Consider the following 133,273-nt stretch of genomic DNA (forward strand, 5'->3'; position numbering starts at 1 on the left):
ATTAGCCCACTCACACGGATAATCGCCTCTATTTACTGTGTGATAAATAGAGATGAGACTGTATTTAAGCTTATTATCTAGGTGATAATCGAGAGCTCGGGCTTAAAATACACATGTCGCCTTAACTAAGTGTTAAGATGAGGACATAATACTTATGATGTCCGAAAGTAAAATACCCCACATATTTTACTTTATCCGTCTAAGATGCCGATGTGAGTTCGATGAATTTTGTGAATGAGTAGATACGTGAACTCAAGTTAGACATTGGGTATGTCCGAACTATCATCTGTACGGTATTGAAAGGTATAGACATACGCTCCATGGGAAAGGAGTTAATACCGTAATACGTATTTCATACTACGTATGCATGAGACGACCAATAAGAGTGGCAAAAGTTTGATCTCAACTTTTATGTCGTGTGAGACTCTTGAGGAAGAGAGTTCCTCAATTTCTTAGTCCCCTCAAGACTCTTACTTATTCTCAAGGTTTCTATTTAGTGTTTGCTATCTTAGGATGTTGCCAATAGTCATGAGTTTGATTCGATCTAATGGGACATTTCTAGAAAAGCAAGCTGAACTGAAATTGAGAGTTTGAAGGAAAGAGGAAGATCGATTTTGGAGAATCACATTATAGTTTTGTATTCACTGGTCGACCAATTATGACTGTCTTTGTGATGATTATAATTGTGAATACAATATATATCATTGTTTAAAAAGAGATCAAAAGAGAGATATAAATGTGATTGATCGATCTAGGGTACTGCATACTAAATCTACTCAGAATGTGACGCCCATTATGAGCTGTTATATATTCCTAACAGATGTATAACAACGAGCTCTCAAAGTATGCTGGTCGCACGGATTATTCACCGGTATGAACGTTGAAGAGAGGTAAAGAGAATCTTGTTCGGCCCACCTTGTGCGAGTGGGAGATGAAGGCTTTATTTGATTTGGGCTTAAGGCCCTGTCCGCCCAAGTTGGGCCTAGAAAGCCTAGCCCACGGGAATAGGGCCCGTGGAAAGAAGGGGGTATAAAAGGGAGGAGAGAGAGAGAAAAACTACCGTTGGTTAATTGTACGTACGCTGTTTTTCTCTCAACGCTCTCTCCCTCTCTCCCGTTTTCTCCAAAAGCGAAACAGCAAAGCAATTGAAGGAGTTTGCCTCCTCGGATCGAACAAGGCTCGATTTCTCTTCCTCTGACGGCGTCGGTGTCTAATCTGTGGCAATCAAGGTACGCTCGAATCCGTGGTGTGCTTTACGATCGGTGATACGTGTCGTTTTCTTGGGCTTCGCTTCCGCATTGATTTAGGGGTTCGATTTAGTGTCGAATCCGGTATTTCGGGGATCAGTCATTCCCTACATGGGGGAAGGGCGATTCGCGACATGTGGATAAGAATCCTCGTGTCTTCCTCCTTGCTTTCTCGACCTTGAGTCGCCACTATGTTGGCATGGTGGTCTATCATTCTCTTGATGAATATGTCACAATTCTAGATGACAGATGCATTTTCGAAATGAAGTAGATGGTGTTGTAGACGTGGCAGTTGAGATAGAATTGCCGCTAAGAGTACATATAAAGCATATCTTGGTAAGCCTTGAACTAGTTCGACCTAACCAAAAGGGCAACGGCTTGATGCTTCTAAGGGCTGGCCATATTCTCGAACGTCATGTCTCTTGCCCAATAGCCTTCCTTAAAGATAGCTGCATGAATTTTAAGAGATTAGCTCAAGAGCTAACCTTAATGCGCTACAAATTGACTAATGTTAGCTTAATTTCTTACTGAATGTAGCTGAAATCATAGTGGTGGAGCCATTTGGCACATTTCTACTATAGGTGATGACAGTCTAATCCATGCCTTTGTAGATGAACATGACGTTCTTCATGTCCTCTTCGATATCTACTTTCTTGTTGTAGACTCCCACTTTCATATATATTATTACTTTGTCGGGCTGTTTCTCACCCATTCTAACGAGCGTGGCCACAAATTGTCTTATGAGAGCTAGAATTGACCTGGGCCACAATGAAATCGGCCTTTGAAGTTTTTACATTCCAAGATGCTAAAAGCCCGTTGTACAAATCTAGCCTAAGCATTGGCAATCCTCTCATAAGGAAATAGGATCATAACCGCGTGATTTTAGTACAAAAATAAATTTATTGGACATAATAAAAAATGAAAAACGAATAAGACAAAGAAGGCAAATGGATTACCTCTCCTGCCACCATCGTGGTCATGGTTAAGGGCCTTATACTCTCAAAGTGCTAGGGGTGGTGGCGGCATTGACAAAGAAGATGCTGGTGGCAGTGATGGCAATGAGGAGGAGGAGGAAGGTGGCAGTGAGAGTCCAAATGGACATTTTGGCTGACCTCTAGTGACGGGTGTCAAGTCACAAGACAAAGTGCGAAAATGTAGGATTTTGGATGGAGGAAGTTTGTCATGGGATGAGTTTCCTTTATAGGAGTTGTTCATGGAGGGCAAACTTGGAATGTGGTCATGCCCGTGTGTTGTCGAATGGACATGATTTTCAGTCCCTTGACCTTAGTGTAAGCACTAAAATACAAGGGCATTAATCTAAGTTCTAAAACTAACACCCAAGTCAATCCATGATTGTAGAGAAGTTGTTATTATACTATTTTATTCTTTTTGGTATGACATTATTATATTTTTACTATGATTTTATGGTCAAATATTATACTAAAATACTATTGTTGTTTATATTTTCGTCAGCTCTTCTTCTCAAGGGCTAGATTTAAGGAGCTTAGGAATTTAAGTGTTCGATTTAAAGAACTCAAACCACTGTACCACCATCCGCATGTTAGTGGCATGTCGGTTGCACACATATACTTGGTATTATTATCATCACTCTTATTTCTAATCTTTCCATTGATTATCCCCTCTTTTATGTCTTCTAATTGAAAATTATTAAAATTAGAAACAATCTTGCACCCGAAAAAATTAGCACTCTGAGCAAATAACAATGACCAAGAAAGCAAATAAATACCTCTCCTAACACCCCCACTTAGGCCATCCAACGAAGCATGACCCTCCTTCTCTAAGGCATCCAAATAAGTCTGGCGGTTCGTGGACATGCCACTTAGCCATGCTCGAGCTGGACCGTGTAATCCTCCCTATTGAGCAATTGCATGAGCCTAGACTCGTAGTCCTTATAGAGCTTAGAGCAATCACTCAAAGCCAAATTATGTCTTGGGTGCATTTGGTTTGACTTTAGAGGAATGTCTTTGAGAAAATACAAAGGCCTTTTGCCTAAAAGGGTTTTTTGAAATTTATGATTTTCATTATCTTTTCTATGTCAAGTGATAATGTTACACCAGTCCTAAGAATCCATAAATCTCCTTCAATGAATCTTCTCATAAAAAATGGCATGACCTCCTAAAGACATGGAAACTTGGCCAATTAATCCTCCTCTCTGTCGATGCACCAAGTTCATGTACTCCCCCGTAAAACAAGGTCATGAGGGCAAACTCACCACTCCACTCATCCAATCCCTTCGGGTTTATCAACCCATTGAGATTCATCTTCATGGAAATGTAAGTAGTGTTTGGTAAGGTGTATTCTAAAAACATATTGGAAAACAATTTTGGCATAAATGCCATTTGGTAAAAGCTATATTCTGTAAGTAATTTTTGCCTTTCGTTTTCTTCATAAAAAATCTCAAACTATTTGCTGGAGGAACTAAGCAGCCATGAGCGAAGGTGGTAGTTGCTTGCTAATGGCAAGTGATTGCTCAAAAGTGACATGCCAACTGCTCGATGGGCCTCATGTTCTCAAGTGCTAGAGGTGGTAGCAGCAGTGATTGAAATGGTGGTGGCAATGGCGATGATGAGGATGAAGGTGGTGATGAAAATATAAGTGGACATTTTGGTTGGCTTCCAGTGAAGTGTGTTAGGTTGAGACAAAGTGAAAAGGTAATACTGCCAATGGAGGAAATTGTGCTGGGATGAGGTTCATTTATAGTAATAGCTCATGGAAGCCAACACTTGGACCATGTTCATGCCCATGTGTCATTGAATGGAGATGGTATTGACCTTAGTATATGGCACTAAGATATCAGGTATTGATCTAAGTTTCAAAATTAGCATACAAGTCAACCCATTGATGGTTGTGAGATAGCTATAATTCACACCTAAATTTTGATTGTCCATTTAATAATAAATTACATAAAAAGTTAGGGGTTAAACCTTAGTCCCTGAACAAAAATGGTATAATTAATTCCATAGCTTATAGATATTATGACCATTTGCATTAAAAATAATATAATTGATCATTTAATTAAAAAAAGGAGAGAGGAAGAGAGAAAAAAAGAGAGAAAAATTGAAAAATTGAATCGGGCTGGTTCGACCCGGCACGCTTGGGCTCGGCCCGGGCGTCCGAACGTGCCTCGGCCCGGCCTCCTATGCTTTTCCTTCCGTGACCGGGCCCGGCCTAGATTGCTTTCCTTTTTTTTTTTTTTTTTAATTTCCCCCTCCGGCCCGGCCCGCGAATTGCCTTCCCTGTAGAACAGAGGACGCCGTACGCGGCAACAGGAGACAGGGCGGGAAAATCTGACCAAGTGTTGGTGGTCGGAGGCAGACCGGCAACGGAAGCCGGCGGTGGCGGGAGCTCGGGGGGATCGGCCTCGCCCGAACCCCGTCCGACGGGTCCTGGCCGACGCCCTCGAGCCGGTGGCTCCCGTTTTCTCCGGGGCCAAGCCTCCGGTGGGTGTTCTGTTTTTGCTTTGGTGCAAGTCTGCTTTCCTCGAAGATCCTGGCTCGGAGACACCAAGGCGGCCGGCCGAGGCCCGAATCGTTCCGGGCTCGTCTTTTGGCCGCCGCCACCTCCGCTAAGCCGGGTAGGAACCCGCGGCCGAGACTCGCCGGTGCCGCCTCACACTCGATTTCGAGCGTCGGTGAGCCGCTCCCAGTCACTGTGACGTGTTGTTACCTCGTCTGTGTTGACTGTCGATGTCGGTTATTGCTCATATCGGCTCCGTCTCGCTTTTCCGATTGGCCCCCACTACCTATTTGTTGAATGCCGCAGTGAGATCTGGTTTTAGTTTCCTCGGTTCTGGCTGAAATCGAGTCGCCTGCGCACGGCCTCATTTTGTAAGAGGGTTTCTGTGATGTTTGGCGGGTGTCGGACGTGTAGATGGAATAACCAAGTGGCTAGTCGCTTGAGCATGTGTGAGGCGATGTCAAGGCATTCGGATGATCGATAAGATGTTTGTTTGAAGTGTTTTCGCACGTTCGCTGGGTTTTGATTGGGTTCTACAGGTGATCAACGGGCGGCCCACGTAGGCTCGGGAGATGAACGGGTAGGTTTGGACAAGTCTTTTACGTAAAGAGATCCAACCCGCCCAAAAATTGTCATACATGTTTCATTTAGCAGGTGCATTTGGGCAATACATTAGGCCCGATTTTTAGGGCCAGCTTCGCTCGAGCCCGCCTAAAGATCACCTATACACGGGCCTGACTTTCTTGCACCTAATTATGGCCTAAGCTTGTGGTTGGACTTTTAAACGTATGGCATCGAAGTCAAGTTTTTGCCTCCGCGTGCCCCATATTTATTTTGCGTGGACGTGGCTTTGCCTCTAAAGTTGATACACAGAACTTTAGATAGCTTGCGATCGTAAAATAATTTGCTTTCATTGTTGGAGTGATCGATTCACGGTGGTTTGACCGAATATCATTCAACGGACGCATCCGGCAATTATTAACATACTTTGTTTTTAACGCCATGACCACGAGTAAACTGTTCATTGCGCCATTACTTGGATTTAAACCAAATAGAAGAAACGACAATATGCCAATACAGAAAATGATATATATAGGCAGAAAAAGTGTGAAAATCACCATAAAAGTACAATCTTGAAAGAATAACAAATTACAATCATGAAAGGATCACAATATGATCACTTTATTACATCAGATATCTATACTGAATGGGAACTATAAATAAGAATCTTTTGCTAATTATCTTTTTTTTGGTAAAGATCTTTTGCTAATTATCTATGTTCTGCATCCGACAGAAACACTTGTGTTCCTTGTGAGGTGCCTTGTACTCCTGCAAGAGTTGCATTCCACCTCTGATTTTCGTTCTTTAAAAAACTTAAAGGCCGGATGTGTACGGCACGCCAGTGGCGGGCAACCAAGAGCCCCCAGCAATGAAGCTCCCAACGGTGAACTTAGAAGCCTCAGTTGCACTTGTGATAACATGGTAACCTGCCCATGTGACCCTACTAGCAGTAGATGACCCAGGGCCAGTGTTCAGATACTCTCCATAGTACAGAGTGTCGAGGGCAAAGTTGCCATCCCATTCCATCCAACCGGCCGAGTTAATCAAGCTATCAAGATAAGTCTTCATGAAGACTGTCCTGGAATATTCTTGCCACGGCCTACCAAGGTATGTCTTCACGGAGCTTTGAACAGATTTTAGGTCGGAAGCTGCGGTAACCTTGCAATTATGGATAGAGATGCCAGTGTTTTGGTTTGGGTCAGTTCGGCCTTGAGCAGTCACGGTATTAACCTTGTTAGGAGGGTTTCTAGCATAGATGTTGCAATTTTGCAACACAACAGCTGCGTTCCCAAAGATGAAGTCAACGGTGCCATAGATGTCACACTCTCTATAGAATTGACGCTCTGAATGAACATAGAGAGTGTCTTGATAACCTTCAAATCCACATCTATAGAACACCGAGAGATCAGAACCAGAGCGCAAAGCAACGGCTTGATGATTTGCTGCACCAGCAGTATTGCGGAAAGTGATATCTTGTGCAATGAATCCATCACCAACGACAGCTGAAATTCAAGATTAGAAAGATTATTAGAAATACAATCCATGTAGTCCGGCCACCAGCCGATTAGAATTTGTAAATGGAGTGTGGTCTCGCATACTACAGACATGATAGAAAGTCCTGGATGTTGCCTATTTTCTTGAAGACATGCGAAACTATGTACGTCTCCTTCCCGTTCGTAGTCAATGCTTGGCTTGATTATAGTAAAAAACTGTGAATGGATTATGGGCTTAGTTTTCTACAGCTGTCAAAAACTAAATTAGGCTATACAGGGTTTTTCTTTTTCTTTTATCAAAACAGTTTGCAGCAAAATAATATGATATACTTCCTAATAAACTGATATATACAGAACCTCTTTTTCTTATTTTCGGTATTTATTGACTATAAAATAAAGAGGATCAGATGTAGCTTTGATGATATTAACTTACCAACAGTCGCCGAATTGAAGGTGGTAGAGCCTCCGCCAACGCTTTTGCTTCCGGTGATTATGGTCTTCCCGATACCATCACCGACAAACATAATGTTCTCCAATTTCGATCCAACTTCAACATTTTCACTATATGTACCGGCCTTTATATAGATGATATACCTAGCAGTGCCTGACCTCTTTGACGCCGCGGTTATGGCTTCACTAATTGTCTTGTAGTTCCCCGAACCATCTTGGGCCACAATGATGTTAGCGTTAGACACGGCAGATGAAGATTGCAAGAGCTTTCGGTCGCCAGGCCTCACCCAAGTGGGGAATTTCTTTGTGTAGTTAGGTGTAGTGTAGGGTGCGTAGTTTAGGGCCAAAGTGTTGCTAATCAACTTGGAGACATTATTTGACATCAAAGGCAATACATTGCCGGATACACCTAATTCGGAGAACCCAGCTTGACACGTCTCGAGATTAGTCAAGGCCGTGCTGAGCCAAGTTTGCGCCTCATCTTGGGTGCAATCGTGGACAATAGTTCTGTTTAGACGAAGAATAGTGTACTCGTACAGCTGGAGGCAGTCGGCCCAAGCAGCTTTCTCGTGCTCATTGCTGCACTTCGACCCTAGCGAGTGCGTGTTGCTATGGGCCATTTGAGCTCTCTCAAGTGCGAGTTGCATCGAAACCTTGAGGAAATCGGATTTTTGCTTGATGGAAGCTTGCTTTGGGTCGTGGGTCAAGAAGTACTCACAAGGTTGAGGATAAGGCATTTTGCTACACCAGGCTTTCACATCGCTAGAGGAATAGCCAGAAATGGTTGGAGATAGCAATAGAGGTAAGAAGAGAAGGATCGCGAACTTTTGATGAGAACCCATTTTGGTTTTGTGGTGCTAATGGTGACAGAGAAGCAAGGAGGAGTCTTGAGCTTGTGATAAAACTGTGAGTTTGGTGATTAAAAGCCTTGGATCGTTCCCCTTTATATAGAAGTGGATTGGAAGAGACGATGCAGCCATGACGCGCATGCATGCACGCACGCACCATGCAACTTCTTTTTCTGCCACGCCATTTTCTCGGTTTTGGGCTTTCCGTTATCTTATACCAGAGAAGAATCAAAATTTGACAAGTTGGTCAATTTTGAACGAGAACGGCAAGAAAGAAAAAGGTACACTTTCTCTCGGCTACCCTTGTTCGGGTAAGGGTTTGAAATAATGGGGTACTTTGACTTTTCTTGTGGGGTCGATGCTTGCGCTGCATAAATCAAAGGGAGAAAAACAAACACACGTGTGAGAAAATTGTTCGTAAACCATGTCTCTTAGTGGAATATTATTACAACTACTCGATCTCAACGCTAAGGGAGGTACCCAAGAGCGTGTTTTAGCCGTTTTACACGACCCGTGATCAATTGGAATTGGAACGATTCAGCTCGACGGCAGCTGCCTTTCGAGCCTCTTAACTTTCGACAAGTCTTAAAAAGAATGCCCTCCATCTGAGTCCTCGCTTATAATGGAGTTTCTTCTTTCTTTTCTTCTCTTTTCCTCCTAGTGGACCAAAAAGCTTATTTGTAAAGTACAAGATCATGGGAGTTACGTAATTGCCTAATTATTATAGCATCCTTCCATTTGCATGACGTGTTTTGCATTTTTTCCGCAGTTAATAAATGTAATGATGATACAGCCAAAACACCAGCAAGTAGTATACTGCGTGTATATGCATATCCTAAACGCATCTACTTGGAAGGTGCAAACATTGTAGTGTGTAACTATTCGTTATATAAATGTCCGGAGGGTATGAAAACAAAATGTATATAGGTTATGAAAATTTTTTACTTTTATCTTACCTAATTTGCAGTTGAGTTACCTAAATTGGACCTTCTCGCCATCCATATAACATAAACTGATTAAGATATATAGACTATATTATCCTCCTTTCTTAAGTAATTTTAGGTATGCCCGCGCTATTGATATGGTATCACCCAATTATTCCAATTTTTCTTTGAAAAAATTTGGGCCAAGCTGGAGCTGACTCAAATCAAACGAATTAGTTTTAGAAAACTTTGGGTGGGGCCTATATTGAGTTACTAGATATTAGATATGCCTCTCATCTCATATCGTCCATATCTGAGCTGTTGCGCTTTTAGATAAGTCTCGCGATGTCAAATTAGCATCACAAATAGTAAAGCCATTCATTCGACTGTGGGGTAATGGCGATCATGGGCCTGGCAGCCTACCGGAACCCACCCAAGACTGGTTGATGACCAAATGAACAGGTGTCGGTGAGCAATTCTCCTCTTAAGCCTGTCCTGTGGAGCTTGTTTACACCCAGTCAATTTTGTATAAAAAATTTAATGGATTTATCAACATTAATCATATGATTGACCAGTTTAATATGAACTTCAAAATTGATTGGCGTCGAAAAGCTTTGCGGCAAGCTTCCGTGTGCCCTTGTCCTCCCGATTCAAAGCTCCTATTTTCTTCCCAGGAATGAAGGATTTCTAATCAAACGGTACATATCCCACAGACTGGAGACAGAGAAATTGGACACTCGTATTTTCGTGGGTTATCTTGATACACAGACGACGTCGTAAATGACAAGAACTTCCTTCCGGACACGTACGAGAAGTCGTCGCCATCGCCTCTAGAAGTTGGAGAAATTCAAAACGGGGACGTCAAAGTCGCTTGCTGTTTCATTAGTTCATGAGTAGTTTGGTCGAAAAAGACAGATTCGCACGCAGTTTGGTGTGTATGGTCAGCATGCAAAACTAGCACGTTCCTGTTACGTGAACCCTTTCGAGGCTATTGTTGAACTATTTGTGGAATAAACTTGTTGGATAAACCGACCGAGGATTTTCAATCTCAGATTACACTCATTACGTGGTGCAAATGAAATCCTATATTCATTTCATACATGAGCAATATGATAAAGTCTAAGCTTTTGGAATGAACTATTTGTTTAATTTGACATCGATAAAATGTCACTCAATTATATCGTGAATAAAGATGATAGTAGTTGTCACATGATCGATCTGATAGCTTTTATATATCGTTTCCAAGCAAAGACACAATGCTCTTACATTGTCGGATGTGGATGTAGTCCTTTTCTAGGATTATACTCTAACTGCGGGTACAAAATGTACTAAAGGAAAATCTTGAATCAACCTTGTTTGTGAGTCCCCGGGGTTCGTGCCGGACCAACTTGTGAAGTTCACCCTACATCCACGTGGACACATGATGAAATCATCATGAATGTAATTTTATATGTGACAGTCCAAGCAGCAGTGCGCGGGGAGGAGGGATGGTGGTGCGTTTGCGCCTTGGTCCCCGGATGTGCGCAAGTGCGTGGGGAGGAGGGTTGGTGGTGCATCCACGCCTTGGTCCCCAGATGTGTGCAAGGATGGGCATGTCTCTTGTCTCACATCGCCTATGGAGGGAGTCTTGGGCTAGCTTATAAGACTCGAGTCCCTCTAATTGTACATATGCATTTTCTTGGGGTAGTATGGGCTGCTCTGAAAAGAACAAAACCGTGAGGACTTAGGACAATATGTGTACAGTGGAGACCCCGTGTGTTACATTATAGATGCGCTTCCACCAATTAGCATATTTATTGCAAAAAATAGCTTGCCTCTAAATCAATGACGGAAAATTGAGAGCTTTCTCTATTGTACTTTATTTCATCGCACATTGTCCGTATCTGATTTCTTGATACTTAAATGATTTAGTAAATCATTTAATTTGGGCTTAGGCAAACATGTTACATTTCCTCGAATTTTTCACTCTGTGTATATATGTAAATGTGTAAGAACAAAGTTGTCTCTGAAGTCAATACATAGAAAACTCTATATAACTACAAAGGCGTTCTCCTTATTGCAAAAATTGAAATTTTTGCACTCTTCCCTAAGAAGGCTGCCACCGAGGCAATTATTCTACACCGTTGAGCATCAAGACTTTCAATCAGTGTATGTTGCATTTATACAATTCTTACATCTTTCGATTATTTTCTCACTTCGACCAATTTTTTTTTTGCAATAAGTTATAATGAAAGCATTTTCTGTTTTTAAATGGAATTATTACAATAATTATTCACTATTTGGTCTCTTAAAACACATGTCAACTAGATTGTTCAATTTATCGACTTAGATCTATCTATTTAAATCGTCAAATATTTTCCTTCATTGTCGGAGGGATCGACTTGTGGTGGTTTGAGCAAAACTCTTTCAATCGGAGCATCTGATAATTATCAAAACTATTGTTGATATTAAAAAAGTTGGTTCATCGTCATGAATAGACCGTTGTTTGCGCAACTATATTGGATTTAAGCCAAAAAGACGAAATCACAATATGTCAATACAGAAAATGAGATATATGGAGGCAGAAAAAAAGTGTGATAATCACCATAAAAGTACAATCTCGAAAGAATAACAAACTAGAATCATAAAAGAATGACAACTTGATCACCTTATTACATCAGATATATATAACGAATGGAAACTATATAAGAAAGAATTTTCTGCTAATGGGCGAATGTGCTGCAAATGACAGAACACTTGTGTTCCTTTTGAGGCACCCTGTACTCCTGTAAGACTTGCATCCCACCTCTAAATTTCCATCTTCAACGAGCTTAAAGGCCAGATGTGTACGGCACGCCAGTGGCAGGCAACCAGGTGCCCCCGGCAAGGAAGCTCCCAACGGTGAACTTAGCAGCCTCGGTTGCGCTTGTGATGACATGATAACCTGCCCATTTGACCCTATTGGTAGTCGATGACCCAGGGCCTGTGTTCACATACTCTCCATAGTATAGAGTGTCGAGGGCAAAGTTGCCATCCCACTCCATCCAACCAGCAGAGTTAACCAAGCTATCAAGATAAGTCTTCATGAAGACTGTCCTGGAGTATTGTTTCCAGGGTCTACCAAGGTATGTCTTCACGGAACTTTGAATTGACTTTAGGTCTGAAGCTGCAGTGACCTTGCAATTGTGGATGGAGATGCCAGTGTTTTGGTTTGGGTCAGTTCGGCCCTGTGCGGTCAAGGTATTGACTTTGTTAGGAGGGTTTCTGGCATAGATGTTGCAATTCTGGAAAACAACGGCCGCATTTCCAAAGATGAAGTCAACGGTGCCATAGATGTCACACTCTCTATAAAATTGACGTTCCGAATGAACATAGAGAGTGTCTTGGTAACCTTCAAAGCTACATCTATAGAACACTGAGAGATCAGAGCCAGAGCGCAAAGCAACAGCTTGGTGATTTGCAGCACCAGCAGTATTACGGAAAGTGATATCTTGTGCGACGAATCCATCACCAACGACAGCTGAAATTTGAGATGAGAAAGATTATTAGAAATACAATCTATATAGAACGGCTGTCACAAAACTAGAATTTGTGGATGGAGTGTGGTCTTGCATGTTACAGACATGATAGAAGGTGGTCGATGTTGTCTGTTTCTTGAAGACATGCGAAACTATGTACGTCTTCTTCAAATTCATAGTCAATGCTCGACCCGATTAACGTCAAAAACTACGATTGAACTATAGGCTTAGTTTTCCAAGCTGTCAAATCGTAATTCGTCTGCATTATGTATTCTATATGTAACCATGCTGTCATATTTTGAAATTTTCCATGCACGGTTCCAACTATCATATTCTCATGAAAATTGACACATGCAGGCTTAAGTAACTCATACGTACTTGGCTTAGTTTTGAATTAGGAGGTCCTTTTTTGTTCGTTAAATAATCATCTTGCTACGAGGTTAGGCTATTCGAGTGCTGTTTTTCCAAAAACCTGCACAACAAAATGCTCTAAAAAACTTAAGTTCATCGGATATATTTCCTAATAAGTTGATATACATAGAACCTTTTTTAGTTTTGGTGTTCACCGTGAATAATCATGAGTAGCTTAGATGATATTAACTTACCGACAGTCGCTGATTTGAAAGTGGTAGAGCCTCCACCAACACTTTTGCTTCCAGTGATTATGGTCTTCCCAATGCCATCACCAACGAACATAATGTTGTCCAATTTCGACCCGACTTCGATGTTCTCATTATAAGTACCAGCCTTGATATAGATGATGTACCTTGCAGTGCCAGTCTGCTTTGATGCTGCGGTTATGGCTTCACTGATCGTCTTGTAATTCCCTGAACCGTCCCGAGCCACCACGATATTGGCCTTTGAAACCGCAGATGAAGACTGCAAGAGCTTTCGGTCGCTAGGCCTCACCCAAGTGGGAAATTTCTTCGTGTAGTTAGGCGTAGTGAAGGGTGCATGGTTGAGGGCCAAAGTGTTGCTTATCAACTTGGAAACATTATTTGACATCAAAGGCAATACATTGTCAGAGATGCCTAATTCAACGAACCCAGCTCGGCATGTCTCGAGATTGGTCAAGGCCGTACTAAGCCACGTTTGCGCCTCATCTTGGGTGCACTCGTGGCCGATGGTTCTGTTCAAACGAAGAACAGTGTGCTCGTACAGTTGGAGGCAGTCGGCCCAAGCAGCCTTCTCTCGTTCGTTGCTGCACTTCGACTCCAACGAGTGTGTGTGGTCGTGGGCTAATTGAGCTCGCTCTAGAGCCAGTTGCATCGAGATCTTGAGGAAATCGGATTTTTGCTTGATGGGAGCTTGCTTGGGGTTGTGGGTCAAGAAGTACTCACAAGGTTGAGGATAAGGCATTTTGCTACACCAGGATGTCACATCGCTAGAGGAATAGGCAGAAATGGTTTGAGATGGCAACAGAGGCAAGAAGAGAAGGATCATGAACTTTTGAAGAAAACCCATTTTTGGGTATTGTGTTGCTAATGGTATTCGAGACACCGACGCAATGAGGATTCTTGAGATTGAGATAAAACTCTTGAGTTTGGTGATTGAATGCCTTCAATCGTTCCCTTTATATAGAAGCCAGATGGAGCTGTCAATGTGCATGCATGCACCACGCAACTTCGCTTTTCGCCATGAGATTCTTCTCGCCTTGGGCTCCCCTAAAAATCAAAATTCAAAATACGACAAATTGGTCAATTTTGAACGAGAACGAGAAGAAAGAAAAAGGTACACTTGTCAACCCAGCAAATCTCTCGGCTTCCCTTGTTTGGGTCAGGGTTTGAAAGAATGCGATACTTTTGACTTTTCTTGCGCGGTTGATGTTTGCGCTATATAAATTACAAAAAGTAAAATCATCAAATCGTTCGCAATCCATGCCTATCCATGCCACCTACTTCTCGAATCTCCACGGAAAGGGACGAAGCCGAAATTGTGTGTTAAGCAGTTTTTGATGACTTGCGACCAAATTGGAATTGAAACGATTCAGCTCGATGGCTCCCCTCTTTTGAGCCTCTAAATTTTAACAAGTCTTTGCAAGACTGCCACCATCGGAGTCCTTGCTATTTTATGGAATTTCTTTCATCCAAGGGGACCGACAGCTAATTTTATAATTGAGAACGAGCCTTGCCATACATTATTGCAAGATAATGAAGTTACATACTTGTGTTATTATCCTACATTTTCTTTTTCTTTTTTTCTTGCAATTTTCTGCAGTTGATAATGCAATGATAATACAGCCAAAAACTCCGGCAAGTATAATATGTATATCCGCATTCACTTGGAAAGTGCACACATGATAACATGATTGTTCATAACATATAGCTCCATATGTAAAGATATATCAAATGTGGATTTTCGGTCACACCGAATGATTCGGCCGGAGTTAGTTTTTCTGGCCCTAAAAAGACACGGCTAGAAAACTTCGGGTGGGGCCTAATTTTTCGTTGTCGAAAAACGAAGGTTACTTCCTAGATGATACTTCTTGGTTTCAAGGACGACGAAAGTGAAAGGTGCCTTCTTTACAACAAGATTGCGATGTCAGACGTGGACGAGAAACTGTCGCCATCGCCTCTAGACGCTGGAGAATTCGAATCCGGAGGTCAAAGACTCTTGTTGTTTCATTAATTTCAAGAGTTGGTCGAAAAAAGGACAGAGATTCACGCGTCGTAACGTTCACGCACGAGCACCAAAGTCCAGTTGAACGTCCTTTTCGAAGCCGTTGTTGAAGTATCTCTATCGGTTGAATCGATGCAAGTCAGGATTTTCAATCTTCGAAGTATATTGATCATATGGCGTGAATAAAGTACCGCATTCATTTCTCATTTGAGCGATGTGACGAACGATTTTTAAGCTTTTTGGGTAAATAGTTTGTTTAACTTGATATCGGTGAAAAATCTCTAAATTATATCTTGAATAGAGACAATAACAATTGTCATTGTTCAATATAATACTTATTTATACTAGAAAATCCCAGGCAACCCCAAACAGCAAGAAATATAGAAAAAGATTGAAAGTATGTAGATAAATACGCTGAAACTAGAGAAGCGGTTTATACCGACGATAATGGAGGATTTTCACGTTGAAGATGTCCTTGAAACGATGTTCAAATTTGTCATTGATATAGCACTTCAAGCAAGATTTTGAGACTGGTATTATAGGCTTTGTAACTCTTCTAAGATAAAAGAAATTGGAAGTGGCAGAATTTTGGAACGATTATCCAAAAAATCTTAAATCTATTATTCAGTTCTAAATTATTCAATTTTATTAATTGAGTCTTAAACAATTTCACATATTCAATTAAGTCGATATGACCAATTTTTGCAAAAAATTGTCATCATGGATGCCAATCGTCCTCTGTGGCATGGCGCCGACACCGATATAGATAATTTTTAATAATATTTTAATATTTTGTAAATTTTAATCATTTTTAGTTTTTTTTTTCTTTCACTTCTTTCTCCTCTAGTTGGTCTCCGCCCAATAAAAAATTAATAGAAAAAATAGAAAAAATATTAAAATATTATTAAAATTATCCACATCAACTTAGGCCATGCTACATAAGTTGGTTGGTATCTACATTAGCAATTTTTGGCCGAAATGAGCCGAATGGACTAAATTGGCAAAATGTGAAAAATTTAGAAAAGTTTGAAACTAAATTGATAACAGCATAATAAAGTTTGGACTTTTTGGATAATTTTCCCTAGAAATTCAGTCAAATCCATGTAGCTCATCGTGTTATTGATTCTCAACAACTCACATCCTTGTCTAGGACTACCAAGTAAATTATATTAATTTATTTTGTTTTCCATTTCTTCTATATCAAAACGGACGATGACTTCAAGATTAAGACCATGTAGACATTCTATGCACGGCAAGGGCATAATTGAGAATTTAGGCGCAACTTAAATAGTTAAGATTAGAAAATTAGAAACTTATTTAGAGCATCAAAATTCTTATGATTTGACGTCACGGTGGATGCATGCCAAATGCCTTTCTCTCTCTTAAAAACCTATTATATGATCTACGAATTATTTAGATCAAGCCCATCCCAACATCATGTGGTCCTTAGGGTGAAACTAACATTATTAACAGTTGAGATTATATCGGTCCGAATTTTGAGAGCAATCCGCACAATTGCGTGCCCTTGGATAATAGGGTCCACATTATTGTGGCATGAATAGTCCCTGCACTTTCATTTTTTTTTTTTTTTTTTTTTTTTTGGGCATTATACAATTAATAGACTTTTGGACCAATATAGTTCACATTCTCGTCTTAATTTGACAATGTCATGAGCAGTTTTTGAACTTTTCCACGATATTCATTATTGCTTTGAAGTTTCTTTGATTAATTCAATCCCTGAAATATTCAAATTATGCATAATGCAATCCCTTCATGAGATGTAGTGCCAAATCAGGCGTTTTTCGCTTACATGTTAGCTCACCCTATGGGCGCCCATAATGATCGGACACATCAAATGCTACATTTAATGATCAATTAATGATAGTGGACGCCACATTAACAATTTGCGTTAGTCTACTTGATGAAAGGACGACATCAAACCCAATTACAAATTTGAATCGTGGATATGCTATGACATGCAGCATCTGATTATTGTCACGTCTTGCCATCTTCATGTTATTTTTCACATCTTGTTTGTACTATGAGTTATCATTTTATGCCGCATGTGATGATTGTCAAGTCATTCATCTTTCTCTCGACGTTTTGAATTTGAAATTGTTATGTCATATTACATGTGTCTGTATGTCATGTCATCCAGAGCACAAATTTGTCATTTTATGTCTATTTTTCATTATGTCTGACTTTCAAAGTTGTCATGTCATATCATTTTCTCAAATAATGATTGAATGTTCCATTTGAATTGATATTTTTATACGCTTTCACACGTAAAGAGGGTCATGCCACTACATATGAGAAAAATGACTTTACTATAATAACGTTGAATAAGTGTTTCGACAACGTTTTAAAAGTTAAAAATAAAGCATTAAGCATGTTGAGCAAATCAATAATGGATAACTAGAATTCAACTAAAATCAGGGCAGGTGGCGGTACCGAAAGGGTGCCACGGGATGCTGATTCATTCCCCACAAACAAATCACTGGACTTGAGATCTATAGGTCTCGTATAACTAGTTACTTCACACGAGAACTTAGGTAGCTAACTTTTCCATGATTACCTGTGCCTTTAGGTGTTTAGTCGATCTAGATTTTTCCGAAATGATAGGTGGCAACTCTAGTTCGGTATTTAAGTTAATGATCATTCTTGCATCTTGTAGATTACCCCAACTTAGGATTTATGAAGATCCTAGGAATCAAGGCGCTACTAACCGGCGACGCTTGATTTGCAAAACTCGAGGTGCTACAGCCACCGTTAGCCCTCCTCATCCACTAGTACACGAGAGGCCAATTGTCAATCCCAAATGATCCTTTCGCACAAGTCGTTGCATGAAGTCACGATCACAATCCACGCGTCTAGATCACACGACCAATGCAAGCCAATAAAATAAAATAAAATAAAATACAATACAATAAGATAATCCTATAAAATATGAATTCTCACTTTCATGTTTCAACGCTGCTAGATGCACGCCTTTACAGAAATGTCTTCGTTGTTTCCACTTACTTTTCTTCATTTGGAATATTCTCAAATTGCACGACGTCTACATTTTCCATCAAACTATTAAATCTCACTCTCTCCATACCATTTACGTAGAATTGCACGCATAAACCACAACTAGAATGAAGGCTCACTTGATTTATTCAGATGTTCGACATTTTGTTTAAGAACTTAATTAGTGAAGTACCTAATCGGAAATTTGAAAAAGTTAGAGCACTATTGATGACTTTGTCCCTCTCTTGAACGAAATTAATAGAAGCAAGCTTGTTATTTAACTATTAAGCCAGCCTCATAAAATCACCTCATTCAAGTAGCCGTACAAGACAAGTGATCAATATATGTAGATCAGTGCATATGCCTACTAAAGGCAACTACGCAATCATGTCCATACATAACATTAATATTTTTGTTCTCACTTGTGATTCTGTTTGCTAAAATTATCATCTTTTCTTCTTTCGTGTTTCGTTCGAAGAAAATTGGCACCCATCTCTAGCATAGTTCGACGGTGGAGAAAATTTTCTCCATAAGCGATCTTATTCACCCTTCGACGTGATAATCGATGAGCGAGAGCAGTTACAATCACCAAACCAAATGATAAAAGAAGGTCCCTCGGAGAAACTTTCTCCCCTAGATCACTACCTCCACCGGAAAAAAGGGCTCTAAGTCTAATGTGCGGCCGGCGATGGAAGACTCGGTTATAGGGTCATAAGCAAACCGTGAGCTAATCAATTTGGCTTGCAATTCCAACCGGCCTAGTCAATTCACTCATTGCTGGATTGCGGATTCAATCTCTTGACGGTGGGCCTGGATCGCTGCCCAATACTAGTCCACATATGTTTAGATTGCAAGAACACATACGAACGCGTCAACAACGCGGTATGAATCTATCTGTGTCTCCCTCTAATTGTTTTTCTTTTTAATGAATACATAACTCAACTCTCCACGTATAAGAAAAGTCAAATACATTATCCGTCCAATTTCTAAAAGTAGTAAAATATACAATCCTCATGAAAATAATCTCTCCAGAGAATTTTGCTAGCTGGCAAGTATATTTTATGCTCTTCTTTATTCACATTCCTATTTCTTTTCACTTCTTGTTACGTAGACCAAAACACGAGGAAAGATGGTGCATGCCCATTATTCCTATTGAGCTGTCCCATTCCAACGACTGCCTTTGTTCACATCTATATAAAGGAACCAAAAGAACAACTTCATGCATTCACCGACTTCATCAAATCTCTCTATCATCAGTACAATAGTAATGGATCTTCTTCAAAAGTTCATCACCTTTGTCTTCCTCTCTCTCGTGATCTCTCCTTCCACTTCTGGCTTCTCGACAGGCGATGCCAAATCTTGGTGTAGCAAAATGCCTTACCCACAACCATGTGAGTACTTCTTGACCCACAACCCTAAGAATATCCCCATCAAGCAAAAATCCGACTTCCTCAGGGTCTCGAAGCAGCTCGTGCTCGAGCGAGCCTTGCGGGCCCATAGCAATGCATACTCACTAGGCTCCAAGTGTCGTAACGAGCGCGAGAAGGCCGTGTGGGCTGACTGCCTCGAGCTCTATGAGCAGACCATTCTCCGCCTCAACCGAACCGTCGACCTCAAGTGCACCCAAGAAGATGTGCAGACGTGGCTCAGCACAGCCCTAACCAACCTTGAGACCTGCCGAACTGGGTTTGTCGAGCTCGGTGTTTCTGACTATGTGTTACCTTTGATGTCAAATAATGTTACAAAATTGATAAGCAACACTTTGGCCCTAAACCATGTGCCGTACAAACCGCCAAGCTACACGAACGGGTACCCCAATTGGGTGAGGCCCGGTGATCGGAAGCTCTTGCAATCCTCATCCCCATCATCTAAGGCCAATATAGTGGTGGCCAAGGATGGTTCTGGGAAGTACAAGACCATTAAAGAGGCCATAACCGCAGCATCAAAACGGTCTGGAACCGCGAGGTATGTGATCTATGTCAAGGCCGGGACATATAAGGAGAACATTGAAGTCGGTAGCAAATTGAAGAACATTATGTTTGTGGGAGATGGTATTGGGAAGACCATTATCACCGGAAGCAGAAGCGTGGGCGGAGGATCTACCACCTTCAAATCAGCCACTGTTGGTAAGTACTATAAGTTTGATATTAACCTTATGAATTTTTCTTGAATATTGGCATGCAATAAGGAATCACTAATTCATTGTCTATTTAGGTTGCCACCTAGAGCTTGGTATTCAAAGAATTCGCAAAAACCTATTAAGTATAATTCGAGTAAAATATTCTCTATTAAGTCAAAATAATAAAATAAACTGAAGGAATTACTGATTCAATAATTAAATAGGTCATTTGATGACTTTGCTCCTAGAAAAGAAAGAACGATACATTATACAAAAAAAAAGAAAAAAGTTCTTAATAAATAAGCCATGCCGCAATTTTCATAGATGAGGTGCTGGAAATACAATGCCAGCCATCTGGAGTTCAATAAATTCATGCTAATTACTATAAATTACATTGACCCCCCGTAAAATATTGACTTGTATATGATATATTAATCGAAAAGAACTCATTTTCTTAAAATCAATGTTCGAAATAATGATACGTAAATGAATTCATCGAGGAATATCATTTCAGCTATTCTATTTATGTAGTAATCTACATAACGGATGCGAAAGAATTAGGATTTGGCTGCTGCTAAATACAATTAATTAAGCCTAGAGGGAAGAATTATAGTCTTTGACTTTGACCCCATCAAGCAATGACCTCGTCAGGGAGACGTACACATCTTTCGCATGTCATCATCATCGAGGAAAGAGACATCATCCGACGACTTTCTAACGTGTCTATTCATGTTTGCTCAAAAAAAAAAAAAAAAAAACGTGTCTATTCATGGACCCCACACAAAAATTTTTATGGCCGGTCCCTTGCCTCCAAATGGCGGTCAATAGCCGCTGTTAATCGCTCCCATTGAATCTTGGATGAAAAGTCCATATCTTTCTAGATTTCTAGATTGCTCCGGAGAGAAAGCGATCGTGCTAATTAAATTTTATAATTGATTGTACCGTTCTCGTAATATGGCCCTCTTCGAATAAGTGGATGGAATTCAGAAATAATTTTATAGATGTAATAGATACTAAGCCTAGATCATCAATGCTCTATTGAGGATGGGATAAGGGAAAATGCATCTCGAATGTTGTAAGGTTGGATCGTTTGTCCTTTTGGAAATCTTTGTGGTAAAAGGGTAAGTGTCTAAAATGACTTTACAATTCGAATTTTCTTATCATGTATGAACTACTGATACATAAATACAAGAACATATTTTTTACTTAATTTTCCTTTCTTTTTTCTAATCAATTTGTAGCTTTTTGAATGTCTATTAATAATCTAGATGATCACAATATGCGTGACAATGAAGCAAAACTAGAACAAGAAAGGGATTATTGACATCACTGTATGGGGACATTCAAGATTGTGACTTGTCTTGATGTTGAAATTCGCTTAACTTTGCGTGTTATAACGAAAAATGTTGCTTATTCCTATACTTTGACCTCGCCTTCTAATCTAATATTTCTTGCCATTTTAGCTGTCGTTGGTGATGGATTCATAGCCCGAGACATCACTTTTCGCAACACTGCTGGTGCAGCCAATCATCGTGCAGCTTGCCTTACGGTCAGCTCGATCTTTCCGTCTTCTACAAATGCAGCTTTGAAGGCTATCAAGACACCCTCTATGTCCACTCAGAGCGACAATTTTATAGAGAATGCAACATCTATGGGACAGTCGACTTCATCTTCGGAAATGCCGCTGTTGTTTTCCAGAATTGCAACATCTACCCTCGAAACCCTCCCAACAAAACTAATAGAACATTGAATGTATCTTCGAGAGTTTAAGTCTGTTTGTGATCAACTTAATGCCATTGGAAAACCTGTTGATGAGATAACCAAGATGTTTGGTGTTCTCGAGGGATTAGGTTCGAATATGAAAGCTTGAACAACAATGTATTGCTTAAAACCTCAACCAGATTATGATGAGGTTATATCTCGGCTCGAGAGATTTGAAACCGGCTACGAGACATATTCGTGAATCAATATAATCCTAATCTAGCCTACTATGGCCAAAGAAAGTCGGCTGGAATTGTGCAAAACTCTAACTTCAGAAATCAAAGAGGAAATAGTCGAGGTGGATATGGTTATGGCGGGGGTGCAATGAATATTAGAGATCGTGGTAATGACTATGTTGAAACAGGAAGAAATCAGCATTACAAGATGAATAACCCGAGTCTAAATCAAGAAGATCAGGTTAACAAATTGTCACATAATTGGTCTAACTATGGACAAGGGTTCGAGACCATATGTAAATTCTTCCCAAAGTATCAAGCCACTAAGTCGTATCCACCACAAAGTGTAGCATCCGGTTAGAATATGCGAGTGTGAAAATAACAAGTAATAGTCCATTAGAATGCCAAATCTGTAAAGGCCAGGTCATACGGACTTCGATCTTTGGTATCGCTTTGATAATTCATATCAAGCGGATGAAATACCAACCTGCACTAGCAGCAATGCATATTGAAGACTCACATGGCACGAATGGTATCCGGATAATAGCCTCGGCTCATATCACCGACACTCGGTATGCTTCAATAACGTTTCTTTATATAGTGGTACTTTTGTTATGATAGGAGACGGTTCTTGTTTATCAATCTCCTGTGTTGGTGATGGCTTATTGCATACAACAACTAGCCATTACCACCGAATGATGTTTTGATAGTTCCGAAAATAAAGAAAAACCTAAATACTTTTTCAAGTTAACGAGATGATTATCCCCTATTCTTTTATTTTTGACAAACATGGGGTATATCTGAAGGACAACCGCAACAATACAACGGTGAGGCTAGGAAGCAAAGTCAAGGGATCAGATCAAGTTGATCCTAAAGTCAAAGAAGTTTTTCTTCACTCGAGTTCAAAAGAAGTAGGAAGACTTATGGCATCGTAGGCTGGCACATACCGGTTTAAAAACAGTGAAGTATCATAATCAGCACCTAATTCAATGTAATTCAAGAACTCAAGGCATATGCAGTAGTTGCCAGATTGCTAAGAGTTCAGCCTTACCCTTTCCTATGTCAGACTATACATCTAATACTCCTCTAGAAAAGATACATTGTGATGTTTGGGGACCCTCACCGGTTCAATCCTTTCAAAAATTTCGATACTATGTCATTTTTGTGGATGATTTCTCTCGATACATTGGCTGTATCAATGGAAACGAGAATTCTATGACATCTTTATCCCGTTTCAAAAGCAAGTCGAGAATCGGTTTGATCATAAGATAAAATTCTTTCGGTGTGATGGAGGAGGAGTTCACCAGCAACAAAGTTCAAAATTATCTACAACAATGTGGAATTAAACAACACATTTCCTGTCCTTATACACCAGAACAGAATGGTCTATCTGAAAGAAAACATCGACATGTGGTGGAGCTAGGACTAGCAATGCTATATCATGCCAAAGTACCCTTAAAATACTGGGTAGATGCTTTCATTACAGCAAATTATATCATTAATCTGCTTCGTTTCAAAGCTCCATATGGATTCACCCTACAGAAAATTGTATCAACAAAAACCAAGCTATACACATTTAAGGGTCTTTGGATGTGCTTGTTATCCCTGTCTCAGACCATATGCACAGCATGGCTTGATCCAAGATCTCTTATATGTATTTTTTTGGGATATAGTGAAAAACATAAAGGATATCGATGTCTTCTACCCACTAATGGACATATCTATGTAAGTCGTCATGTGGTGTTTGATGAATCAGTTTTTCCCTTCATTAGTCGACTACCAACTGAGTATCATCAAGGTACAAACTTGTACAAACAGTGGATAAATGGAGTAACATTTCTAGACTCTATAACTACAGAACAAGTTCGTCTATGTCCAATGAACAAGATGGGGTATTTGCAAGATACCGGATTAATACGAACTCTCACATTCATGCATCACAAATGCATACCGAGGAACCAATAGGTTTGATGCCAACATTGCCGAGAGGTTGATGCGATCAAGTGCAAGGTAGTTCTCCGGACAATACTCACTCTACGGAATTACCGCAAGTGCATACGAGGAACAAATGTGTTCTATGCCAACACTCGACAGAGGTTAATACCGATCAACCACAAAAGCAGTTCTTCGGACAATACACAAGGTATTATGTCCGTTCATCCTATGCAAACCAGATTAAAATCGGAATAGTCAAACCTAATCCTAAATATGCATGCTTGGCGAGTATAAAGTTCCTCTCGAACCAAAAACCAAGTCAAATGCACGCAGCGGACGAGAGGATGGTATCAAGCAATGCAAGATGAAATGGATGCCTTATACACAAATCGAGACATGGGAATTAGTGCCTCAAACGATCACATGAATGTTATAGTGCAAGTGGGTGTTTAAGACTAAAACTTACTGCAGATGGTAAGCTTGATAGGCTTAAAGCAAGATTAGTAGCTAAGGGGTTTCATCAAGAAGAAGGTATTGATTTTGCAGACCTTCATTCATTGTCATTAAACATGCTACTATTCGAATTATTCTTTCGTGGCAATGACAAAGCATTGGTCAATCCATCAGCCTTGATGTTAAGAATGCCTTCCTACATGGCACTTTAAATGAAACAAGTGTATATGCAGCGGCCACCGGGTTTATACACCCTCGAAGCCTCATCATGTATGTCTCCTTGTATGGTCTTCGTCAAGCACCTCGAGCCTGGTTTGATAAATTCAGTATCTTTCTTCTTGAAAATGGGTTTTCTTGCAGCACCACGGATCCTTCATTATTTGTTTTTCACCATGGCTCAGACACCATACTGTTATTGCTCTATGTAGATGATATTGTGCTCACTGGAAGTTCACCTCACTTAGTTTCCAACTTAATTCATCTACTAAGCCTTCAATTTCATATGAAGGATCTTGGTCTTCTGCATTATTTTTTGGGAATTGAGGTTAAACAAACCACACAAGATTTATTTCTTTCTCGCCAAATATGCTGCTTGATTTACTTACTCGAGCTAATATGAAAGATTGCAGACTGTTTCTACTCTCTCTCATTACGGCTGCGGCCATGATAACGATGATATCCTATTGCAAAGATCCCCTTGAGTATCGAAGTCTTGTGGGTGGACTTCAGTATCTCACTATAACTCGTCCGAGATATTGCTTATGCCACTAATCTACTGTCGGTTAGGTGATTTTCACAAGCTCAAAGAGTTCTTCGATACGTGAAAAGGCACTCTCTTGGATAACCATTCATTCCAATAGCTTCATGCATTTGTATGGTTTTGCTGATGCGGATTGGGCAGGATGTAGTACTACCCGCGATCTACTACTGGTTTTGTACATATCTTGGCTCTAACCTCATTTCTTGGTCAGCAAAACGGCAATCTACAGTCTCGTCATCGAGTAAGCTGAATATCGAGCCTTAGCCTCGGCAAGAATGCTGATCTTACATGGGTTAGTTTTGTCCTTCGAGACATCGGCATTGGCTTATCTCACTCCAACATCTCTCTATGACAACAAGTCAGCTTCTCTCTCACTTAACCCCGTTCTACATGCTCGCACAAAGCATATTGAAGTAGATTTTCATTTTGTCCGTGAAAAGGTTGCTTACGGATCCTTGATTGTCTCTTACATTCCCGACTCGCCAACTTGCGGATATTTTTACAAAACCTTTACCTCGCTACCTACATTTTAGTCTTCGAACCAAATTGGGCTTGGGATATTTACCCCCTCCCAATTTGCGGGGGAATGTTAAAGAAGCTGACTTGAAGACTGCATCTGTGGCAATGCATAAGAAACGAAGAAACATTTGAAGATAATTCACATGTGAAGAAACGAAGAAGAGAGAACAAAGAATAGAGAACGAGAGAATGAAGAACGAGAGACACAAGATGAAGAGGAAGAATTTCTTTTCTTTCTCGAATCAAAAGGAGCAAAAGCATTTATTCACGATGCGCTCTTCAAGTCGGCTTCTTTAACATTCCCGCAAATTGGGAGGGGGTAAATATCCCAAGCCCAATTTGGTTCGAAAGACTAAAATGTAGGTAGCGAGGTAAAGGTTTTGTAAAAATATCTGCAAGTTGACGAGTCTCAATCAAGGATCCAAGCAACCTTTTCACGGACAAAATGAAAATCTACTTCAATATGCTTTGTGCGAGCATGTAGAACAGGTTAAGTGAGAGAGCAATAGCTGACTTGTTGTCACGTAAGAGAGATGTTGGAGCAGATAAGCACCAAGGACAAAACTAACCCACTGCACAAGGATGAACGAGAGATCGTAGATTGCCGTTTTGCTGACCAAGAAATGAGGTTAGAGCCAAGATATGTACAAAAACCAGTAGTAGATCGCCGGTAGTACTACATCTGCCCAATCCGCATCAAAAACCATACAAATGCATGAAGCTATTGGAATGAATGGTTAGTCCAAGAGTAACGGTGCCTTCACGTATCGAAGAACTCTTTTGAGCTTGTGAAAATCACCTAATGTAGGCTCTTTGCATCTTTGACAGAGTAGATTAGTGGCATAAGCAATATCTGACGAGTTATAGTGAGATACAAGTCCACCCACAAGACTTCGATACTGAGGGGATCTTTTAAATAGGATATCATCGGTTATCATGGCCGCGAGGCCGTAATGAGAGAGGAGTAGAACAGTCTGCAATCTTTCATATTAGCTCGAGTAAGTAAATCAAGAGCATATTTGGTCCGAAAAGAAATAAATCTTGTGTGGTTTGTTTAACCTCAATTCCCAAAAATAATGCGAAAGACCAAGATCCTTCATATGAAATTGAAGGCTTAGTAGATGAATTAAGTTGGAAACTAAGTGAGGTGAACTTCCAAAGGAGCACAATATCATCTACATAGAGCAATAACAGTATGGTGTCTCGAGCCATGGTGAAAAACAAATAATGAAGGATCCGTGGTGCCGCAAGAAAACCCATTTTCAAGAAGAAAGATACTGAATTTATCAAACCAGGCTCGAGGTGCTTGACGAAGACCATACAAGGATTTCTTAAGGCACATACATGATGAGGCTTCGAGGGTGTATAAAACCGGTGGCTGCCGCATATACACGTTTCATTTAAAGTGCCATGTAGGAAGGCCGAACCAAGGCGATGGATTGACCAATGCTTTGTCATTGCCACGAAAGAATAATTCGAATAGTAGCATGTTTAATGACAGGCTGAAGGTCTCGTAAAATCAATACCTTCTTCTTGATGAAACCCTAGCTACTAATCTTGCTTTAAGCCTATCAAGCTTACCATCTGCGAAGTTTAGTCTTAAACACCCACTTGCACTCCTATAACATTCATGTGATCGGTTTGAGGCACTAATTCCCATGTCTCGATTTGTGTATAAGGCATCCATTTCATCTTGCATTGCTTGATACCATCCTCTCGCCGGTGCATTTGACTTATTTTGGTTCGAGAGGAACTTTATACTCGCCAAGCATGCATATTTAGGATTAGGTTTGACTATTCCAGATTTTAATCTGGTTTGCATAGGATGAACAGACATAATACCTTGTGTATTGTCCTGAAGAACTGCTGTGGTTGATCGGTATTAACCTCTCGTCGGTGTTGGCATAGAACACATTTGTTCCTCGCATGCACTGCGGAATTCAGTAGAGTGAGTATTGTCACGGAGAACTACCTTGCACTTGGATCGCATTATCAACCTCTCGCAATGTTGGCATCAAACCTATTGGTTCCATCCACAATTGCCGGGTCACCGCAGCTTCAGAGCTAAAACGAGTCCAAAGCTCTGTTAAGACTTACCTCGGTAGACCGTGGAAAGAATATTCTAGAACTGTCTTCATGAAGACTTATCTTGATAGCTTGATTAACCCAGCTGGTTGGATGGAGTGGAACGGCAACTTTGCTCTCAAGACCTTGTACTATGGTGAGTACATGAATACCGGACCCGGGTCATCAACTAAGAATAGAGTGAAATGGGGAGGTTATCGGGTCATCACTAGCGCGTCAGAGGCTTCAAAGTTCACCGTCGGGAGCCTCATCGCGGGCAACTCTTGGTTGCCTGCGACAGGCGTGCCTTTCACTTCTGGCCTCTAAATCAAGAGAGATGGAGTGCATATTGGTTCATTCTATCTCAATAACCTCAAGTTGAAAAAGTTAGGTGAAGGAATCACCAACTAAGGACAGCATGACATCAACAATCATTTTCTACGTTGACAATAAGTACAATCGTACATGGATCGTGAAGATTGTCTGCATGTAGGATTTTAAATTCTTTAATTTTCAGCTCGTCATGATATCTTAAGTATTTGTAATTCTTTATAATACGAAAATCTCTACTGGGCCCCCGAAATGTTTCCTAATTCATATTTTGTGTTCTCCCATTTGACTATTCTCGTGTTGGTCATTATTGCACGATCGTTCATTCTATTTGATAATTGTTTCACTGGATTAACCCATAAAAGTTTAATTTGAGTCATACACTAAAATTTGAATTTTGAATGAATGGTTACGTGCATAAAATTATGTAGGTAAATTATGGTAAGTCAAAAGAATTATATGCATCATACACTAAACGGTTTAGGCTTATCAAGTAGATGATTGCAAACTTACATCATCTTTGAGTTTATCTTCAAAATCAGTTACTCATTGAGTTCACAAAAAGTTATGACTTAACCAAAATTAAACAACTTAGTGCTGCTAACGCTTTTGCACGAACAGCTTAACCAACTCAATGAAGTTAACAGCTTTTAATGAATATTACACATGATTGATTTCATCTCTTTACAACTGCGATAATACTAAGGAGAACATTGAAGTCGGTAGCAAATTGAAGAATATTATGTTTGTGGGAGATGGTATTGGGAAGACCATTATCACCGAAAGCAGAAGCGTGGGCGGAGGATCCACCACCTTCAAATCAGCCACTGTTGGTAAGTACTAAAAGTTTGATATTAACCTTATGATTTTTTCTTGAATATTAGCATGTGATAAGGAATCACTAATTCATTGTTTATTTAGGTTGCCACCTAGAGTTTGGTATTGAAAGAATTCACGAAAACCTATTAAGCTTAATTTGAGAAAAATATTCTCTATTTATATACAATAAACTGAAGGAATTACTGATTCGATAATTGAATAGGTCATTCCACCACTTTGTTCTTAGAATAGAAAAGAAAGAACAATACGTATACAAAAATAATAATTAATAAATAGTCATGCCACAATTTTCATAGATGAGGTGCTTGAAATACAATTCCAGTTATTTGGAGTTAAATAAACTCACGCTAATTACTATAAATTACATCGTCCTATGCATTCCACGGAAAATATTGACTTCGTTGAAAAGAACTAATGTTCTAAAATGTAATGTTCAAAATAGTAATAAGTAAATGAATTCATTCACAAATATTTTTCAGCTAAGTCTGTTATGTAGTAATCTACATAAGTTATGCGAAAGAATTAGGATTTGGCTCCTGGTAAATATAATTAATTAAGCCTAGAGGGAAGAATTATAGTCTTTGACTTTAAACCAGTCGAACAATCACTTCATGAAGAAGACGTACACGTCTGTTGCATGTCGTCATCATCAAGGAAAGAGACAACATCCGACGACTTTCTAACGTGTCTATTCATGGACCCCACACAAAATTTTCTTTGGCTGGTCCCTTGCCTCCAAATGGCGGTCTATAGCTGCTGGTAATTGCTCTCATTGATTCTGGATGAAAAGTCTGCATTTTCTAGATTGCTTTGGAGAGAAAGCAATCATGCCAATCAAATTCTATAATTGACTTTACCGTCCTTGGAGCATTGCTCTCTTTGAATAAGTGGATGGAATTCAGAAATAATTGTGTAGATGTAATAATTACTAAGGCTAGATCATGAATGCCGTATCAAATGAACTGTGGGACAAACGAAAATGCATCTCGAATCTTGTGTGATTGGATAATTTGTTCTTTTGGATATCTTAATGGTAAAAAGTGTCTAGGATGGCGTTATGATTAGAATTTTCATATATTTTATGAACTATGGATACACATATACCAGTGCATGTTTTGTACTTAACATTCCTTTTTTTATTCTAGTTAATTTGTAGCTTTTTGAATGTCTATTGATCATCCAGTTGATTGCCATATGTTTGACAATGAAGCAAAACTAGAACATGAAAGGGATTATTGACGGCAGTCTATGGGAACATACAAAACTGTGACTTCTTCTAATGTGAAAATTCATATAACTTTGCGTGTTATAATGAAAAATGTTGCTTATTCCTATACTTTGACCTCGCCTTCTGATTTATTAACTTTGTCTTTTCAGCTGTCGTTGGTGATGGATTCATTGCTTAGGATGTCACTTTCCGCAACACTGTTGGTGCGGCCAATCACTGCAGTTGCCCTACGGTCTAGTTTTGATCTCTCCATCTTCTACAAATGCAACTTTGAAGGCTATCAAGACACCTTCTATGTCCACTCCGAGCGACAATTTTATTGAGAATGCAACATTTATGGGATGGTGGACTTCATCTTTGGAAACACCACTATTGTTTTCCAAATTGCAACATCTATCCCCGAAACCCTCCCAACAAAAATAACACTATCACTACACAAGGTCGAACCAATCCGAATCAAAACACCGGCATCTCCATTCACAATTGCCGTGTTACTGCAGCTTCAGATTTGAAACCAGTCCAAAGGTCCGTTAACACTTACCTCGGAAGACTGTAGAAAGAGTATTCTAGAACCATCTTCATGAAGACGTATCTTGATAGCTTGGTTCACCCTGCTAGTTAGATGGAATGGAGCGGTAACTTTGCTCTCAAGACCTTGTACTATGCTAAGTACATGAATATTGGACCTGGGTCATCAACTAAGAATAGAATGAAATGGGGTGGTTATCAGATCATCACTAGTGCGTCGGAGGCATCAAAGTTCACCGTTGGGAGCTTCATTGCCGGCAACTCTTGGTTGCCGGCGACAAGCGTGCCTTTTACTTCTGGCCTCTAAATCAGGAGGGCGTAAAATTGGAGTGCACATTGATTCATTCTATTTCAATTACCTCATGTTGCGAAAGTAAGGTGAAGGAATCATCAATTAAGGAAAGCACGACATCAACAGTCATTTTCTTCATCGACAATAAGTACAATCGTACATGGATCGTGAAGATTGTCTGCATATAGGGTTTTCAATTCTTTAATTTTCAGCTCGTCGTGATATGACAAGTATTTGTAATTCTTTATAATACAAATCTATAAAGGGCCCTCGAAAGGTTGTTTCCTATTCATATGTTTATGTTCCCCCGTTGACTATTTTCGTGTTGGTCATCATTGCACGATCGTTCATTCAATTTGATGATTGTTTTACAGGATTAAGCTATAAAAGCGTAATTTGAATCACACGCTGAAATTTCTAAAAAAAAAAAATTGAATAAATGGTTATGCACATAAATTTATGTTAATATTTGAGATAATTATGGTAAATTATTATAATAATATGCATCGTATGCTAAACGGTTTAAGCTTGTGAAGTGGATGATTGCACACTTAAATAATCTTTGAGCTTATCTTCAAAATAAGTTACTCACCGAGTTCACAAAAAGTTACAACTTAATAACCGAAATTAAGGGTGTGCATGACAAAAAATACGTTTCTTTATTTCTTTGGCTTTTCTGTTCTTTGAAATAAGTTTGGAATAAAAATCTGTTTGACAATGCAATTTCATTTTTCCATTTCTCCAACATATTTATATTTCAAAAATAGATTTAGAGTAGAAATTAGAAGTTAAAATTTTAAAATTTTCAATTTTTGGAACAAAAGTGAGAAATGAAAACTATTTTCATCATTCACTCTCTACCACCTGTCGCCCACTTGCCGCTTATGGGATGGCGGCCGCTCACTACTGACTGCTAATTGCCAGATGTCGGACACTGAGTGCTGGATGCCACTTGCTGCCTGTTGGGCATGCCCCCTAAAAGTAGAAATTATATTTTGTCATCAAACGAATTTCTATTTCAGAAATAAAAAATTTAAGTTATTATCAAATGCGTTTCTTTGTTCAAAAATTCGTCCAGGGAATAAAAATTGAGAAATCAATTTCTGGCCAGAAATTGATTTTTGTTTTAGAAATTTTCTCATGCGTGCCCTAAACAATGTAGTGTTACTAACGCTTTTGCATGAACATCTTAACCACCTCAATGAAGTCAACAACTCTAAATGAATATTTAATATGAATGAGTTCATCTCTTAAGAATTGCAATAATACTATAGCTAAAGGCCAATAATTGCAATTTATTATACTAAAACGACAGTTCAGTGGTGGACTTTTTATTTCATTATCCACTCTCTATTGTATTCTATTCCTCATTGAGTGTTATTTATGGACAAGCAATAATTTTCAGAGCCTTTCGCGTTGTACTCTTTGTTCTATATCAAGGTTCTTTCATCGTCACTCGACTAGGATAGTAACATAACCAACCTACAATTTCCAATTGAAATCCCCTTTGATGTACATATATAGTACTACGGTCCAGCGAATTGAGATGCTGATGAACATGCTATGCTTGCTTAAATCACAAATCAACCTTGAATTATAATTGGTTAAGGTAGGTTTTTTGCTTAGATTCAGATCGATAGTCAAGTATTTGGAAGTAAATTATTTGGTTATTATAACTCTTTTATATCAAGAACTCGATACATTTGTCCTATTGATTATTTAGATTAGGAATAATGACATAAATACTTCCTAATGACATAAATACTTCGTAAATTTTGACCGAATTTACAATTTAGTCCATGACTTTTAATTTGTTTAACGTGATTTTTGAATTTTAGTCTAATGTGCAATGTCATCCTTGAACTTCTAATTTTTTCAATGTGATCCCTAAAATTTAGGTCATACCAAATGAACCACAGTAATCCAATATCTTAATGTACTTTCTTATTTTCCTATTTATTATCGTCCGATCACTTGCTTTCCCGACAAGACACGAATGTGCCAAATTTCCAGGGAATAGATCGTCTTTGACATGCATGAAGATTGTCAAGACTCTGTCCAAAGACAAGACCATCAGAACCTTGGACTCTGAACAGTCGCTGAAAAATCTACGTTTACGTGCTTGACCCAAAAAAAAAAAGAAAAAAAAGAAAAAAAGGCGCACGTTTAAATTCTCTCTCCTCGGCTGCATGGCTCTACGTGGATTTCAAAATCGACCGGCGTCAAACAGCTTGCATCTTCCTCTGGCTTTGCCCGTGACCTCTCATGGCTAGATTCGGATAACATCTTTTCCACGAAGATTAAACACGATAGGCTGCACCTAACTTTTGCTCCAATCCAGCGACCAGAGAGAGAGAGAGAGAGAGCCGCAACATCTAACCAAACCTCCCCCCGGGCCCGGGGCCCCGCGGGGGGAAAAGTCCAAGAATTTGTTATCTGCAAGTTAATCATCAGTTGACCCACGACGGCAAATTAACAAAATCTTTTGTATTGTTCTCACGATTACTCATTATTACTTAATACGTACCAATAACAACAAAATTTGATACCATTAAGTTTCTCTGCCCTCTAATTAGGGGTCCCAATGTCTTCCATGATATAAAAAATTTGAGAACATATCATCAACGGACCTCAGACCAGCTCATGTCTTTGACAATTGTTACGTAATGTCAAGAGACTAGGCTTCTAGTATGCTGGTGGGTTTGCGGTGACAGGCTCGTGCACCTATGAGCGAGCTAAGTAGTTATAGCTCATACAAACCATTTCGGAGCAAGTGTGGAACCATTATGGTAATGACTAATGCAGTAGTTATACTAACCGCCCCTCCTAACCTTGTATTGCATCGAGAAAAAAAGAACATTTGATATATCTTTTATAATATATATATCCTTGATGTGATGTCGGCATGTCACAAGGCATGATTATTATGAAAAAACATAGTTATTGAAAATTGACCTTTGAATATACTAAAATGTAGCAGCTTTGTTTCAAATGCACCGACTTATATTCTCGTATGGATTATCGATATTTTGAAAGACTCAAACTTCTCCATAAAAGATCATTCATTTACTTCAACATTACTGATTAATCATAAGACATGATATGGTATAAATACTTCCTTCAAACTCTCACTGATGGTTCTCTCTCTCTCTCAACTTGAAGTAAAAGAACTTCTTAAGATAAAATTGCCACATTAATGACAAAAATAAGTCGCCAGATTCAATGTGGTTGATCCAACAATTATCCACCTTTTAGCTTTTGAATGATCAGGCAATAGGAGAGAAGCGGGAACCGTCGCCATCGCCTCTAGATGTTGCTGAAACTTTGAGCCATTTTGATCAGGGGTAAGCCGCCGCTAGCTGTTTTCCTTAATGTCAACTCTCTCATCGTATCATCGATGAGGATTGTTCTAGGGTTTTGAGCGGCACAACGCATGCAGCTTTTCCAAGGTGCGGGTGTCTTACGTGAAGCTTTTTGATGTTCTTAGTTCCTTCACTGGAAGGCATCCACCGTGGTTGTAGGGTCAAAATGCCCTATTCACTTGTAGACATATGGGATCGCATTATTCCAATTTCAATTCTTAGTCCATTCAAACCGAAGAAAAAAGGGCGCAACACGCTTCCATAAACTAACGAAGAAGATCAATCCGTAACTCTCTAAGGATATATTGAACAAACCTGGCATATTAGCATTCTCTCTTATCTTTTACTTGCTCTTTACTCCTAATGTTCTGTTCATTCCACTGTTATCTCATCAACGTGATTGTGTCCACGTTTATATCTTTCTGGTTTATTATGGTGCGGTTGCTTATTTTCGACGACGAGATGCAAATGTGTGAAATTTCTATGAAATAGACCCTCTTTGACATGCATGAAGGTTGTTAAGACACTATCGAAAGATTGAAGTCCATGACCAAGGACTCTGCACAGTCGTGAAAACTCTACATTTACGTGGGTAACATTTTCTCCACGAAGACTTCACGCCACGAATCCACCGACCAGGAGCGAGGTTTGAATGTTCTTAATTTATTTCACTTAAATGAATGGCTGTTATCAGTAAGCCGTAACATTTGACCCCAAATAGTCCAAGAAGTTTGTTAACTACAATCATCACGTGACCCATGGCGGCGAATTAATAAAATCTTTTTTATACTACTCTTATGATTACTCATTATTTCTCACTATGCAATAACAAACAATAACACCACCGGCCGCGGTGGCTCCGCTGGCTAAGACCTTGCTGATCCTCAGCCCAGAGGTGAAGGGTTCAAAATTCAGGAAAGGCACTAGGTGTATAAGTGTGACTCAGGAGTGGTGGGTCCTCCTGCCACCTGGGGATTTACGGCGCGGCATTATTAGGGATTACACTGTTTTTCCAGCAGATAATAAATTCGAGCCATATCATTGACAAACCACAATCAGCTTGTGCCTCAGATGTTTGCTGCATAATATGAAGAGAGTTGTGGGGCTGTGGCGACAAGCTCATGCACCGACAAATTAGTTGAGTAGTTATAGCTCAAAAAGAACCTCTCCGATCGAGTGTAGAACCCTTATGATAACATCCAGAGGAGTAGTTGTGCTAGTCACCCCTCTTAACCTTTTAACCCATTTAGAAAAAATAAAATAAAAAAGAACAGTTAATATATTTGATTTATCTTCTTGATATATGATGTTAGCACGTCACAAGGCATAATTATTATGCACTATAGGTTTTATCGAAAATTTATATAAAGGGCACTTCGTAAATAGCCATACAAGAAAAAGTAGTAGCTTTGTCCCAAAGGCACTGACTTGTTTGCTAATTTGCATTATTGATATTTTAAAAGAATTGAAATTTTTCAAGTTGAGCAAACGTTTTATTATTTTAGAAAGGATCATTCATTTATCTCAACAGAAATTAGTACCTTAGGGCACGTATTAATTTGAAGACGTTATATGATCTATATATATATTTCTTCTCTCTCCAAACGTGAAGTAAAAAGAACTTCTCAAGATAAAGGCAACACGTTCCTGGCACTCTTTTTGGGATCAAAACTCAAGAATAAGTCTGCAGATTCAACGTTGTCGGTCCGACAATATATCCTGTTTCCGCTTTTGAACAATAAGGCAATAGGGACGGAAGACAACAACCGTCGCCATTGCCTCTAGATGTTGCTGAAATTCGAGCCATTTTGATTAGGTGATCATTGAGCCACCTAACTTTTAGCTGCTTTTCCCTAATGTCAACCGTCTTATCTTCTATCAGAAATACATAAAAGATTTCGGATTATTCAAGGGTCTTGAAAGGCACAACGCATGCAGTCTTTCCAACGTGCAGTGTCTCCTGTGAAGTTTTCTTGATGTTCGTTGACCGAAAGGCACTGACCGTGGTTTTACTGTCCGATTACCCTATTCACTTGTAGAGATATGGGACTATACTATTCCAATTTTAATTTCCATTCCAGTCAAGCCAAAGAAAAGAAGGCGCGACACGCTTCTACAAACTAACGGAGAAGATCATTTTGTGACTCTCCAAAGCTTTGTTTGTTTGAGTCGAAAAAAAAAAAAAAAAAGCTTTGTTTGTTTGACAAAAATAAAATAAAATGAACGATTTAAAAAAAAAAAAAATAATCACTTATATCATTTGAAATAATAATTCTATAAAAAAAATATTTTCATTCGGTATGAAATCCTAATAGAGATCCCACATTGCCCAACTTGACATTAGCAACTCTACATATAACCTTGGGCGTTACCCTCACCCTACAATTGCTTGGGACTGAGAACCTTACTTGGTGTCAGAGAGCAGTAACTGCCTTGGGATGATGGGGGAGTGGGTATGAAATCCTAACGTAGATCTCACATCAACTAGCTTGACGTTAGCAACTTTGCACATAACTTCGAGGGCTGCCCTTACCCCGAAACTGCAGTTTTGGGGCTGAGAACCTCACTGTAAAAATTAACAAAGAATTATTTGAACTTTGATTTCCCACATCAACAATTTTTTAGATCACATATTTACATTTAATAATTATTTGAATCAATCTCTAGGGTTGGTGCAGTTAGTTGGGACACCATTGCATTTCTAGCTTTAGAGCTGAAGATTATCTATTAAAATCCCACCAATTGTGTGAAAATTGCTCTAGATGAGAACTACCTGCACGAGCCAAATGCCTAAACTTAACTAATTATTGGGCTTGCAGGCTATCTTATGGGTTTATGCGCTTGCACCCTTAGGTTAGAAAAGATTCATTGGAATTTTGACACAATTTCTTTATGAATTTATAACTAAACTTCATGCAATTCACTCTATCTTAAGATGAGTAATTATAGCATAAATCAATAGTGTAAAAGCTATTTAGAATAATGGTCTTATACGCTAGTGATTTAGGAGAATGGGTAGTTACAATCCTCCAATCCATAGTGGATAAGGGGGTTTATGTAAATTTTACTTTACACTGGTGATGTATTTTTTTCCTTCTAGGAAAGGCTTTCTTCCCTAAAGCCTCCCGATAATTCAAGCTTAACGCCTAGTCCAGTGTCATCTTTAAGTCCCTAGTACTAGAGTTGGTTTGTCTTAGGTAATTGTTACTAAAACCATCCTTATTTTTCACTCCCTAATCACTTACTCTCCTCTACTTTTGAAAATTCCACTCACCGTCCTCTAACAAAATCTTATTTGTTACTAAGACAAAATAACCCTCTTTAGAATTTCCAATCCTCCTAGATTCCCACAAATCCTCACCTCTTTCATCATCCACCACAATTTACTGCCGCCGCTGCCGTCATGATGGTGGGCACCGAGCAGCCAAAGGCCTGGGCAACGACTGGTGTGACGACTGAGCCTAGGGTGAAACTTCAATCATCTAGTTTAATTAAATTATATTCTTTTCTTTTATTCAATCAAGTCCTCTAACTTAACAAGAATACTCAATCAATTTCGCTTTCGCTTGCCACTGCCTAATCCGTTGCGTTGATGTTTTGACATTGCCGAGGTGGACTTTATAAATTGGTGACGTGGCAATAGGATTGAGATTATATATATAGTTTATACTTTCTGATTTAGGTAAGAGTGGACACAATCTCTAGAAAAGATAAGAAGTCAACTAATTGAAATTATAAAAGTGCTACTCGTTAAGTCATCAAAATTCTCATCATAAATGTCCCGATCCAACCAGACATTTCTGTTTGACCAACAAAAAAAATTAAACATCTCTAGCGTGGCCTTTCGGGACCCTCACTAGACAATAATGAGAATAATTATATAAATTTAGTAGAGTTATATATCCTTTTTGGGATAATGTATGACCAAACTTTGTTGGCAGTCAAAGAATTCTGGTCAATTTGTTTAATAATTAGTTTTTTTTTTTCGCTTAATGTTAGATTAGTGCATCAATGCATGGTTTATAAGTGAAAAATATAGTGAAGCGCAACGCTTCGATGACTACCCTTAAATTGTTCATTCAGATTTAATTTCAATTTCTCAAGATGTTTTAATCAATTCTTTTTTTTTTTTTTACCAAAGGCTCTCGCCCATCATGGGGCATTTCAATTAACTTTGCTATCAATTTAGGATTATTGCTAACTCATATCAATCAGAGCTGCTGAAGAATCTGAAAATTCTTTAGCTGGTTGTACATGCAGTATGTACAATATAAGTTATCCAACGGGGAAAACAGTGATAGAAATCGACGTCTGCTTTAATATTTCCTAATAATATGCTAGATAATTCTGGAGATTGGTTCTTGATTTTGAAGCTACATCTTGAAAATTTATTGGAATTCTATGGGATTGTTTGGTTGTATACGAAGTTTAAACTAAATCCTGACAATTCCTTTCCAACTTGCACGCATCAAGAAGTTTGTCCTATTGAATACGGCTTTCATGTTAAGAACAGCAAGAACAGAAGCTCTACTGAGACTACTACAGACAGGGGAAGTAAGATATACAAGAGCAACGAAGAGAAAATGTATGGAGAAGAGGAAGTAGAGAATATAAATGCTGCTGAGAAGAATGAGAAGCAAAGGGGCTACTGTTAGCATCAAAAGAAAGAGAAAGAAGACTAAGTGAGCTAGAGTGATAATCTGTAAAAGTGAGCTAGAAGCTTTGTTTCGAATACTCTGTATAAGCTGCAAGTCTTGGCAAGTCTCGGTAGTTAGTCTAGTATATTTCGGTACTAGAAGTTAGTTAGTTTCCTTTGCTTCAGTTAGTTAGTTTTTCCATTTCTTCAACTGATTCAATACCTGTAAAGCAGTTTCCAGAGATAGCCATTGTATATAAAAGGCTAACTCTCGTGATTGTAAAGAGTTGTAGAAAATACAGAAAGAAGTTTTTCCATCTCAAGAGCTCTCTACTGTTCAGTCATCCAAGATTTCTTACTTCTTCTTTGCGCATAAACTTCTTCATGGTATCAGAGCTTCTGCATCCTGAAGAAATCATCTTGCTACTGTGCATTCAACCTTGGATTCCTCAGAAGGTATTCCGTAAGTCTGTTTGGATCTACATCGGATTGAAGTTAGATTCGAAACTTCATTGATCTCTGAAGATATCTGAATCTTCCAACAAGATTTGTGAATCGGTATTTTTCATCCACATCTAAATCTTCATCAGCAGTATACTTGTAGCATTATACTACAAACCAGTAGAAGTTGTGTCTACAACTAGAATTGATCAAAGATCTGGAAGAATAGAATGGCAGCAAGAAGTTTGCGATATCCATTTCCTATTCATGTCAATATCTCAAATTTTGTTACCATCAAATTAGCTGAGGATAATTTCCTTCTATGGCAAGCTCAATTTTATAGATTTTTAAGGAGCCAAGATCTGTTTGGTTTTGTGAATGGGGAAATTCCATCACCTGCAAAGACAGTGCAGGTCGAAGAAGGAGGTCAAAGTTCTGAGGTTCCTAATCCTGAGTATAACGACTGGATAAAAACAGATAAGCTTGTATCCTCTTGGATTAGTGGTGCTGTATCAGAAAACATACTCAGCTTGATAATTGGGTTAAATACTGCTTATGAAGTTTGGCAAACTCTGCTAAATCGGTTTACACAAAAGTCAGTAGCTAAGGAATTCGAGTTAAAAGGAAAACTGCAGGCTTGCCAGAAACGTGAACGAACATTATCAGCATACCTCAGGGACTACAAGTCAATATGTGACCAATTGAATGCCATAGGAAAACCAGTTGATGAAATCACAAAACTATTTGGAGTTCTGGAAGGCCTAGGATCTGAGTATGAAAGTTTTAAAACAACGATCTATTGCCTAAAACCCCAACCAGAATATGATGAAGTAATCTCACACTTAGAAAGATTCGAAGCCAGGATACAGAATTACTCTTTAAATCAGTTCAGCCCTAACCTAGCTTACTATGGCTAAAGGAAAACTGAAGCTATACATAAAGAAGAGGCTGACAGAGAATATATACAACAGAATACTATCCTTAGAGGATCAAGAACAAATAATCGAGGAGGAATAAATTATGAAAGAGGAAGATCATATAATGCCAGATATAGGAACTTTGGTTATCCTGGAAGAAACATGAGTTACAAAAATAATAACTCAAACTATGAACAAGAAAATCAGCAGTTCAAACAACTCAATCAATGGCTTCTTTAAGCTCTATATGAAATCGACTTGGTTTCTAGTTTCAATATAATGTGTATGCATTTTTCAAATACAAGTTTAGACCATTTACGAACTGTATAACTACTCTATTTTTGGCCTTTAATATACACACAAACTGCGTTCTTATCAGAACTTGGAATTGAATGAGAAACGCTAGACTTACTAAGGCTGGTTACAATTGATCCACTAAGTAACACGTCAAGCTACGACTAATCCTTTAAATAAATGGGTCATATTTAAGAATCAATAACAATTTGACACATCACTTGGTATATCAAATTTGTAGGCAAGTTTAACATTTTTTTGGAAAAGAAATGTTGGAGTAGGCACCCCACTTTTTTTTTTTTTTTTTTTTGGGAGAGAAGATAATCAAAGAAATACCTAACAAAAATATTTAGTTTTCAGAACGTATCTAAAGTGAAAAGATAGATTAAGGTGCTCTCTGACCCGTTCCCTTCGAATGCTACTAACCAATGAAGGAACATCCTCCGTCATTTTATGTGTTAACTCAGCGCTAATTTAGACAAACCTAAAACTGGGATTTTAGTTTTAAAGAGGAGATAAATTTACTTTGATCGCAACATGGTTAGAACTTAGATAGAAAGAATCAACGAGCGACACTTGAAAATATTCAAACAAAGGAGGATGCACGAAAAACTCCCCATCTCATTACAGGCTCGTAGACATGCATGTGGACGTATAAGCATTTGAATAGATAAATCATGTCAATAATTGCTTTTGTTTTGTACATGATTATGTCTTTTTGCTTTTGGTCGTCTGAGAGAAAAATAATATTCAATAAATAATGTTAGTTAAACGAATGATTGTTTTTAGCAAACCGCAACATCTGAACCCCAAATAGTCCAAGATGTTTGTTATCTACAAGTCAATCATCACGGGACGCATGACGGGATATTAATAGGAAAAAAGAATGTATCATTCTTATGATTACTCTTTATTACTCAATATGTAATAATAAACAATAATATTCGATACGATTGGGCATTGGTAGCCCAATGATTAGGGGTCACACATCATATCATTGGTGAATCTTAGACCAGCTTGTGTCAAGGACATTTGTTACGTCAGAGAACTTTTTAGTTTCTAGCCTATACACTCATGCGTTGTCTAGTTATTACATTTTGGAGCAAGAGAAGAACCCTTATGTTAATGCTCAGATGGATAATCATGCCAATTGTCCCTCCTAACCTTTAACTCAAAAAAAGAAAAAAGAAGAAAAAAAGAAGAAGAGAGGATACGATATATTTGATTTGTCTACTGGATGTATCAGCATGTCATTGGGCATGACTGTTATATATTACAGATTTTGTTCAAAATTACTAGTAGAGGGTGCTGCTTATATAAAGAAGTCATCCCATGCGCACTAACTTATCTGCTAGTTTGGATTATCAATACTTTATCAAGCTAAAAACTTTCTCATCGAGCAGACCCTTTTATTTTTCCTAGAAATGATCTTTCATTTGCTTCAACAGTAATCAGTACATCGAGCTACTGCTTAATTATAAGACACTTAATGATCCGTATGCTTTCTTCAACTGTTCATCGATGGTTCTCTCTCTCTCTCTGTATAAACGTGAAGAGAAAGAACTTCTTAAGATAAAGGCGACACGTTTAGGACACCCTTTCTCGGGTCAAAACTCAAGAAGAAACCTACAGATTCAACGTTGTTGATCCCACGATATCCACTTTTCGCTTTTGAAGGATTGGCAATAGGGACGGAAGACAACAACCGTCGCCTTCCTTCGCCTGTAGATGTTGCAGAAGCCGCCTGCCTTAGTTGCCTCCCCTAAACGTCAGCTGCCTTATCTCCTATCAGAAATAAATAAATAAAATTTCGGATTCATCTAGGGTTTCGAGCGGCACGGCGCCTGCAGTTTTTTCAACATGCGGTGTCATTATGGGAATTTTCTCTTGAGTTTGTTAGTTGACCGAAAGGCATTGACCCTGGTTGTACGGTCGGACTACCCTATTCACTTGTTGAGACATTGGATTATACTATTAACCCAGGTTTAATCCCAGTCCATTCAAACCGGAGAAAACAAGACCCAACGCGCTTGCATGAACTAACGAAGAAAGGTTTACTTATAATTCTATAAAGTATATATCAAACGTATCCAGCACATCAGCATTCGCTCTCAACCTTTAACTTGCTCTATCATTCCAAATACTATGTTTGCTCCGTCCTTTATCTCGCAGTGAGGTTATGTCCACATTTTTACGAGCCGATTTAGGCATGAAAAATAGTGTTACGAAATACATTAGAAATATGTTGCAAGCAATGTTATTTGACAAATTAATCATTTTGAAAATAATGGATATGTCTAATGGGATGAATTATGATCCTAAGTTATAATCAAATGGACAAAATCAAAGTTCGATGGTATAGTTGATATAACTATCAAGTAAGTGTGTCTTGGCGTTATGTTCTAAATTTGAACTTAGATTTTTCTCATCAACAACCATTTTTCGATTTTATAGTTACTTTTTAAAATTAATTAAATTAAACACAAGAGTTGGGCCTATTGGTTGGGCTATCATGGGATTCGAAACTCAAGAACAAGGTAACTTCTATTCAAATCTCATTAATTACATGCAAACTTTTCTACTTGAAATCACATGCATAGGTCTAATGCCCAACTTTTAAGAATGGCTTTTTGTACCCAAAGGTTCCCTACAATTTGAGCTTAACGCTAAATTCGATGTCATCTTAAGTCCATACTACCAGCTCGGTTCGTCTTAGACTCTTAGGTAGTTGTTACCTACAAACCATCCTCACATTTCGCTCTGTGATCACTCACTCTCCTCTACTTCTAAAAATCTCACTTATCATCCATTACCAAATTATCATAAACTAAAAAGATTAAATTGCCTCTTTCTAAAATTTCCAATCCTCCAAGTCTCCTATAAATCCTCACCTCTTTCATCACCCACCATTGTTTACTGCCGCCGGCACCATGGCGACAATGGGCACGGCAGCGGCTCATAGCGGCAGCTAAGCTTAGGGTTCAGCAGTTACGTTTTTTATTTGGTTTTGGGGATTTTGCCGTGTGGGAAGTTTAGGACTAGGGCGGCGGATTTTGAGGAAAGAAAATGACATTAACATAAATAAGGCAAAACATGAACAGGCAAAATACCTAAAAGTAGACCCGTTAAACGGGTGGGTCGGGTCGGGTTTGGGTCGGGTCATAAATGGTCCGACCCAAATCGACCCATTTAACCCGTTTATGACCCATTTATTATAGTGCAAAATTTTTAACCCATACCCGACCCGACCCGTATCCGACCCATACCCGACCCATTTAACGAAACCTAAAAAAGTTTATATATATATTTAAAATGATATTGCTAAAATGGTTTTATACAACACAAATTTAATGGATAATTTTTATAATTTTTAAAATAATTATTTTTTAAAAATCGAATTTTAATTATTTTTTTATTTTTTAAAAATTAATTTTTTATTTTTAAAAATTAATTTTTATTTTTTTTTTAAAAATTAATTTTTTAATTATTTTTATTTTTAAGAATATAATATTTAATTTTCTTTTTCTTTTTCTTTTTCTTTTTCTTCTTCTTCTTGGGTTGCCCGCCACGACGACAATGGCGGTCGGCCACAGGCGAGCCTCAAGCTCGCCCGCCGGCTCGCCGACGCTCAAGGCGAGCTCAAGGCTCAAGCTCGCCCGGATCCGGCGAGCTCGAGCTCGCCCGACGTCGGCGGCTCGAGTCTCGCCCGGATCGGCGAGGCTCGCCCGATCCGGCGAGCTCGAGGCTCGCCCGGATCGGCGGGCGAGCTCGAGCTCACCCCTCGCCGGATCCGGTGAAGCTCGAGCCTCGCCGGACGTCGGCGAGGCCTTCGCCTCGCCGGACATCGGCGAGGCCTCCTCCTCACCAGATCTGGCGAGCTCGAGGCTCGCCGGCGTCGGGCGAGCTCGAGCTCGCCCTCGCCCGACGCCGGGCGAGTTCGAGTCTCGCCCAGATCGGCGAGGCTCGAGCCTCGCCGGGCGTCGGCGAGGCCTCCGCCTCGCCAGATCCGGCGAGCTCGAGCTCGCCCGACGCCGCTCGCTGCCGGCGAGGCGAGGCTCGCTGGCCGGTCGCCGGCCATCGCCGTCCCGGCGACCGGAGGAAGAAGAAAGAAAAAAAGAAGAAGAAAAAAAAAAAAAAAAAAAAATAATTATAATTTTGGTTTTTATAAAAAAAAAAAACATTGTAAAGTTAAAGAGAGGAGAGAGATGGTGGGATTTTGAGTGAAAATAAATAGGTTCATTTTTAATGGGTTGATAAATGGGTCATAAATGGGTCAACTCTTTAACCCATTTAAAACGCATATATCTTAGTCTTGACCCATTAAAACCCATTATGGGTGCTTTATGAAAGAAAGCTTGACCCATTAATGACCCATTTAACTATAAATGGGTCTATAAATGGGTTATGCAACCCATTTAACACCTCTACCTAAAAGTGACAAAACTCAAGATGTTAATTAGCTCCTTCATTCCAGTCAAGTACAAAACTCATTCCATTACGTTTTCTATTCCCCCTTCTCTTTGTTGGGTTAAGTAAACAATCAACCCGCTAATTTTTTGGTCGGTCAACCTCTAACTTTTTCTTTTTTTTTTGCAGTTTCTTAAGTTAAGAGGTCTGCCTTAACTAGATTGTTCTATTAAGTTCCGTCTATTTTGAAAAAAATGAAGAATCTGAAAAATATTTTTTAGAAAATAATTGTTGTATCACTTGAAAAAAATATTTAAAGTCATTCAATTTTCACAAAATAAATGGAGCCTAAGTCAGCCTGTCATTTTCCATTAATTAAACCGTTATGTTGTTGTTTTTACATTGCTGAGGTGGTCTTGTTTAAATTGGTGACCTGAGAATAGGATGGAGATTATGTATATAGTTTATACTTTCTGATTTAGGTAAGTGGGGATAAAATGATTAGATAAGCTAAGAACTTAATTGATTGACATTATAAAAATACAATTTTTTAAGTCATCAAATTCTCAGCGACAAACTCGCGTGGCTTCTCTGTACCCTCACTAAAGAATTAGCGAAATTAATAATGCGCGAACTTTGCTGACGGTAAAAAAATACTCGTTATGTTTTTATGTTTAGTTTTTTTTTTTTTGGCGCCACAAAAAGTCAGATTAGTTCATCAAAGCATGGTTAAATCATATTTACTTTGAAAAATTCAGATTTAGTTTCCATTTTTGCGGAAGGTGGTTAAATCAACTTGCTTCCATAGTTCAATCGGAGCTGCTGAAATAATTTGAAAATCCTGTAGGTGGTTGCACAAGCAACACTCAAGACATAAGTTATCCGATGGGAAACTTAGGGGCTGTTTGTTTGTGTTCTTTTCTTATGGTCATGAACACAATTTCTATTTTTTTGTTCCGGGGAACAAAAAAAGAACAGAAATGCATTTGTTTATGTTTTTCTTCACGGGACTTGTTTCTGTTCCAGGGGAACAAATTTGGAAATGAAACAAGAAACAAGAAGTTTTTCTTGTTACCAGAACACTTCTGAGAAACAAATTTTCTCTCTCCTATTTTTTCCTTCTTTTTCTTTTCTTCTTCTTTTTTCTTTGGCAGGTGACCTTGTTGGAGCGTCGCCAGCCCCTGGCGAGGCTGAGCCTCGCCGGATCTGGGCGAGCTCGCCTTGCCTGGGTGAGGGTGAGGCTAACCTTGCGCTAGCCGGCCGAGCCTTGCCATGGTTGGGTGAGGCCGCCGGCCCATGTCGGTCGGTCGCCGGCCATGGCCGAGGCTAGCGACCAGCCAAAAGGAAGAAAAAAGAAAAAGGGAAAATAAAATAAAAATATTTAAAAATTAAAAGAAATAAAAAAAATTATACAAGTTTACCAAATGTGTTTTCTGTTAAAAAATTGTTCCCTGGAACAAAAATCGTTTTTTTTCTATTTCTGTTCCCTAGAACAATTTTTAAACAGAAATGTTACCAAATGCACAATTAGGGGCTGTTTGTTTAATTGTGTTTTTGTTCCCCAGAACAAAAATTTATGTTCTTTTGTTCTGGGGAATAAAAAAAGAACAGAAACACGTTTATTTACACTTTTATTCTCGGGAACAAAAATCTATCCTTTTTTTTTTTTTTTCTCTGGCAACAAATTTGGAACATAAACAAGAAACAAGAAAAACTTGTTTCTTGTTCCCAGGAACACTTTTTGAAGAAACAAAAGAACAAAAACACAAAACTTGTTTCTTTTGTTTATTTCTCTTCAGCCGGTGCCCTCTATCTCATGTCCCTCCTTTCTCCGGTATCTTAGCTTCTCCATTGTCATCCTCTCCGACAATCGCCCGATGAGGGCCGGCGACATCGCCGGAGCGTCGTTGGCCCCCGGAGACGCCGAGCCATGGCGAAGCTGACAGGCCACCTGTCTAGCCACCGTGGATCTTCCACCCCCCGCCGCCTCCTCCTCCTCAACCTCGCCACCTCTATTGCCTTCGTTCTCCTTGCCCACCCACCCTTCCTCCCCCTCACTTCCCAGATCTTTCACCCTCGTTCTATCAAGAAGACTTGGGACTCTCTCCATGTCATCCTCGTCCTCTTCGCCATCGTATGCAGGTTCTTCAGTAGATCCAACCACGGCGGAGATGGGAAGTCGTCGGGCTCGTACCCGGGATCGTACTTGCGGAATTTGTTGTCATCATTGAACCCGGCTTGACCTTGCCCAGGCAATGCATAGTCAGCCTCACGGTCGCTTGCCTAGCCACCGAGGCCACTGGCGAGACAGAGCCTCGTGGTGGCCGGGCGAGGCCGCCGACCCTCGTCGCTTGGTCGCAAGCCATGGCCGAGGTCGGCAACCGGCCAAAAGGAAGAAAGGAAAAAAAGAAAAAGAAAAAGAAAAAGAAAAAAAAAAAAAAAAAAAAAAGAAAAAAAAAAAAAAGGAAAAAGAAAAAAAAAAAAAAAAAAAAAAAAGAAAAAAAAAAAAGAAAAAGGAAAAATAAAATAAAAATATTAAAAAATAAAAGAAACAAAAAAATTATATCGGTTTACTAAACGTGTTTCTGTTCTTTTTCTATTCCAAGAATAGAAATTATACAAATTTACCAAACACGTTCTTCTATTAAAAAATTATTCCTGTTCCTAGGAACAATTTTTGAATAGAAACGTTATCAAACACAGCCTTAATAGAAAGTTTGTTTCTATTATACACTGATAATATAGATTATCTAGGAAATTGATTGGAGTCAGTTTTCTGCAGGTATGCCTTCCCACAGTAGGCGAACCTCTCCCGTTCACGCCTTTCAGGGACAACTTTTTAGCAGAGAACCACTCAGCCCTTAGTTCAAAGTCTAAAGACACTTAAATAGAACTAGGATGGTAACATTTCTAACTATCCGAGCTGCATTTCTCAAAAGATCCTACCAAGTTGAAGAAGAAAAGGAGTTTAGAAAGATATTGAGAGTTTTACACAAAACACTCACTTTACTTCAAGAGACTTTGCTCAACACATTACATCCTCATTGCCTTTTATAGGCAATAAGAGGCCACACACAAACAATGACCAAGTTCATGGGTTCTGAAACATACAGAGGTGCCGGAAACTTCCGGTAGGGAATTATTCGCATGGTATAAACAGTGACATTGAATAGTGACTTCTCTAGCCTACTGCTATAGTAAAAGTGAACAATAACTTGCTACAGTGATCTTGTATGGTTAGTAGTCTCGTCCGTCGCGAGTATTGTAGTTATAGTCCGAGTCATCATAACCATGCATTGCTAGAAGGTGTTCTTCATATTTTTGCTCAAGTTCTGCAAGTGAATCTGGTGAAAGGACTTCGTTTGACAAGGATGCTTCCTATAGATTTTGGAAGGCCTGTAGTGTCGGTAGGAATGCTTGGCTAAGGCCAATTTGATGGCTAAGTATAATAGGATGTGTCTATGCTTTGAGATAAGGACAAAGGTCCCTGTTCATAGGGGTCTTGGAGAAAAAGGACCTCCCCATTTGGCATAGGGGTTTTGAGAGGATTGTGCAATGTCATCTGTCTCTGCCATTTCATGCTCCTGTGATGATGCAGCTTGTCTGAATTCCTCGAGTGCTTATTTGGCTTATGGTGCTAGGCTATAATGATCCTATGTGGTAGGTACATTATAATTCCATGCATCTTCAGGAATGATTTTATTTTCTTGGCACAAGACTCTTTGGAGTTCTCGGTACTGGTGCGCACAGCAACCAACATGTCTTGGATAAGATTTGTGAATCCGAGCTTTTGCATCGTGCGGTTGAGGTTTATAGGCTGTGGTACCTATAATTTGAGAGGCATTGGTAATGTTGCCATTATTTGTGACAAAAGCCCATGATTGTTGAAAAAACAAAATAATATGGACCTCAGGGTTTGGTTGTGTGGTTCTTAATTCCTTTTGTAAGAGGTATCTCCAGTGAGTGGGGGGATAAAACCAATTAAGGAAATCTAAGAGATTTCTTTCACTCTTATTTCCAATGTTTCCTCTGCCGAGTCCAAATATCCTGGTGAGGTTAGCAATGAATCTTTTGGTTGGAATTTCAATAGCTATTAAGTACTTATTGGTTAAGTACCGTAATAACTATCGAAGTTGGTTAGGGAAATCATATTCCTTTCAGATTAGATGATGCATGAACGGATAGTCCGAATTTAATCCAAAAGGATAAAGAATTGAATCTCCATTGAGTCTAAACAGATATGTGTGGCATTGCCACATGAGATTATCCAGATTTTCAATAAGACTGTCATTTTGGATTTGCTCAATGATCTTTTGGGGGTATCGCTAGCTTCGCCAATCTTTTATCTTCTCAATCTTGTACTTTTCATTGTGATGAAGGTATGAAAAACATGCCTCATGATATACATGTTGATTTCTGCTGGTGTTTTTAGTCTTGACAAGAAGTCAACAAGCACATTTTTTTTTTGGCAATATGTTTGGTGTCAAAAGAGCATTTTGAAAACCATTCAGTCCATCAAAGCAGTTGAGAATTTGGAATATACTTTTGTTTAAACTTGGTCATCTGAGAGAAGGATGCCATATCTAATTCTACCAGGAAGTGATGGCCAATGAGATGGAATTCGAACTTTTTTATTCCATTTTTTACCACCAAAATTTCTTTGAAAGTAGAATGATAATGCATTTCAGTTTGGGAAAACTTTCCACTTTTATAGACACATAGATGTCTCTTACCATCGATTTCTTCGAACAGGATGGCTGCCTAGTATTCATCACTAGCGTTGGTTCGGAGAATTCTCTTCCCTATTGATGGGATCTGTAATGGAGGAAGAGTATGCATGATCTCCTTAAGTTCAACAACTGTTTTAGTTTGAGATTTTCCCTAAGGTGAGGGATTCTTTTTCAACATTGATTGCAGTGGAATCAGCAGCTTTGCAAGATTTAGAACAAAGTCTCTGAGATAATTAGTTATCCCAATAAATTGCTGAACTTGCTTCGTTGTGAAGTTTTCCGCAGGAAATTTCAACAATTCCTGAGCAATATGTGGCCCTGGATAGTATGTTCCTTTGTTAAGGTGCATACCAAGAAATTCAATTTCTGTCTGGGCAATGTTCATCTTTCTTTGAGAAAGTATGATCCCATGCTTTTTCACAATTTCTGCAAATTGCTTAAGAAGTTGGCAGTGCGATTGCTCATAAGGACTGTAGAGCAGGATATCATCGATGTATATTGCTGCACTTGACAGGATTAGTTGGAAAATTCGACACATGGCTTTTGAAAGAGGGATGGTGCAACCTTTAGGCCAAAAGGAAGAACTTTCCATTGGAAATGTTGGTTCGGAATACAAAACCCTATCTTGGGTCTATCTTCAGGATGGATGCCCAATTGTCAAAATTTGGCTTTAAGATCAAATTTGGAGTAGATGTGGGCCTTTGTTAGTCCAGTAAAAAGGGAATTTCTAGAGGGTAAAGTAAATTTGTGATCTTGGAGAAAAAGATTAAGAGACCGATAATTAATTACCAGTCTCATCTTTCCTCTGTTCTGCTCGGCACGCTTGTTGACATAGAATGCTTTACAAGCCCATTAAGAATTGGAGATTTCAATAAGGCCTTCCTGCAATAGTGCCGAGCATTCCCTTTGAGCTAAAACCAGATGTTCTGGATTCATTCCCATGTGACTCACCTTGGTTGGATTGATATCTTCATTCTTTTTTAAAGGAAGGCGAACAAAGAACTCTAGATTTTCTCATAAAAGATGAGAACATTTTTGAGCGAATTCAGAATAGGATTTTGAATATGATTCCAACAACTTTTGCATGATTGGATCCAATAGACTTATTTGGATAGAGAAAGTCTTTGAATATTGACGAATTCAAAGAATTGATCCTTATACTTAAGACATTTTCCAGGAATGATGCGAAGTTGAGAAATCTGAGTCATGATATCCTAACTAATGATCAAGTCTTTGTCGAGAAGACTGGAACCAATTTTTTTTTGTAATTATGGAACACTGTGGAAAAAACTGGATAGTTGCTGGAGTAGTTCTTACATTCATAGAAAAAGTATCTCCTAAAGTAGAATTGAAGTATTGAACACAAGAAGTCCAATATTCTTCAGGAAGAACTTTAGTGTCCAAGATTGAAGAACTTGCTCCAGTGTCTATGAGAGGAATAACAGTGATAGGCTTGACAAACTTTGAAGTAAAGATTTTCACAGGGTAATGGAGACAATGAATTTGGCTTGAAAATATGTCAATGCTTTGTTTTGAAGAAGTGAGAGATATGTGAAAAATATCTTCAGGATCTGAATCTGAATCAGTTTCACTAGAAGTTTGGTAATAATGGATGACACAAAGAGTTTGTTCAGATGGTTCTTTATCTGCAAAGAATAAATATTCGATATCATCATTTTCAAGAGAACTGTTTCATTCTCTATATGATGTATTAGATGATTCTGACCTTTTTTTGCTTGGGGATAATTTTTGGCAAAATGTCCTTTCTGATTGCAGATGAAGCATCGATTTGATTTCTTGTGACCTGAGCGATCTTTCCTTTTGCATAAGTACCGCCATTTCATCTTTCTTCAGAAGTGCTTAGAGCCATGCCTAGATTTCTTTATCCAAAACTTCTTGAAGTGCTTCTTTTTTCTAGAAGATTTTCCACAAGAACCATCACAGTCTTGCTTGGAGCATTTCATTTTTAGCTTCTAGTGAGAACAAGCTGTATCAAGTTTTCTGTTATTTGAAATATAAGTCCGGATCATTTGGCGTTTTATACACGATTCTTCAAGGCACAAATGGATTTATTGTTGGATTTCTCCCAATGGAATATCCTAAATTCTTCTTTGTCTGTTGAGAAAAGTTCTCTCAACCTGTTGGGATAATTCTTTGGGGACGAAAGTCAGGAAGACGTGCTTCAGGTTTGGATCAGCTCCAATACCATAGAACAACTTAAGCATTTCTCGATAATGTTTATCAAGATTTTTTTTTTAAGAGAGCAACATTTTCTTTCGAAAAATTCTCTCCTTTTAAGCTCTTGGAGGTCAAAAGGTTTTCCCACAAAGAAATGATATAGAAGAGTAATGACATGACCAAAGTTAGGTGAGAGTAAAAATTGAAGCTGGTCTTGTTCTGTCACAGATTGCCACTAGTGTTTGAGGCTATTTGTAAATCTTGTGACAAACCCAAAAGGACATCGTACTTATCTTGATTGGTAAGGGCTTGAGAATTTAACTAATTATGAAATTCTTCCAGTCTTTCTGGCCATTTGTGATAATGAATATCATCAACAGTAAAAAACTATTTTGATGTAGTAGACACATGCTGAGAGGGATTGTTTGGCTGAACAACCTTTGGTTTAGAAGGGTTTGATTCCATATCCTGGTCCAGAGGATCGACCATGAATATTGATGAAGTTACTGGTACAATAGGAAATGAATCAATGGTAGGGATTGAGAAGGATGATGAGGACAAGAGGGATACCGAATCTGATTCAGTATCAAAGATGTTTGGAAAGGCTGGTTCTGCTGGAAATAGAATCTGATCTGTCGAAATGACAAGATCAAGTTGTGGAGTAATAGGATTAGGTTGTGGTTCCTTATTACCCAAATCTCTTAAGAAAGATTCTAATGGATTCGAGAGCATCATTTGGTTTGGCTTTTCCTTTATGACAAGCGAGGATTCTTCAGACATCTCCTCCTTTCCATTTTCTTTTCTTATTCGATCTAGTTCTTTGAGGCGATTTCGCATCTCAGTTACATCTGTCTTATCTTGTCTGACGGGAACATCTGTAAGAGCAGCAAAGATAGACGTCTAGGGCGGTGGAGGCAAATGCTTTGTCTACAAAGTAGTTGGGAATTGATTGAATCTTCCTTCTTCAAGGAGCTGAATTTGCATTTTGAGCTTCTCTATTTCTGCCTTAGGACTTTCGAGATGATGATAATGTTGTTTGGATTCCAAGGCATGAAGCCTATTTTGGAAATCTAAAAGCATCATCTTAGTGGTTTCATCGTACCTTCAAAGATCTTGTTGCACATTAACAATCTTGGAATCAATTGCTTTGAACGCATTGTTATGTGCCAAAAGAGTCTCCGATTGCCAATTTAGGACGACTTCAGCAATAGGAGTCCTTTTTTATCTTCCATGTTCATCCACATTAGTGGGGACAGGTATCTTAGGAGCATACTGATATCTGCCTTGTGGATTAATGAATTCTTCTAGGGCAGGGAACGAAAGTTTGGAACTTTCTCAAATAAGAGGGGGAAAGTCTGTCTCATGGAACATGGAGATGAAAGAACTTGGTGGTGTTTCTACTGGAGCCTCAAGTGGGTAGGAATGCTTCTTCGCCCACTTTAGGATTGACTTATAAAACGGAGAAAGAGTTGGTTTTTTCTGAGGAGGAGATGGAGGAGGTGATGGTGGTGGAGTTGGTGAGACTGAGGGAGGAGTAATGAACTTTGGTGGTGGAATTGGTGTATAAGAAACCATAAACTGGAATTTGTCACACTCACCAAGAGTATCAATGGAGGGATCTCCGTTCAAATACCTTTGGTACATGGTATCCTTTGGATTCTTTTGTTTTCGTCGAGGTGGAGGCTTTGCATATGGGTCTACCTCGTTAGGAGAGTTTGTGCAATAGGAACATTGACAAAAAGGATCCCAAAAACAGTGACCATATTGGTTCTTGTAGTAATGGATAGGATGTCCATCACTTTTGAAGTATTGAACAAGCATTTTTGGATTTGGCTCAGAAATTGACTCGGGAACACATGGTTCGATCATAAAGAGGGTCTAGAAGATGGAAGAACTTTCTTCCTTTTCCTTGTCAAATTTGATGGAAATAGTTCCATCTTTCTTTCTAACAAACTCAGAGTCTGATGATTGGAAAGGCTTGTTGTTCTGATGCAATTTTTCATAGTTGGTGATCCAAGTCTCTATAAGGAGCTTGGCCAATTTTTCTTTAGGGATCTATCTGGGAACATGAATGTAGGATGCTTGATCATTCTGCATGGAAATGAATATAGCATCTTCATTTCCATTGTGGAAATTCAAATCAAAAGCATGGTTCTACACTCGATAAACCATCTAGTAGTGCAGTGGTGCTGCTACAAAATCAGCAAGTTGAGGAGCTCCAGTAAGCTGAACTTGGACTTTGAGAAATGAGAGTAATTGGGGATTTGAAAAAGTGATATTGAAGTTTGGATACAGAGTTACGAAGACTGTTCCAGCATTCAAAGTGGTTTGGACAGTACCAATGTAAGCATGCTGGTATTCTAGGAATCTAGTATCAAACAACGCAATTCTTGCCACAACTAGCAAACCTTTGCGACCATTAACAGTAAGAGCAAGACAAACAGCCACATAATGAACATGAGAATAACCTTGTTGAATCCACTACCTAGGAAACTCTGGAGGAATCTGAAGAATAACAAAGTACTCATTTTCAATGGCAAGAATAGGATGTTAGTCGAACTTGGAGGACTGAACGTACTCCTTTACTTCCTTTGGAGTTTGGCGAATGAGTTGACGAATGGAGCGGATGGGAGAAAATGATGAGGTGGGTTTAGCAAAAGTGGAATAGGGGTTCATGAGGGGAAGTTGGGTTTTAGAGATCTTAGTTTCATCACTAAGAGAGACTTCATAAAGTTAGTCTATCTTAGAAGTATTGGAAATACGAAAATTAGAAGGGGTTGAAGAAGATGGAGATGCAGCGAGAGAAATAGGTGCTTCTAGTATTTATGGTTCTGTCATGATGTGAAGATCTTTTCAGCATTGGATGCACCCACTAAGCGCATGGAACGGATCTGATACCAATGAGGGGACCTAGGCTTAGAACTAGGGAAGACCGAGTCAATTTACGTCTTGAAATTTATCTGGCTCGTGCGGTGTTGTCCATTTGAATATGAAATTTAAACTAATCTTTGACAATATGGGTTCAACTTAAATGCATCAATTTGTCCAATCGAATACGGCATAGACTTAATTGGCTTCTTTAAGCTCCATCTGAAATCAATTTGGTTTCGAGTTCCGACAAATCACAAATATGCATTTTCCAAATACAATTGTAGACCATTTACCCAAACTGGACTTGTTTAGAATTACCCAAAAATACAAAAAATATGATTATTTTTGGCCTTTAAAGATACACATCGATGCATCGCAAACCACATTCTTATTAAAAGCTGGAATTGAACAAGCAACGCTAGACTTAGTGAGACTGAATATAAAATTGATTATCGAGTAACATGTCGGACTGTGAGTGGCCTTTAAATAATTACGCCATATTCATGAACCAACGATAGCTTAATACATCACTTAGCATATCGGATTTGTACGAAAGTTTAACAAATCTTTAGTTTTCATAAATATACTTCTTTATAAGGAAAAAGATAGATTAAGGCGCGCTCTGACCCTGCACTATTTTATGACAAAAAAAAAAAAAAAAAAAACAGGCCCATCCCAGTAGGAAAATTCTCAGTCGTTTTAAGTCTTCACTTAGCGCTTCATAATATAAACCCAATGAAACCGCGATTTTTTTTTTTTTAAATAGGAGATGGATTTACCTTTAATCGCCACATAATCAGAAATTGTATTAAAGAATCAACGAGCAATACTAAGAAAATATTCAACCCTAGGAAAGATGCCCGAAAAACTCCCCAATCCGCATCTCCCATCATTTCATTACTGGCTCGTGTACATAAAAAAATAAATAAAGAAATAAAAAACAAAAATAATTATAAAAATGATATTGTATAAATAATATTAGTCAGTAATTAAGGAAAAACTCATCTAGGGCAGGCATTTAAGACTATAAAAATTCCATTTGGGCACAAACTTCGAGCCATCTGATCTGACCCTCTGAAAAATTACAAGTGGGCAGATCATTGCAACGCAGCTGGACTCTCTTCATAATCTAATTACATAGATTCACAAATTCATTTTTTCCACACATGTATCAACAAAGCGTTTCATAACTCTTTCCCCCCTTTTCATTCTCTTATTTTTCCTTCTCCTCTCGTTTTAGGCATTGGTCAACTATCCACAAGCACCCCCGAAAAGGCAAATGCAGCAATCTATGTCCATCATTAAAAAAAGAATTTATTTATAATCAGGGAATGATGTGACATGTTTGTCCTAGTTGACAAGCGTGCATTCTCTCTCTTTCTCTCTCTCTTGCTCTTTTCTTCTATATTCATTCTCATTATTCAAAATCAACCCATTGGATATAAACTAATAGTTAAAACGAAAGTTCCTCAAAAGGAAGGATCATGGGGCACGAAGGAACAAAGGGAGGTGCAACTGCCGGCCTCTTGTCACCATTGCGACTTCTTTTCTATATAAAGGGCCAATCCATGGCAAACGAACCACCCCAACTCAAAATCACTTATCTCAAATTCTCTCATTAACATTCTCATTTCTCTGCATTCACTCATGTCCATATTGAAAGTTGCACTTAGCAACGTACACGAGTTCGATTATGGATTTTTATCAAGAGGTGATGATCTTTCTCTTTTTGCCTCTCTTGCTATCTCAAACCATCTCTTGCTTTTCCTCTAGTGAGGTGAAGTCATGGTGTGGCAAGATGCCTTACCTACAATCATGCGAGTACTTCTTGAACCAAAGCCCTAAGCAAACCCCTCTCAAGCAAAAATCCGATTTTCTCAAGGCTTTGATCTAGGTTGCCTTCGAGAGGGCCCAGCTCGCCCGGACCAACACGTACTCGCTAGGCCCCAAGTGCCACAACGAGCATGAGAGGGCTATGTGGGCCGATTGCCTCTAGCTTTACGAGCACACGATCCTCCGCTTGAACCACACCATCAACCACCAGTGCACTCAAGACGATACACAAACATGGTTGAGACTTGCCTGGCCGGGTTCGTTGAGCTTGGTGTCTCAGATAATGTTTTTCCCTTGATGTCGAATAATGTCTCTCAGTTGATAAGTGTCGAGACCTCTCTTTTTTGGCACCCGTTCTTGATCAGGCGCCTGCGGAGGCTAATGGTTCGGCTAGGTCTATTTTAGCCCGGACTCTCCCAAATCCACAAATTCACGACTTAATAGTTCAAGTTGTTAACTTGTAAGTTAATTTTAAAACGAAGTCGCCACTAATCGATTTGGGGTGGGTCGATTAAAAACCCAAGCGAAGTATTGAGAGAAATACTCACTCCTGCGTAACTAGATAAATTAGGATTGGAGACTTCATTACACTAGTTAATCACTAATACCCTTTCAAAACCTAATCTTGTTTAAACCCTAACGCTTTTTCGATATTTGAGGAGTTTTCCATGCATTTGTGGAGAAAAAAAAACATTTTTGAACATTTTTCTCATTTTTTGAACATAAAAGGGTTTTTGGATTTTTCTGATTTTTTTGGCTTTTTTTTTGGGAAAATATGGGATATTTTCAATTTTTTTATTTTTGGAAAATAAAAATTTTATTTTATTAAAATTTTATTTTTAATTATAATAGTATTAAAAATGACCTGGGTCGGGATCGACCTAGGCCACTCGCCCAAGACTCGGATGAGCCTGCAATGCAAGCCTGGCTCAGATTTTTGTTTTGTTTTATAAAAAAAAAAAAAAGGGCTTAGCCCACATGTCGGAATTGGGCCTATTTTAATTGAAAATGGGATGCTTGGTCCGAGTTTTAAAATCGACCTGATGACCCAACCCGCTTGGGGAAACCCTAGGGAACCGGGTCACGCATCCGACCCGGCTGACCAGATTCTGCAACTACAGCTTGCTTCGCGGTCTAGTGGCCATGACGGACGGCGGAGGGGGAGCGTCCGAGGGGTGGTCGAGCTGACGTGGCTGTGGCAGAGACAGGGGGGAAAGAGTGTCTGAGTGGCGGTGATGGGGCACGCGGCGCGGTTGCAGCCAGTGCAGAGTACGCTCGGCCAGTCATGACCGAGACGTGGTGGCGGATAGGGTTTCAGGGGAAGACAACGATGACAACGAGTCGAGCGGCAGCTTGTCACCTGTTCGTAGTGAGGGCACAGCATGGTGGCGTTGCTAGTTAGCGAGACGGCGATAGACAACAAGGATTCATCTCTGGGATGGTATCGGGGTTACGCTGAAGCAGACGTTGGCGGGCAATAGCGACATGGTGGAGATCTAGTGCAACGACGGCGTTTGGGGGTGATCAGGATGGCACGGCTCGGCGCAGGACATCGGGCAACGTCAACGGTGGCTCCTTCCTCCTCGGATTCGGCCTTTTCTCCTTCGGCTTCTCCTAGATCTAGCATCAGGATGACCTCTTTCTTCGGCCTGCTCACTCAGACCCAACCCTCTCCCTCTTCGGCCGAGAGCTCTCAGATCTCAGCTTGCTCATCCTCAGGCCTCCCCTGAAGTCTCTCAGTGGGAGGTTTGAAGCTAGCAGCCCTTGATCCTTCTCGGCGTGTCCTTTGCCGTTGTCGGGAGAGGCCTATTTATAAGTGAAGGGGGCGACTGGTCGACGGAGCTTCGACCGTCGGTCCTCACTCATCGAACGGCCTTCGCCAGCCAAACTAGCATCCCATCAATCGAGGTGGCTCTAGCTAGGCTACCTTGCATTGAATATGCGTCCACTCCATTATGTGCTACTGTCTCCTTCTCTATTCCGGCGTCGCTCGCGTCCTTGCCTCTGGCACGTGCTGCTTATTCGATTAGGGAAGAAGATAGATGGGGAATAAGATAAGGGGCAAAAAGGGGGGTCGGGCTGAAGGAGAAGGAGGTTGGGCCATAGGGGCCCATGCGGGGGGAGAGAAAAAGGAGGGGGGTTGGGCGCGAAGGCCAAGCCTCGATGGGTTGCTAATTTTTTATTTTCTTTTGTTTTTACTATTTTTGTTGTTGTTTTTATTATTTATTATTTATTATCCGAAAAAAAGAAAAATACATAATATAGAAACTAAGGCCTAATTAAAAATCTAATCAAAATTTAGGTATCAATAGCTGCCTCTCTTTGAAGGTGAGCTCAGAGAGGTTGCATTCAAAGACAAACTAATACCTAAATTTTATCCGTGCTTATGCAGTAGATTATACCTTATTTGGGGACCTAGTGTCTTATGCGGAAAAATCAATATAGGTTTATATGTAGTAAGAAAGATAAGAAGATACATGTAGTTACTTACCGGGCATGAGTGAGATAGGGTGCGAATCTCAAGCTTGGCAAGTATCAAGGTATCATCTTACCTGGTGACGTGAGGAGGTTGCTCCTCAAAGACCCGAACCTTTCTTCAGTCGCCTTGATGAGAAATTGCTTTTCCAGGGCCCGAACCATTCTTCTGTCGCATGTTAGAGCAATAAATTGTTTACTTGACCTTTCTCGGGAGATGCACCGACTTTTCTCAGGGCATCGATTTGTGGGGTGCCTGATCTCTATCAAGGACACCAGTTGGTACTCGACCTTTCTCGGGAGATGCGTCAACCTTTCTCAGGGCATTGATTTGTGGGGTGCCTAATCTCTGTCAAGGACATCGGTTGGTACTCGACCTTTGTCGGAAGATGGGCCGACCTTTCTTAGGGCATCGATTTTTTTGGGTGCTTGACTTCTGTCAAAGACACCGGTTGATACCCGACCTTTCTCGGGAGATGTGTCGACCTTTCTTAAGGCATTGGTTTGTGGGGTGCCTGACCTCTGTCAAGGACACCGGTTGGTACCCGACCTTTCTTAGGGCATCTATTTATGGGGTGCTTGACTTTTGTCAAGGACACCGGTTAGTACTCGACCTTTCTTGGAAGATGCTCCGACCTTTCTCAGGGCATCAATTTATGGGGTGCCTGACTTCTGTCAAGGACACCGGTTGGTACCTGACCTTTCTCAGGGGATGCGCCGACCTTTCTCAGGGTATTTGTTTGTTGGTGTTTGATTTTCGTCAAGGACACTGAATGGTACCCGAGCTTTCTCAGGGGATGCGCCAACCTTTCTCAAGGCATCTATTTGTTGGTGCCTGATCTCTGTCAAGAACATTGGATGGTTACCCGACCTTTCTCGGGAGATGCGCCGACCCTTCTTAGGGCATCTGTTTGTTGGTGCCTGATCTTTGTCAAGGACACCGGTTTGTTACCCAACCTTTCTCGGGGGATGGGCCGACTTTTCTCATGGCATCTATTTATTGGTGCCTGATCTTCATCAATGACACTGGTTGGTTCTTGACCTTTCTCGAGAGATGTGCCAACCTTTCTCAAGGCATCTATTCTGGAAGATACCTAGACATTTGTTTTTTTATTTTTTTTGTCAGTCCTATTCTATTCCTATTCTAATTCTCACTCTCAAACTTTTGTCCAGCCTTCTTGCAGGGCGTGGGAGTCGAAACTCACTTCTAAAACTAATTTGTGTCCACCCTAACCCCCCCTAAGAAGGTAGGGATTCGAACCCCCCACATTCCCCTTCCATGTTGGAAGGGTGGTCACTGGGGTAAACCCTAGTGGTTGATACCTAGACATTCACAAGCATTGGAAGAGTACCTGGGTATTCACAAGTACTAACTTGGAGGATATTTGGGCCTTTGCAGGCATCGAAGGGGTACTTGGATGATCATGAGTGCGAATTTTGGAGGGTGCCTGGACATTCGCAAGCGTTGAAGGAGTACTTGGATGATCACAAGTACTAGATGCTGGAAAATACCCGATTGCTTCCAGGTATCGAAAGAGTACTTGGATGATCACAAGTATGAACTTTGAAGGATGCTTGGACATTCGCAGGCATTGAAGGGGTATTTGGATTATCACAAGTACGAAATTCTAAAGAATACCTGATTGCTTGTAGGTATCAAAAGAGTACTTGGATGATCACAAGTACAACTCTTGGAGGATAACTGTACATTTGCAGGTATCGAAGGGGTACTTGGAGGATTACAAGTACGAACTCTTGGTAGATGGAATATCGAGCATGTACTTGAGATATTCATGAAGGTCCTTTACCTTTTGGTAATTAGGGATATCGAGGACGTACCTGAGATATTCTTAAAGGTCTCTCGCCTCTTGGTAGTTGGAATATCGAGGACGCACCTCGGCTATTCATGAAGGTCTCTTGTCTCTTGGTAAAGGAAATATCAAGGACATGCTCTGCCTATTTGCGGAGGTCTCCCACCTCCCAGTAACATAAATTTGAATGTAGCACAAGGCTTACCTGAATGGCCGTAGGCACTCAAAAGGGCTTAAACACCTGGGTAGCCGCAGGTGTACAAAGTACTGGAATATTTGGATGAACACAAGTATTTAATGATACGATCTGTGACCACTCAGGCCAAGTCCAAGTGTCATGATGATAAGAGAGCATACTTAGGTAACTGCAGGCACACAAAGCAGTGGAATGCTCGAACATTCAATGATGTAATTTAAGGACAACTCGAATAGGTTGAGTGTCACGGAAATGGAGTACCTAGACGGTGGCAGGTATTTGAAAACAATGGGATACTTGAGCAGTCATGAGTATCTATACTATGGGGACAACCCGAACAAGTTGAGTGTTAATGAGAGGAAATACCCGGATGATGATAGGCACTCATGGACAATGGGATACTTGGTCAATCACAAGGATCTAAATTTCGAAGACGACTTGAACATGTCAAGTGTCAATAGGAGGGTACCTAGACAATGGGAGGTACCTAAAGACAAAGGGATACCTGGATAGTCGCAAGTATCAATACTCTAAGGATAACTCAAACATGTCGAGTGTCAAAAGAGAGTACCTAGACAATGGTAGGTACCTAAAGACGAATAGGGATAGAGATATGTTTACTTGACGATATCTCTGATCTCTGAGAGTATGTTTGCTATTTGCACAGTATGCGCATATGATTGTATGTGCTGTAAATTCCTGAGTTCAAATGTGATTCATGCATCATAATTTTGTCAATTTTGTATCATTTGAGTTCCACTGGGGAAAATTTTCAAACATAACCTTCATTCCGAATGTAAATGTCTTGAGCATGCCAGATAAGGGACTTTCAGTCTGAAAGGACTTTCCGCTCACTCTCATGGGAAATGTTGTTTTATCCTGACCATTGATGCATGATTTATAAGGACCACACTATCTCAATGTCATCGTGTCAGCAGGGGTCCGAGTATTCTCGCAAGTGGTACAACTTTACTAATATGAGAAGTCTTTGTCGGGACCGTAATGTAGGCTCGGTTGACAGCTCGTCCAGGGGGGCCATCAAAGTCACGGCTCTATGAAAAAGATGTCGCATGATCACCTCAGAGTTTATTAGTCAAGAATCCTGTGAAAAGAGATATAATAATCTTGCTCGTACTTCTTTGACCAATGCTTATAGACATATGAAATCCTACATTAATTGAAGTGCCCTAATCTGAAGAGACTTTTACAATGGGACTCAATATAGGCTTGACTCATGTGTAATAGGGTGAGAGTTGGTGATTGCCTTGGCATTGTCACTAGTCATTCTTCTCACTGCAAGATGGAGGCTCTCTCAATCGAACCACAACAACAACTTTTCTTGGGAATACTGTATTTTTTTTTGGCTATGGGGTATTGGTCTTGCTTTTACTAGGCATACTGCTTTTTCATGCCCCTAGTTTTTATTACAATTTTTCATTCATGGGCATTGGCCTTGCTTTTACTAGGTACACTGCTTTTTCATGCCCTTAATTTTTGTTCTTTGTTGCTTAAGGAACTAATCTAGGCAAATTCAAGCAAATGTCGTTGTTAGACTATTGAGTCTTCATCTTTTGCCGGTGCTCTTGGTTATGTTGCTTGAATGGTAGTAACCTCTATTTTGCCTCCATGTAAGGGTGAAATTACAGATTCAATTTGGTTGTACAGTGAATATAAGTGTGTAGAAAAAGAATCGCTCTTCGCCATTCTAGGGCATTTAAATTAACGCAAGTGTTCATATGCAATAAAGACACTCGAAAATTGATGCAAGTGCGAACAAGAAAATTTCTATCCCTCTTCTCACCTTGTGATGCTGCTTCGCCTCCGATTTGCCCCAGTGTGGGGTGGTTCTTAACAGAGGGTAGGACAAAATTTTTTCCAATGTATGGGGCTCAAAGAGGTGAGCAATTAAATGACTCTCACTATTTTGGTTATCATACCATTCGCGAGAGAACTCTTTACCCTGTAGTTATGGAATTTTCTGCACTCATCTCACAAGTGTATAGATGGGGGATTGTGTGTAGGATATGGCTTGCCTTTCATCATTCTGACGCGCCTCATCCAGCATGTTCAGTCAATCTTGTATTCTTCACTTAGCTGTCTATTCTAATAATCCTCAATGGAATAAGTGATTTAGACAAACAAAATCATCATGCAAATTCATTTGGAAACGGCATGCAACATTTTAAATATAATGGAGCTTATACTCTCAAAGCAAATGAATGATTTTTACTCAAAAAAGACCCTATTGACAGCTTTAGGGGTTAATAGAATGGTGTTTCCAAATATGTTGAATCTTGAATATCAAAAGGTTTATTCACAAAGGGGTGTCAATGGATTGTCCTTATTGAATAGGGAGATGACACAAGAATGATCAGCTGGGGTTGGGAATCTGATCATTGATCTGATGAGTGCTTCTGCTTTTGCCCCTGCAAGGGAGAATATGAAAATGGGTCAATCAACATAGCCAAAATTAAGTATGAATTGAGACTAGAAGGGTTTCTGTCATCTGTTATAAGGATATTCAGGACGCCATTTTGCTTAAGAGAGTTTATCATGCCTCTTACTGATCTATTGTCTATATTTTTTGTGGTCAAGTGATCTTGCACCAGACAAGAGGGAACGTGTTAGTCACGAACTCTTTTAGGAGTCGAATAACCGGAAGCGATATAACATTACCCTTCACTGGTTTGCAGATGATTGGATGGACCTGAAGTGTGAGTGGGACATGAAGTTCTACGTCTCTTGCTTTGTTAGGTCAATTATTCTCCCGCTTTTGCAATTGCAAGGGAAGCAAAAGAAAAAATTATTAGTTTTTACATATGGCAACTAGTTGCCACTCTCGAGGATCGAACCTTGGTCGCGTCTGGACCACTTCATCCCCCATACCACTAGGTTAAGGCGCCAGTGGTGTCCATAGGGGGTTTCTTTTTTTCATTTACTCGAATAAGCTCCTAGGATGACATGTCCTTTTACACCCTGGTTAGGTGGATTTGATGTAGGTTATTTGATTCGCCCAAATTAACCATTAAGCTTGGTTCCTGAATCTGAATTCTTCCTGCCAATAGGAAAAATACGTCAAAAGCAGGTTCAGATAGTGGGAGTATTGGAAATGATACCAAATTACCATTCCCCAGAGTTTGTATTTGCTTACTCCTAGGGATATTTGAATGTCGATGACAGTCTTTTGTCTTGACACAATTCTACGTCTCTTTTGACTGGCCTTCCTCATTTGTGGCCATGTGTGCAAGATTGATGGTCATTGATTCATCTTCAACGCCTTCCTTCTATGGAATTTTTCTTCTATCTTTGACCATATGACCATTGGCAATATTGGGTAAAGTCATGTACCTCAAGCTTCTATGAAATCCGAGATGGACAATCAAAACCTCCAGTCCTCTAATGGTCAATCCCTTCTTAGGAGAGCATGCATCTGGAACGAGAAGTGAGGTTTCCAAGTTCTAAAGCATCATATGGAATAGGGAGCTAACATTCACCTTAACTATTTGGATATTTTTTGTTTTCTTTTTTACAGTAGTCAATTCAAATGAAGAGAATAAATTTCTTCCCCGTGCTTCTTGGCTTGTCGAAGCTATGGATCCCGAAACCCTAGCAATCTAGTTGCTTGGGCACGTTGTGGGAAGTAGACATTGCTTTGGCTTGAGAAGGAGTCGAGCAGGAGCGAGATGGAGTGCCTAGAGCTCCTAGGGATGGCTTGCCAAATGGGAAGGCTAAGAGAATCATGGAGGAGGTTACTTTGCCCCTCCAGTTGCCATGTTATGCATACTTTGAGTTCAAGCGTATGCCTGTACCTATTATGACTTATCTTTTGTCTCCATTTTTTGAAACGAAGTGACCCTTTTTGCTTGCCCCTGCTTTTTTGAAAGCATGTCTTCGAATTTGGCACGTTCATATGATGCACTAGTTTCAGGTGCCCCCTGTCACACTAGGTCAAAGGGAATAATATTATGAGACATGAGGTGAATAAGTCTAATTAAATTTGACATTTTGTTTTGACAAGACTTTTGGTAGTGAAATATTTTTTTTGTTTTCAAGAGTATATATCTTTGGGGGGAAGAAAGCATGAATTGCAACAAATTTTGAAAAAGACTTCTATCCCTTTTGGAGCAAATGAAAATTCTTGCGAAAAAGAATTTTGTAACATGCTTGAGGAAAAGGATAAAAACACTGATTGAAAGTAATTTCCTTTTCCAAAGCTTTTTTTTTCAAAAAAAAAAAACTTTATGACAATTACTTCCAAATTTGAATGATCGTGGCACTAAATCCTAGACTAATCATGGACCGCTCAATATATACAAGAAGGTAAGTAAATTGCAAAGTGCACGAACAAAAACTTACTTTATGCGAGAAAATTGATGACAATCATATAGACATGCGCATGATATGTGTGGCTCGATTTCTAACTAAGAAGGTTTGTTGAAATTAAAAGAGTGTTCGCCTGTCGCAGTCTCGCGTTGGCAGCATACCCTCTTAACCTCGGCTAAGGAAATTCGGGGAAAAGAAAGGCAACCTCTACATCGCAGTTTTGTGTTTGAGGCCGTATCTTTCTTAACACAATCCTAAATATCATATGGCAGCCCAGGTCTAGCGGCCGGGTTATGTGTGCCATGTGTAGTGCTAAAATAGTAAAGTATGTACAACAGTTTATGATTACAAAACATTCTATTTTAACCAAAAAATCTTTAAGCTATTGACCTGCATAAAAAAAAAAAAAAACAAAAACAAGTCAGTAAAGCGTTTAAACAAGATAAAACGGCCTAAGTCCCAAAAATGTCTCCAGTGGAGTCGCCAAGCTATCGCGACCTCTCTTTTTTAGCGCCCGATCTTGATCGGGCGCCTGCGGAGGCTAATGGTTCGACTAGGTCTATTTTAGCCCAGACTCTCCCAAGTCCACCAATTCATGACTTAATAGTCCAAGTTTTTAACCTGTAAGTTAATTTTAAAACGGAGTCGCCACTAATCGATTTAGGGTGGGTTAATTAGAAACCCAAGCGAAGTATAAGGAGAAATACTCACTCCTGCAAAACCAGATAAATTAGGATCGGGGACTTGATTACATTAGTTAATCATTAATGCCCTTTCATTACCTAATCTTGTTTAAATCTAAGGCTTTTTGGATATTTGAGGAGTTTTCCATGCATTTGTGGAGGAAAAAAAACATTTGTTGAACATTTTTCTCATTTTTTGAACATAAAAGGGTTTTTTTGGATTTTTTTGGTCTTTTTAGAAAATATAAATCATTTTTGGCTTTTTCTGATTTTTTTGGTTTTTTGATTTATTTTGATTTATGGAAAATTAAAATATTATTTTATTAAAATATTATTTTTAATTATAATATTATTATAAAACAACACGGGTTGGGACCGTTTTGTTTTGTTTTTTAAAAAAAAAAGGCTCAGCCCACACGCTAGAATTTGGCCTATTTTAATAAAAAAATGGGATGCCCGGCCCGAGTTTTAAAACCGACCTCACGACCCGACCAGCTTGAGGAAACCCTAGGGAACTGGGTCACGCATTCGACCCGGCTGACCCGATTCTGCAACTGTAGCTCGCTTCATAGTCTAGTGGCCGCAATTGACGATGGAGGGGGAGTGTCCGAGTGGTGATCAGGTTGACACGGCTACGGCGGAGGCAAGGGGGTAAGAGTGTCCGAGCGGCGGCGATGGGCTACGCGGCGCGGTTGCAACCAGTGAAGAGTATGCTTGACCAGTCATGATCGAGACGTGGCGGCGGATAGGGTTTCGGCGGAAGACAACAGCGGCGACAAGTCAAGCGGCAGCTTGTCACTTGTTCGTAGTGAGGGCATAGCACGGCGGTGATGCTGGTTAGTGAGACGGCATCAGCTACTATGACGGCGACAGACAGCAGGGATTCATCTCTGGGATGCCGTCGAGGCTACGCTGAAGCAGATGCTAGCGGGCGACAGCGACACGGTGGAGATCTAGTGTAGCAACGATGTTAGGGGGTGACTGGGACAGCATGGCTCAGCGCAAGACGTCGGGCAGCGTCAACGGCGCCTCCTTCCTCCTCGGATTCAGCCTTCTCTCCTCCGGCTTCTCCCAGATCTGGCACTGGGATGACCTCCTTCTCTGGCCTACTCACTCAGACCCGACCCTCTCCTTCTCACACCGCAAGCTCTCAGATCTCGGCTTGCTCGTCCTCAAGCCTCCCCTGAAGTCTCTCAATAGGAGGCTTAAAGCTAGCAGCCCTTAATCCTTCTTGGTGTGTCCTTTGCCGTCATCGAGAGAGGCCTATTTATAGGTGAAAGGGGCAGCCAGTCGACAGAGCTTCAATTGCCGGTCCTCGCACGCCAAACGGCCTTCGCTGGCTGAACTGGCGTCCCATTCGTCGAGGTGGCTCTAGCTAGGCCACCTTGCATTGAAGACACGTCCACTCCATTCCGGCGTCGCGTGTGTCCTCGCCTCCGGCGCGTGCTACTTATTCGATTAAGGAAGAAGACAGGTGGGAAAGAAGACAAGGGGCAAAAGGGGGCTAGGCTGAAGGAGAAGAAGGTTGGGCTATAGGGGCCCATGTGGGGGGAGAGAAAAAGGAGGGGGGCTAGGCGCGAAGGCCCAGTCCCGATGGGTTGCCAATTTTTTGTTTTCTTTTGTTTTTACCATTTTTGTTGTTGTTTTTATTATTTATTATTTATTATCCCAAAAAAGGAAAAATACATAAATATAGAAACTAAGGCCTAATTAAAAACCTAATCAAAATTTAGGTGTCAACAATAAGCAACATTCTGTCTACAAATCATGTGCCCTATGTTACGCCAAACTACACTAATGAGTTCCCCACTTGGGTGAGGCCCGGCGACCGGAAGCTCTTGCAGTCTTTGTCCATGACATCTAAGGCTAATACTATGGTGGCCCAAGATGGTTCAGGGAACTATAAGACAATTAGCGAAGCCATAACCACAGCATCAAAGCGGTCCGGCACAGCAAGGTACATAATTTATATCAAGGCCGGTACATATAATGAGATTGTTAGAGTCGGAACCAATTTGGTGAACATTATGCTCATGGGTGATGGTATTGGAAAGACCATAATTACTGAAAGCAAAAGCGTTGATGGCGGATCTACTACCTTTAATTCTGCAAGAGTTGGTGAGTTTATATCATTTAAGTTATTTATGATTTTGTGCATTTTATTCAAAATAAATTCTTTAAAAGTAAAAAAGAGAGAAAAGAGAATTATCAAGAGCCAATTAGTCTATTCATGGGGCTAGCAGGCTTACCTTGGTAACTTAATATGCCTTATAAGATCATAGTTTTGAATATCTGTTGTGATTTTGTTGAATTGTCGAAAAATGTTAAGATATGTGTTATGTTTCACGTGTGATCTGATCCATAGAAATAATTTATACGACCTAATCTAGTAAATAGTCGAATAGACAATTCAACGAACTAAGGTCGTCATTTGCTAATTAAGCCCATACGAGTTTTTCTATTAGTTAAATTTTGTGACCGACCTAAGATGTCCCTTTGAGCAAACCAACCTTCTATTTTTCCTTGATTAAAGAGGGGGGGGGGGGACATTTCATAAAGATTGAATAAAATTACATATATACTAAGGACTTGTTATTTTTATGTATAAGAATGTATGAACAGTTTTTTCACATAGTTTCTATTAATAAACTGAAACATTTATGCTAATGTGGCTATTTATTGACTTTCTTCAATAGAAAACGCGGTCATAAACAAGAGATTTTAGATATAATAATAATTAATTGAATCCAGGTTTTGACTGCTGTATACAATCAATCTTCATAGGAGGAGAAGAATTATAAGCTTTGACTTCAATTAATCTCGTCGAAGATTAACCATGATTGAGAACACGTACACATCTTCACTTAACATCATCAATAAGACACGGTACATAATAAATATTTATTATATCGCCACTATTACTACATATAAATAGATATAATAGCCTTTAGATTGCTTTTATAAGATAGCAATAAAATTAAATTGACAAATAGTCCGATTCTTTCAATTGCTATAATAATTAATGGAGTAGGTCAAGATCATGAATGCACGATTTGGACAATTATTTGGTTCTATATGATGTAGTCAATAATGCATTTGGAGGTCAGTTTAATTCTCGAGATACTTTTTCAATTTAGATTACATTAACAAGTAGATCTGCATACTAATAATCTTTCCTATCTTGAATATCAGCTATTGCTGGCGATGGATTCATTGCCAAGGCATTACTTTCCGTAACATTGCCGGTGCGGCAAATCACCAAGCAGTAGTTTTGCGCTCTGGCTCTAACCTCTCGATCTTCTATCAATGTGGCTTTGAGGGTTATCAAGACACCCTTTATGTTTATTCCGCGAGACAATTCTACAAAGAGTGCGACATCTATGCCATAGTTCACTTCATCTTTGGAAATGCTGCCACTGTTCTCCAAAACTGCAACATCTATGCTAGAAACCCACCTAACAAGGTCAATACCATCACTACACAGGGCCGAACTGACCCCAACCAAAATACTGGCATCTCTATCCACAACTGCAAAGTCATTGCAACTTCAAACTTGATGTCGGTTCAAACCTCTATTAAAACGTACCTCGGGAGGCCGTGACAAAAATATTCAAGAACTGTTTTGATGAAGACTTACCTTGTAGCTTAATTGACTCGGCCAGTTCGTTGGAGTGGAATGGTAACTTTGCTCTTACGACTCTGTACTATATAGCTTATTTGAGTAGAAAAATTAATTTTTGACACGATAAGAAATTTGAAAAATGAATTTGATTGGTGATGATCATAATACCAAGTATAATCTACCAATGAAAATGAGTGTATATGCATGTGGGTTATTGAAAAGCAAAAAAGTCCATGTGTGCCAATGGCGTGCAGCCAGCATGCCAATGGCGTGCGGCCGGCGTGCCATGATGATTTAAGCTCTTTAAATCACTTCAATTCCTAGTATTGTGTTTAATAAGTTCCTTTTTTTTTTTTTTTTTAAATAAGGAACTTATTAAACATGAATGCACGATTTTTTCAATTCCTATAATAATTAATAGAGTAGGTCAAGATCATGAATGCGCAATTTGGACAATTATTTGGTTCTATATGATGTAGTCAATAATGCATTTAGAGGTCAGTTTAATTCTCGAGATACTTTTTCGATTTAGATTACATTAACAAGTAGATCTGCGTACTAATAATCTTTCCTATCTTGAATTTCAGCTATTGTTGGCGATGGATTCATTGCCCAATGCATCACTTTCCGTAACACTGCTGGTGTGGCAAATCACCAAGTAGTAGCTTTGCGCTCTGGCTCTGACCTCTCGATCTTCTATCAATGTGGCTTTGAGGGTTATCAAGACACCCTTTATGTTTATTCCGCGCGACAATTCTACAAAGAGTGCGGCATCTATGGCATAATTGACTTCATCTTTGGAAATGCTGCCGTTGTTCTCCAAAATTACAACATTTATGCTACAAACCCTCCTAACAAGGTCAATACCAATACTGCATAGGGCCGAACTGACCCCAACCAAAATACTAGCATCTTTATCCACAATTGCAAAGTCACTGTAGCTTCAAACTTGATGTCGGTTCAAAGCTCTGTTAAAACGTACCTCGAGACTGTGGCAAAAATATTCAAGAACTGTTTTCATGAAGACTTACCTTGATAGCTTAATTGACTCGGCTGGTTGGTTGGAGTGGAATGGTAACTTTGCCCTTACGACTCTGTACTATATAGCTTATTTGAGTACAAAAATGAATTTTTTGGACACAATAAGAAATTTAAAAAATGAATTTGACTAGTGATGATAATAATACCATGTATAATCTAACAATGAAAATGAGTGTATATGCATGTGAGTTATTAAAAAGGAAAAAACCCATGCGTGCCAATGGCGTGCAGCCAGTGTGCCAATGGTGTGCGGCCGGCGTGCCATGATGATTTGAGCTCTTTAAATCACTTCAATTCCTAGTATTGTGTTTGATAAGTTCCTTTTTTTTAAACAAGGAACTTATTAAACAGGAATGCACGAGTTTTTCAATTCCTATAATAATTAATGGAGTAGGTCAAGATCATGAATACACGATTTGGACAATTATTTGGTTTAATATGATGTAGTCAACAATGCATTTGAAGGTAAGTTTAATTCTCGAGGTATTTTTTCGATTTAGATTACATTAACAAGTAGATCTGCGTACTAATAATCTTTCCTATCTTGAATTTGAGCTATTGTTGGCGATGGATTCATTGCCCAAGGCATCACTTTCCGTAACACTGCCGGTGCGGCAAATCACCAAGCAGGAGCTTTGCGCTCTAGCTCTGACCTCTCGATCTTCTATCAATGTGGCTTTGAGGGTTATCAAGACACCCGTTATGTTTATTTCGCGAAACAATTCTAAAAAAGATTGCGGCATCTATGGCACAGTTGACTTCATCTTTGGAAATGATGCCGTTGTTCTCCAAAATTGCAACATCTATGCTAGAAACCCTCCTAACAAGGTCAATACCATCACTGCACAGGGCCAAACTGACCCCAACCAAAATACTGGCATCTCTATCGACAACTGCAAAGTCATTGTAGCTTCAGACTTGATGTCGGTTCAAAGCTCTGTTAAAACATACCTCGGGAGACCATGTCAAAAATATTCAAGAACTTTTTTCATGAAAGCTTTCCTCGATAGCTTAATTGACTCGGCTGGTTGGTTGGAGTGGAATGGTAACTTTGCATTTACGACTCTATACTATATAGCTTATTTGAGAACAAAAATGAATTTTTTGGACACAATAACAAATTTAAAAAATGAATTTGACTAGTGATGATAATAATACCATGTATAATCTAACAATGAAAATGAGTGTATATGCATGTGAGTTATTAAAAAGGAAAAAAGTCCATGCGTGCCAATGGCGTGCAGCCAGTGTGCCAATGGTGTGCGGCCGGCGTGCCATGATGATTTGAGCTCTTTAAATCACTTCAATTCCTCGTATTGTGTTTGATAAGTTCCTTTTTTTTAAACAAGGAACTTATTAAACAGGAATGCACGAGTTTTTCAATTCCTATAATAATTAATGGATTAGGTCAAGATCATGAATGCACGATTTGGACAATTATTTGGTTCTATATGATGTAGTCAACAATGCATTTGGAGGTAAGTTTAATTCTCGAGGTACTTTTTCGATTTAGATTACATTAACGAGTAGATCTGCGTTCTAATAATCTTTCCTATCTTGAATTTGAGCTATTGTTGGCGATGGATTCATTGCCCAAGGCATCACTTTCCATAACACTGCGGGTGCTGCAAATCACCAAGCAGTAGCTTTCCACTCTGGCTCTGACCTCTCGATCTTCTATCGATGTGGCTTTGAGGGTTATCAAGACACCCTTTATGTTTATTTCGCGCGACAATTCTACAAAGACTGCGGCATCTATGGCAGAGTTGACTTCATCTTTGGAAATGCTGTCGTTGTTCTCCAAAACTGCAATATCTATGCTAGAAACCCTCTTAACAAGATCAATACCATCAGTGCACAGGGCCAAGCTGACCCCAACCAAAATATTGGCATCTCTTTCCACAACTGCAAAGTCATTGCAGCTTCGGACTTGATGTCGGTTCAAACCTCTGTTAAAATGTACCTTGGGAGACCGTGGCAAAAATATTCAAGAACTGTTTTCATGAAGACTTACCCTTATAGCTTAATTGACTCGGCCAGTTCGTTGGAGTGGAATTGTAACTTTGCCCTTACGACTCTGTACTATATAGTTTATTTGAGTACAAAAATGAATTTTTTGGACACGATAAGAAATTTGAAAAATGAATTTGACTAGTGATGATAATAATACCAAGTATAATCTATCAATTTAATTGAGTGTATATGCATGTGGGTTATTGAAAAGGAAAAAAGTCCATGCGTGCCAATGGCGTGCAGCCACCGTGCCAATGGCGTGCGGCCGGCGTGCCATGATGATTTGAGCTCTTTAAATCACTTCAATTCCTAGTATTGTGTTTAATAAGTTCCTTTTTTTTTAATAAGGAACTTATTAAACATGAATGCAGAATTTTTTCAAATCCTATATTAATTAATAGAGTAGGTCAAGATCATGAATGCACGATTTGGACAATTATTTGGTTTTATATGATGTAGTCAATAATGCATTTGGAGGTCAGTTTATTTCTCGAGATACTTTTTCGATTTAGATTACATTAACAAGTATATCTGCGTACTAATAATATTTCCCATCTTGAATTTCAGCTATTGTTGGCGATGGATTCATTGCCCAAGGCATCACTTTCCGGAACACTGCCGGTGCGGCAAATCACCAAGCAGTAGCTTTGCGCTCTGGCTCTGACCTCTCGTTCTTCTATCAATGTGGCTTTGAGGGTTATCAAGACACCCTTTATGTTTCTTTCGCGCAACAATTCTACAAAGAGTGCGGCATCAATGGCACAGTTGACTTCATCTTTGGAAATGCTGTCGTTGTTCTCCAAAATTGCAACATCTATGCTAGAAACCCTCCTAACAAGGTCAATACCATCACGCACAAAGGCCAAACCGACCCCAACCAAAATACGGCATCTCTATCGACAACTGCAAAGTCACTGTAGCTTCAGACTTGATGTCGGTTCAAAGCTCTGTTAAAACGTACCTCGGGAGACCATGTCAAAAATATTCAAGAACTGTTTTCATGAAAACTTTCCTCGATAGCTTAATTGACTCGGCTGGTTGGTTGGAGTGGAATGGTAACTTTGCATTTACGACTCTGTACTATATAGCTTATTTGAGAACAAAAATGAATTTTTTGGACACAATAAGAAATTTAAAAAAATTAATTTGACTAGTGATGATAATAATACCATGTATAATCTAACAATGAAAATGAGTGTATATGCATGTGAGTTATTAAAAAGGAAAAAGTCCATGCGTGCCAATGGCGTGCAGCCGTGTGCCAATGGTGTGCGGCCGGCGTGCCATGATGATTTGAGCTCTTTAAATCACTTCAATTCCTAGTATTGTGTTTGATAAGTTCCTTTTTTTTAAACAAGGAACTTATTAAACAGGAATGCACGAGTTTTTCAATTCCTATAATAATTCATGGAGTAGGTCAAGATCATGAATGCACGATTTGGACAATTATTTGGTTTAATATGATGTAGTCAACAATGCATTTGGAGGTAAGTTTAATTCTCGAGGTACTTTTTCGATTTAGATTACATTAACGAGTAGATTTGCGTACTAATAATCTTTCCTATCTTGAATTTGAGCTATTGTTGGCGATGGATTCATTGCCCAAGGCATCAGTTTCCGTGACACTGCCGGTGCGGCAAATTACCAAGCAGTAGCTTTGCGCTCTAGCTCTGACCTCTCGATCTTCTATCAATGTGGCTTTGAGGGTTATCAAGACACCCTTTATGTTTATTTCACGCAACAATTCTACAAAGATTGCGGCATCTATGGCACAGTTGACTTCATCTTTGGAAATGCTGCCATTGTTCTCCAAAATTGCAACATCTATGCTAGAAACCCTCCTAACAAGGTCAATACCATTATTGCACAGGGCCGAACTGACCCCAACCAAAATATTGGCATCTTTATCCACAATTGCAAAGTCACTGTAGCTTCAAACTTGATGTCGGTTCAAAGCTCTGTTAAAACGTACCTTGGGATACCGTGGCAAAAATATTTAAGAACTGTTTTCATGAAGACTTACCTTGATAGCTTAATTGACTCGGCCAGTTCGTTGGAGTGGAATTGTAACTTTGCCCTTACGACTCTGTACTATATAGTTTATTTGAGTACAAAAATGAATTTTTAAGACACGATAAGAAATTTGAAAAATGAATTTGACTAGTGATGATAATAATACCAAGTATAATCTACCAATTTAAATGAGTGTATATGCATGTGGGTTATTGAAAAGGAAAAAAGTCCATGCGTGCCAATGGCGTGCGGCCGGCGTGCCATGATGATTTGAGCTCTTTAAATCACTTCAATTCCTAGTATTGTGTTTAATAAGTTCCTTTTTTTTAATAAGGAACTTATTAAACATGAATGCAGAATTTTTTCAAATCCTATATTAATTAATAGAGTAGGTCAAGATCATGAATGCACGATTTGGACAATTATTTGGTTCTATATGATGTAGTCAATAATGCATTTGGAGGTCAGTTTATTTCTCGAGATACTTTTTCGATTTAGATTACATTAACAAGTAGATCTGCGTACTAATAATATTTCCCATCTTGAATTTCAGCTATTGTTGGCGATGGATTCATTGCCCAAGACATCACTTTCCGTAACACTGCCAGTGCGGCAAATCACCAAGCAGTAGCTTTGCGCTCTGTCCCTGACCTCTCGATCTTCTATCAATGTGGCTTTGAGGGTTATCGAGACACCCTTTATGTTTATTTTGCGCAACAATTCTAGAAAGAGTGCGGCATCAATGGCACAGTTGACTTCATCTTTGGAAATGTTGCCGTTGTTCTCCAAAATTGCAACATCTTTGCTAGAAACCCTGCTAACAAGGTCAATACCATCACTGCACAGGGCCAAACTGACCCCAACCAAAATACTGGCATCTCTATCGACAACTGCAAAGTCACTGTAGCTTCAGACTTGATGTCGGTTCAAAGCTCTGTTAAAACGTACCTCGGGAGAGCATGGCAAAAATATTCAAGAACTGTTTTCATGAAAACTTACCTCGATAGCTTAATTGACTCGGCTGGTTGGTTGGAGTGGAATGGTAACTTTGCCTTTACGACTCTGTACTATATAGCTTATTTGAGTACACAAATGAATTTTTTGGACACAATAAGAAATTTAAAAAATGAATTTGACTAGTGATGATAATAATACCAAGTATAATCTACCAATTTAAATGAGTGTATATGCATGTGGGTTATTGAAAAGGAAAAAAGTCCATGCGTGCCAATGGCGTGCAGCCAGCGTGCCAATGGCGTGCGGCCGGCGTGCCACGATGATTTGAGCTCTTTAAATCACTTCAATTCCTAGTATTGTGTTTAATAAGTTGCTTTTTTTTTTTAATATAATCATTTGGTTATCAACCACTACTCTTAAGTACTCTTGAGGAAATTTGAAGCTTGGCCTTTTTACTCTCCTCTCCCCTGATGCGCTATGGCTCGACTTCATGTAATCCCCTCATAAAATAGTCTTGAGAGCGAACCCGCCACTCCATTTGTCCTATCCCTTCAGGTTTATCAACCAATCGAGGTCCATCTTCATGATTACCATCCTTGGGTACTTCTTCCACGGTCATCCTGAGTAGCTCCTAAATGAGCCCTTGATCATTATGAAGTTGGGGGAAGGGCGATTCGCGACATGTGGGAAAGAATCCTCGTGTCTTCCTCCTTGCTTTCTCGACCTTGAGTCGCCACTATGTTGGCATGGTGGTCTATCATTCTCTTGATGAATATGTCGCAATTCTAGACGACGGATGCATTTTAAAAAATGAAGTAGATGGTGTTGTAGACGTGGTAGTTGAGATAGAATTGCCGCTAAGAGTACATATAAATCATATCTTGGTAAGCCTTGAAGTTGCACCAATAGAACATGAATTGGTTCAACCTAACCAAAAGTGCAACAGCTTGGTGCTTCTAAGGGCTGGTCGTATTCTCGAACGTCATGTCTCTTGCCCAATAGCCTTTCCTAGAGATAGTTGCATGAATTTTGAGAGATTAGCTCAAAAGCTAACCTTAATGCGCTACTAATTGACTAATGTTAGCTTAATTTCTTATTGAATGTAGCTGAAATCATAGTGGTGGAGCCATTTGGAATATTTCTACCATAGGTGATGACAGTCTGATCCATGCCTTTGCAGATGAACATGACGTTTTTCATGTCCTCTTCAATAACTATTTTCTTGTTGTAGACTCCCGCTTTCACATAGATTATTACTTTATCGGGCCGTTTCTCACCTGTTCTACCGAGTGAACCACAATTTGTCTTATGAGAGCTAGAATTGACCTAGGCCACAATGAAATCGGCCTTTGAAGTTTTTACATTGCACGATGCTGAAAACCTGTTGTACGAGTCTAGCCTAAGCATTGGCAATGCTCCCGTAAGGAAATAGGATCATAACCGCGTGATTTTATATTTGACATAATAAAAAACGAAAAAAGAATAAGACAAATAAAGCAAATGGAGTACCTCTCTTGCGACCATCGTGGTCATGGTTAAGGGCCTTATACTCTCAAAGTGCTAGGGGTGGTGGCGGCATTAACAAAGAAGATGCTGGTGGTAGTGATGGCAAGGAGGAGGAGGAGGAAGGTGGCAATGAGAGTCCAAATTGACATTTTGGCTGACCTCTGGTGACGGGTGTTGAGTCATGAGACAAAGTGCGAAAATGTAGGATTTTGGATGGAGGAAGTTTGTGACGAGATGAGTTTCCTTTATAGGAGTTGTTCATGGATGGCAAACTGGGAATGTGGTCATGCCCGTGTGTTGTTGAATGGACATGATTTTGAGTCCCTTGACCTTAGTGTAAGCACTAAAATACAAGGCATTAATCTAAGTTCTAAAACTAACACCCAAGTCAATCCATGATTGTAGAGAAGTTGTTATTATACTATTTTATTCTTTTTGGTATGACATTATTATATTTTTACTATGATTTTATGGTCAACTATTGTACTAAAATACTATTGTTGTTTATATTTTTGTCGGTTCTGCTTCTCAAGGGCTAGATTTAAGGAGCTTAGGAATTTAAGTGTTCAATTTAAAGAACTCAAACCACTATACTTCACCATCCGCACGTTAGTGGCACGTCGGTTGCACGCATATACTTTTTTGCTTTTCAATAACCCACATGTATAAAAATTCATTTTCATTGATAGATTATACTTGATATTATTATCATCACTGGTATTTCTAATCTTTCCATTGATTATGCCCTCTTTTATGTCATCTAATTGAAAATAATTAAAATTAGAAACAATCTTGCACTCGAAAATTAGCACTCTGAGTAGATAACTATGACCAAGAAAGCAAATAAATACCTCTCCTAACACCCCCACTTAGGCCATCCAACGAAGCATGACCCTCCTCCCCCAAGGCATCCAAATAAGTTTGGTGGTTCGCGGACACGCCACTTAGCCATGCTTGAGCTGGACCATGTAATCCTCCCCATTGAGCAACTGCATGAGCCAAGACTCGTAGTCCTTATAGAGCTTAGAGCAATCACTCAAAGCCAAATTATGTATCGGGTGCATTTGGTTTGACTTTAGAGGAATGTATTTGAGAAAAATACAAAGGCCTTTTGCCTAAAAGGGTTTTCCGAAATTTATGATTTTCATTATCTTTTCTATGCCAAGTGATAATGTTACACCAGTCCTAAGAATCCATAAATCTCCTTCAATGAATCTTCTCATCAAAAATAGCCTGACCTCCTAAGTACATGGAAACCTGGCTAATTAATCCTCCTCTCTGTCGACGCACCAAGTTCATGTACTCCCCCATAAAACAAGCTCATGAGGGCAAACTCGCCACTCCACTAATCTAATCCCTTCGGGTTTATTAACCCGTTGAGATCCTTCTTCATGGAAATGTAAGTAGTGTTTGGTAAGGTGTATTCTAAAAACATATTGGAAAATAATTTTGGCATAAATGTCATTTGGTAAAAGCTATATTCTGTAAATGATTTTTGCCTTTCGTTTTCTTCATAAAAAATCTCAAACTATTTGTTGGAGGAACTAAGCAGCCACGAGCGAAGGTGGCAGTTGCTCGCAAGTGGCAAGTGATTGCTCAACAGTGACATGACAACTGCTCGATGGGCCTCATATTCTCAAGTGCTAGAGGTGGTGGCAGTAGTGATAGAAATGGTGGTGGCGATGGCGATGATGAGGATGAAGGTGGTGACGAAAATACAAGTGGACATTTTGGTTGGCTTCTAGTGAAGTGTGTTAGGTTGAGACAAAGTGAAAAGGTAATACTGCCAATGGAGGAAATTGTGCTGGGATGAGGTTCATTTATAGCTCGTGGAAGCCAACACTTGGACCATGTTCATGCCCATGTGTCATTGAATGGAGATGGTATTGACCTTAGTATATTGGCACTAAGATATCGGGTATTGATCTAAGTTTCAAAATTAGCATACAAGTCAACCCACCCATGATTGTGAGATAGCTATAATTCACACCTAAATTTTGATTGTCCATTTAATAATAAATTGCATAAAAAGTTAGGGGTTAAACCATAGTCCCTGAACAAAAATGGTATAATTAAATTCCATAGCTTATAGATATTATGACCATTTGCATTAACAATAATAGAATTTATTATTTAATTTAAAAAAAATGAGAGAGGAGGAGAGAAAAATTGAAAAAATTGAACCGGGCCGGTTCGACCCGGCACGCTTGGGCTCGGCCTAGGCGTCCAGAACGCACCCCGGCCCGGCCTCCTCTGCTTTTCCTTCCAGACTGGGCCTGGCCTAGATTGCTTTCCTCTTTTTGGTTTCCCCGTTCGGTCCGGCCCGCCAACTGCCCTTCTCTGTAGAACAGAGGACACCCGTACGCTGCAACAGGAGACAGGTCAGGAACAATTTGACCACAGTTGGTGGTCGGAGGCAGACCGCCAGCTTCCCGCTGGCGGTGGCAGGAGGCTATGCGCACCTGCAGGAGGAAGAGCGAGCGATTGTTTAGGGGCCGCCGCGGGGGGATCGGCCTAGCCCGAGCCCCGTCCGACGGGTCCCAGCCGACGCCCTCGAGCCGTTGGCTCCCGTTTTCTCCGGGGCCAAGCCTTCAGTGGGTGTTCTGTTTTTGCTTTGGTGCAAGTCTGCCTTTCCTCGAAGATCCTGGCTCGGAGACACCAAGGCGGCCGGCCGAGGCCCGAATCGTTTCGGGCTCGTCTTTTGGCCGTCGCCGCCTCCGCCAAGGCATATAGGGACCAGCGGCCGAGCCCCTGCGGGTGCTCTGTTCTTCCCATCTCGGCCAACCGTGGCTGAGACTCGCTGTTGCCGCCTCACACTCGATGTCGAGCGTCGGCGAGCCGCTCCTAGTCACTGTGACGCGTTGTTGCCTCGTCTGTATTGACTGTCGATGTCGGTTCTTGCTCTAATCGGCTCTGTCTCGCTTTTCCGATTGGGCCCCGCTACCTATTTGTTGAAATGCCGCAGTGAGATCCGGTTTTAGTTTCCTCGTTCTGGCTGAAATCGATTCGCCTGCGCACGGCCTCGTTTTGTAGAAGGGTTTCTGTGATATTTGGTGGGTGTCGGACGTTTAAATGGAATAACCAAGTGGCTCGTTTTGTGAAGTGTTTTCGCAAGTTTGCTGGGTTTTGATTGGGTTGTACAGGTGATCAACGGGCGTCCCACCTAGGCTCGGAAGATGAACGGCTAGGTTTGGACAATTCTTTTACGTAAAGAGATCCAACCCGCCCAAAAATTGTCATACATATTTCATTTAGCAGGTGGATTTGGGAAATACATTAGGCCCGACTTTTAGGGCCAGCTTCGCTCGAGCCCGCCTAAAGATCACCTATAAGTAAGCCCTATACACGGGCCTGACTTTCTTGCACCTAATTATGGCCTAAGCTTGTGGTTGGACTTTTAAACGTATGGCATCGAAGTCAAGTTTTTGCCTTCGCGTGCCCCAAATTTATTTCGCGTGGACGTGGCTTTGCCTCTATAGTTGATAAACAGAACTTTAGATAGCTAGAAACCCCTACTCCTCCATCGCAAGAATTGGATATGCTTCATCCTTTACAAAGAAGGCGCCACCTAAGCAGGTATTCCACGCTACCGAGCATCAAGATTTGTCTTCGATTGTTTTATTTGAGCTAATGTTCTGTTTCAATGACTGTATGTTGCAAATATACAAGTTCTTCATCATTCCACCATTTCCTCATAAGTAAATATTATCAACTCTTTCATGGAAAGCAATGCAATAGATGGATGTTTTGCTCCTTGGTTTGTTTCTTGCTAACTATGTTTCTTCTAGAAATAGTCAATCCATTAAATTTGGCAATTTATAATCAACTTAGGTCTTAATTCAAATATGGCAGAGTTTAAGATCTTTCTATTGTCTACAGGGAAAAGATAATGTGGAAGAGCGAGCAAATTGAAGCTTATAAATTGAGAGAAATAATTTTATCATATCTTTATAATCAAATCCTGCAAATTTCAATAGTGGTTTCTTTTCTATTTAAATCGTGGCCATATGATACAAGCTCTCTCTCAAGGAGTTTTATAACACCTCCATTATTTCAATTGATAAGTCTCAAAAATAATTATTTTTGATTGCGCAATGGGCAAAAGAAAAACAAAATTTTTTAGATGATCTCGGTGCATGTGAGTAATATCTTTGAGCACTTGATATTGATGGGTCCGAGTATGTGTCATTAAAAAAAAATGGCTAGGATGATGTCCAATGGTACTATTTGTACTCTATTAGCAATGGATAGAGGCAAGTATGGCCCGGATAGACTAAGATTGACAGAGGATAAAACATATAACCTAAGGATTGCACAAAGCCAAATCTCATGGCTCTTAAAAGGTTACGCTGGCGGAGGCTAAAATTGAAGCAGAATCCTTATCTCTAATTGCACTTTGCACTTTCTCTCAAAATGAAAACACTTGGGCCCAAAAAGAGAAATTGATTCATATTTCCCCATTTGTTTTCCTTTTGCTGTCTAGCTCAGAAATCAAAAGTGACGAAAACAAATGGTGTTATCACAATACACATTCACTATTCAGTCCCTCAAAACATAGGTTGAGCGTTCAATCTATTGACTTAGATTTGTATCTTTGCATAATTCCTTTGACACATCCACGCAACTCCTTTTGGTTGTAAGCTTTCAAGCATTCTAGGTAGGGATGTGCAAAGGAACTAGGAACCACCTGGACTACCCAAAACTGGACTAGACCGCCTAAGAACTGGTATTTCACAAGGTGGTACACATCCAAGGGTTGGGATCGCTTGCAATTGTAAAATAATTTGCTTTCATTGTTGGAGTGATCGATTCACCGTGGTTTGACCGAATATCATTCAATGGACGCATCCGGCAATTATTAACATACTTTGTTTTTAACACCATGACCACGAGTAAACGGTTCATTGCGCCATTACTTGATTTAAACCAAATAGAAGAAACCCCAATATGCCAATACAGAAAATGATATATATAGGCAGAAAACGTGTGAAAATCACCATAAAAGTACAATCTTGAAAGAATAAGAAATTACAATCATGAAAGGATCACAACATGATCACTTTATTACATCAGATATCTATATTGAATGGGAACTATAAATAAGAATCTTTTGCTAATTATCTATGTGCTGCATCTGACAGAAACACTTGTGTTCCTTGTGAGGCGCCTTGTACTCCTGCAAGAGTTGCATTCCACCTCTGATTTTCGTTCTTTAAAAAGCTTAAAGGCCGGATGTGTACGGCACGCCAGTGGCGGGCAACCAAGAGCCCCCAGCAATGAAGCTCCCAACGGTGAACTTAGAAGCCTCGGTTGCACTTGTGATAACATGGTAACCTGCCCATGTGACCCTACTAGCAGTAGATGACCCGGGGCCAGTGTTCAGATACTCTCCATAGTACAGAGTGTCGAGGGCAAAGTTTCCATCCCACTCCATCCAACCGGCTGAGTTAATCAAGCTATCAAGATAAGTCTTCATGAAGACTGTCCTGGAATATTCTTGCCACGGCCTACCGAGGTATGTCTTCACGGAGCTTTGAACAGATTTTAGGTCGGAAGCTGCGGTAACCTTGCAATTATGGATAGAGATGCCAGTATTTTGGTTTGGGTCAGTTCGGCCTTGAGCAGTCACGGTATTAACCTTGTTTGGAGGGTTTCTAGCATAGATGTTGCAATTTTGCAACACAACAGCTGCATTCCCAAAGATGAAGTCAACGGTGCCATAGATGTCACACTCTCTATAAAATTGACGCTCTGAATGAACATAGAGAGTGTCTTGATAACCTTCAAATCCACATCTATAGAACACCGAGAGATCAGAACCAGAGCGCAAAGCAACGGCTTGATGATTTGCTGCACCAGCAGTGTTGCGGAAAGTGATATCTTGTGCAATGAATCCATCACCAACGACAGCTGAAATTCAAGATTAGAAAGATTATTAGAAATACAATCCATGTAGTCCGGCCACCAGCCGATTAGAATTTGTAAATGGAGTGTGGTCTCGCATACTACAGACATGATAGAAAGTCCTGGATGTTGCCTATTTTCTTGAAGACATGCGAAACTATGTACGTCTCCTTCCCGTTCGTAGTCAATGCTTGGCTTGATTATAGTAAAAAAATGTGAATGAATTATGGGCTTAGTTTTCTACAGCTGTCAAAAACTAAATTAGGCTATACAGGGTTTTTCTTTTTCTTTTATCAAAACAGTTTGCAGCAAAATAATATGATATACTTCCTAATAAACTGATATATACAGAACCCCTTTTTCTTATTCTCGGTATTTATTGACCATAAAATAAAGAGGATTAGATGTAGCTTCGATGATATTAACTTACCAACAGTCGCCGAATTGAAGGTGGTAGAGCCTCCGCCAACGCTTTTGCTTCCGGTGATTATGGTCTTCCCGATACCATCACCGACAAACATAATGTTCTCCAATTTCGATCCAACTTCAACATTTTCACTATAAGTACCGGCCTTTATATAGATGATATACCTAGCAGTGCCTGACCTCTTTGACGCTGCGGTTATGGCTTCACTAATTGTCTTGTAGTTCCCTGAACCATCTTGGGCCACAATGATGTTAGCCTTAGACACGGCAGATGAAGATTGCAAGAGCTTTCGGTCGCCAGGCCTCACCCAAGTGGGGAATTTCTTTGTGTAGTTAGGTGTAGTGTAGGGTGCGTAGTTTAGGGCCAAAGTGTTGCTAATCAACTTGGAGACATTATTTGACATCAAAGGCAATACATTGCCGGATACCCCTAATTCGACGAACCCAGCTCGACACGTCTCGAGATTAGTCAAGGCCGTGCTGAGCCAAGTTTGCGCCTCATCGTGGGTGCAATCGTGGACTATAGTTCTGTTTAGACGAAGAATAGTGTGCTCGTACAGCTGGAGGCAGTCGGCCCAAACAGCTTTCTCGCGCTCATTGCTACACTTCGACCCTAGCGAGTGCGTGTTGCTATGGGCCATTTGAGCTCTCTCAAGTGCGAGTTGCATCGAAACCTTGAGGAAATCGGATTTTTGCTTGACGGAAGCTTGCTTCGGGTCGTGGGTCAAGAAGTACTCACAAGGTTGAGGATAAGGCATTTTACTACACCAGGCTTTCACATCGCTAGAGGAATAGCCAGAAATGGTTGGAGATAGCAATAGAGGTAAGAAGAGAAGGATCATGAACTTTTGATGAGAACCCATTTTGGTTTTGTGGTGCTAATGGTATTCGAGACAGCGAAGCAAGGAGGAGTCTTGAGCTTGTGATAAAACTTTGGGTTTGGTGATTAAAAGCGTTGAATCGTTCCCCTTTATATAGAAGTGGATTGGAAGAGACGATGTAGCCATGACGTGCATGCACCTATGCACGCACGCACGCACGCACCATGCAACTTCGCCTTATGCTACGCGATTTCCTCGGTTTTGGGCTTTCCGTTATCTTGTACCAAAGAAGAATCAAAATTTGACCAGTGATCAATTTTGAACGAGAACGACAAGAAAGAAAAAGGTACACTTGTCATGCAGCTAATCTCCCGGCTACCCTTGTTCGTGTTAGGGTTTGAAAAAATGGGGTACTTTGATTTTTCTAGCGGGGTCGATGCTTGCGCTGCATAAATCAAAGGGAGAAAAACAAACACGCGTGAGAAAATTGTTCGTAATCCATGCCTCCTAGTGTAATATTATTAGGTGACAACTACTCGATCTCAACGCTAAGGGAGGAACCCAAGAGCGTGTTTTAGCCGTTTTACACGACCCGTGACCAATTGGAATTGGAACGATTCAGCTCGACGGCGGGTGCCTTTCGAGCCTGTTAACTTTCGACAAGTCTTTAAAAGAATGCCCTCCATCTGAGTCCTCGCTTATAATGGAATTTCTTTTTCCCTCTTTTCCTCCTAGTGGACCAAAAAGCTAATTTTATATTCAGAACGAGCCGTACCACAAATAAGTACAAGATCATGGGAGTTACGTAATTGCCTAATTATTATAGCATCCTTCCATTTGCATGACGTGTTTTGCATTTTTTCCGCAGTTAGTAAATGTAATGATGATACAGCCAAAACACCAGCAAGTAGTATACTGCGTGTATATGCATATCCTATACGCATCTACTTGGAAGGTGCAAACATTGTAGTGCGTAACTTTTCATTATATAAATGTCCAGAGGGTATGAAAACAAACTGTATATCGGTTATGAAAAATTTTACTTTTATTTTACCTAATTTGCAGTTGAGTTACCTAAATTGGACTTCCTCGCCATCCATATAACATAAACTGATTAAGATATATAGACTATATTATCCTCATTTCTTATGTAATTTTAGGTATGCCCGTGCTATTGATATGGTATCACCCAATTATTCCAATTTTTCTTTTAAAAAATTTGGGCCAAGTTCAAGCTGACTCAAATCAAACGAATTAGTTTTAGAAAACTTTGGGTGGGGCCTATATTGAGTTATTAGATATTAGATATGCCTCTCATCTCGTATCATCCATATCTAAGCCATTGCGCTTTTAGATAAGTCTCGTGATGTCAAATTAGCATCACAAGTAGTAAAGCCATTCGACTGCAGGGTAACAGCGATCATGTGCCTGGCAGCCTACCGGAACCCACCCAAGACTGGTTGATGACCAAATGAACAGGTCTCGGTGAGGAATTCTCCTCTTAAGCCTGTCCTGTGGAGCTTGTTTAATCCCAGTCAATTTTGTATAAAAAATTTAATGGATTTATCAACAATAATCATATGCTTGACCAGTTTAATATGAACTTCAAAATTGATTGGCGTCGAAAAGCTTTGCGGCAAGCTTCCGTGTGCCCTTGTCCTCCCGATTCAAAGCTCCTATTTTCTTCCCAGGAAATGAAGGATTTCTAATCAAACGGTACATATCCCACAGACTGGAGACAGAGATAAGAGCACTTACGTTTCTCGATTTTTTTTGAACAAATACGTTTCTCGATTGGACACTCGTATTTTCGTGGGTTATCTTGATACGCAGACGACGTCGTAAATGACAGGAACTTCCTTCCGGACACGTACGAGAAGCCGTCGCCATCGCCTCTAGATGTTGGAGAAATTCAAAACGGGGACGTCAAAGTCGCTTGCTGTTTCATTAGTTCATGATTAGTTTGGTCGAAAAAGACAGATTCGCACGCAGTTTGGTGTGTATGGTCAGCATGCAAAACTAGCACGTTCTTGTTATGTGAAACCCTTTCGAGGCTATTGTTGAACTATTTGTGGAATAAACTTGTTGGATAAACCGACCGAGGTTTTTCAATCTCAGATTACACTCATTACGTGGTGCAAATGAAATCCTATATTCATTTCATACATGAGCAATATGATAAAGTTTAAGCTTTTGGAATGAACTGTTTGTTTAATTTGATATTGATAAAATGTTACTCAATTATATCGTGAATAAAGATGATAGTAGTTGCCACATGATCAATTTGATAGCTTTTTTATATCGTTTCCAAGCAAAGACACGATGCTCTTACATTGTCGGATGTGGATGTAGTCCTTTTCTAGGATTATACTCTAACTGAGGTTACAAAATGTACTAAAGGAAAATCTTGAATCAACCTTGTTTGTGAGTCCCTGGGGTTCGTGCCGGACCAACTTGTGAAGTTTCATCGCACATTGTCCGTATCTGATTTCTTGATACTTAAATTATTTAGTAAATCATTTAATTTGGGCTTAGGCAAACATGTTACATTTCCTCGAAATTTTTCACTGTGTATATATGTAAATGTGTAAGAACAAAGTTGTCTCTGAAGTCAATACATAGAAAACTCTATATAACTACAAAGGCGTTCTCCTTATTGCAAAAATTGAAATTTTTGCACTCTTCCCTAAGAAGGCTGCCACCGAGGCAAATATTCTACACCGCTGAGCATCAAGACTTTCAATCAGTGTATGTTGCACTTATACAATTCTTACATCTTTCGATTATTTTCTCACTTCGACCAAATTGTTTTGCAATAAGCTTATAATGAAAGCATTTTCTGTTTTTAAATGGAATTATTACAATAATTATTCACTATTTGGTCTCTTAAAACACATGTCAACTAGATTGTTCAATTTATCGACTTAGATCTATTTATTTAAATCGTCAAATATTTTCTTTCATTGTCGGAGTGATTGACTTGTGGTGGTTTGAGCAAAACTCTTTCAATCAGAGCATCTGATAATTATCAAAACTATTGTTGATATTAAAAAGTTGGTTCATCATCATGAATAGACCGTTTTTTGCGCAACTATATTGGATTTAAGCCAAAAAGACGAAACCACAATATGCCAATACAGAAAATGAGATATGTGGAGGCCAAAAAAACGTGTGATAATCACCATAAAAGTACAATCTTGAAAGAATAACAAACTAGAATCATAAAAGATTGACAACTTGATCACCTTATTACATCAGAGATATATATAACGAATGGAAACTATATAAGAAAGAATTTTCTGCTAATGGGCGAATGTGCTGCATATGACAGAACACTTGTGTTCCTTTTGAGGCGCCCTGTACTCCTGTAAACCTTGCATCCCACCTCTAAATTTCCATCTTCAATGAGCTTAAAGGCCGGATGTGTACGGCACGCCGGTGGCGGGCAACCAGGAGCCCCCGACAAGGAAGCTCCCAACGGTGAACTTAGCAGCCTCGGTTGCGCTTGTGATGACATGATAACCTACCCATTTGACCCTATTAGCAGTCGACGACCCAGGGCCTGTGTTCACATACTCTCCATAGTATAGAGTGTCGAGGGCAAAGTTGCCATCCCACTCCATCCAACCAGCAGAGTTAACCAAGCTATCAAGATAAGTCTTCATGAAGACTGTCCTGGAGTATTGTTTCCAGGGTCTACCAAGGTATGTCTTCACGGAACTTTGAATTGACTTTAGGTCTGAAGCTGCAGTGACCTTGCAATTGTGGATGGAGATGCCAGTGTTTTGGTTTGGGTCAGTTCGGCCCTGTGCGGTCAAGGTATTGACTTTGTTAGGAGGGTTTCTGGCATAGATGTTGCAATTCTGGAAAACAACGGCCGCATTCCCAAAGATGAAGTCAACGGTGCCATAGATGTCACACTCTCTATAAAATTGACGTTCCGAATGAACATAGAGAGTGTCTTGGTAACCTTCAAAGCTACATCTATAGAACACTGAGAGATCAGAGCCAGAGCGCAAAGCAACAGCTTGGTGATTTGCAGCACCAGCAGTATTACGGAAAGTGATATCTTGTGCGACGAATCCATCACCAACGACAGCTGAAATTTGAGATGAGAAAGATTATTAGAAATACAATCTATATAGAACGGCTGTCACAAAACTAGAATTTGTGGATGGAGTGTGGTCTTGCATATTACAGACATGATAGAAGGTGGTCGATGTTGTCTGTTTCTTGAAGACATGCGAAACTATGTACGTCTTCTTCAAATTCATAGTCAATGCTCGACCCGATTAACGTCAAAAACTACGATTGAACTATAGGCTTAGTTTTCCAAGCTGTCAATCGTAATTCGTCTGCATTATGTATTCTATATGTAACCATGCTGTCATATTTTGAAATTTTCCATGCACGGTTCCAACTATCATATTCTCATGAAAATTGACACATGCAGGCTTAAGTAACTCATACGTACTTGGCTTAGTTTTGAATTAGGAGGTCCTTTTTTGTTCGTTAAATAATCATCTTGCTACGAGGTTAGGCTATTCGAGTGCTGTTTTTCCAAAAACGTGCACAACAAAATGCTCTAAAAAACTTAAGTTCATCGGATATATTTCCTAATAAGTTGATATACATAGAACCTTTTTTAGTTTTGGTGTTCACCGTGAATAATCATGAGTAGCTCAGATGATATTAACTTACCGACAGTCGCTGATTTGAAAGTGGTAGAGCCTCCGCCAACACTTTTGCTTCCAGTGATTATGGTCTTCCCAATGCCATCACCAACGAACATAATGTTGTCCAATTTCGACCCGACTTCTATGTTCTCATTATAAGTACCAGCCTTGATATAGATGATGTACCTTGCAGCGCCAGTCTGCTTTGATGCTGCGGTTATGGCTTCACTGATCGTCTTGTAATTCCCTGAACCGTCCCGAGCCACCACGATATTGGCCTTTGAAACCGCAGATGAAGACTGCAAGAGCTTTCGGTCGCTAGGCCTCACCCAAGTGGGAAATTTCTTCGTGTAGTTAGGCGTAGTGAAGGGTGCATAGTTGAGGGCCAAAGTGTTGCTTATCAACTTGGAAACATTATTTGACATCAAAGGCAATACATTGTCAGAGATGCCTAATTCAACGAACCCAGCTCGGCATGTCTCGAGATTGGTCAAGGCCGTACTAAGCCACGTTTGCGCCTCATCTTGGGTGCACTCGTGGCCGATGGTTCTGTTCAAACGAAGAACAGTGTGCTCGTACAGTTGGAGGCAGTCGGCCCAAGCAGCCTTCTCTCGTTCGTTGCTGCACTTCGACTCCAACGAGTGTGTGTGGTCGTGGGCTAATTGAGCTCGCTCTAGAGCCAGTTGCATCGAGATCTTGAGGAAATCGGATTTTTGCTTGATGGGAGCTTGCTTGGGGTTGTGGGTCAAGAAGTACTCACAAGGTTGAGGATAAGGCATTTTGCTACACCAGGATGTCACATCGCTAGAGGAATAGGCAGAAATGGTTTGAGATAGCAACAGAGGCAAGAAGAGAAGGATCATGAACTTTTGAAGAAAATCCATTTTTGGGTATTGTGTTGCTAATGGTATTCGAGACACCGACGCAATGAGGATTCTTGAGATTGAGATAAAACTCTTGAGTTTGGTGATTGACTGCCTTCAATCGTTCCCTTTATATAGAAGCCAGATGGAGCTGTCAATGTGCATGCATGCACCACGCAACTTCGCTTTTCGCCATGAGATTCTTCTCGCCTTGGGCTCCCTAAAATCAAAATTCAAAATACGACAAATTGGTCAATTTTGAACGAGAACGAGAAGAAAGAAAAAGGTACACTTGTCAACCCAGCAAATCTCTCGGCTTCCCTTGTTTGGGTCAGGGTTTGAAAGAATGCGATACTTTGACTTTTCTTGCGCGGTTGATGTTTGCGCTATATAAATTACAAAAAGTAAAATCATCACACGCATGAGCAAATCGTTCGCAATCCATGCCTATCCATGCCACCTACTTCTCGAATCTCCACGGAAAGGGACGAAGCCGAAATTGTGTGTTAAGCAGTTTTTGATGACTTGCGACCAAATTGGAATTGAAACGATTCAGCTCGATGGCTCCCCTCTTTTGAGCCTCTAAATTTTAACAAGTCTTTGCAAGACTGCCACCATCGGAGTCCTTGCTATTTTATGGAATTTCTTTCATCCAAGGGGACCGACAGCTAATTTTATAATTGAGAACGAGCCTTGCCATACATTATTGCAAGATAATGAAGTTACATACTTGTGTTATTATCCTACATTTTCTTTTTCTTTTTTTCTTGCAATTTTCTGCAGTTGATAATGCAATGATAATACAGCCAAAAACTCCGGCAAGTATAATATGTATATCCGCATTCACTTGGAAAGTGCACACATGATAACATGATTGTTCATAACATATAGCTCCATATGTAAAGATATATCAAATGTGGATTTTCGGTCACACCGAATGATTCGGCCGGAGTTAGTTTTTCTGGCCCTAAAAAGACACGGCTAGAAAACTTCGGGTGGGGCCTAATTTTTTCGTTGTCGAAAAAACGAAGGTTACTTCCTAGATGATACTTCTTGGTTTCAAGGACGACGAAAGTGAAAGGTGCCTTCTTTACAACAAGATTGCGATGTCAGACGTGGACGAGAAACTGTCGCCATCGCCTCTAGACGCTGGAGAATTCGAATCCGGAGGTCAAAGACTCTTGTTGTTTCATTAATTTCAAGAGTTGGTCGAAAAAAGGACAGAGATTCACGCGTCGTAACGTTCACGCACGAGCACCAAAGTCCAGTTGAACGTCCTTTTCGAAGCCGTTGTTGAAGTATCTCTATCGGTTGAATCGATGCAAGTCAGGATTTTCAATCTTCGAAGTATATTGATCATATGGCGTGAATAAAGTACCGCATTCATTTCTCATTTGAGCGATGTGACGAACGATTTTTAAGCTTTTTGGGTAAATAGTTTGTTTAACTTGATATCGGTGAAAAAATCTCTAAATTATATCTTGAATAGAGACAATAACAATTGTCATTGTTCAATATAATACTTATTTATACTAGAAAATCCCAGGCAACCCCAAACAGCAAGAAATATAGAAAAAGATTGAAAGTATGTAGATAAATACGCTGAAACTAGAGAAGCGGTTTATACCGACGATAATGGAGGATTTTCACGTTGAAGATGTCCTTGAAACGATGTTCAAATTTGTCATTGATATAGCACTTCAAGCAAGATTTTGAGACTGGTATTATAGGCTTTGTAACTCTTCTAAGATAAAAGAAATTGGAAGTGGCAGAATTTTGGAACGATTATCCAAAAATCTTAAATATATTATTCAGTTCTAAATTATTCAATTTTATTAATTGAGTCTTAAACAATTTCACATATTCAATTAAGTCGATATGACCAATTTTTGCAAAAAATTGTCATCATGGATGCCAATCGTCCTCTGTGGCATGGCTGACACCGATATAGATAATTTTTAATAATATTTTAATATTTTGTAAATTTTAATCATTTTTAGTTTTTTTTTTTTTCTTTCACTTCTTTCTCCTCTAGTTGGTCTCCGCCCAATAAAAATTAATAGAAAAATTGAAAAAATATTAAAATATTATTAAAATTATCCACATCAACTTAGACCATGCTACATAAGTTGGTTGGTATCTACATTAGCAATTTTTGGCCGAAATGAGCCGAATGGACTAAATTGGCAAAATGTGAAAAAATTTAGAAAAGTTTGAAACTAAATTGATAACAACATAATAAAGTTTGGACTTTTTGGATAATTTTCCCTAGAAATTCAGTCAAATCCATGTAGCTCATCGTGTTATTGATTCTCAACAACTCACATCCTTGTCTAGGACTACCAAGTAAATTATATTAATTTATTTTGTTTTCCATTTCTTCTATATCAAAACGGACGATGACTTCAAGATTAAGACCATGTAGACATTCTATGCACGGCAAGGGCATAATTGAGAATTTAGGCGCAACTTAAATAGTTAAGATTAGAAAATTAGAAACTTATTTAGAGCATCAAAATTCTTATGATTTGACGTCACGGTGGATGCATGCCAAATGCCTTTCTCTCTCTTAAAAAACCTATTATATGATCTACGAATTATTTAGATCAAGCCCATCCCAACATCATGTGGTCCTTAGGGTGAAACTAACATTATTAACAGTTGAGATTATATCGGTCCGAATTTTGAGAGCAATCCGCACAATTGCGTGCCCTTGGATAATAGGGTCCACATTATTGTGGCATGAATAGTCCCTGCACTTTCATTTTTTTTTTTTTGGGCATTATACAATTAATAGACTTTTGGACCAATATAGTTCACATTCTCGTCTTAATTTGACAATGTCATGAGCAGTTTTTGAACTTTTCCACGATATTCATTATTGCTTTGAAGTTTCTTTGATTAATTCAATCCCTGAAATATTCAAATTATGCATAATGCAATCCCTTCATGAGATGTAGTGCCAAATCAGGCGTTTTTCGCTTACATGTTAGCTCACCCTATGGGCGCCCATAATGATCGGACACATCAAATGCTACATTTAATGATCAATTAATGATAGTGGACGCCACATTAACAATTTGCGTTAGTCTACTTGATGAAAGGACGACATCAAACCCAATTACAAATTTGAATCGTGGATATGCTATGACATGCAGCATCTGATTATTGTCACGTCTTGCCATCTTCATGTTATTTTTCACATCTTGTTTGTACTATGAGTTATCATTTTATGCCGCATGTGATGATTGTCAAGTCATTCATCTTTCTCTCGACGTTTTGAATTTGAAATTGTTATGTCATATTACATGTGACTGTATGTCATGTCATCCAGAGCACAAATTTGTCATTTTATGTCTATTTTTCATTATGTCTGACTTTCAAAGTTGTCATGTCATATCATTTTCTCAAATAATGATTGAATGTTCATTTGAATTGATATTTTTATACGCTTTCACACGTAAAGAGGGTCATGCCACTACATATGAGAAAAATGACTTTACTATAATAACGTTGAATAAGTGTTTCGACAACGTTTTAAAAGTTAAAAATAAAGCATTAAGCATGTTGAGCAAATCAATAATGGATAACTAGAATTCAACTAAAATCAGGGCAGGTGGCGGTACCGAAAGGGTGCCACGGGATGCTGATTCATTCCCCACAAACAAATCACTGGACTTGAGATCTATAGGTCTCGTATAACTAGTTACTTCACACGAGAACTTAGGTAGCTAACTTTTCCATGATTACCTGTGCCTTTAGGTGTTTAGTCGATCTAGATTTTTCCGAAATGATAGGTGGCAACTCTAGTTCGGTATTTAAGTTAATGATCATTCTTGCATCTTGTAGATTACCCCAACTTAGGATTTATGAAGATCCTAGGAATCAAGGCGCTACTAACCGGCGACGCTTGATTTGCAAAACTCGAGGTGCTACAGCCACCGTTAGCCCTCCTCATCCACTAGTACACGAGAGGCCAATTGTCAATCCCAAATGATCCCTTCGCACAAGTCGTTGCATGAAGTCACGATCACAATCCACGCGTCTAGATCACACGACCAATGCAAGCCAATAAAATAAAATAAAATAAAATACAATACAATAAGATAATCCTATAAAATATGAATTCTCACTTTCATGTTTCAACGCTGCTAGATGCACGCCTCTACAGAAATGTCTTCGTTGTTTCCCACTTACTTTTCTTCATTTGGAATATTCTCAAATTGCACGACGTCTACATTTTCCATCAAACTATTAAATCTCACTCTCTCCATACCATTTACGTAGAATTGCACGCATAAACCACAACTAGAATGAAGGCTCACTTGATTTATTCAGATGTTCGACATTTTGTTTAAGAACTTAATTAGTGAAGTACCTAATCGGAAATTTGAAAAAGTTAGAGCACTATTGATGACTTTGTCCCTCTCTTGAACGAAATTAATATAAGCAAGCTTGTTATTTAACTATTAAGCCAGCCTCATAAAATCACCTCATTCAAGTAGCCGTACAAGACAAGTGATCAATATATGTAGATAAGTGCATATGCCTACTAAAGGCAACTACGCAATCATGTCCATACATAACATTAATATTTTTGTTCTCACTTGTGATTCTGTTTGCTAAAATTATCATCTTTTCTTCTTTCGTGTTTCGTTAGAAGAAAATTGGCACCCATCTCTAGCATAGTTCGACGGTGGAGAAAATTTTCTCCATAAGCGATCTTATTCACCCTTCGACGTGATAATCGATGAGCGAGAGCAGTTACAATCACCAAACCAAATGATAAAAGAAGGTCCCTCGGAGAAACTTTCTCCCCTAGATCACTACCTCCACCGGAAAAAAAGGGCTCTAAGCCTAATGTGCGGCCGGCGATGGAAGACTCGGTTATAGGGTCATAAGCAAACCGTGAGCTAATCAATTTGGCTTGCAATTCCAACCGGCCTAGTCAATTCACTCATAGCTAAATTGCGGATTCAATCTCTTGACGGTGAGGCTGGATCGCTGCCCAATACTAGTCCACATATGTTTAGATTGCAAGAACACATACGAACGCGTCAACAACCCGGTATGAATCTATCTGTGTCTCCCTCTAATTTTTTTTTTTTTAATGAATACATAACTCAACTCTCCACGTATAAGAAAAGTCAAATACATTATCCGTCCAATTTCTAAAAGTAGTAAAATATACAATCCTCATGAAAATAATCTCTCCAGAGAATTTTGCTAGCTGGCAAGTATATTTTATGCTCTTCTTTATTCACATTCCTATTTCTTTTCACTTCTTGTTACGTAGACCAAAACACGAGGAAAGATGGTGCATGCCCATTATTCCTATTGAGCTGTCCCATTCCAAGTTCACATCTATATAAAGGAACCAAAAGAACAACTTCATGCATTCACTGACTTCATCAAATCTCTCTATCATCAGTACAATAGTGATGGATCTTCTTCAAAAGTTCATCACCTTTGTCTTCCTCTCTCTCGTGATCTCTCCTTCCACTTCTGGCTTCTCGACAGGCGATGCCAAATCTTGGTGTAGCAAAATGCCTTACCCACAACCATGTGAGTACTTCTTGACCCACAACCCTAAGAATATCCCCATCAAGCAAAAATCCGACTTCCTCAAGGTCTCGAAGCAGCTCGTGCTCGAGCGAGCCTTGCGGGCCCATAGCAATGCATACTCACTAGGCTCCAAGTGTCGTAACGAGCGCGAGAAGGCCGTGTGGGCTGACTGCCTCGAGCTCTATGAGCAGACCATTCTCCGCCTCAACCGAACCGTCGACCTCAAGTGCACCCAAGAAGATGTGCAGACGTGGCTCAGCACAGCCCTAACCAACCTTGAGACCTGCCGAACTGGGTTTGTCGAGCTCGGTGTTTCTGACTATGTGTTACCTTTGATGTCAAATAATGTTACAAAATTGATAAGCAACACTTTGGCCCTAAACCATGTGCCGTACAAACCACCAAGCTACACGAACGGGTACCCCAATTGGGTGAGGCCCGGTGATCGGAAGCTCTTGCAATCCTCATCCCCATCATCTAAGGCAAATATAGTAGTGGCCAAGGATGGTTCTGGGAAGTACAAGACCATTAAAGAGGCCATAACTGCAGCATCAAAGCGGTCTGGAACCGCGAGGTATGTGATCTATGTCAAGGCCGGGACATATAAGGAGAACATTGAAGTGGGTAGCAAATTGAAGAACATTATGTTTGTGGGAGATGGTATTGGGAAGACCATTATCACCGGAAGCAGAAGCGTGGGCGGAGGATCTACCACCTTCAAATCAGCCACTGTTGGTAAGTACTTTGATATTAACCATATGAATTTTTCTTGAATATTGGCATGCAATAAGGAATCACTAATTCATTGTCTAATTAGGTTACTGCTTGGTATTCAAAAGAATAGAAAAACCTATTAAGTTTGGTATTCAAAGTCAAAATAATAAAATAAGCGAAAACCTATTGAGTATAATTAAATAGGTCATTTGATGACTTTGCTCCTAGAAAAGAAAAGAAAGAACGATACATATACAAAAAAGAAGAAGTTATTAATAAATAAGCCATGCTGCAATTTTCATATATGAGGTGCTTGAAATACAATGCCAGCCATATGGAGTTCAATAAATTCATGCTAATTACTATAACTTACATTGACCCTTGTAAAATATTGACTTGTATATGATATATTAATAAAAAAGAACTCATTTTCTTAAAATCAATGTTCGAATTAGTGATACGTAAATGAATTCATTCAGGAATATCATTTCAGCTAATTCTATTTATGTAGTAATCTACAAAACGGATGCGAAAGAATTAGGATTTGGCTGCTGCTAAATACAATTAATTAAGCCTAGAGGGAAGAATTATAGTCTTTGACTTTGACCCGATCAAGCAATGACTTCGTCAGGGAGACGTACACATCTTTCGCATGTCATCATCATCGAGGAAAGAGGCAACATTCGACGACTTTCTAACGTGTCTATTCATGGACCCCACACAAATTTTTTTCTGGCCGGTCCCTTGCCTCCAAATGGCGGTCAATAGCCGCTGTTAATCGCTCCCATTGAATCTTGGATGAAAAGTCCATATTTTTCTAGATTTCTAGATTGCTTTGGAGAGAAAGCAATAGTGCTAATTAAATTTTATAATTGATTGAACCGTTCTCGTAATTTGGCCCTCTTTGAATAAGTGGATGGAATTCAGAAATAATTATATAGATATAACAGATACTAAGTCTAGATCATCAATGCTCTATTGAGGATGGGCTAAGGAATAATGCATCTCAAATCTTATAAGGTTGGATCGTTTGTCTTTGGAAATCTTTGTGGTAAAAGGGTCAGTGTCTAGAACGACTTTACAATTTGAATTTTCATATCATGTATGAACTACTGATACACAAATACAAGTACATATTTTTTACTTAATTTTCCTCTTTTTTTTTCTAGTCAATTCATAGCTTTTTGAATGTCTATTAATAATCTAGATGATCACAATATGCATGACAATGAAGCAAAACTAGAACAAGAAAGGGATTATTGACATCACTGTATGAGGACATTCAAGATTGCGACTTGTCTTGATGTTGAAATTCGCATAACTTTGCGTGTTATAATGAAAAATGTTGCTTATTCCTATACTTTGACCTCGCCTTCTAATCTAATATTTCTTGCCATTTTAGCTGTCGTTGGTGATGGATTCATAGCCCGAGACATCACTTTTCGCAACACCGCTGGTGCAGCCAATCATCAGGCAGTTGCCTTACGGTCTGGCTCTGATCTTTCCGTCTTCTACAAATGCAGCTTTGAAGGCTATCAAGACACCCTCTATGTCCACTCAGAGCGACAATTTTATAGAGAATGCAACATCTATGGGACAGTCGACTTCATATTCGGAAATGCCGCTGTTGTTTTCCAGAATTGCAACATCTACCCTCGAAACCCTCCCAACAAAACTAACACCATCACTGCACAAGGCCGAACCGATCCAAATCAGAATACCGGCATCTCCATCCACAATTGCCGGGTCACCGCAGCTTCAGAGCTAAAACGAGTCCAAAGCTCTGTTAAGACTTACCTCGGTAGACCGTGGAAAGAATATTCTAGAACTGTCTTCATGAAGACTTATCTTGATAGCTTGATTAACCCAGCTGGTTGGATGGAGTGGAACGGCAACTTTGCTCTCAAGACCTTGTACTATGGTGAGTACATGAATACCGGACCCGGGTCATCAACTAAGAATAGAGTGAAATGGGGAGGTTATCGGGTCATCACTAGCGCGTCAGAGGCTTCAAAGTTCACCGTCGGGAGCCTCATCGCGGGCAACTCTTGGTTGCCTGCGACAGGCGTGCCTTTCACTTCTGGCCTCTAAATCAAGAGAGATGGAGTGCATATTGGTTCATTCTATCTCAATAACCTCAAGTTGAAAAAGTTAGGTGAAGGAATCACCAACTAAGGACAGCATGACATCAACAATCATTTTCTACGTTGACAATAAGTACAATCGTACATGGATCGTGAAGATTGTCTGCATGTAGGATTTTAAATTCTTTAATTTTCAGCTCGTCGTGATATCTCAAGTATTTGTAATTCTTTATAATACGAAAATCTCTACTGGGCCCCCGAAATGTTTCCTAATTCATATTTTGTGTTCTCCCATTTGACTATTCTCGTGTTGGTCATTATTGCACGATCGTTCATTCTATTTGATAATTGTTTCACTGGATTAACCCATAAAAGTTTAATTTGAGTCATACACTAAAATTTGAATTTTGAATGAATGGTTACGTGCATAAAATTATGTAGGTAAATTATGGTAAGTCAAAGAATTATATGCATCATACACTAAACGGTTTAGGCTTATCAAGTAGATGATTGCAAACTTACAACATCTTTGAGTTTATCTTCAAAATCAGTTACTCATTGAGTTCACAAAAAGTTATGACTTAACCAAAATTAAACAACTTAGTGCTGCTAACGCTTTTGCACGAACAGCTTAACCAACTCAATGAAGTTAACAGCTTTTAATGAATATTACACATGATTGATTTCATCTCTTTACAACTGCGATAATACTAAGGAGAACATTGAAGTCGGTAGCAAATTGAAGAATATTATGTTTGTGGGAGATGGTATTGGGAAGACCATTATCACCGAAAGCAGAAGCGTGGGCGGAGGATCCACCACCTTCAAATCAGCCACTGTTGGTAAGTACTAAAAGTTTGATATTAACCTTATGATTTTTTCTTGAATATTAGCATGTGATAAGGAATCACTAATTCATTGTTTATTTAGGTTGCCACCTAGAGTTTGGTATTGAAAGAATTCACGAAAACCTATTAAGCTTAATTTGAGAAAAATATTCTCTATTTATATACAATAAACTGAAGGAATTACTGACTCGATAATTGAATAGGTCATTCCACCACTTTGTTCTTAAAATAGAAAAGAAAGAACAATACGTATACAAAAATAATAATTAATAAATAGTCATGCCACAATTTTCATAGATGAGGTGCTTGAAATACAATTCCAGTTATTTGGAGTTAAATAAACTCACGCTAATTACTATAAATTACATCGTCTTATGCATTCCACGGAAAATATTGACTTAGTTGAAAAGAACTAATGTTCTAAAATGTAATGTTCAAAATAGTAATAAGTAAATGAATTCATTCACAAATATTTTTTCAGCTAAGTCTGTTATGTAGTAATCTACATAAGTTATGCGAAAGAATTAGGATTTGGCTCCTGGTAAATATAATTAATTAAGCCTAGAGGGAAGAATTATAGTCTTTGACTTTAAACCAGTCGAACAATCACTTCATGAAGGAGACGTACACGTCTGTTGCATGTCGTCATCATCAAGGAAAGAGACAACATCCGACGACTTTCTAACGTGTCTATTCATGGATCCCACACAAAATTTTCTTTGGCTGGTCCCTTGCCTCCAAATGGCGGTCTATAGCTGCTGGTAATTGCTCTCATTGATTCTGGATGAAAAGTCTACATTTTCTAGATTGCTTTGGAGAGAAAGCAATCATGCCAATCAAATTCTATAATTGACTTTACCGTCCTTGGAGCATTGCTCTCTTTGAATAAGTGGATGGAATTCAGAAATAATTGTGTAGATGTAATAATTACTAAGGCTAAATCATGAATGCCGTATCAAATGAACTGTGGGACAAACGAAAATGCATCTCGAATCTTGTGTGATTGGATAATTTGTTCTTTTGGATATCTTAATGGTAAAAAGTGTCTAGGATGGCGTTATGATTAGAATTTTCATATATTTTATGAACTATGGATACACATATACCAGTGCATGTTTTGTACTTAACATTCCTTTTTTTATTCTAGTTAATTTGTAGCTTTTTGAATGTCTATTGATCATCTAGTTGATCGCCATATGTTTGACAATGAAGCAAAACTAGAACATGAAAGGGATTATTGACGGCAGTCTATGGGAACATACAAAACTGTGACTTCTTCTAATGTGAAAATTCATATAACTTTGCGTGTTATAATGAAAAATGTTGCTTATTCCTATACTTTGACCTCGCCTTCTGATTTATTAACTTTGTCTTTTCAGCTGTCGTTGGTGATGGATTCATTGCTTAGGATGTCACTTTCCGCAACACTGTTGGTGCGGCCAATCACCAGGCAGTTGCCCTACGGTCTAGTTTTGATCTCTCCATCTTCTACAAATGCAACTTTGAAGGCTATCAAGACACCTTCTATGTCCACTCCGAGCGACAATTTTATTGAGAATGCAACATTTATGGGATGGTGGACTTCATCTTTGGAAACACCACTATTGTTTTCCAAATTGCAACATCTATCCCCGAAACCCTCCCAACAAAAATAACACTATCACTACACAAGGTCGAACCAATCCGAATCAAAACACCGGCATCTCCATTCACAATTGCCGTGTTACTGCAGCTTCAGATTTGAAACCAGTCCAAAGGTCCGTTAACACTTACCTCGGAAGACTGTAGAAAGAGTATTCTAGAACCATCTTCATGAAGACGTATCTTGATAGCTTGGTTCACCCTGCTAGTTAGATGGAATGGAGCGGTAACTTTGCTCTCAAGACCTTGTACTATGCTAAGTACATGAATATTGGACCTGGGTCATCAACTAAGAATAGAATGAAATGGGGTGGTTATCAGATCATCACTAGTGCGTCGGAGGCATCAAAGTTCACCGTTGGGAGCTTCATTGCCGGCAACTCTTGGTTGCCGGCGACAAGCGTGCCTTTTACTTCTGGCCTCTAAATCAGGAGGGCGTAAAATTGGAGTGCACATTGATTCATTCTATTTCAATTACCTCATGTTGCGAAAGTAAGGTGAAGGAATCATCAATTAAGGAAAGCACGACATCAACAGTCATTTTCTTCATCGACAATAAGTACAATCGTACATGGATCGTGAAGATTGTCTGCATATAGGGTTTTCAATTCTTTAATTTTCAGCTCGTCGTGATATGACAAGTATTTGTAATTCTTTATAATACAAATCTATAAAGGGCCCTCGAAAGGTTGTTTCCTATTCATATGTTTATGTTCCCCCGTTGACTATTTTCGTGTTGGTCATCATTGCACGATCGTTCATTCAATTTGATGATTGTTTTACAGGATTAAGCTATAAAAGCGTAATTTGAATCATACGCTGAAATTTCTATAATAAAAATTTGAATAAATGGTTATGCACATAAATTTATGTTAATATTTGAGATAATTATGGTAAATTATTATAATAATGTTGACACCTAAATTTTGGCGACCCATTTAGACATTTAAAAATTAGGGGTTAATTTTATCCCTGAAAAATAAAATCACATGGCATATAGTTTAGGAACATTTTTGTTTATTTTATTGGACCGACGGCGAGTGCAAAATTTTTCACATATTCCGTTCAGATTCTTCACACATTTATGCATTTTCGAACAAAAAGGAAAATTTTGGATAGAATATGTGAAAAATACAAAAGGGGAATATTGCACAAGGTGGATATATTTCAATGATATATTTAGGGTATCATGCCCGAACAAAAAGGAAAAAATATATACCGTAGAGATACATTTTTAGACCTATATAATACCTCGCGTGCAATTTGTTTAGGGAGGCCACACATATCAATCCACACGGCCGTACGTAGAGGAGGATTTTCGAAATTTTGGAGAGCAAATACGTGAGAAAATTCTGAGAGATTTCGAAAAAAGTTTGAGAGCAAAAGTGGTGGCCTCTCTCGGTTTCCTAGATCAAAGAAAAGAGAAAAGCAACCGGTTTGCAGAGAGAGAGAGATGACTGGTGAGGACGAAAAGTTGAGAATCGAGAGAGAGAGGGACGGATCGTGAGGGAGAATCGTTGGCGAACGTGTGCTGCCCTTTGATTTTCGGTGATCAATTGACATCAGTGATCCCCACACGTGCCTGCAGCTCCTTCTCGGTGCCTTTTACCTTCGGAAGTTCAAAGGAGGCTCCATCGACATCAGTGATCTCCACGTGTGCCTGCAGCTCCTTCTCGGTGCCGGTGTTTTGTCTGTGAAGGGCGCCCAACGTCAACTAATTTGCTGTTCCCATTGTTCTGCCACGTTAGTCCAAGGGCGCATCAAGGAGGGCTGAGCATCACAGCAAATTCCTCAACTTCGCCAGCAAATATTTGGATCTTCAAACGTTGACTGTTTGCTGTCCCAATTGCTGCCCACGTCCAGGTGTCGAGGTGTGCTTCAAAGTGGATTGAGCAGTATCGGTGTAGGCGTGTCCGTGAGTTCCTCAGGCTTGAATCGTGTCCATCACGACCCAACCCAATATCGGTGAAGCTTGCTGATTTTGCTGCGTCAACGTTGCTGTTCCATGTTTAACTCGACGCCACATTGATGTCCCGAACATTAGCCCATCGAAATCGTCACAAATTGTGCCAAGCCAAGCCGAGATATTGCCACAACCGTTGCCCTAAAGCTGAGCCGTGCCGTGCTGTGCCCATTGTTGGTCCGTTCTACCGATTGGTTTTTTTTGGAAAAATTCAAATTTAGGTATAGATCTATTTTACTTTATTTGATAGGTTAGGTAGATTTGTTTATCTTGTTTGAGGTTTTGATATTTTATCTCTTTGTTTGATTTTTTTTTCCAATACATGATTGAAATTCTCTAATGTAGCATCCAATTCGCAACCGCACGAATTTTTATTCTATCTATAAGGCTTTAGATGGAATAATTATTCACGCGGGAGTAAAACTGATATCTTGATCTTTAAGGCTTAAGATCAATTTATCGATTTTATTAGCGAGATAATCAAATTTGAATTTCAAATTGAGTGATGGACAATATTCTTGACGATCATGGTTGGTTTGATGTTTATCTCATAGTTGTTCTATTTATCCTGAAAATACAAAAAATCGCATTCCCATCCCATGTAGATTAGGATTGATTGCATGATAGGTTAATTAGTTTTTTAATGCATGTTTAGATGATATCTAGGTTAGATGATATCTTTGAATTAGATTGCATTCATCTAGGATGATAGTTTTAAATTTGAATTGCATGTTTAATTATTTGGCCATTTTAATTTTGAATTTCATAAAAGAAAAAGAAAAATTAGAATTAGGACATTCTTTGTACGTCATTGCATATCAGGATAGATTGCATGCTTATTAAAAAAATAAAAATCATGTGCACATCATATAGAATTGGATTCATTGAGATACATGTCATTTAGTATTTTTTGCTAAGCCCAATTAGTTATAAATTACATGTCATTGGAATTAGGTCATTTAGTTAACATTGCATTGCATATTGCATGATTTTCATTAAATAAGTAAAAACAAAAAAGAGAATTTGCGTGTTAATTAGAAACCATATCCAAGGTTGTTGATGTGGATTTTGAATTAACATTGCAGATGCTTTCGTTGCTACGAGGTAAGTCCTGCATTTTCTATTTGCTTTATTGGGTGTTAAATTGATGGATTGCACACCCGCATGATCGCCTCACATGTTAGGGAAATGAATATAAAATCAATCCAAACCACTTGCTAAACATTTTTCAAAATAAAAAGAAAGGTACCGAAAGGGCGTTAGCGAAATCTAGCGTAATCAAGTCCCCGTATCCATAGTCTCGGTTCGTAGGAGTAAAGTGAAACTCCCGTTACTTTACTTGGGTTTCTAATCGACCCACCAAAAAATAGATTAGTGGCGACTCCTGATAAAAAAATCAATTGCATGTTAAGAACTTGAACTTAAGTCGCGATTTGGTATGGGCTTGGGAGAGCCCGAGTTAAGTCTAGGCTTAACAATCCATTAGCCAAACCCTAGGTGGTTCACACCCAAAAAAATTGGTCGCGACAAATAATATGCATCGTATGCTAAACGGTTTAAGCTTGTGAAGTGGATGATTGCACACTTAAATAATCTTTGAGCTTATCTTCAAAATAAGTTACTCACCGAGTTCACAAAAAGTTACAACTTAATAACCGAAATTAAGGGTGTGCATGACAAAAAATACGTTTCTTTATTTCTTTGGTTTTTCTATTCTTTGAAATAAGTTTGGAATAAAAATCTGTTTGACAATGCAATTTCGTTTTTCCATTTCTCCAACATATTTATATTTCAAAAATAGATTTAGAGTAGAAATTAGAAGTTAAAATTTTAAACTTTTCAATTTTTGGAACAAAAGTGAGAAATGAAAACTATTTTCATCATTCACTCTCTACCACCTGTTGTCCACCTGCCGCTTATGGGACGGCGGCCGCTCACTGCTGACTGCTAATTGCCAGATGTCGAACACTGAGTGTTGGATGTCGCTTGCTGCCTGTTGGGCATGCCCCCTAAAAGTATAAATTATATTTTGTCATCAAACGAATTTCTATTTCAGAAATAAAAATTTTAAGTTATTATCAAACGCGTTTCTTTGTTCAAAAATTCGTCCAGGGAATAAAAATTTGAGAAATCAATTTCTGTTTTAGAAATTTTATCATGTGTGCCCTAAACAATGTAGTGTTACTAACGCTTTTGCATGAACATCTTAACCACCTCAATGAAGGCAACAACTCTAAATGAATATTTAATATGATTGAGTTCATCTCTTAATAATTGCAATAATACTATAGCTAAGGGCCAATAATTGCAATTTATATACTAAAACGACAGTTCAGTGGTGGACTTTTTATTTCATTATCCACTCTCTATTGTATTCAATTCCTCATTGAGTGTTATTTATGGACAAGCAATAATTTTCAGAGCCTTTCGCGTTGTACTCTTTGTTCTATATCAAGGTTCTTTCATCGTCACTCGACTAGGATAGTAACATAACCAACCTATAATTTCCAATTGAAATCCCCTCTGATGTACATATATAGTACCACGGTCCAGCGAATTGAGATGCTGATGAATATGCTATGCTTGCTTAAATCACAAATCAACCTTGAATTATAATTGGTTAAGGTAGGTTTTTTGCTTAGATTTAGTTCGATAGTCAAGTATTTGGAAGTAAATTATTCAGTTATTATAACTCTTTTATATCAAGAACTCGATACATTTGTCCTATTGATTATTTAGATTAGGAATAATGACATAAATACTTCCTAATAACATAAATACTTCGTAAATTTTGACTGAATTTACAATTTAGTACATGACTTTTAATTTGTTTAACATGATTTTTGAATTTTAGTCAAATGTGCAATGTCATCCTTGAACTTCTAATTTTTTCAATGTGATCCCTAAAATTTAGGTCATACCAAATGAACCACACTAATCCAATATCTTAATGTACTTTCTTATTTTCCTATTTATTATCATCCGATCACTTGCTTTCCCGACAAGACACGAATGTGCCAAATTTCCAGGGAATAGATCGTCTTTGACATGCATGAAGATTGTCAAGACTCTGTCCAAAGACAAGACCATCAGAACCTTGGACTCTGAACAGTCGCCGAAAAATCTACATTTACGTGCTTGACCCAAAAAAAAAAAGAAAAAAAAGAAAAAGGCGCACGTTTAAATTCTCTCTCCTCGGCTGCATGGCTCTACGTGGATTTCAAAATCGACCGGCGTCAAACAGCTTGCATCTTCCTCTGGCTTTGCCCGTGACCTCTCATGGCTAGATTCGGATAACATCTTTTCCACGAAGATTAAACACGATAGGCTGCACCTAACTTTTGCTCCAATCCAGCGACCAGAGAGAGAGAGAGCCGCAACATCTGACCAAACCTCCCCCGGGCCCGGGGCCCCGCGGGGGGAAAAGTCCAAGAGTTTGTTATCTGCAAGTTAATCATCAGTTGACCCACGACGGCAAATTAACAAAATCTTTTGTATTGTTCTTACGATTACTCATTATTACTTAATACGTACCAATAACAACAAAATTTGATACCATTAAGTTTCGCAGCCCTCTAATTAGGGGTCCCAATGTCTTCCATGAGATAAAAAATTCGAGAACATATCATCAACGGTGTTATAGATAAAGCCAAATATTTATATTTAGGGCTTTTTTTGTCTTTTCTATTAGATTTCCTTTTAGGTTAAAAGTGATACATTTATATTAGTGATGGCAAAACCCTAGCCGTCAAGTCGCTGAAAAAAGGAAATAGAGAGGCATGAAAGAGAGAAGAAAAAAAAAGTGATTTTTTCTTGATGAGAGTTCTCAATCTCTTTGTGCCCGATCTTGAGAGAAGATCGTCGTTGTATTCCAACTTTTTCGAAGTCTAGTGGATTCGCAGAGTGCCTCTGCGCGGAGACGTAGCTCGGGTTTGGGTGAACTTCGATAACAAATTTTCTGGCGTGTTCATCTGATTCTGCTCTTTTATTACTATATTCTGTCTGGTGAATTGTTTGCAAGCGTTATTTTTCTGGAATCGACGTGCGATTTCGTAACAACTGGTATCAGAGCCTAGGTTGGCTAATCGAGAACATCGAGGGTTTTTCGGTGACGTTTGATTGAAAGCAAACATGATGGCAGAAGATAAAATCAGAATTGATAAGTTCAATGGAGAGGATTTCGAATGGTGGAAACTACAAATAGAGGATTATCTTTATCGAAAGATCTCTATGCACCACTTGAGGGTTGGAAACCCGAGATGGTGGAAGTGGATTCGACAAAGCGAAGCCGGATGGAAAATTCTTGATCGAAGGCGTTAGGTGTGATTCGTCTAGGGTTGACGAAAAGACAGGGTATCACATCGCGAAAGCAAAACTGTAAAAGAAGCCATGGATATTCTAACGAATATTTTTGAGAAGCCATCCACATCAAATCAGATATTTTTGCTGAAGAAACTGGTTAATATAAAGTTATATGATAGAGGTTCTGTAGCAGAGCATATTAATAGTTTCACGCAGGTCACGGGTCAATTGGAATCCACAGGCATAAATTTAGATATGAAGCTTCAAGCTTTATTATTTTTATGTTCTCTTCCAAAAAGCTACAATACCGCAAAGTGCGGGAATTTCAAGCACCATGAAGGATGATTTAACTCTTGATGATGCTGTGAGTAGTATCATGGATGAAGAGATGCGAAGGAAAGTCTCGAGTGGAGATAATTTTTTTGCATCTACATCTTCAACGGCACTTGCGGTGGAGAACCGTGGAAGAAGTAAAAGTAGAGGAAATTTCAGCGGTCGTGGCGGATCACAATCAAGGGGTAAGAGACGAGGTTGCAAAGATGAGTGTTGGTTTTGTCACAAAACCGGACACCGGAGGTTTCAGTGTGAAGCCTACAAAAAGAAGTAGCAAGATGAGAATCAAGGTGCTAATGTAGTTAGCGACAAATCTTTGCTAGATAACTTGTGTTTGTCTCGTAGGATTTGACTTGACAACAGATAAATGGTTTATTGATTTTGGCGCTTCTTTTCATTGCACCTCGCAAAGAGACATATTTGATGATTATGCTAGTGGAGATTTTGGACAAGTGGTTGTGGGAAACGGCCACATGTGTCCAATTGTTGGGAAAGGAACCGTGACTGTGAGCATCTCAGGTGGAGGACGTCTAGTTTTGCGTGAAACTAGGCATATTCCGGAATTAAAGAAAAATATGATTTCAACTAGTAAACTTGACCAAGAAGGTTTGGTAATAACCTTTGGCTGCGGAGAGTGGAAGATAACCTTAGGGGTAAGAGTAGTAGCAAAGGGAAAGCGTACGGTACACTTTACCTTCTCCAATGAGACAATATCAGTGATATGGTTGCAACTACAATGGCTACAGGTAATTTATCTACTCTTTGGCATTATCGTTTAGGACATCTTGGTGAAAAAGGTGTAAAGTAGTTACACTTGAGGAAATTACTTCCGGGTTTACAAAAAGTTGAGTTAGATTTTTGTGAGAGTTGCATTTATGGAAAACAGAAGGCTGTTAGTTTTCAATTGAATGGGCGACAAAATAAAGGCCGAAGCTAGAGTTGGTTCATATTGATGTATGGGGACCTCGCTTAGGAACTCTCTTATGGTGGTAAGAGATATTTTGTCACATTCATTGATGATGCAACAAGAAAGACTTGGGTCTATGCTCTTAAAGAAAAATCAGAAGTATTCGGGATGTTCGAATGTGGAAGACCATGGTAGAAAAGAAACGGGTTATCGGATTAAAGCTTTGAAATCTGATAATGGTGGTGAATACACAAGTAAAGAATTTGCAAATTATCTGAGCCGAGAAGGCATACACGAGCTAAAGACTGTTCCTAGAACTCCTCAAGAGAATGGTGTAGCTGAAAGAATGAACAGGACTATTCTAGAACGTGCGAGATGCATGAAACTACACGCGGGTCTCCCACTACACTTATGGGCCGCTACGGTTGATGCGGCTATTTATCTTATCAACGTAAGTCCATCTAGTGTGTTGGATGGAGAAATACCACAAGAGCGGTGGTCAGGTAAAAAGATTAATTATTCACATCTAAAGGTGTTTGGTTGTATTGCATATGCTTTGATTGACGGGAGGATAGAAAAAAAGCTTGATGCTAAGTCCCAGTGCGTCTTTATCAGATACGGTGGTGACGAGTATGGCTATAGACTTTGGGATTATGAGAATAACAAAGTCATCCACAGTCGCAATGTGGTATTCCATGAAGAAAAGATGTACAAGAATCGTCAGACAAAGACAGAGCATGAGAAGGTAGTACAACCAGAGTATGTTGAATTAGACATAATGCCCGTGAAGATGTTTCCAGTAGATCAAAGTTCACCTGAAAGAGAGGTTCAAGATGAGCCTATTATCAGTGAAGAGGTAGTTCAAGAAGAACGCAGTGATTCGAGCAAACGAATGACCCCGAAGTACCTGTCTTGAGAAGGTCTACACGTGTGAGAAAGCCAAAGGTAATTTTTGATCCATCAGCTAATCTTTTGTTTTGAGCCATGTCTTATATACAGATTCGGGGGAACCGGAGACTTACGATGAGGCAAAGCCAGACACGTCTCACTTGCAAAGGGGGAGTGTGCTATGAAAGACGAGATGAGCTCGTTACTTAACAAAACTTGGGAGTTGACCAAGTTGCCCACATAAAAAAAGCTTTATTAAACAAATGGGTGTACGGGGTTAAGAATGAAGTAGATGGTAGTATTAGATACAAGGCGAGACTTGTAGTCAAGGGCTTTTCTCAAAAAGAAGGGATCGACTACTCCAAGATATTTTCACCTGTAGTGAAAATGACATCAATTAGAGTTTTGCTAAGTATAGTTGCAGTGGAGGATCTTCATCTTGAGCAGTTAGACGTAAAAACAACGTTTTTACATGGTGACTTAGATGAAGAATTATATATGGCACAACCTAAGGGTTTTGAAGTCAAAGGTAAGGAGCACATGGTATGTCGCTTGAAGAAAAGCTTGTATGGCTTGAAACAAACTCCGCGGCAATGGTACCTAAAATTTGATGGTTTCATGCAAGAAAAAGGATTTTCACATTGTGAGTCTGATCATTGTGTTTATTTTCGCAAATATGATGATGGTGACATTGTGTATCTGTCTTTATATGTGGATGACATGCTGGTGGCTAGTTCTAATATGAAGAAAATCGTATAAGTGAAAAAGATGTTATCATCACGCTTTTGCTATGAAAGACTTGGGAGAGGCCAAGAATATTTTAGGCATGAAAATCATCAGGGACAGGAAAAACAAGAAATTATGGTTGCCGCAGGAAGACTATGTGAACAAGGTGTTAAAGAGATTTAACATGGACAAAGCAAAACCGGTTACAAATCCTCTAGCGAGTCACTTCAAACTTTCCAAGGATATGTGTCCAAGCACTCAAGCTTTGAAAGATGAGATGGCGGTAGTTCCATATGCATCAGCAGTAGGGAGTTTGATGTATGCCATGGTGAGCACGAGACCAGACATTGCACAAGCAGTGGGAGTTGTGAGCCGATATATGCAGAACCCAGAGTTGCAGGGTTATGTAGATGCAGATCATTCGGGTGATCGAGATAGTGGTAAGAGTATCACTGGATATGTCTTTACAGTTGCAGGTACATCTGGGTATCTCAACTACAAAAAGTAGTGGCTTTATCGACAACAGAGGCAGAATATGTAGCAATTACGAAGCCTCCAAGGAAATCATGTGGTTACAAGATTATATGGAGGAGTTACATCGAAAACAGCCAGTCGACACCTTGTGGAGTGATAGTCAAAGTGCAAAGTGCACTTAGCAAAGAATGCAGCTTATCACTCAAGGACTAGACATATCAAGAAGCGTTATCACTTTATCAGGTCAGCATTGAAAGATAATGAATTAAAGCTACAAAAGATTGATGGCTTGAATAATCCAGCGACATGATGACCAAGGTAGTAGACGAGAGAAGCATATTTTCTGTACTACTACCATTGGTATTACTCCATGTTGATTGATGAGGAGTATCATAGAGGCACAAGTTTTTCAACTACTATTTTTTGAAGAAGATGGATGCAAAGTTGCTTGGTGCTTTGGTATATTTGTCTTCAAGTGGGAGATTGTTATAGATAAAGCCAAATATTTATATTTAGGGGGTTTTTTGTCTTTTCTATTAAATTTCCTTTTAGGTTAAAAGTGATACATTTATATTAGCGATGGCAAAACCCTAGCCGTCAAGACGCTGAAAAAGGAAATAGAGAGGCAAGAAAAAGAGAGAAGAAAAAAGTGAGTTTTTTCTTGATGAGAGTTCTCAATCTCTTTGTGCCCTGATCTTGAGAGAAGATCGTCGTTGTATTCCAACTTTTTCCGAAGTCTAGTGGATTCGCAGAGTGCCTCTGCGTGGAGACGTAGCCTAGGTTTGGGTGAACTTCGATAACAAATTTTCTGGCGTGTGTATCTGATTCTGCTCTTTTATTATTATATTATGTCTGGTGAATTGTTTGCAAGCGTTATTTTCTGGAATCGATGTGCGATTTCGTAACAAACGGACCTCAGACCAGCTCATGTCTTTGACAATTGTTACGTAATGTCAAGAGACTAGGCTTCTAGTATGCTGGTGGGTTTGCAGTGACAGGCTCGTGCACCTATGAGTGAGCTAAGTAGTTATAGCTCATACAAACCATTTCGGAGCAAGTGTGGAACCATTATGGTAATGACTAATGCAGTAGCTATACTAATCGCCCCTCCTAACCTTGTAATGCATCGAGAAAAAAAAGAACATTTGATATATCTTTTATATATATATATATATCCTTGATGTGATGTCGGCATGTCACAAGGCATGATTATTATGAAAAACATAGTTATTGAAAATTGATCTTTGAATATACTAAAATGTAGCAGCTTTGTTTCAAATGCACCGACTTATATTCTCGTATGGATTATCGATATTTTGAAAGACTCAAACTTCTCCATAAAAGATCATTCATTTACTTCAACATTACATCATAAGACATGATATGGTATAAATACTTCCTTCAAACTCTCACTGATGGTTCTCTCTCTCTCTCTCTCAACTTGAAGTAAAAGAACTTCTTAAGATAAAATTGCCACATTAATGACAAAAATAAGTCGCCAGATTCAATGTGGTTGATCCAACAATTATCCACCTTTTAGCTTTTGAATGATCAGGCAATAGGAGAGAAGCGGGAACCGTCGCCATCGCCTCTAGATGTTGCTGAAACTTTGAGCCATTTTGATCAGGGGTAAGCCGCCGCTAGCTGTTTTCCTTAATGTCAACTCTCTCATCGTATCATCGATGAGGATTGTTCTAGGGTTTTGAGCGGCACAACGCATGCAGCTTTTCCAAGGTGCGGGTGTCTTACGTGAAGCTTTTTGATGTTCTTAGTTCCTTCACTGGAAGGCATCCACCGTGGTTGTAGGGTCAAAATGCCCTATTCACTTGTAGACATATGGGATCGCATTATTCCAATTTCAATTCTTAGTCCATTCAAACCGAAGAAAAAAGGGCGCAACACGCTTCCATAAACTAACGAAGAAGATCAATCCGTAACTCTCTAAGGATATATTGAACAAACCTGGCATATTAGCATTCTCTCTTATCTTTTACTTGCTCTTTACTCCTAATGTTCTGTTCATTCCACTGTTATCTCATCAACGTGATTGTGTCCACGTTTATATCTTTCTGGTTTATTATGGTGCGGTTGCTTATTTTCGACGACGATGCAAATGTGTGAAATTTCTATGAAATAGACCCTCTTTGACATGCATGAAGGTTGTTAAGACACTATCGAAAGATTGAAGTCCATGACCAAGGACTCTGCACAGTCGTGAAAACTCTACATTTACGTGGGTAACATTTTCTCCACGAAGACTTCACGCCACGAATCCACCGACCAGGGAGCGAGGTTTGAATGTTCTTAATTTATTTCACTTAAATGAATGGCTGTTATCAGTAAGCCGTAACATTTGACCCCCAGATAGTCCAAGAAGTTTGTTAACTACAATCATCACGTGACCCATGGCGGCGAATTAATAAAATCTTTTTTATACTACTCTTATGATTACTCATTATTTCTCACTATGCAATAACAAACAATAACATTCAATACCACCAAGCGTTGTAGCCCAATTATTAGGGATTACACTATTTTTCCAGCAGATAATAAATTCGAGCCATATCATTGACAAACCTCAATCAGCTTGTTCCTCAGATGTTTGCTGCATAATATGAAGAGAGTTGTGGGGCTGTGGCGACAAGCTCATGCACCGACAAATTAGTTGAGTAGTTATAGCTAAAAAGAACCTCTCTGAGCGAGTGTAGAACCCTTATGATAACATCCAGAGGAGTAATTGTGCTGGTCACCCCTCTTAACCTTTTAACCCATTTAGAAAAAATAAAATAAAAAGAACAGTTAATATATTTGATTTATCTTCTTGATATATGATAGCAGCACGTCACAAGGCATAATTGTTATGCACTATAGGTTTTATCGAAAATTTATAGAAAGGGCACTTCGTAAATAGCCATACAAGAAAAAGTAGTAGCTTGGTCCCAAAGGCACTGACTTGTTTGCTAATTTGCATTATTGATATTTTAAAAGAATTGAAATTTTTCAAGTTGAGCAAACGTTTTATTATTTTAGAAAAGATCATTCATTTATCTCAACAGAAATTAGTACCTTAGGGCACGTATTAATTTGAAGACGTTATATGATATATATATATATATATATTCTTCTCTCTCTCCAGACGTGAAGTAAAAAGAACTTCTCGAGATAAAGGCAACACGTTCCTGGCACTCTTTTTGGGATCAAAACTCAAGAATAAGTCTGCAGATTCAACGTTGTCGGTCCGACAATATATCCTGTTTCCGCTTTTGAATGATAAGGCAATAGGGACGGAAGACAACAACCGTCGCCATTGCCTCTAGATGTTGCTGAAATTCGAGCCATTTCGATAGGTGATCATTGGGCCACCTAACTTTTTAGCTGCTTTTCCCTAATGTCAACCGTCTTATCTTCTATCAGAAATAAATAAAAGATTTCGGATTATTCAAGGGTCTTGAAAGGCACAACGCATGCAGTTTTTCCAACGTGCAGTGTCTCCTGTGAAGTTTTCTTGATGTTCGTTGACCGAAAGGCACTGACCGTGGTTTTACGGTCCGATTACTCTATTCACTTGTAGAGATATGGGACTATACTATTCCAATTTTAATTTCCATTCCAGTCAAGCCAAAGAAAAGAAGGCGCGACACGCTTCTACAAACTAACGGAGAAGATCATTTTGTGACTCTCCAAAGCTTTGTTTGTTTGACAACAAATGAATGAATGATTTAAAAAAATAATGTTTTTGAAAAAATAATCACTTATATCATTTGGAATAATAATTCTATAAAAAAAAAAAAATTCATTTGGTACGAAATCCTAACAAAGATCCCATGTTGCCCAACTTGACATTAGCAACTCTACATATAACCTCAGGGTTACCCTCACCCTACAATTGCAGTTTTGGGACCGAGAACCTTACTTGGTGTCAAAGAGCAGTAACTGCCTTGGGATGAATGGGGAGTGGGTATGAAATCCTAACGCAGATCTCACATCAACTAGCTTGACGTTAGCAACTTTGCATATAACTTCGAGGGCTACCCTTACCCCAAAAAATGCAGTTTTGGGGCTGAGAACTTCACTGTAAAAATTAACAAAGAATTATTTGAACTTTGATTTCCCACATTAACAATTTTTTAGATCACATATTTATATTTAATAATTATTTGAATCAATCTCTAGGGTTAGTGTAGTTAGTTGGGACACCATTTCACTTCTAGCTTTAGAGCTGAAGGTTATCTATTAAAGTCCCATCAATTGCGTGAAAATTGCTCTAGATGAGAACTACTTGCACGAGCCAAATGCCTAAACTTAATTGATTATTGGGCTTACGGGTTATCTTATGGGTTTATGCGCTTGCGCCCTTAGGTTAGAAAAGATTCATTGGAATTTTGACACAATTTCTTTATGAATTTATAACTAAACTTCATGCAATTCACTCTATCTTAAGATGAGTAATTATAGCATAAATTAGTAGTGTAATAGCTATTTAGAATAATGGTCTTATACGCTAGTGATTTAGGAGAATGGGTAGTTACAATCCTCCAACTAATAGAGGATAAGGCCGTTTATGTAAATTTTACTTTACATTGGTGATATATATTTTTCCTTCTAAGAAAGGCTTTCTTCCCCAAAGCCTCCCGATAATTCAAGCTTAACGCCTAGTCCAGTGTCATCTTTAAGTCCCTAGTACTAGAGTTGGTTTTTTTTTTTTTATTTTTGGGTCTGAAAAACGTTGCATTTCATTCAAGGATGTAAAAGATTACAACCCGTATGCAGGGCGTTGGTACATAGCAAATCTAATAAAAGTTGAGGAGGAGAAGAAACCCATGTTGGAGAAAGGATGTCGCGGCCATGGGCCTTAGCGGCCCAATTTGCTATGGAATTGGCTTCCCTTCTACAGTGCTGTATGCGCAGATGGGGGAGTCGGGGAATCAACGTTGCAGCTTCGGCGATCAACACACGACAATCCCATGGCGGTAAACGGTGATGGTTGACGATTTCCACGAGCACAAGACAGTCAGATTTGATCAAAAGGTGAGCGTCAGCCTGTCCTTTCTGCAACAAATATGTAAGTGTGGTAATTAGGGCATGAATCTCAATTTTCAGCGAGGAAGAGGTGGGAACAGTTTTGGTGAATCCGTTGGTCAAAATGCCCGAGTGATCTCTGCAAACACACGCAATGGCACCCATTTAGCTCGCTGTAGGAAAAGCCCCATCGATATTGACTTTGATACTGCCTGGATCCGGAGGAGTCCACACCCGATTATGGTTCAGAAGAAGATGTCCTATGTTTTTTGCCGGCTGCACCATGCTGCTTATAAGCTTTGCATTAGTAAGAGCTAGATCCACAAGTTGATTGGGGTTGGTACGTTGGTGCCGGAAAGTAAAGTGATTATGCGCCTTCCAGATCTGCCAAAGAATGGATGCAACGGTCTCCATAGTAGGTAAGTTAGCGTCATGCTCAAGTAGATCTTCTAGCCATGTATCCATTCTATGCATTCTGTAAGCTAAGATATCGATCTTTACACTGGGATGAGACCAAATATCCTTTATCCATGGGTAGAATAAGAAAATATGTTTAGTTGTTTCCGGTGTATGTGATGAGCATAACTGACATACCGGGTCTGGAATGATGTGTTGCCGAAATAGGTTGTCCTTTGTAGGGAGCGCATTGTGACATAAAGACCATATGAAAACTCAAATTTTTAGGACCATTTGTAATTTCCAGATGTGTCGCTATAGTTGGGGTGACGGGTGGTATGAAGAGGATGCACGAGTTTTGTCCCTATTATGAGCTGAGTGTCTGAGGTTATTATAGCAACTCTTCACTGTGTGTATACCTGTATGCGTTCTTGTCCATATAAGTTGATCAGTGGTAGAAGCGGGATGAAACTGAATGGCAACAATATCCTCAACTGTTTGGTAGTCAAAATTGTTTCGAAGAAGAGGGATGTTCCAGGTATTTTCTTCTGGGATTATAAAACCAGCTACCATCTCAGGCTCTCCTCTAGGTGTTGGTTTGCCAATAATTCCTCTCGCAAGCCATTTATCCTCACATATTTGTATCTTCTGCCCATCACCGACGAACCACTGAATCTAGTTTAGGATAGTGTCTTTGCCTAAAGGTAAACTTCACCAGCCCCATGATGGTTTAGTACCTTTTGTTTGCATGCCAGAAATCACTAGAATGAAAATAAAGTCCATTAAAAACTCTACCCCATAAGGATAATGGGTGTTGGAATAGTCTCCATGCTTGCTTTCCCAAAAGGGCTTTGTTAAAGGTAAGTAAGTCTCGAAATCCAAGCCCCCCCCTTTAATTCTTCTGTTCTTTAAGTAGATCCCAAGCCCTCCAGTGTATTCCGGATCTAGTACTATTGTTTTGCCACTAGAACTTTTCTATTCTTTGTTCAATGGATTGACAAATAGAAACAGGAATTTTGAATATGAACATGACATACCGTAAGAGTGCCTACACTACTATTTTTTTAACAGGATTTCCTTTCCTCCTTTAGAAATAAAATTCTCTTTCCACCCTTCTTACTTCGCATTGACTTAGCCTAGAATCCAAGAAAACATGTCTTTTTTGGAAACCCCCCAATTAGATGGTATACCCAAATATTTTCCTATCTTGTGAATCACAGGTACTCTCAATTCTCTAGCCAAATTCTGTTTTAAATTGGTAGGGCAATGTCGACTACAGAATAGGCTTGATTTGTTTCTATTCACAGCTTGGCCTGTAGCTACACAAGATCTGGTGCAGTATATTGGCTAGATTCTAGCATTCTAGGATTTGTCCATCTAAGAAAAATATTGCATCATCCGCAAAAAATAGATGAGATAGTGTAGGGCACCACCTATTAAGTTTGATCCCCTTAAGGGTCCCCAATTCGATAGCTTGCTGAATAAGAGTAGATAAGACGTTAGCCAAAAGAATAAACAAGTATGGAGAGAGAGGATCTTGTCTTAGGTAATTGTTACTAAAACCATCCTTATTTTCACTCCCTAATCACTTACCCTCCTTTACTTTTGAAAATTCCACTCACTGTCCTCTAACAAAATCTTATTTGTTACTAAGACAAAATAGCCCTCTTTAGAATTTCCAATCCTCCTAGATTCTCACAAATCCTCACCTCTTTCATCATCCGCCACCATCTACTGCCGCGGCTGCCGTCATGATGGTGAGCACCGAGCGGGCAAAGGCCTCGGCAACAACTGGTTGTGATGACTGAGCCTAGGGTGAAACTTCAATCATCTAGTTTAATTAAATTATATTCTTTTCTTTTATTCAATCAAGTCCTCTAACTTAACAAGAATGCTCAATCAATTTCACTTTCGCTTGCCACTGCCTAATCCGCTGCGTTGATGTTTTGACATTGCCGAGGTGGACTTTATAAATTGGTGACGTGGCAATAGGATTGAGATTACGTATATAGTTTATACTTTCTGATTTAGGTAAGAGTGGACACAATCTCTAGATAAGATAATAAGTTAACTAATTGAAATCATAAAAGTGCTACTCGTTAAGTCATCAATCATAAATGTCCCGATCCAACCAGACATTTCTGTTTGACCAACAAAAAAAATCACACATCTCTGGCGTGGCTCTTCGGGACCCTCACTAGACAATAATGAGAATAATTATGTAAATTTAGTAGAGTTATATATCCTTTTTGGGATAATGTATGACCAAACTTTGTTGGCAGTCAAATAACTCTGGTCAATTTGTTTAATAATTAGTTCTTTTTTTTTTTCGCTTAATGTTAGATTAGTGCATCAATGCATGGTTTATAAGTGAAAAATATAGTGAAGCGCAACGCTTCGATGACTACCCTTAAATTGTTCATTCAGATTTAATTTCAATTTCTCAAGATGTTTTAATCAATTCTTTTTTTTTTTCATTTCAATTAACTTTGCTATCAATTTAGGATTATTGCTAACTCATATCAATCAGAGCTGCTGAAGAATCTGAAAATTCTTTAGCTGGTTGTACATGCAGCATGTACAATATAAGTTATCCAACGGGGAAAATAATGATAGAAATCGACGTGTGCTTTAATATTTCCTGATAATATGCTAGATAATTCTGGAGATTGGTTCTTGATTTTGAAGCTACATCTTGAAAATTTATAGGAATTCTATGGCATTTTTTGGTTGTATACGAAGTTTAAACTAAATCCTGACAATTCCTCTCCAACTTGCACGCATCAAGAAGTTTGTCCTATTGAATACGGCTTTCAATGGCTTCTTTAAGCTCTATATGAAATCGACTTGGTTTCTGGTTTCAATATAATGGGTATGCATTTTTCAAATGCAAGTTTAGACCATTTACGAACTGTATAACTACTCTATTTGTGGCCTTTAATATACACACAAACTGCGTTCTTATCAGAACTTGGAATTGAATGAGTAACGCTATACTTACTAAGGCTGGTTACAATTGATCCACTACGTAACATGTCAAGCTACGACTAATCCTTTAAATAAATGGGTCATATTTAAGAACCAATAACAGTTTGACACATCACTTGGTATATCAAATTTGTAGGTAAGTTTAATATTTTCTTGGAATTGAAACGTTAGAGTAGGCCCCCACATTTTTTTTTTTTTTGGGAGAGAAAATAATCATACAAATACCTAACAAAAATATTTAGTTTTCAGAACGTATCTAAAGTGAAAAGTAGATTAAGGTGCTCTCTGGTCCGTTCCTTCGAATGCTACTAACCAATGAAGGAACATCCTCCGTCATTTTATGTGTTAACTCAGCGCTAATTTAGACAAACCTAAAACTGGAATTTTAGTTTTAATGAGGAGATAAATTTACTTTGATCGCAACATGGTTAGAACTTAGATTGAAAGAATCAACGAGCGACACTAGAAAATATTCAAACAAAGGAGGATGCACCAAAAACTCCCCATCTCATTACAGGCTCGTAGACATGCATGTGGACGCATAATCATTTGAGTAGATAAATCATGTCAATAACTGCTTTTGTTTTGTACATGATTATGTCTTTTGCTTATGGTCGTCTGAGAGAAAAATAATATTCAATAAATAATGTTAGTTAAACGAATGATTGTTTTTAGCAAACCGCAACATCTGAACCCCAAATAGTCCAAGAAGTTTGTTATCTACAAGTCAATCATCACGGGACGCACGATGGGATATTAATAGAAGAAAAATCGTATCATTCTTATGATTACTCTTTATTACTCAATATGTAATAATAAACAATAATATTCGATACGATCGGGCAATGGTAGCCCAATGATTAGGGTCACACATCATATCATTGGTGAATCTTAGACCAGCTTGTGTCAAGGACATTTGTCAAGTCATGTGAAGAGAACATTTTAGCTTCTAGCATGTCTATGGGGTTACATGACAGGCCTATACACTTATGAGTTGTCTAGTTATTACATTTTGGAGTAAGAGTAGAACCCTTATGTTAATGCTCAGGTGGATAACCATGCCAATTGTCCCTCCTAACCTTTAACTCATAAAAAAAAAAAAAAGAAAAAGAGAGGACATGTCATATATTTGATTTGTCTACCGGATGTATCAGCATGTCATTGGGCATGACTATTTGTATATTACAAATTTTGTTCAAAATTACTTGTAGAGGGTGTCACGCCCTAAACCCCGAGCGTGCGCATATCCCACTACGGTCGATCAAATATGCGACATCCCAGGATATGTCGCTGACTCATTCATTTATTTACGCATGCGGAAGTGAAACAAATCCCCTGACAACATTTAACTTGGAATAGAAAAGCAGGTGTCGCAACCTACCCTCGGGGAGAGGGAGCAGGTTTAGGGGTATTGCCTAAAGGACGGGCCTAAGGCCCATGATTAGGCGTGGGCTCTCCCAAGCCCATACCCGCGTGGCATTGGGATATTTTTAAGAAATTTTGTACAAAGGAGCCGCCACTAGCCTATTGGGGTCGGCTAGAAACCAAGTGAGACATGGGAGCGTGCCTCACTTCCTACGCAACCAGAGAGTCTAGGATCGGGGACTTGATTACACTAATTGACTAATTAGTGCCCTTTCGGTACCTAATCTTGTTCATTTTAACAAAATGATTTTGATCAGGCAGTTTAGATCGATTTCATACCTATCCACTAATATAAGAGGTGAGCATGCAGGTGCACAATCAATAAAGTAATAATTATACCTACCAAGATCCTATTTGCCTTAAAATTAAACACGTGCAAATTAAACATAAAACACACAAATTAAACATCTGATAAAAACAACATATAAGAAAATAAAGGCTTAATCACACTAAAGCAGCAATACATAGCAATTCCTAACCAAACTTTATCATTTTGGATTTTCGAATTTTTAATTTAATTTAAATTTTTTAATTAAAATTTTCTTTTTCTTTTTAGAAAAAGGCGAAATTTTAATTTTTTTTTGAGTTTTTTTTAAAATTCCAGAAAAGATTTTGAATTTTTATCATTTTTCGAAATTTTTTATTTTGATTTTTTTTAATTTTTTTAATTTTTTTTAATATATATTTAATATTTAGTATTATTATACTTCAATAAATGGGTTCGGACCGGGTAAACCCGATCCGGCCCGTGGGCCCAACCCAAACTCGGATCCAACATTTTTGGGTTAAAAAACCATTTTTTTTTTTTAAATTTTCTTTTACAGCCTTTTTTTTAAAGATTCTTTTTGTTATTATTTTTTTTAATCTTTTCCCACTTCATCCTTTCCCCCACATTCTGCCCAACGGTCCTTCCTGAGGCCAGCTTTGCCGTTTTTAGTTTTCTATTTTTTTTTATTTATTTTGCTTTTCTTTTTTTCGATTTTTCTTGGTTTTTCTTTTCTCTTTCTTTTATTTCTTTCCCTCCTCCCTTCTGACATTTTCACCGAACAGCCCCATCTACTGTCTTTTCTTCTCTTTTTGGGTTTTCCTCTTCTTCTCATTTTTTGTCATTTTCTGGCTTTTCTTTGTTCCTTATTTCTTTTGTTTTTTTTTATTCTTTACGCCCCTCTTCTTCTTCGATGGTTTCCCCCCATGCCCGAAGCTAATCTTCATCAAGGCAAGCCCACACACTAGCTCCGGTCGGAATAATGGGCGCCACCCATCGCCGCCGACCACCACCTAACGGTCGCCCACTTCGACCGGGCGTCACCCGCCGTCGGCCATTTTCTCCGGCAACCAAGTGACATCCGACGTGAGGGAAAACACTTGCCGATTCAACGATACAACGCCACTTCACAAAAATGACACCAAAGCATAGCAACACACAAGACTTAAACATTGAAGAACTGTTACAAAAGTAAAGACAGGTTGATCACCGGTTTAAAAAAAATGTACTAGCCTTCGGCCTTCTTTGAAGCATTTAGTCGAACATATAGGATGCACCAGTTAACAAAAGGAACCTAGTCTCACTCGGGACATAGATTTGGGGCAAACATCAACACTACATGCACAAGCCATACTAAAAATCTGCTCATGGACCGGTTAATCAAGTCGGAACAGGACATAAACGAAGAACAACCATCTCCCGTGGCTTCAAAAAAACTTGCAGAACTTAAATATAATTTAGGCATTTTCACAAGCACTTGGTGTGCTCGATTGGCACGGGGATTTTCCACTTGATAGAGACATGAGACAAATCTAAACGCTACCACGTACTAGAATAGCTAGTAGCTTACCAAGAGGGACCGGCTCGGACCGAAACTTGCGCGAACTAGTCGCACGAGTTCCGGCCCGACGCCTCCCAAGAAACAAAAAAGACACACGCTCAAAACAAAGCCTACCGTGTTCGAGAGGAGGGTTGCGGCGATGAACGGACCTCCGGCGACACCAAACACTCTCCCAAGCTTGCTCTTTGGTGTTCTTTGCTCTCTCTCGACTTCGGGCAACGGCGAAACGCTCTCTCCCCTTATCGTCTCCTCTCTCTCAAGCTCTCTCTCCGGTGCGACGCTCTCCCTTAATCGTCTCTCCCCTCTCTCGAGCTCTTTGTTCTCTCTCCACCAAAGAACTAGTCGAGACCTACCTCCCTTTCTTTGTGTCTGTCTTCTCTCGTTTTATACCCGGCCGGCAAGCGCATGGCCTCTGCGGCTGCCAGCTTGCCGGCCGGACTGCCCTCCGACCCGCGGATCACGCCGCTCACCTGCCACCGATCCCCTTGCTCCCTCTGTTGCTGCCCTATTTCTGTTCTTCTTTGCAGGTCTTGCAGCGAAGACCGACTGTAGGAGGGAGATGGCCAGCTCGTGCGTGGGCTGGGTTGAAGGGAAAAAGAAAAACCAAGGTTGGGCCGGGCCTAACGTGAAGTAAAGAGGAAAGGAAATGGAGGAATGGGCCTGCTCAATGCTTGTCCGAACTTGGCCTAATTGCCCCTCTCTTTTTCATTTTTTTTTTAATTTCGAAATTTTCTTGTACTAATTTTTTTGATAAAAACTTTTGATTGATTATAAGACTAGTGACACAAATTCTCCTAATGTTTATATGTGATGCAATTTTAATGAAATTTTTTGTTAAGAGATTGGAAATCAATCCCCAATTTTTCAATGCAATTAAGAAACACTTAAACAAATCGCCAAAATTTAGGTGTCAACAAAGCAATCAATCACAATACTAAACACTCATTTACAAACACAAAGGGTTTAAATACATCATTTGACTGTCTACAAAATAGACCAATTTCGACAAAAGGGGAACTATCCTAAAACCAACTAGCATGACACATTCTCCAATTCTTATGACTTCACCTCTACAACTCATTAAGGCCAACCAAAGCTATCCGGCGCTCCGTCCACTGGGACCTGAAATTTTAATCCCACAACCGGGATGAGACATCGTCTCAGCAAGTTCAACCCCCTAAACCCCTATTAGAAAAAAAATACACCCTGGGTGGCCTAGCCACATCACACAAAAGACTTACCTCGCATTAGTCTTCATCTGTAAGTTAACACAGTTTATATAATTCAACCACGTGCAATTATGATAACCAAACAACTTTGGCATAATCACATTATCAGAACAATTCAACCACTTGGATCGTCTCAGCGATCAATCGACTCGGTCGATTACATGTCATTCTAGCAAATCAATCACCGTCTCCAATCACGACCCTATAGGTAAGTCTAACATTTAGTGATAATCACGAATTTACCTCGGCACAACCTTTAAAAGGTGGTAGATCACGGCCCAATGGGCACAATCTTTGTTAGGTGGTCAATCATGGCCTCACTAGGCACAATCTTTAATTGGTGGTCAATGACGGCTCCACCGAGCACAACCTTTAATAGGTGGTCAATCACGGCCCCACTCGGGCATGACCTCTAATCGGTGATTAATCATGGTCAATCTCCCATCAATTTCCACACTTGGGATTTGATAAAGAATCCCTAATTATCGCAATCACACTCAATTTGCCACAACTAATCATCAATTTCAAATTCTAGATGCACAGTAGCGATTGGCACGAAATTCTGAACAAACTGTGGTCAAAATTTTTTTTTAGTTTTTTTAATTATAAATAATAATATTTTAATAATTTCGGAATATAATATAATATTATAAATTCAGAATTTCGAAACAGTTAAATAATTCAAAATAAAACCCTAGTATGTCCCATCAAGGCTTAATAGTAAATAACTCTATTAGCTTTAATTAAACACACTTTAAATTAAACAAGCTTCTTAATCCAAATCACAATTAAAATAAACTAAACTATCCACCTAAACTTACTTAACTTAGACTAAGTACACTAGGCATCATTAACCTATCTAATCAAGATTTAGTGAGCTAAACTCACCCATTAACGAGCCGAGTGGACCAAAACGACTGACGACGCGAGGATAGACTTTCTCAAGGCGGGCCGAGCATCCCGAGGTCTGGAAGCCGGCCAAAACGGGCCAAATAGCTGCCATACCCATTTCTGCAGTTGCTATTCACGTTCGGACGAAGGGGTGCTGGTCACCGGTCGGGCGCGGAATGGCGGAGGAGGCGGCGGCGGCTCGTGTGGGTGAGGCGGCAACCCTCGGCGGGTCTCCCGGCGACCTTGGGCGACGGTGAGTCGCTCCGAACAATGGACGGAGGGCCGGAGGCTCGGGGTCGTGCGGAAAAAAAGGCCGGAGTCGGAAGCGATGTGCGGGCCGACGCACGGCGCGCGACGACGTGTGAGCGGGTGGCCGGTTGGGCATGCAAGTAGGCTGGCGAGCCGCTAGTCGATCTTCGCTGTTGCTGGCGCTCTTAGATCTGCTGGAGATGTTAAGCACGAGCAGGAGGTGGAGGAGAGAGGGAGGCAATGGCGCGGGCGGGCGGCGAGTGGCCCGGCGGTGCGAGCGGTGGTGGCAACCGGCGACGAATGGAGCCGAGGGCTGCTGCCTCCGTCTTCTTCTCGGTTGCTAGGTGAGCGAAGAAGGAGAAGAAGATCGAGAGGGGGTCGACGGGAGAGAGAGAGGGAGGAGAGAGAAATCAAGGGGGAACACTTCTCTCATTTTCTTTTCTTTTTTATTTTTCTTTAATCCAACACAAATGGCCCACCATGACCTAAGATGACATCACTTTCCACTACATTCAAATCTCCCACAACAATCTTCAATGGATCCAATTCCATCCTCCGCACGGGCATGAAACTTTGTACATTAATTTCTTTAATTCCATTCAATTCTTTTCATTTGAGTCCAATCAAAGTCCATAAAATTAATTCAATGTCACCACACTTCAATTCACATCTTCACTTGTCCATAGAATCAACTTAAGTCCCAAAAGTATGACCAAAAGCGGGTCTACTAATTTCTCGAGCCAAATTATCTATTCTCCGATTATCTTGCTGAAAAACTCGGATTGCATGAAAAATCTTCCAAAGATGAGTCAATGATCCTAAAATGATTTGTGACACACCCTGACTTTCAATTTCTAAATTCGATCTTCACGGTTAATTTCACTTTTGGCACGATATTAGTGCGGCCCAACCTCCGGTAGCCTTTATAAATTTTCATGCATTTAACCCGTGGTTGATCATTTCAAGCCACAATGTACATATTTGAAACATTGGCGACTTTCGGTTGTCGAGGTAATATCAAGGTTTCAAATACGAGCACGGGGTACCCAATGGATAGAAAAATCGGTCCAAAGTCTGGTCGACAAGAATTGTGCGATCCGGTGGAATCACCCACACGGATCACATGCCTCTATTGAGTCGACCTATCTCCGGTTTCTAATTGATTTTTATTTGTGCCGTAATGACCCTTGCAGATTAGCTCGGTCGAAGGTCGCTTTGGCCAAACTCGAGTCGATGCATTAGAATCTCTTAACGGCTTCACCCGACAGAGTAGTTTTTACATGAGTGGCCGACTCAAGGAAAAGAACTATATGCGTGCTAACGAAATGCCCGTCTCAATTTATTAAAAATAAAATTGGAAAATTGGGATGTCACAGAGGTGCTTCTTATATAAAGAAGTCATCCCATGCGCACTAACCTACCTGCTAGTTTGGATTATCAATACTTTATCAAGCTAAAACTTTCTCATCAGCGAGACCCTTTTCTTTTCCTAGAAAATGATCTTTCGTTTGCTTCAACAATAATTAGTACATCAAACTACTTAATTATAAGACATAATGATCCGTATGCTTTCTTCAACTGTTCATCGATGGTTCTCTCTCTTCTATAAACGTGAAGAGAAAAAGAACTGCTCTTAAGATAAAGGCGACACGTTTAGGACACCCTTTCTCGGGTCAAAACTCAAGAAGAAACCTACAGATTCAACGCTGTTGATCCCACGATATCCACTTTTCGCTTTTGAAGGATTGGCAATAGGGACGGAAGACAACAACCGTCGCCTTCTTTCGCCTGTAGATGTTGCAGAAGCCGCCTGCCTTAGTTGCCTCCCTAAACGTCAGCTGCCTTATCTCCTATCAAAATAAATAAATAAAATTTCGGGATTCATGTAGGGTTTCGAGCGGCACGGCGCCTGCAGTTTTTCAACATGCGGTGCCATTATAAATTTTCTCTTGAGTTTGTTCGTTGACCGAAAGGCATTGACCCTGGTTGTACGGTCGGCCTACCCTATTCACTTGTTGAGACATTGGATTATACTATTAACAGGTTTAATCCAGTCCATTCAAACCGGAGAAACAAGACCTTCAACGCGCTTGCATGAACTAACGAAGAGTTTACTTATAATTCTATAAAGTATATATCAAATGTATCCAGCACATCAGCGTTCGCTCTCAACCTTTAACTTTGCTCTATCATTCCAAATACTATGTTTGCTCCGTCCTTTATCTCGCAGTGAGGTTATGTCCACATTTTGCGAGCCGATTTAGACATGAGAAATAGTGTTACGAAATACATTAGAAACATGTTGCAAGCAATGTTATTTGACAAATTAATCATTTTGAAAATAATGGATATGTCTAATGGGATGAATTATGATCCTAAGTTATAATCAAATGGACAAAATCAAAAGTTCGATGGTATAGTTGATATAATTATCAGGTAAGTGTGTCTTGGCATTATGTTCTAAATTTGAACTTAGATTTTTTCTCATCAACAACCATTTTTAGATTTTATAGTTACTTTTTAAAATTAATTAAATTAAACACAAGAGTTGGGCCTATGGTTGGGCTATCATGGGATTCGAAACTCAAGAACAAGGTAACTTCTATTCAAATCTTATTAATTACATGCAAACTTTTCTACTTGAAATCACATGCATAGGTCTAATGCCCAACTTTAAGAATGGCTTTTGTACCCAAAAGATTCCCTACAATTTGAGCTTAACGCTAAATTCGATGTCATCTTAAGTCCATACTACCAGCTCGGTTCTGTCTTAGACTCTTAAGTAGTTGTTACCTACAGACCATCCTCACATTTTCGCTCTATGATCACTCACTCTCCTCTACTTCTAAAAATCTCACTTATCATCCATTACCAAATTATCGTCAGCTAAAAAAGATTAAATTGCCTCTTTCTAAAATTTCCAATCCTCCAAGTCTCCTATAAATCCTCACCTCTTTCATCACCCACCACTGTTTACTGCCGCCGGCACCATGGCGACAATGGGCACGGTAGCGGCTCATAGCGGCAGCTAAGCTTAGGGTTCAGCAGTTATGTTTTGGATTTGGTTTTGTGATTTTGCCGTGTGGGAAGTTTAGGACTAGGGCGGGTGGCTTTTGAGGAAGGAAAATGACATTAACATAAATAAGGCAAAACATGAACAGGCAAAATACCCTAAAAATGACAAAACTCAAGATGTTAATTAGCTCCTTCATTCCCGTCAGTACAAAACTCATTCATTACGTTTTCTATTCCCCCTTCTCTTTGTTGGGTTAAGTAAACAATCAACCCGCTAACTCTTTTGGTCGGTCAACCTCTAACTTATTATTTATTTATTTATTTATTTTTGCAGTTTCTTAAGTTAAGTCTTCTGCCTTAACAAGATTGTTCTATTAAGGTTCCGTCTATTTTGAAAAATGAATAATTTAAAAATATATTTTTAGAAAATGATTGTTGTATCGCTTGAAACTAAAAATATTTAAACTCATTCAATTTTCATAAAAATAAATGGAACCTAAGTCAGCCTGTCATTTTCCATTAATTAAACCGTTATGTTGATGTTTTGACATTGCTGAGGTGGTCTTGTTTAAATTGGTTGACCTGAGAATAGGATGGAGATTATGTATATAGTTTATACTTTCTGATTTAGGTAAGTGGGGACAAAATGATTAGATAAGCTAAGAACTTAATTGATTGACATTATAAAAATACAATTTTTTAAGTCATCAAATTCTCAGCGACAAACTCGCCGGGCTTCTCTGTACCCTCACTAAAGAATTAGCGAAATTGATGATGAGCGAACTTTGCTGACGGTCAAAAATACTCGTTATTTTTTCTTTTTATGTTTGGTTTTTTTTTTTTTTGGCGCCACAAAGTTAGATTAGTTCATCAAAGCATGGTTAAATCAGATTTACTTTGAAAAATTCGGATTTAGTTTCCATTTTGGTGAAGGTGGTTAAATCAACTGCTTCCATAGTTCAATCCGAGCTGCTGAAATAATTTTGAAAAATCCTTTAGTGGTTGCACAAGCAACACAAGACATAAGTTATCCAATGGGAAACTTAATAGAAAGTCTCTGTTTCTATTATACACTGATAATATAGGTTATCCAGGAAATTGATTCTTCATTTGGAAGTTACGTCTTGAAATTTATTGGACTCGTGCGGTGCTGTCCATTTGAATATGAAGTTTAAACTAATCTTTGACAATTTGGGTTAAACTTAAACGCATCAATTTGTCCAATCGAATCGGCATAGACTTAATTGGCTTCTTTAAGCTCCATCTGAAATCAATTTGGTTTCGAGTTCCGACAGATTACATATGCATTTTCCAAATACAATTGTAGACCATTTACCCAAACTGGATTTGTTTTAGAATTACCCAAAAATACAAAAAAAAAAAAAAAAGGTTAATATTCTAAAAATCCCAAACCCAGTACAGCACTTGTGACAAATTTACCCCAAACTATTTTTTTGACCATGAAAACCTAGAAAACTGGTATACTTGTGACAAATTTACTCGACTAATTATAAAAAATCCTAAACTAGGTATATTTATGACAAATTTATCCCAAACTAATTTATTTGACCACAAAAACCCTAAACTCGGTAAATTTGTGACAAATATATCTATCTCGGCAAATTGAGTTAATATCACAAAAAATCACAAAAGTTTTAAACCAGAATAAACGGAATGTAAAATTATACAAGTTAACTATCATGTGTCATTAAATTTAATAATTTGACAATAAAATTTAACCAAAACTAACAGAGAGCAAATATGTCACAAGTATACTAGTTTGGGGTAAATTTGTCGTGCGTTATACCGGTTGGGGTTTTGGTGGTAAAAAAAAAATAGTTTTGGGTAAATTTGTCATAGGAAGTATACCAGTTTTGGGTTTTTCAAGGTATTAACCCAAAAAAATATAATTATTTTTGGCCTTTAAAGATACACATCGAAAAGCATCACAAACCACATTCTTATTAGAAGCTTGAATTGAACAAGCAATGCTAGACTTAGTGAGATCGAATATAAAATTGATTTATCAAGTAACATGTCAGACTTGTGAGTGGCCTTTAAATAATTACGCCATATTCATGAACCAACGATAGCTAATACATCATAGCATATTAAATTTGTACGAAAGTTTAACAAATCTTTAGTTTTCATAAAATATACTTCTTTAAAATGAAAAATATAGATTAAGGTGCTCTCTGACCCTACACCATTTTATGACAAAAAAAAAAAAAAAGGCCCACCCCAGCAGGAAAATTCTCAGTCGTTTTAAGTCTTCACTCAGCTACATAATATAAACCCAATGAAACTGCGATTTTTTTTTTTTTTTTAAAGAGGAGATGGATTTACCCTTAATCGCTACATAATCAGAACTTGTATTAAAGAATCAACGAGCAATACTAAGAAAATATTCAACCCTAGGAAAGATGCCCGAAAAACTCCCTAATCCGCATCTCCCACCATTTCATTACTGGCTCGTGTACATAAAGAAAAAAAGAATAAAAAAAAAAAACAAAAATAATTATAAAAATGATATTGTATAAATAATATTAGTCAGTAATTAAGGAAACTCATGCAGGGCCGGCTTTTAAGACAATAAAATTCCAATTTGGCTCCGACTAGCCATATAATCTGACCCTCTGAAAAATTACAAGTGGGCAGATCATTGCAACGCAGCTGGACTCTCTTCATAATCTAATTATATAGATTCGCAAATTAATTTTTTTCCACAAATGTATCAACAAAGCGTTTCATAACTCTTTCCCTTTTTCATTCTCTTCTCATTTTAGGCATTGGTCAACTGTCCACAAGCACCCAGGAAAAGGCAAATGCAGCAATCGATGTCCATCATTAAAAAAAAAAAAAATGAATGATGTGACATGTTTGTCCTAGTTGACAAGCCTGCATTCTCTCTTTCTCTCTCGCTCTTTTCTTCTATATTCATCCTCATTATTCAAAATCAACCCATTGTATATAATCTAATAATTAAAACGAAAGTTTCTCAAAGGAAGGATCAGCCAGGGCACGAACGAACAAAGGAGGTGCAACTGCCGGCCTCTTGTCCCCATTGCGACTTCTTTCTATATAAAGAGGCCAATCCATGGCGAACGAACCACCCCAACCCAAAAATCACTTATCTCAAATTCTCTCATTAACATTCTCGTTTCTCTGCATTCACTCACGTCAAATTGAAAGTTGCACTAGCAACATACACGAGTTCGATTATGGGTTTTTATCTAAAGGTGATGATCCCTCTCTTTTTGCCTCTCTTGCTATCTCAAACCATCTCTTGTTCCTCTAGTGAGGTGAAGTCATGGTGTGGCAAGATGCCTTACTCACAATCGTGCGAGTACTTCTTGAGCCAAAGCCCTAAGCAAACCCCTCTCAAGCAAAAATCCGATTTCCTCAGGGCTTCGATGCAGGTCGCCCTCGAGAGGCTCAGCTCGCCTGGACCAACACGTACTCGCTAGGTCCCAGGTGTCGCAACGAGCATGAGAGGCTTGCGTGGGCCGACTGCCTCCAGCTTTACAAGCACACAATCCTCCGCTTGAACCACACCATCAACCGCCAGTGCACTCAGGACGATAAACAGACATGGCTCAGCACCGCCTTGACCAACCTCGAGACTTGCCGGGCCGGGTTCGTCGAGCTTGGTGTCTCGAACAATGTTTTTAGCCTTGATGTCGAATAATGTCTCTGAGTTGATAAAGACATTCTGTCTGCAAACCATGTGCCCTACGTTATGCCGAACTACACTAATGAGTTCCCCACTTAGGTGAGGCCCGGCGACCGGAAGCTCTTGCAGTCTTCATCCGCGGCATCTAAGGCTAATATTGTGGTGGCCCAAGATGATTCAGGGAACTATAAGACAATTAGCGAAGCTATAACCACAACATCGACGGTCTGGCACAACAAGGTACATAATTTATATCAAGGCCGGTACGTATAATGAGAATGTTGGAGTTGGAACCAATTTGGTGAACATTATGTTTGTGGGTGATGGTATTGGAAAGACCATAATTACTGGAAGCAAAAGCGTTGGTGGCGGATCTACTACCTTCAACTCGGCAACAGTGGGTTAGTTTATATCATTTAAGTTATTTATGATTTTGTGCATTTTATTCAAAAAAAAAAAAATTCTTTAAAAGTAAAAAGAGAGAGAAGAGAATTATCAACAACCAGTTAGTCTATTCATGGGGCTGCAGGCTTACCTTAGTAAATTAATATGCCTTACAAGATCATAGTTTTGAATATCTGTTGTGATTTTGTTGAACCGTCGAAAAATGTTAAGATATGTGCTATGTTCCACGTGTGATCTGATCCATAGAAATAATTTATACGACCTAATCTAGTAAATAATTAACGTTAACTCAACGAACTATTGTCATTTGCTAATTAAGCCCATACGAATTTTCAATTAGTTACTTAGGTTGACCCAAGATGTCCTTTTGAGCAAACCAACCTTCTATTTTTCCTTGATTAAAGAGAGGGGACATTTCAGGGAGATTGATAAACGATGACATATACTAAGGACTTGTTTTTTTTATTTTAGTGGTAAGAAGGTATGAACAGTTGCTTCACATATTTTCTACTAAAAAAACTAAAACATTTATAAGCAATGTGGCTATTTATTGACTTTCTAACAGAAAAAGTATGCAACACGAGATTTTAGATATAATGATAATTAATCGAATTTAGGTTTTGACTGCTGTAAACAATCAATCTTCATAGGAGGAGAATAATTATAAGCTTTGACTTCAATTAATCTGATCGAAGATTAACCTTGATTGAGAACACGTACACAGCTTCGCTTAACATCATCAATAAGACACAGTATATAATAAATATTTATTATACCGCCACTATTACTACATATAGATAATATAATAGCCTTTCGATTGCCTTTATAAGATAGTAATAAAATTAAATTTACGAATAGTCTGATTCTTTTGATTCCTATAATAATTAATGGAGTAGGTCAAGATCATGAATGCACGATTTGGACAATTATTTGGTTCTATATGATGTAGTCAATAATGCATCTGGAGGTCAGTTTTCTGAGATACTTTTTTTTCGATTTAGATTGTATCGTAGACATGCATACTATAATCTTTTCTATCTTGAATTTCAGCTATTGTTGGGCTGGATTCATTGCCCAAGACATCACTTTCCGCAACACTGCCGGTGCAGCAAATCACCAAGCGGTGGCTTTGCGTTCCGGCTCCGACCTCTCGATCTTCTATCAATGTGGCTTTGAGGGTTATCAAGACACCCTTTATGTTTATTCTGCGCGACAATTCTACAAAGAGTGCGACATCTATGGCACAGTTGACTTCATCTTTGGAAATGCTGCCGTCGTTCTCCAAAACTGCAACATCTATGCTAGAAACCCTCCTAACAAGGTCAATACCATCACTGCACAAGGCCGAACTGACCCCAAACAAAATACTGGCATCTCTATCCACAACTGCAAAGTCACAGCAGCTTCAGACTTGACATCGGTTCAAAGCTCTCAAAACGTACTGGGAGACCGTGGCAAAAATATTCAAGAACTATTTTCTTGAAGACTTACCTTGATAGTTTAATTGACTCGGCTGGTTGGTTGGAGTGGAATGGTAGCTTTGCCCTTACGACTCTAAACTATGGCGAGTATATGAACACGGGC

The 133,273-nt window shown here is 39.2% G+C and overlaps 6 protein-coding genes and 4 pseudogenes across 6 annotated transcripts in view; 6 read left to right on the plus strand and 4 right to left on the minus strand.

Moving 5' to 3' along the window:
• LOC104446295 (pectinesterase 2-like) overlaps positions 1-2,365 on the plus strand; it is an 11,586-nt gene extending 9,221 nt beyond the window's left edge. Inside the window, exon 4 of the mRNA XM_018873212.2 lies at positions 2,235-2,365. Coding sequence (XP_018728757.2) covers positions 2,235-2,365 — 131 coding nt within the window. The remainder of the gene's footprint in view (positions 1-2,234) is intronic.
• A 3,573-nt stretch (positions 2,366-5,938) lies between these two features.
• Positions 5,939-8,070, minus strand: LOC104444375 (pectinesterase 2). Its single transcript, XM_010058033.3, has 2 exons — positions 7,212-8,070; positions 5,939-6,787 (listed from the first exon to the last, which is right to left on the minus strand). The coding sequence occupies exons 1-2, from the start codon at positions 8,068-8,070 to the stop codon at positions 6,099-6,101; spliced, it is 1,548 nt and encodes a 515-aa protein (XP_010056335.2). The 3' UTR covers positions 5,939-6,098.
• Positions 8,071-11,680: 3,610 nt separating this feature from the next.
• Positions 11,681-13,960, minus strand: LOC104444376 (pectinesterase 2-like). The gene is made up of 2 exons (XM_010058034.3): positions 13,102-13,960; positions 11,681-12,498 (listed from the first exon to the last, which is right to left on the minus strand). The coding sequence occupies exons 1-2, from the start codon at positions 13,958-13,960 to the stop codon at positions 11,810-11,812; spliced, it is 1,548 nt and encodes a 515-aa protein (XP_010056336.2). The 3' UTR covers positions 11,681-11,809.
• A 5,407-nt stretch (positions 13,961-19,367) lies between these two features.
• Positions 19,368-31,144, plus strand: LOC104444378 (annotated as a pseudogene).
• A 25,514-nt stretch (positions 31,145-56,658) lies between these two features.
• Positions 56,659-76,115, plus strand: LOC104446297 (annotated as a pseudogene).
• A 6,323-nt stretch (positions 76,116-82,438) lies between these two features.
• LOC104444380 (pectinesterase 2) lies at positions 82,439-84,685 on the minus strand. Its single transcript, XM_010058037.3, has 2 exons — positions 83,773-84,685; positions 82,439-83,348 (listed from the first exon to the last, which is right to left on the minus strand). Exons 1-2 carry the CDS (start codon positions 84,629-84,631, stop codon positions 82,660-82,662), a joined length of 1,548 nt encoding a protein of 515 aa, XP_010056339.2. The 5' UTR covers positions 84,632-84,685; the 3' UTR covers positions 82,439-82,659.
• Positions 84,686-87,931: 3,246 nt separating this feature from the next.
• Positions 87,932-90,203, minus strand: LOC104444379 (pectinesterase 2-like). Its single transcript, XM_010058036.3, has 2 exons — positions 89,291-90,203; positions 87,932-88,688 (listed from the first exon to the last, which is right to left on the minus strand). Exons 1-2 carry the CDS (start codon positions 90,147-90,149, stop codon positions 88,000-88,002), a joined length of 1,548 nt encoding a protein of 515 aa, XP_010056338.2. The 5' UTR covers positions 90,150-90,203; the 3' UTR covers positions 87,932-87,999.
• A 5,343-nt stretch (positions 90,204-95,546) lies between these two features.
• LOC120293393 (pectinesterase 2-like) lies at positions 95,547-98,793 on the plus strand. Its single transcript, XM_039312575.1, has 2 exons — positions 95,547-96,428; positions 97,810-98,793. Exons 1-2 carry the CDS (start codon positions 95,570-95,572, stop codon positions 98,496-98,498), a joined length of 1,548 nt encoding a protein of 515 aa, XP_039168509.1. The 5' UTR covers positions 95,547-95,569; the 3' UTR covers positions 98,499-98,793.
• On the plus strand, positions 98,637-101,406 carry LOC104446296 (annotated as a pseudogene).
• A 29,426-nt stretch (positions 101,407-130,832) lies between these two features.
• The window catches only part of LOC120293680, a 2,991-nt pseudogene continuing 550 nt past the window's right edge, over positions 130,833-133,273 (plus strand).

This window comes from Eucalyptus grandis, chromosome 5 (assembly GCF_016545825.1).
Source record: "Eucalyptus grandis isolate ANBG69807.140 chromosome 5, ASM1654582v1, whole genome shotgun sequence".
NCBI classification, from domain to species: Eukaryota; Viridiplantae; Streptophyta; class Magnoliopsida; order Myrtales; family Myrtaceae; genus Eucalyptus; species Eucalyptus grandis.

What these genes read in the sequence shown, in the direction of transcription:
- LOC104444379 (XM_010058036.3), bottom strand. Translation starts at nt 90,149, where the DNA reads ATGGATTTTCTTCAAAAGTTCATGATCCTTCTCTTCTTGCCTCTGTTG. An exon ending in TTTCAAATCAGCGACTGTCG is followed by an intron (nt 88,689 to 89,290) that starts GTAAGTTAATAT and finishes CTCAAATTTCAG; the next exon opens with CTGTCGTTGGTGATGGATTC.
- LOC120293393 (XM_039312575.1), top strand. Translation starts at nt 95,570, where the DNA reads ATGGATCTTCTTCAAAAGTTCATCACCTTTGTCTTCCTCTCTCTCGTG. An exon ending in CTTCAAATCAGCCACTGTTG is followed by an intron (nt 96,429 to 97,809) that starts GTAAGTACTTTG and finishes TTGCCATTTTAG; the next exon opens with CTGTCGTTGGTGATGGATTC.
- LOC104444376 (XM_010058034.3), bottom strand. Translation starts at nt 13,960, where the DNA reads ATGGGTTTTCTTCAAAAGTTCATGATCCTTCTCTTCTTGCCTCTGTTG. An exon ending in TTTCAAATCAGCGACTGTCG is followed by an intron (nt 12,499 to 13,101) that starts GTAAGTTAATAT and finishes CTCAAATTTCAG; the next exon opens with CTGTCGTTGGTGATGGATTC.
- LOC104444380 (XM_010058037.3), bottom strand. Translation starts at nt 84,631, where the DNA reads ATGGGTTCTCATCAAAAGTTCATGATCCTTCTCTTCTTACCTCTATTG. An exon ending in CTTCAATTCGGCGACTGTTG is followed by an intron (nt 83,349 to 83,772) that starts GTAAGTTAATAT and finishes CTTGAATTTCAG; the next exon opens with CTGTCGTTGGTGATGGATTC.
- LOC104444375 (XM_010058033.3), bottom strand. Translation starts at nt 8,070, where the DNA reads ATGGGTTCTCATCAAAAGTTCGCGATCCTTCTCTTCTTACCTCTATTG. An exon ending in CTTCAATTCGGCGACTGTTG is followed by an intron (nt 6,788 to 7,211) that starts GTAAGTTAATAT and finishes CTTGAATTTCAG; the next exon opens with CTGTCGTTGGTGATGGATTC.